At 37.8% G+C, this 137799-nt stretch overlaps 19 protein-coding genes and 3 long non-coding RNA genes across 30 annotated transcripts in view; 10 read left to right on the plus strand and 12 right to left on the minus strand.

The window, feature by feature from the left end:
• The window catches only part of LOC133734835 (uncharacterized), a 2965-nt gene extending 2119 nt beyond the window's left edge, over positions 1–846 (minus strand). The window contains exon 1 of the long non-coding RNA XR_009858605.1: positions 107–846. This is a non-coding gene — a long non-coding RNA (uncharacterized LOC133734835). The remainder of the gene's footprint in view (positions 1–106) is intronic.
• Positions 847–3457: 2611 nt separating this feature from the next.
• Positions 3458–7906, plus strand: LOC133729938 (uncharacterized). Of its 2 annotated transcripts, none has more exons than XR_009856559.1 (6): positions 3458–3630; positions 3720–3815; positions 3904–3970; positions 4160–4270; positions 4868–5006; positions 6695–7906. It is a non-coding gene; the product is annotated as an uncharacterized LOC133729938 (long non-coding RNA). The 2 variants fall into 2 exon arrangements; XR_009856558.1 differs by having other exon boundaries at positions 4913–5006.
• Positions 7907–8491: 585 nt separating this feature from the next.
• Positions 8492–10713, plus strand: LOC133733600 (uncharacterized). The gene is made up of 7 exons (XM_062161239.1): positions 8492–8806; positions 8898–8964; positions 9100–9146; positions 9360–9447; positions 9943–10076; positions 10166–10264; positions 10388–10713. Exons 1-7 carry the CDS (start codon positions 8579–8581, stop codon positions 10466–10468), a joined length of 744 nt encoding a protein of 247 aa, XP_062017223.1. The 5' UTR covers positions 8492–8578; the 3' UTR covers positions 10469–10713.
• Positions 10714–12580: 1867 nt separating this feature from the next.
• Positions 12581–14615, plus strand: LOC133731468 (exopolygalacturonase-like). Its single transcript, XM_062158832.1, has 4 exons — positions 12581–12754; positions 12864–13172; positions 13757–14281; positions 14382–14615. Exons 1-4 carry the CDS (start codon positions 12581–12583, stop codon positions 14613–14615), a joined length of 1242 nt encoding a protein of 413 aa, XP_062014816.1.
• Positions 14616–15008: 393 nt separating this feature from the next.
• LOC133729939 (pentatricopeptide repeat-containing protein At4g04370) lies at positions 15009–17552 on the plus strand. The gene has a single exon (XM_062157561.1). The coding sequence runs from the start codon at positions 15214–15216 to the stop codon at positions 17467–17469; it is 2256 nt and encodes a 751-aa protein (XP_062013545.1). The 5' UTR covers positions 15009–15213; the 3' UTR covers positions 17470–17552.
• A 183-nt stretch (positions 17553–17735) lies between these two features.
• On the minus strand, positions 17736–21736 carry LOC133729940 (glycosyltransferase BC10). The gene is made up of 10 exons (XM_062157562.1): positions 21189–21736; positions 20961–21080; positions 20529–20629; positions 20292–20363; positions 20053–20134; positions 19500–19580; positions 19189–19230; positions 18953–19012; positions 18606–18752; positions 17736–18457 (listed from the first exon to the last, which is right to left on the minus strand). The coding sequence occupies exons 1-10, from the start codon at positions 21492–21494 to the stop codon at positions 18278–18280; spliced, it is 1191 nt and encodes a 396-aa protein (XP_062013546.1). The 5' UTR covers positions 21495–21736; the 3' UTR covers positions 17736–18277.
• Positions 21737–23377: 1641 nt separating this feature from the next.
• Positions 23378–23743, plus strand: LOC133731470 (F-box protein At1g61340-like). Its single transcript, XM_062158833.1, has one exon. It carries the CDS (start codon positions 23378–23380, stop codon positions 23741–23743), a length of 366 nt encoding a protein of 121 aa, XP_062014817.1.
• A 259-nt stretch (positions 23744–24002) lies between these two features.
• Positions 24003–31329, minus strand: LOC133729941 (leucine--tRNA ligase, chloroplastic/mitochondrial). Its single transcript, XM_062157563.1, has 20 exons — positions 30917–31329; positions 30291–30435; positions 30136–30192; positions 29633–29752; positions 29443–29547; positions 29099–29322; positions 28889–28955; positions 28654–28808; positions 28248–28512; positions 27936–28130; positions 27669–27748; positions 27498–27560; positions 27283–27364; positions 26646–26723; positions 26477–26575; positions 26149–26321; positions 25851–26028; positions 25621–25698; positions 24994–25125; positions 24003–24717 (listed from the first exon to the last, which is right to left on the minus strand). Exons 1-20 carry the CDS (start codon positions 31258–31260, stop codon positions 24475–24477), a joined length of 2883 nt encoding a protein of 960 aa, XP_062013547.1. The 5' UTR covers positions 31261–31329; the 3' UTR covers positions 24003–24474.
• A 4060-nt stretch (positions 31330–35389) lies between these two features.
• Positions 35390–40344, minus strand: LOC133729942 (lysine-specific demethylase JMJ26-like). 2 transcript variants are annotated; one of them, XM_062157564.1, is made up of 13 exons: positions 40077–40344; positions 39053–39568; positions 38828–38943; positions 38638–38737; positions 38422–38554; positions 38285–38348; positions 37488–38205; positions 36693–37022; positions 36186–36551; positions 36032–36104; positions 35848–35933; positions 35640–35759; positions 35390–35534 (listed from the first exon to the last, which is right to left on the minus strand). In XM_062157564.1, exons 2-13 carry the CDS (start codon positions 39557–39559, stop codon positions 35460–35462), a joined length of 2688 nt encoding a protein of 895 aa, XP_062013548.1. In that variant the 5' UTR covers positions 39560–39568; positions 40077–40344; the 3' UTR covers positions 35390–35459. The 2 variants fall into 2 exon arrangements, with proteins under 2 accessions (XP_062013548.1, XP_062013549.1); XM_062157565.1 differs by having other exon boundaries at positions 38828–38940; positions 40077–40342.
• A 1920-nt stretch (positions 40345–42264) lies between these two features.
• On the minus strand, positions 42265–48415 carry LOC133729943 (calcium permeable stress-gated cation channel 1-like). Its single transcript, XM_062157566.1, has 12 exons — positions 48082–48415; positions 47276–47624; positions 46525–46683; positions 45983–46118; positions 45462–45563; positions 44952–45074; positions 44770–44850; positions 44337–44677; positions 43967–44212; positions 43461–43785; positions 43028–43261; positions 42265–42879 (listed from the first exon to the last, which is right to left on the minus strand). The coding sequence occupies exons 2-12, from the start codon at positions 47587–47589 to the stop codon at positions 42607–42609; spliced, it is 2334 nt and encodes a 777-aa protein (XP_062013550.1). The 5' UTR covers positions 47590–47624; positions 48082–48415; the 3' UTR covers positions 42265–42606.
• A 4664-nt stretch (positions 48416–53079) lies between these two features.
• Positions 53080–57630, minus strand: LOC133729944 (lysM domain receptor-like kinase 3). Of its 2 annotated transcripts, XM_062157568.1 has the most exons (12): positions 57330–57626; positions 56934–57122; positions 55737–55770; positions 55624–55637; positions 55330–55494; positions 54972–55174; positions 54664–54753; positions 54203–54451; positions 54029–54120; positions 53789–53927; positions 53578–53679; positions 53080–53477 (listed from the first exon to the last, which is right to left on the minus strand). In XM_062157568.1, the coding sequence occupies exons 1-12, from the start codon at positions 57559–57561 to the stop codon at positions 53310–53312; spliced, it is 1677 nt and encodes a 558-aa protein (XP_062013552.1). In that variant the 5' UTR covers positions 57562–57626; the 3' UTR covers positions 53080–53309. The 2 variants fall into 2 exon arrangements, with proteins under 2 accessions (XP_062013552.1, XP_062013551.1); XM_062157567.1 differs by having other exon boundaries at positions 56934–57630.
• Positions 57631–58220: 590 nt separating this feature from the next.
• LOC133729946 (chaperonin-like RBCX protein 1, chloroplastic) lies at positions 58221–59714 on the plus strand. The gene is made up of 6 exons (XM_062157571.1): positions 58221–58480; positions 58575–58669; positions 58772–58889; positions 59165–59181; positions 59284–59346; positions 59441–59714. The coding sequence occupies exons 1-6, from the start codon at positions 58324–58326 to the stop codon at positions 59516–59518; spliced, it is 528 nt and encodes a 175-aa protein (XP_062013555.1). The 5' UTR covers positions 58221–58323; the 3' UTR covers positions 59519–59714.
• Positions 59715–59760: 46 nt separating this feature from the next.
• Positions 59761–67361, minus strand: LOC133729945 (uncharacterized). 2 transcript variants are annotated; one of them, XM_062157570.1, is made up of 16 exons: positions 67115–67361; positions 66916–66996; positions 63409–63499; positions 63190–63322; positions 62909–63092; positions 62602–62746; positions 62429–62519; positions 62238–62296; positions 62079–62156; positions 61814–61897; positions 61201–61382; positions 61002–61130; positions 60728–60800; positions 60407–60492; positions 60054–60138; positions 59761–59946 (listed from the first exon to the last, which is right to left on the minus strand). In XM_062157570.1, the coding sequence occupies exons 3-16, from the start codon at positions 63472–63474 to the stop codon at positions 59914–59916; spliced, it is 1428 nt and encodes a 475-aa protein (XP_062013554.1). In that variant the 5' UTR covers positions 63475–63499; positions 66916–66996; positions 67115–67361; the 3' UTR covers positions 59761–59913. The 2 variants fall into 2 exon arrangements, with proteins under 2 accessions (XP_062013554.1, XP_062013553.1); XM_062157569.1 differs by lacking the exons at positions 66916–66996; positions 67115–67361 and adding exons at positions 63739–63818; positions 63887–64093.
• Positions 67362–70668: 3307 nt separating this feature from the next.
• Positions 70669–76523, plus strand: LOC133729948 (protein STRUBBELIG-RECEPTOR FAMILY 8). Its single transcript, XM_062157572.1, has 16 exons — positions 70669–71136; positions 71554–71686; positions 71789–71860; positions 71968–72033; positions 72144–72215; positions 72319–72390; positions 72641–72712; positions 72809–72874; positions 72958–73023; positions 73107–73408; positions 73698–73954; positions 74505–74776; positions 74860–74995; positions 75117–75256; positions 75357–75513; positions 76022–76523. Exons 1-16 carry the CDS (start codon positions 70971–70973, stop codon positions 76172–76174), a joined length of 2202 nt encoding a protein of 733 aa, XP_062013556.1. The 5' UTR covers positions 70669–70970; the 3' UTR covers positions 76175–76523.
• A 10293-nt stretch (positions 76524–86816) lies between these two features.
• Positions 86817–88832, plus strand: LOC133731471 (uncharacterized). The gene has a single exon (XM_062158834.1). The coding sequence runs from the start codon at positions 86817–86819 to the stop codon at positions 88830–88832; it is 2016 nt and encodes a 671-aa protein (XP_062014818.1).
• Positions 88833–91586: 2754 nt separating this feature from the next.
• On the plus strand, positions 91587–95875 carry LOC133729949 (O-fucosyltransferase 2-like). 2 transcript variants are annotated; one of them, XM_062157574.1, is made up of 10 exons: positions 91587–92247; positions 92710–92796; positions 92911–93010; positions 93180–93241; positions 93383–93471; positions 93927–94047; positions 94141–94284; positions 94426–94760; positions 95028–95268; positions 95375–95512. In XM_062157574.1, exons 1-10 carry the CDS (start codon positions 91813–91815, stop codon positions 95426–95428), a joined length of 1668 nt encoding a protein of 555 aa, XP_062013558.1. In that variant the 5' UTR covers positions 91587–91812; the 3' UTR covers positions 95429–95512. The 2 variants fall into 2 exon arrangements, with proteins under 2 accessions (XP_062013558.1, XP_062013557.1); XM_062157573.1 differs by having other exon boundaries at positions 91593–92247; positions 95466–95875.
• An 8033-nt stretch (positions 95876–103908) lies between these two features.
• On the minus strand, positions 103909–107408 carry LOC133731472 (subtilisin-like protease SBT2.4). The gene is made up of 10 exons (XM_062158835.1): positions 107233–107408; positions 107006–107150; positions 106451–106848; positions 106157–106252; positions 105992–106061; positions 105593–105875; positions 105172–105512; positions 104830–105097; positions 104408–104680; positions 103909–104323 (listed from the first exon to the last, which is right to left on the minus strand). Exons 1-10 carry the CDS (start codon positions 107406–107408, stop codon positions 103914–103916), a joined length of 2460 nt encoding a protein of 819 aa, XP_062014819.1. The 3' UTR covers positions 103909–103913.
• A 944-nt stretch (positions 107409–108352) lies between these two features.
• LOC133733608 (chromatin remodeling protein EBS-like) lies at positions 108353–111243 on the minus strand. Its single transcript, XM_062161249.1, has 5 exons — positions 110943–111243; positions 110468–110810; positions 110274–110342; positions 109400–109538; positions 108353–108609 (listed from the first exon to the last, which is right to left on the minus strand). Exons 1-5 carry the CDS (start codon positions 111013–111015, stop codon positions 108583–108585), a joined length of 651 nt encoding a protein of 216 aa, XP_062017233.1. The 5' UTR covers positions 111016–111243; the 3' UTR covers positions 108353–108582.
• Positions 111244–112516: 1273 nt separating this feature from the next.
• Positions 112517–116508, minus strand: LOC133733609 (uncharacterized). Of its 2 annotated transcripts, none has more exons than XM_062161251.1 (9): positions 116355–116508; positions 115728–115916; positions 115571–115611; positions 115277–115397; positions 114341–114489; positions 113765–113872; positions 113564–113683; positions 113238–113411; positions 112517–112827 (listed from the first exon to the last, which is right to left on the minus strand). In XM_062161251.1, the coding sequence occupies exons 2-9, from the start codon at positions 115834–115836 to the stop codon at positions 112726–112728; spliced, it is 924 nt and encodes a 307-aa protein (XP_062017235.1). In that variant the 5' UTR covers positions 115837–115916; positions 116355–116508; the 3' UTR covers positions 112517–112725. The 2 variants fall into 2 exon arrangements, with proteins under 2 accessions (XP_062017235.1, XP_062017234.1); XM_062161250.1 differs by having other exon boundaries at positions 115728–115943.
• A 1879-nt stretch (positions 116509–118387) lies between these two features.
• Positions 118388–128159, minus strand: LOC133733610 (uncharacterized). 3 transcript variants are annotated; one of them, XR_009857796.1, is made up of 4 exons: positions 127443–128159; positions 126609–126683; positions 119591–119665; positions 118388–118589 (listed from the first exon to the last, which is right to left on the minus strand). It is a non-coding gene; the product is annotated as an uncharacterized LOC133733610 (long non-coding RNA). The 3 variants fall into 3 exon arrangements; XR_009857797.1 differs by lacking the exons at positions 126609–126683; positions 127443–128159 and adding an exon at positions 120425–120928; XR_009857798.1 differs by lacking the exons at positions 118388–118589; positions 119591–119665 and adding an exon at positions 125262–125607.
• Positions 120982–124754, plus strand: LOC133734235 (protein WUSCHEL-like). The gene is made up of 2 exons (XM_062161872.1): positions 120982–123703; positions 123793–124754. The coding sequence occupies exons 1-2, from the start codon at positions 123178–123180 to the stop codon at positions 124008–124010; spliced, it is 744 nt and encodes a 247-aa protein (XP_062017856.1). The 5' UTR covers positions 120982–123177; the 3' UTR covers positions 124011–124754.
• An 858-nt stretch (positions 128160–129017) lies between the features above and the next one.
• LOC133729950 (homeobox protein knotted-1-like LET6) lies at positions 129018–134150 on the minus strand. The gene is made up of 4 exons (XM_062157575.1): positions 133055–134150; positions 132613–132886; positions 129490–129743; positions 129018–129394 (listed from the first exon to the last, which is right to left on the minus strand). Exons 1-4 carry the CDS (start codon positions 133469–133471, stop codon positions 129188–129190), a joined length of 1152 nt encoding a protein of 383 aa, XP_062013559.1. The 5' UTR covers positions 133472–134150; the 3' UTR covers positions 129018–129187.
• Between the last annotated feature and the right edge of the window lie 3649 nt (positions 134151–137799).

Consider the following 137799-nt stretch of genomic DNA (forward strand, 5'->3'; position numbering starts at 1 on the left):
CCACCAATGGTGTCGGGGCCGGGCTGCTCTTCTTCCTCTCATCATGCTTGACAACTTTCATAACTAGCACGAAGTCTGAAAATGACCGGAAGGGGTCGAAAATTACCTTGAACAGTATGAAGGTGGCCGGAATTTTCCAGAAACCGGCGAGAAACTGCAGAAAACGGCGAGCTCCAATTCGACGTAAAAACGTCAATTTAAGGCTTCGATTCCTTCTGAAGAGTTGTTAAGAAACTCAAGAAGAACTCACTGGTTCAAGAATCACAGAAAAATATGGTCTGTAGCTCGAGATATACCGATCGAAAGCTTCGGTGGTCGGAAAAATTCCAGAATTTTGCAGAATCCGGCAAGGCTCGATTTCGACGTCAAAGCTTCAATTTCAGGCCTCGATGCCTTCTAGAGAGTTGTTAATAACATCAAGGGGAACCCACTGGAAAAAGAATCAATCAAAACGATGCACTACAGCTCGAGATATCTTGATCGATAGCTCCGGTCTCGTTCTTGGTTGGGTTTGACTTGCAGCCACTGCTACGGGCCACGCCGCCGTGTGAGGCTGCTTCTGGGAGTTTCAGGAAGTTGAGTCGAGCTTGTGGATGGATTTTGGTGAGGATTGGTGACCGGTAGCTTGAGATATCAAGCTTGTTTCCAAAACGAGCTCAAACCGGGCGGAGCTTCCCGCCGCCGCTGGTGGCCGTGTCACGGTGCAAGGCTGCCTCTGGCAGCTGCGCAAGGCTGAGACGAAGCAAAAGGAAGTGGTTCGACGCCGTTTGGTGGCCGGTGGAGGTAGAGAGAGACCGAAGAGCCTTTGCTCTGTTTTCGGTTTCGGTCGAGCGAGAGAGAGAAAGAAGAAAAAAAAAAGAGAAAAAGAAAAAGAAGGAAGGAGACCCGGAGGAAAGGAAAAGGAAAAGGAAAAGGAAGGAAAAGAAATTTCTAAAAGAGAATCCGAGGAAAAGAGATTATAAAAAGAATCTCATATTTCCAAAATTCGTAACATAATCGTACGAACTCCAAAAATTTCGTTCGACATATGCACGCGATCATATCGACGAGCTCTACAACTTTTATGAAGGAAGTTTTTCCCAAATTCCGTACGTAGAAAAGTCGATTTTTCTTGAATCGCACAATTCGAGCTTTTGTTAAAACGAATATTTCGAAACTTCGATAATTTAAAAAGTTGAATTATTTCGGGTAATATTCGTGCAAAAGCACTTTAATCAATTCGCACAATTTCACGAGACGAAATGGAAAATTGCGGGTATTACAAACTTAGAGTCCACCAAAGTATATGAGAGATACACGAAAGTCTACTGAATTATACAAGAGATAATTACCCCTGAAGTATACAAGGGATAATTCTCGAACGTACTGATTATTGAGAGAACGTTATGATTTAAGGTGGTGCCTAGTTTATATAGAGCACTAAACTCTAATGTAATGGGAATAGGAATAATAAATTGAGAAAGAAAATAAAAACGAATATTTGTAGTCTGAGACAAGAAAAATTAAATAGGGAAATCAAATCGTCAAGATTTTCTTCTGATTCTTAGTGTACGTACTACTAATTGATTAGATAAAAAAAATATTTCAAAAGAAATAAGGAATCCAAATTTGATTAGGTTTCCTACTAATTTGATTAGTTATTATTATTAATTGGCTCACAAGAACAAGCGATGACAAACACCTATATCAAACCTAACGCTCTCATCCCAACGCTCAAACCCTAACTGTTGCCTTTCAGACGTTCAGACACACAGCCATGAGTACTATCAGGAACATTATCCGCAACCTCATGCGCCATAAGGGTCTTGGTAAGCTTTCGATTTTTGTTTCAGGGTTCGTGAGAAAGATTATCAGCAATTTTCTGGGGCTGATCCGTTTGTTCCGGAGGAAAAAAGGTTTGTTTTCCTTTTAATTGTTAGAATTATTGTTAGGATTGTTTACGCTTTCTTCAATGTCATGCCCTAAGTACTAACCTAAAGTCCTTTCTTTCTTTCACACAGAAACGATCGCGGTGTGTGCTAGTTCGATTGATCAGGATCTGAACCTAGGGCTCCTTAGTGAGGCTGACCACAAGAAAGAACATTATGAAGCATCTAGCTCCTTTATTCGTATGTCTCATCCAATCCAAAATCAATTTTGTCATGTTTCTTACACACACACACACACACATATATAATAACCGATCTTAATTTCATCATTCTTTTTCCCTGAATTTAGCGATGGAACTGCAAAGAGGTACCAAGGCAGAAGAACCCGAAGCTGCTGGAAACCCTTTGATTCAACCTGTAGTCAAAAGAGAACACATTTTCTGTCGATACTGTCTAAGCATTGGAGATCATAAAACTTCAGTTTGCCCGAAGAAACATTACATATGTACAGACTGTGGTACCCTATTTCCCTGCGAGAAGAAGGACGTCCATGGCGAAGAACATAAAGTATTAAATTATTGCTATGGTTGTAACAAATGGGGCCACTTGTTAGAAATGTGCCCTGACCTTGATGATTCGGATGTAAACTATGACCCTCCAGACTGGTGAGATGATTTCATGAAGCCTTAATTTCTGATACATATTCAGTCCTTGAATGTTTTGAATTTTACAGTTAGAACATACTACGTTTCCAAACTATTAATTCTGATCAAGTGTAGTTTTCTTCATTTTCAAATCTGCAATTAATTTGTGTTTTTCTTGTTCGTCTTGAATGCAAATGAAGAGTCCTCAAGCCCTTTGCAGTTTCATGGCGTGAAGGAATGGGTTTAATTAAGCGGCAAACAAACATACGATGGGCATTCTCCAAGAACTATTATTACTTTTGAGTTTTGAGATGCCAAATGAAAGGCTTTAAGGCTCTACAAGCATACAATACTATCACCACCATAGCTCCTCCCCTACGTCTAACCAAATGATGGTAAGCTAAGTCCACATAATATACACCACAAGTACCATCATATTATGCGAAGCAAGGGTAACGCCCTCGTAACCCAGCGAAGCTAAAGTCACGCTTTAGCAAAACCCGTGCTTTCTCAGAACTTCTCAGTGTTTGCTCTGCTCAACCTACAACGTTGAGTATCAATTCGGTGACGCGAAGAGATCACAACCAAAGTCCTTACCTGTAAGGCAAGAAGTCCTTTTCCGGAAGGCATAGAGAAGAACCTGGTGACGAGGTTGGTGCTCTCCTCGTCCACAGCGTTTGGTAAGAAGTCAGGTCAAGGGACTCCCCCGACAACTGCACCTGGCACGCCCGCGCAATCTCATGCTCAAAAGAGACAATTTGTACGCCGACTGGTTTTGGAGCCAAACACTCGTTATAACTACAGTATTAGTTTTACGAATAACTAACATTCCATAATTATTAGAAGATCCATACTTTCACATACATTTACTATATACTAATTCTCAACGCACTGTTCATCGGCTTATGAACAGTGCCGGCTCCAGCCGAGCCATATTGTCAGTTGGATTGTTGCTCAGCAGTGTGTGTATTTCTTGCCTCGACACCTGGGTGTTCTCAGTGCTATCGTGTCTATGATACCTCGCTCCACCGAAAGGTAAATGGTGTTGAGGATTGTGCAATCGGTCTTTTATTTCCATTTGAGGATTTTTGGCAAGATTACTTCCAACCGATTTGCGGGTAATTTCAGTTTTGATGTTGCATGCCATGGTTGCATCTGTGTTCCTTCGATTTAAGGTTTCTTTGTTGGCTGTTTTTTCGATTTACAGTTCGTCAAATTTGATTTGTGTTCAAAGAGTGGGTTTTGGTGGATGAGTTAAATTTTGAGTTAAATTCGAAGTGATAAAATTTCCTAGAGACTGAAGGTACGAAGATTTCTGACTGTGAAGGTTCGTTTTTTATGGCTTCAGTTATCAATTCGAATTACTTATGTGTTTCAGTTCGATTATATAGGGGTTGCTGATAGGTTTTCGATTCGACCAAGAGGAGGAGCAAGGGGACGAGAGGAGCATGATTCTGGGTATTTGATTTTCGATTCCGTTTATTTTTCCCCCCTTCTGATTACTCATGCATTGGTTTGTTATAGTAGTTGTAGTTGGGTTTTGATGAGGAAGCAGAACATGAATTTGGGGTCTTTGGTTTTCCGTTCATTTTTTTTCTTCGGTTTCTTCTGATTTCTCATCCATTAATTTTTTGGTTTTGATTGTAGTGGTTTGATGGCTGTTCTGCATCTACCTGGAAAGGTTACTCCTGTTGTCTTTCAGTTTTGGATAATAGGATTTTGAATAGAGACAAGCAGAGAGGATATTTAGTTTTTGGGGTAAGTTGAGGATTTTAGTATTGATTATTTTGATATTTACACTATCTCACCACATGCACAGACACTTGATGGAAGTAAACACAAAGGGTAATTACTAATTTGGATATTGAAAGGTTAAAATGAAAGTTGAAATCTTTTAGATTGAATTTAATGAATGTAGCCTTATTAGTTGTTTGCTTTTTTTTTTTTTTCTTCTTCTTACTGAAGTAACTAGGAACATTTGGCAAATTACGTCCAATTCACTCTCTTATGGTCAGCCCTCCAATACTGTTATTCTTTTACTAGCCCCAATTTGTTTTATGGAGGAAGATTTAATCATATAAGACCGCAAATTGGTGTACTGTTATGGAATGATGGAATTAAGTTTGGCTAAGTGACTAAAGTCGATGCTTATATTTGAAATAACAATCTATGCATCACACACACACACAAATATACTTGAACTTAGCCAAAAGGCCGAGAACATAGATGTGTTTCCAGACACATGGGTGTTTTGTAACCAGATTAGTTTTGGGTAGTATGATGTATGTATTCTTCATGCTACTTCAGCAAATATTGCTTCATTTACAATGTTTTTCTGGTGTTCTTGATTATTAGGTCTTTATTATACGCATCTGAGTTTATGTCATTTATACTTAACAGAACAAGAGAGAAAGAAAGAGGGTGAGGGAGGTGGGGATTTTGAATAAGGATCCCGAGACCCTGAAGGAGCAGATTGATAAGTTGAATAAGCAAAGTAAGATTACCTAAAGCTTTTTGTTCAAAGTCATAAGTCTTCCTTCATCTGTCTCAAACCAAGAAGTCTGTTGATAGAATGGTCATAAATATTTATAGATCCAGTATTTTGGATATCTAAAAACTATAGAAAGACTGAAAGTGATGCTTATCTAAAAACTAAACTTGGTGAAACAAAGTGTGAGTTGTGTTTGTTTTATTCATCAGCTTATATTTTTACTTATATGAGTTATAGGTTTCTTTCAATTTCACTTTGGACCTTACTGGAACATGTTGTGCAATGTTGTTAGGCTATTCTGATATGATTATCTTCTCTGTTGGTGAAGATTGTTCTTGAATGGAGGGATTTAGACTTTAGAAGTTTGCTACTACGTTTTCTCAAGCAATGTTACGTTTCCTTATGCCTTTTCCCTTTTAAGCTTCATCCCCTTTCTTCAGCTTCCATCTTCGTGCTATTTGCAATTTTTGGAAAGGTTAATTAGAGTTCTGGAAAAGCAAGTTGACATGCTAAATTTGGTTGGTGATATAGATAAGTTTGCTGATCATTAGTTTCTATATTTTTTGATGAAATTAAGCTAGAGGAAGAAGACTGGAGGTTCTGGATTGAGAAGATCACTTTAATTTCTTTGGGTTTGTATGCCTGCTGCTTTTTTAGATGCCTAGGTAGCTCTTATTAGGAGCTAAACATGAGATTAAGTAGAAACTGATATTGAACCTCTTCATCAGAGTCAGAACATTATAAACAGATATATTAATTAATCAATGATATATTGTGGGGTTCAAACTGATCAGGACCTCAAGACGTAACAAAATGTTTTACATAAGTACAAATAAAAAGATTATCCCTGCTATTCCATGTCAGCCCATAATAAGATGTTCCGGTTTTTCTCAACAAATTGGTAATTGTCGACAACAACCTTCTGGCAATAACAAATGCACTTCACATTAAGATCCCTGCATTTTCTAACATATATTGCTATTCCAAATCTGTTCCCTTTAAAAAAGTAAGGGTCCAGACTACTTAGCAACTATGAGTCTATGACTGATATCTGCATATATTGATTTCTACCAAACTATTGTGCAGCCTGTGCTATATTAATGACCCCTTTACACTGCAAATATGATTATGGGATTATGAAGTTTATTAAGTGGTCACGTTTTACTATTTTCAATTACATTTTAAAAACTAATAAAAGCTTACTGGTTTCTGTTGATTTCAGCTGGCGTTTTCGGAGAGTGGCTTAAATTCATCAACTTTTAATTAGAAGCCTATCTCACTTTTTTATACTTTCTTTTTGCATGTATGATATAATATACATCTCTTTGATATTTCGCATACTAAATAATTATCTTTAGTGAAAGATTTAATGATCCTTCCAATGTACTAAAACAGCTCACAGTTGATTGTTAAGTGGTCTTTTTTTTAACTGTGGTTCAGAAGCTTAGTAAATTTTAGCATAAATGTGCCGTTTAATGGTTTGATATTTGTTAGTTTGGAATAATTGTCTTCTCCTAGGTTGAGAGTTTTGTGAAATCACGTTCTTGGATCATTACACTCTAACTTTCTCTTGCATATATGGTTATGATTCTGTTCTAATTTCTTCTTCTTCAATCATGCTTTCGCTTATGCAATTCTTATTTTTAGCTCTTGATTTGATGGATATTACAATTCTATTTTATTTGTTGCAGATTTTATTCGGAATCTTATTGAGAGGAAGCACTAATTGACACTGTTAGTTTTCTCGGTGCTACTAACAAGCTAAGTTTTCTAATTTCATTGATTTTGCTTCCACGTTTCATTAAATTTTTTATGTTTTGGATTGCTGCTTTTTGGTTTCTTGGTAAGTTTTCAATTGCTTTTTAGTTAGTTGGTTGAATTGTAGTCAGGCAGAGCATCAAAGATTTATATCTTTGTTTCATTCAAATTATTTACTCATATAGTTTATGAACTTTATTTTCCGTTGTTTTGTTGCTGAGAAAGTGGATTTACGATTAGAAGGAAAAAAAAAAAAACTGTTACTTTTGTCGTCTGTGATTAATTGAGAGCCTTGATTTCAAAACCTATTGGTTAACATTACTCATCTGCCCTTCTTGATTGCTTTTTTAAGAAGAATATATTCTGATGTTTTGCAATTTAATTTGAGCTTGGCTTTTGAATTATTTACTCATATAGTTTATGAACTTTATTTTCCGTTGTTTTGTTGCTGAGAAAGTGGATTTACGATTAGAAGGAAACAAAAAAAAAAAACTGTTACTTTTGTCGTCTGTGATTAATTGAGAGCCTTGATTTCAAAACCTATTGGTTAACATTACTCATCTGCCCTTCTTGATTGCTTTTTTAAGAAGAATATGTTCTGATGTTTTGCAATTTAATTTGAGCTTGGCTTTTGAATACAGTTATGGCACCTAAAGGATGACAAGAAAAATGAAGGCTCTAGAAAGTGATCATAGCTCAGCAAATTTATGTTGTGCTGCAAGTTATAATGAAAGCTTATCAAGTAAGGGAGATATGGGAGAAATGAAGAAGGATCAGACTATAGATATGGGAGCAACTAGAACAACTATTTTATGGAAAATGTTCCAGCAGCAACTGTAACTAAGTTAACCTTAAACTTAGATAGCCAATTTCTTGAACGCTATAATGGAAAATGCTGCCAGTTGCTATCCATATTGGAAACTTTAAAAAGATCTCAAAGCTAGGGCATGATCTAATTCATCGTTTGTTTTAGATGTTCTGCAGTGATGATATTGAAAACAGTTCTGTCTTTTATATTCTCTCCTTAAGTTTAGGCAGTAGGAAAATGCACTATGGAGTGGAGAGAAGCTTTCAGTTCAGAGACAATGTTGGTGAAACTCAAGTACATTTCATGGTCGCGATTCACAACCCACAGCAAAGTGTGGGTATCTTTTTAGAGAGGGGGGATTAAGCCAACATTTCTCTCATGAAAAGTAACAAACGAACATGGAATAAACCAGCAGAAACAAACGACATTGAAGGACACTTACACGATCACCATTACAAGACTGAAGTATAATAGGAGGAGCCATAGCCCATATGTGAAAGTTTAACAATTGTTAGAAATAAATTGTCAAAATTAATAATACAATTGAGAACTATTAAAATGAAGATTTCATAAGGACTTTTTAATCAACGGTTTGAGAGACTCATTTTTTAATTACATACCGCAAATCAGCCGTTAGATGTTTATGTATGCACGAGTAGATCGCTTCGGAAAATTTTCGGAAACCAAATCTATCAAACCTGAACCGTTCATGTTTATAAATGATAAATCACGATTATAAATATCTTAACGATTTTGTAATTTGGTTGAAAATTTGTATTAATGATCTACACATGAATACTAAACATCTAACGGTTGATTTGCCGAAATGTGATAAAAAAGTAAGTCTCACATAAAAGTCCTCATGAAGTGGGATACGTCGTCGTTTCGGACTCTTGGCACAAACAATGGCAAACGTGAATTTTAAGCACCACGAAACGTTTCGTAACCCGACGGCAATCTGGAGAAGCCTCAGAAAACTCTAGAAGCGGAGGAGGACGAGCAATCAGCCATGTCCAGCTCCGCCGCAGTCTTCGACGGCGTCGCAGCCACCGCGCTCCGCTCAGTTCTCCACCGCGTCCAGCTGGCAGCCGAAAAGTCCGGCCGCCGCGCCGACGAGATCCGAGTGGTGGCGGTGAGCAAGACGAAGCCGGCGGCCGTCCTCCGCCAAGTCTACGACGCCGGCCACCGCTGCTTCGGCGAGAACTACGTCCAGGAAATCGTCGAGAAAGCTCCTCAGGTTTTGGTTTTGTGCTCTCAGCTAAATTTTTCATTCAAAGAATTGAAATTTGATTGTGAATTTTGTGATGGTGATTATTGGGGTTTTGCAGCTTCCTGAAGATATAGAGTGGCATTTTATTGGGAATTTGCAGAGCAATAAAGTAAAGCCTCTTCTAAGTATGAGTCTTTATATCTCACTATGAATTATAGTTTGTTGTTGATTATTCAGAATAATACAGATTAAGCTTTGTTTATTAAGCATTGGTTTGTAGCAAAGGAATGAGCTTTTTGTTGTTGTGTGAATTTTTGAAGGTGCTGTTCCCAACCTTGCAATGGTAGAGAGTGTGGATGATGAGAAGGTAAACACTTTGTGAAACATTGTTAAAAGGGTCTTAATTTTTTGGTGCCGTTTCGTGTATATGAAGTTTGGGTTGAATCTGTGATATTTGGGGCAGTTAAAGTAGTAGTCTTTGTAGAATGTGTTGAATGAGGGAAGTACTGGTTTTTGTAATCCGGTTCTTATAATTTGAGCAGTTTGGTTGGTTTATAAGTTTATTGCAAATGTTTTGCAGATTGCAAATCGTCTTAATACTGTTGTTTCTAGCATTGGGAGAAAGCCTTTGAAGGTCTTGCTCCAAGTGAATACTAGTGGAGAAGAATGTAAGTTAACTAGATTTGAGCTACAACTTTTGCAGATATTACCACCTGCAAGTTTATCAGTTAAAGGTTTTTTATTCATCTGCCTTATAGATAAATGTTGGTCATTTGTGCTCTGCTTGGTGTCTAGGTTTGGATATATGTTAGTCATTTGTTCTTTATGGCCATGTTTGTTGTCTAGGTTTGGATTGGATATCTAAACTCATCTTCAGATTGAAGGATTAATAATGGAAGAAATAGGGACGAACTTCCAACTTTTATCCAATTTAGCGGAAGTAGATGAATTAGTTATAAAGAGTTGATATCCCACCATTTTGTGGGGATCAGGAGTTTCCTCCCCGGAACAATCCAATTTCTTTCTTCGACTTGGACAAAATGTGGAAGTTAGCCTTCATTTCTTCCTTCCATCTAATGAGTTATAATATCTAATATAATCATAGGCACCAAATGGGGACTGAAATTTTGATGTAATATCTGATCTGTGAAAAATTCTTGCAGCAAAATCTGGTGTTGAGCCCTCTGGATGTGTGGAGCTCGCAAAGCATGTGAGTTTGGATTGTCCAAACCTTGAGTTTTGTGGTCTAATGACCATTGGTATGTTGGATTATTCATCTACACCAGAAAACTTTAAGGTGATAGTTTGATGACATATAAATCTTTCTCCATGACTTCAGTTCCCTGAGCTTCATGGTAATACTTAAACCATACGGTTTGTTTTCAGACATTAGCCAACTGCAGAGCGGAGGTCTGCAAGGCACTTGGAATTCCAGAAGAGAAATGTGAGCTATCAATGGGCATGTCTGCGGACTTTCAGCTAGCTGTAAGGACTAATCCATGGCTTTATCCTACTAATTTGTATACATTTATAATGTGTATCTGGATAGTCGAAAACTTACACTTCTAAAAGTGAAAAACTAATGAAAAAAAACTTGCGATTTCGCAGATCGAAATGGGAAGCACAAATGTGAGAATTGGATCGACAATTTTTGGGCCAAGAGAATATCCAAAGAAACAATCGACTTAGCTTGATATATTTCAGATTTATTTTTCATGTAATCTTATGCATTGATATTGACAGAATTGTGGTCACAATTGTATGTCATTTGAAGGTTGGATGCGTAATCTTTGTTATAAAATGTTCGTTGTACTTGAGCATAAGGGGAGTGCTACTTGAGTGTGTATGTGAGCCATACGTGTCAACTTGGCTTTCTACTATTTAATTACACAATAACAATTAAAGCTACTTGGAAATTTTTTTTTCCATCTCTACCCCTAACCATCTTTCGCCCTCCATTTTTCTACTCTCCCTCCATCTTTCTCCCTCCATTTTCAATGAATAACATTTAACAAACTTGGTTGGTAATGTTTATCTGCAAATCAGCAAAAAAAAAAAAAAAAAGATCCTTCTTTCTTCAACCATTAAGATCAACAAAAAATAAGAACACAGCAAAATAAAATCCTTCTTTCCATTAACATTTTGCAAAATTACATCAGCAAAAAATCTACTGTTCAACCAATTTTCACTACCTGAGAAAGGAAACAAGGCTAATTGGACAATATAAATGATAACAAGTCAATTATATATTACTTGCACACCTTAAAAGGGATTCCAAAACATGGAATTAATATGATTTGCTTGATTCCCACTACTTTCCATATTCATAAAGTCATAGGATTGATTAGCATCCAAACTTGAATCCAAAGACATGTGACCGTTGTAGCTTGAGTGATTCCCAGTACCAATATTCATAAGGCCATAGTTTCGAAAAGCATTCAAATCGGAATCCAAAAACATGGTATTATAACAAGACGTGTGTGAGTCGCAAAGCTCATGGTTCCCTAAATCAATCACCAAAAGCACACATACAATTAGAATTATCGAAGACATAGCTCAATGTAATATAATTTACCTGCAATGAGTGCGTCAAAAGAATTATGTGTTTAATAGAGTAGAGTGCACAGATCCTATATATAATGCAGACCCTTTGATCAAGCTATTGTTGATTACTTGATTTATATATATGAATAAGGAAACAAACAACATGTTTAATAGACTAGAGTGCACATATCCTATATATAATGCAGACCTTTTTTTTCCAGCAAAGAATATAATGCAGACCCTTTGATCAAGCTATTTTTGATCTACTTGATTTATATATGAATAAGGAAACAAACAACACAAATTTACATATGAATAAGGAAACAAACAACACGGATTTATATATGAAAAAGGAAACAATCAAACTACTGATTTCCTACAATCACGTCAAATAAAAAAGGAAATCAGGCATATAAGAGTAAGAATTACCTCACAATAGAGTACCAATATAATTAGAGACCATCATGAGTATAAATCAGTACCAACTACCAACATAAAAATCGCATAAATTGATTAAGAATCTTACCTCAATGTAAAAGGCAACCCACGAAAGTAACTAAGATAGCTGGAAATTGCATCTCAGAAGCTTAGTTCTTTTTTCTTTCTAAATCAGGGATCTCAAAAGTTTACTTTGAGGTAATTAAGCCTTTTGGCGCGAGAAAATTGAAGCTTTAATTAATTGGCTTGTGGCGAGAATGGAAAGTAGAAGGAGGAGGGTCTCTCTGTTTTCCAAAACAGGGGTAGAGATGGAAAAAAATAAATTTAAGGTAGCTTTAATTGTTATTGTGTAATTAAATAGTAGAAAACCATGAGAAGTTGACACTTGTCTGAATGTGGCTCACACACACTCAAGTGAGTGTGTATGTAGCACTTCCCTGACATAAACCCAAATTTCCTAAATTTAGGCGACCCATAAATCTGAAAATTGTTTACTTTATTTAGCTAAAATCATTGGGGTTTTTTTCACCTTTCTGGGCACAAAACTTTCCTACAACATGTATTTTCATACGACCAATAAATTCTAATTTCTCATTAAATCCATAATTTTTGTAATATTGGCCCCCATTATTGTTAAAACGTACACATGAGGCAATGAAATAGGGATATGATTAAAACATATACAAAAAAAGAGAAAAATCTTTTAATTTCCGCTTAATTGAGGCAATAATTTCATCATACGAACATTGCTATATAATAAGAGAAGAAAGAACTTCTTAACCCACTCGGTGAACAAAAAGAACCCCGAAAAAAAAAAAAATGATTGTTTTGATATCTTCCCTAGTCTTTCGGACTTTCTTGTTTTTGTTCTTGTTGGCATGGATAACAAAAGGCCATAAACTCTATCGTCAAACAGCACGTCTTGGTAGACCCATGGTTTTCAATGTGATGCGTTATGGAGCTATTGAAGGAGGAAGAACTGATAATAGTCAGGTAACGTTTTTGTATAAGCTTTCGGATTTTTGCTTACTATGTGAAATGAGAGTTTTATCGTATTAAATCCAACAGCGAGTGACCGTATTCTCATTGTTAATGCATACAGGCATTTTTGAAAGCATGGAGTGAAGCATGTAAATGGGATGGAAGAGCAAAGGTTGTGATTCCGGCCGGAACATTCAAGTTGTTCCCAGTTGTATTCTCAGGTCCATGCAAGGGTAACATGGCCTTTGTAATCAAGGGAACTTTGTTGGCTTCTACTAGTCCATCAGCATTGAGTTCTGAAAATTGGATCAACTTTCGGAACATTGAACAATTAACTGTAGCCGGGGGAGGTACGCTGGACGGCCAGGGAGCCTCGGTTTGGTCTCTTAACGATTGCAAAACTAATCCCGGATGCAAAGCTCTCCCAACTGTAAGTTTTTACAATTTCATAACAAAGGATTCTAATCTGAAAAGGTACAACATTTAAAGTTCATGATCATAGCAGATATAATGCCATTTGTATTACATTACTTACATTTGCATCCTTATAATACAGAGAGGTTGCCTATTCTTTCAAATTTGTTACTATAATGATCGAGCATTGTTTTTCATCAGCAAAGCGATTAGGGCCAAAACATTTATCATTGTTTATATACAATGTGCAGGTGTTTGTTTTAATGTTTTATGGTCGATAAAAATGGATCTTTTTCTTCACTATAACTTAAAATACCACACCCCCTAGTGGTGGGTGGGATAGGGAGTGGTGGACAGTTTAAAGGAGTGGTTTGTTAACTAGTTGTGAAGTTTGTTTACGTCTTTTTTATTTTTCTTTGCTAATATTTTCACTTACTATATTGACTCTCACTACATAAGTAACTGTTCTATAGTTTGATGATATTTTAAAGGTTATCATCCTCCTTGAGCTAGCTTCTCTTTACAAGTAGTATAGATATAAATATATACATTTTCATGGATGTGATCACATTTTAACATCGATCTTCTTGTGATGATCAGTCGATGACTTTCGACTTCGTAACAAATGCAAGTGTTCATCACTTGAGATCATTCAACAGCCAAAATGGTCATTTCAAGGTTCATGGATGCCAGAAGATGGACTTCGGAAACATTAGAATATCGGCTCCTGAGGACAGTCCAAACACCGATGGCATAAAGATTGGAAACTCATACCGCATCAGAATTAGACGAACGATCATTGAGACCGGCGATGATTGTCTAGGAATTTTGTCGGGAAGTCAAAAAATCCACATTTCTAATGTCTTTTGCGGTCCCGGACATGGAATTAGCATCGGAAGTCTTGGAGGGCATAGTTATACAGAATATGATGTGGAGGGAATTTTTGTGAAAAATAGCGTTTTAAAAAAGACTGATAATGGTTTGAGAATCAAAACATGGGCTCGGGATTCTCCAAAACCATTGAAGGCTTCAAATATTGTGTATGAAGATATTAACATGATTGATGTCAAGAATCCCATTGTCATCGATCAACAATATTGTCCGAACAATCAATGCAATCAACAGGTATATATAATATTGATCTAGGGCATTTTCTTTTGCACTAAAACCTGAGTTTTATTTGATGAAACTAGCTAGGGTTTCTCACATTTCTTGTTCATTGTAGGCTTCTTCATCAAATGTGCAAATCAGCGATGTTACATTCAGAAACATATGGGGAACCTCGTCTTCCCAAGAAGCAGTGACTCTGAAATGCAGCAAAAGCAAGCCATGCAAGAATATAGTGATGGAGAATATCAAGTTACCTCATACTGGTTCCAAAGGAGCTGCGACGACTTCCATCTGTAATAATGTCATCGGCAACTCTTATGGCTCACACATTCCTCCTAGTTGCATATAAGTGTCATCTATTCTTTACGTATTTATAAGTTTCTAGACCTAGCTAGTTTTAGTTTTCATTTTTTTTTTGGCTCATTTGCGAGTTGATTTTGTCAAGAAGTGAAAACGCACAAAAGACTCTAATTTGATTATTCATTCGATATTATTATTATGTAATAAGTTCAAAAAATAATTTCATCATTGATTTGACTTACTCATCCTCATAGTCATTCGATCAACTAATCACTCTTTTTATCTTAGAACTACATCATGCACGAATTCAATAAATTTAAGTATCATTTAAGTTGCGATTGATGAATGATCACCATATATCAGAGTGTCTACGAATTTTTAAGCTAAAAAGAAACTGTGTTGGGGGTTGTATAAAAGCTTATCCATCATACCATTCATCAAAATGAGTATACCTTGTAAAACCAATTTTAATCATTACTTTGTACTAAATCAATCATGAAAATGGTTCAAACCCCCCTTATAAATAGTCTTGGATGAACTTGCCAAAAAAGAAAATCAATCATATATGGTTGAGGTCAAAGCCACTCTCTGTTTTGCTTCCTTTCCCCCTTCATTTCTGTGCTAGATTAGATATACTGGCATGAGTTATGAACAAGCTAAACAGCTCCTTCTTAAACCCCCTAAAACCCCAACCTCAGCCTACACCAACTGCCACCACCACCACCACCAGAGCTTTCAACGCTATCATCAACCGTCTCTCTTCTCAAGGCTCTCACCATGAAGTCCTTGCCACGTACTCCTCTATGCTCAAAACCCACATAGCTCCGGATACCCACACCTTCCCTAATCTGCTCAAAGCTTGCACCTCCCTGAACCTCTTTTGTTATGGTGTCTCGTGTCATCAATGCATTGTTGTTAACGGGTTTTCTTCGGATGCTTACATTGCCTCTTCATTGATCAACTTCTATGCGAAATTTGGTTATGCCCAAAATGCACGCAAGGTGTTCGATACAATGGCGGAAAGAAACGTTGTTCCTTGGACTTCCATTATCGGATGCTATTCGCGTGCCGGAAGTGTTGGAGTTGCGTTTGAGATGTTTGGTGATATGCGGCGTGAGGGAGTTCAACCCAGTTCGGTTACTCTGCTCAGCTTGCTCTCTGGAGCTTCGGAACTTGCCCATGTGCAGTGTTTGCATGGTTGTGCTGTGTTGTATGGTTTTGAGTCTGATATGTCTTTGATGAATTCCATGTTGAATGTGTATTGTAAATGTGGGAGAGTTGAAGATGCTAGGGACTTGTTTGAGTATTTGAATCGAAGAGACATTGTTTCGTGGAACTCATTGATTTCAGGCTATGCACAGAGTGGAAATATCAGAGAAGTGTTCCAGCTTTTATTTAAGATGAGGGCTGAAGGTGTGGAACCTGATAAGCAGACATATGCGACTGCGGTGTCTGTGGCCGCAACACAGAGTAATCTTAAATGGGGAAAGTCTGTGCATGGACAGATTTTGAGAACAGGATTTGAATTGGATTCCCATGTCGAAACAGCTCTTATTGTTATGTACTTGAAGTGCAGGAATATTGATCTTGCGTTTCAGATATTTGAAAGGACAATGCATAAGGATGTGGTTCTGTGGACGGCCATGATCTCAGGGCTTGTGCAAAATGATTCTGCAGACAGGGCTCTAATGGTTTTCTGTCAGATGTTGGAATCGAGAACAGAACCGTCTAGTGCCACCATAGCTAGTGCTCTTGCAGCTTGTGCGCAACTAGGTTCTATTGATTTAGGAACCTCAATTCATGGTTATGTGTTGAGGCAAGGAATGAGACTTGACATTCCTGCCCAAAACTCCCTTGTTACCATGTATGCAAAGTGTGCACGTTTGGATCGAAGTCGTGCTATTTTCGAAAATATGAGCAAAAGAGATTTGGTTTCTTGGAATGCTATAGTTGCTGGATATGCTCAAAATGGTCATATATGCGAGGCTCTAGTACTTTTCTCCGAGATGAAGGCAACTCTTCAGAAGCCTGATTCGTTAACTGTGGTCTCCCTTCTCCAAGCTTGTGCTTCCACTGGGGCTCTCCATCAAGGAAAGTGGATCCACAACTTCATTATTAGAAGTTGCCTCAGACCATGCATCTTGGTAGACACAGCTCTGGTCGACATGTACTCAAAATGCGGCGACATGGATAAAGCTCACAAGTGCTTTGTTGAGATGTCTGACCGGGATCTGGTGTCATGGAGCACTATTATTTCTGGTTATGGTTGTCATGGCAAAGCAGAGACTGCTTTGGAGTTGTATGCAGAGCTTCTGCAGACTGGAATCAAACCAAATCATGTCATTTTCCTCTCAATTCTTTCAGCTTGTAGTCATAATGGTCTTGTCGACAAGGGTTTGAGCATATACCAGTCGATGACTGAAGATTTTGGTATTGCACCAAGCCTTGAACATCGAGCTTGCATTGTTGATCTCCTCAGTCGAGCTGGAAGGGTGGAAGAGGCATATGATTTCTACAAGAGGGTGTTTCCGGAGCCTGCAGTTGATGTCTTGGGCATACTTCTCGATGCCTGTCGAACCAAGGGCAATGAGGTTCTCGTGGACATTATCGCAGGAGAAATTTTGAGGCGGAGACCTGTGGATGCTGGAAACTATGTGCAATTGGCGCATACCTATGCTTCGATGAACAGATGGGATGGCGTTGGTGAAGCATGGAACCAAATGAAGTCTCTTGGCTTGAAAAAACTCCCTGGTTGGAGTTTTATCGAATTACATGGGACTATCACTACATTCTTCACAGATCACAATTCAAATCCTCAGATTGATGATATAGTGTCACTATTGAAAATTTTGAGCGAGGAAATGAGGAAATCAAGCCTCCGCAGTTGGGATGGCGTTGAATAAATTCTTAGGACTCAACAATCAATACTTAGAAATGAGCTATTTTTTCTGTAGATATCTTATATTTTACTCTAGAGTTAGAAAAAAAAATAGAGAACAAAAACTGAAATGAGTTTAAAGAAACGATTAGATTCATAAACCAAAGTACCAAACCAAACCAAACATGAGAGCTTACTTTTAGTTATCAAAATAAATATAGATATTGATGTATAAACCCGCAACTCACATCCTCGTTAAATTTGCTGAAATAAGCAACACTGGCCAAGAAATGATGCAGCCTTTCCAAACCGTGTGAAGGTTCAGGAACAAGTGAAATTACTAGTTATTCAATTAGGCAGCGTTCTACAGAGAAAATTCAAAGCAATCTATCATCTACAAGACTTGAAACCATCATCCACCGTCTTCTTCCAGAACTCATGTAACTTAATTTACCTACAAGTTGTACAATCAAAGGCCAAGAGAAGACAAGATGACCACGATTTTACTATTTAAACGTGTATAGCATGCAGCAAGCATGAAGTTAATATCTTAACTGAAGGCCTGGCAAGTGTACTAGTTCAACATGTCTAAATGCCACAAGCAGAATGCCGTTGAAATCCCAGGTGGAACGTTCCCCATCATGTCTCTGACGAGTGACCAACTCTTCATCTTTGCACAAGTTGATCAGCAGTACGACAACCTCCCTAGCATATTCAGTGTCAAAATCTGTTGTATGAGTATGTATGATTTCTGTAAACCTCTAGTGGGCTTTGCCCAGAATATAGTCCCGATGAGCTAACAGTTAGTGACTGCTAAGAAGTTAAGAATCAGATCATGGTGATGGTTTTAACAATGTGGCTGTGTTAAAGTGACCAACAACTCCCTCGCTCAGAAGGCGCATTGCAGCACCCTTGGAGAACTTCCTTGCGAACAAAAAACAGGGAACTGCAGTTGAATTTATACGGCACCATTCTGTTCGGAATTCTGTCTCATAGTATACATGGCTGATCTCCTGTTGAAATAGGCAGTATGTCAAAAAAATAGCAGGCAGGGAAAAGTTAAGAAAAAAGGTTGTAATCCGTTAAGCTATATAAAAGAAACCACATCTGACACTGCTAATGAAAATCTAAAATGGTAACTGGAGTAGTCATTTTATTAACCTTTATTGCCCTTATCTTTTGAGGGGCCGCATTGGCATGGTTGAAAGTCATAGGATGCCAGCCTTTACTCTCTGTTTTATTTGGAGAGTTGCTCCACAATGTATAGGTTAATGTCCTTCGCTCAAGTTCGCCGTCAAGCTCACTCATCTACAAAAAGATACATAGAACAGGTGAAAACAAGGATTTTTCAATTAGAAACTCTTGAACTAGTGGAGAGATGATTCATAGAAAGCAATTAGGACAAACAGAGTGGTCAATCAAAATAAGAAAATAAGCAAGGGGAGGCATACAAGAATGGCTCAAAGCAAAACCCTAATATCTTAAGACATTCAGCTTTGATAGTTTACCGCAAGCAGCGTCTGCACATAGTGTTCGTCTGGGATACAGTTGTGCTGTTTCTGAAGTTTCTGCATTTAGTATTTCAGCCAAAATCAGAACCTATTATCAGTCGCTTGGAAGAGAGAAAACGATGACTATATAGCTGTTAAGGAGGAAGGAGATGTCATCCTTTCCCAGTTTCTGAAAGATACACGGCCCTAACTATGATAATACAAGGTCATAATCTAAAGGAATCAAGACTTACAAGATTCAGCTTCCCCTTTCTGATATCAACAGGTGGGCGACGCTGCAAAGTAAGAGGCAGTTAAGTTATTAATATGTTGATATAAGCAAATTAAGGGTCTATATGGTTCTGTTATCAATGACTCTTCAAAGAACAGAGAAATCCTGAAATATGTCCGCAGTTGATCCATGACCCAAACCCAACATAAAAAGTAATAACATTTATAACTTGAATGTGGCATATGTTTGACAAAATGACCATGATAGCACGTATTCAACATAACCAAAAAACAGATATAAAGAGAGTCAAGCATCTAATGTGTGATTACATACCCTGCAAAACTTTTTGAATACCGGAAGTATAACTTCATCATCCACAAGAACTTCGGCGTGTCTCCGAATCAAAGCAATCCACTGAGATTACCCAATCAAATTCCAGTTAGGCATCAACCATGAAGACATATCACATAGTACTATTATAGTATTACTATATGAGAATCCCTATCAACCACAGATAAATAATCATAAGATGAGGACAACAAGGATAATATGATAAATATCTAAGCAAGTATCACATAGTATAGTACTATAACAGTATGACTATATGAGAATCCCTATCAACCACAGAGAAATAATCATAAGATAATGACAACAAGGATAATACGATTAATATCTAAGCAAGTCAAGCATTGTTGAAGAATACTGCATGACATAACAAAACATGATTTTTGGCTCTGTAATCTAGAACTAAGAGATTCTGGCCTTTGAACAATGGTCTACAGATAATAATATAAAGAATTTTTTATACTAACATTTAAAATAGATGTAAAGTTAAAGAAACCAGTAAATTAAGGTTTTGTGTAAACCAAAAATAAGAGAGCGCCACCTGTGATCCTTTCCGCCATTTGGCTTTCGGTATTGTGGGTGACATTTTTGGGTTGTAGCGGCCCTCCTTCACATCCAGGAAGCTAAAACATAAACAAATTACACAAGTCACTTCTAAATTTTCAACTCAGAACATGCTTCAGAAACAGTCAAAAGCCTACAGTATGAAAATATAAGTAAAAATTTTCTGATTTATTAATTAACGGTGCTTGTCGTCTCAGAAATGAAAGCTTTATCTACCTGTCCACAATACTCCTAGGAGAAGCCATCAGGTAATTGTATATGAAGCTGAAGTTGTACAAAGGAACGCAACTGCAGCACAAAAAGTAAGAAGCTTAGACATGAACAGCACCAATTGAACATCCTCTTCTGCAATAGAAAAAAAGGACTATACGATAACCTACTTAAGATTTGAAAACCAATACCGTAGTTAAGTTTATACGTAAGCAGACAATGATGCTATAAACGTTTATCAACCTGTCGGAGAGGAGAACAAATCTTTGATTTGCTGGATCCTCAAGAGCTGTCGCAAACAACAACCTCTCCGCTTCAATCATGCTCGATTCTCCCCATCCCACCTGCAATACATGAACACCAACACCGCATTCAACGCAAGCACAACATTGATCGAAAATCACTAAAATCAAGGGAAAAAATGTGATCTTGCAAACAATTCATTCGGAACTCCGTTACGTTACCTCTGAATAGATTTCAAAATTCTAAAATTTAGCCTACAATTTTTCACATTACTCCTTATTCTAACAAAAATGGAAACAATACGTTATAAGAATCAGCATAAAGAAAATGAAGGAAACAATACGTTATAAGAATCAGCATAAAGAAAATGAAGGAAGTCGTGACGAAACTAAAATTGAAATTCAAAGAAAACGAAGCTAAATGAATAAGTACCTGTATGCTATTCGGCAATTGACGGCCGTGAAAGAAGCGAGACCTCGTGGTGGACTCATCGAACACAAAACCAGGCGCGGAGTGAATATAAATCGAAAAATTCAAAGCGCCACCGGCATTCTGCCAAAACCAAACGGAATTCTCCGTCACTCTCCGTCTCCGACAACCAAACCACCAATTGAAATTTCAAAAATTCAAACCAAAAAAAAGAAGAGCTAGACCTCGAACCTCGAAGAAGCTCTCCCAAAGAAAATCGAGCGGGAGGTCACGTCGCGCGAGAAATAGGAAGGCGATCTTGGCGGGGCCGGCGAAGCTGACGCTGTGGCGAGAAATTCGAGATCTCGCGCGAGATAATGAAGAAGAAGAAGAAGAAGAAGAAGAAGGAGAGTAAAGGTCTGGCTGCTGAGACTGAAACCTGTAGAGAGCCAAAACGCAGAGCAAGACGGAGAAGACGATCAGAAGCTTCCAGCTGGACCTGATCACGTGGCGCGCCGTGATTGGCGGTGGCGACGTCTTCTTCGTCATCGTCACCATCGTCGTCTCTCCGACTAACCGGAAAAATCGAACGGAGTGGAGTCTACTGATTTATTTATGAGGCTCAATTTGAAGAGAGAAGCCTCAATTTGAAGAGCGAAAATGATAAAAAAGAGAAAGTGAGGGTTTGGATTTTGGAAGGAGAGAGCATTTGGAGATTGAAATGGGAGCTGTGCGTGTGTTTTCTTCTTGGAGGGGTCGGAAAGAAAGAGAGGGAGAAGGGGCGGACTGTTTGGGAGAGACAAAATGCGGCGTCGTTTTTAGGATTCTTCGGTTAATACGCTCCGTGATCTTCGCCGTACAGGTGGCAGTTTGTGGTGACGCTAGGCGTGGGGAGCTGGTGGGGTCCAGCGAGAGGACTGAGGCGGTCGCTGGATTCTTGATTCTTCTTTAATTAAACGGCACCGTGTCGGCCACATGGATGGGCGCGTGATGACTGTTTCTTTTCCTTTTCTACCAAGGTTATGAGGGTATCATGAATGGGGGTGCGTGTTGGGTTGGATTATCTCTTTTTTATTTGGGGAGAGCTATTTTTAATTTAGATTTAGGAATGTTAGGGTGTTAATATTATTATTATCGGCGATCTCAACCTTTTTCTCATGGGTCATCTTTTTTTTTGGTTACAAGCGGGCATCTTTAATCGAGGACAACACAATTTTTTCATCTATATAAAACTTCATAATACGTATACTATCATTAAAAATGAATATCAAATCTAGATATAATTCTAATTTCCATTACAAATGAATTTTTGTTCATTTGAAGGGTGCTACTTTATACATATATTGAAATTGAAGGGTTACAAGAATAAAAACTATAACAAAACATTCAGCTATAGCCTATATACATTTATACCAAGAAAGGAAATCCTCAGCCGAGCTATGAAATCTAATTTCCTCATTGAAGCCAATTGATTGAAGCTTCAGAAGGTAGAGGTAGTGGCAGTAGCATTATCATCTTCAAAATCAGTGCCAATGTTAAGAACTCCTTTAGGAGGTTTGGAATTCATCCTCCCACTCACAGTGGATGCATACTTGGCAAAGGCCGACGTCGAAACCTCATCGTCAACACTATCAGCTTTGCAATCGCCCAATTCTTCCTCAGTTTCATCACCATTTGCGTTTATAAGCCAACTTAACGAAGCTTGAACCACTTGTGAGGATGATCTAAAATTTCCATCACTGCAGCCACTCTTTTCATTTGAATTCACATCCCATTTGATTGAAGCTTCAGTAGGTAAAGGAACCATAGAACTAGGATCATGATTAACAAGGCCGGAATAGTTCCGGTCATCTCCAAAGCTGAGAACTCCTATAGGAGACTTTCGATTCCTCCTCCGATGAGTTTTCTGTGTGAGCAAGCAAGTTTCTGCATACTTAGCAAAGGTTGTCATTGAAGAAGAACAATCAGTCGTAAATTTTGAAGGTCTTGAAGCCATAGGAGAAGGTTTAGGAAATTTGAACAGGGGTTTGGAAAGAGAGAGAGCAGCTTTAGGTTATCGTTGAAATGTGAAATGACATGTGGTTGTGGGTACGTATTTAAAGACAAACTTTCCTTTTGCGGTTCGGTTAACTTCCCTTTTCCTTGTTCTTCTAGGGTAAACCTTCCTTTTCCTAGTTCTTTGGGGGTAAACTTCAAACTTCATTTCCTTGTTTTGGGCGTTAGAGCTTTTCCTAGATTTTGTGGGTAACTCTAGCTAATTCCTTTTAGGAAAGGGAAGCTTCACAAAATTCAAGATAGTCCACCATATATTAATCTAATCCCTTGCTTCTGGGTTTTCCAATTTTTCCACGAACACTGAAACAGGGAAAACTCTCCTAAATCAATGGTCAAGTATATATATTTCATCATGGCTTTGGGGAGGAAGAGGATTGGAATGTCGGATGCGGAGGATTCATATTCGGGTACTGCTGAGTTGGAGCCCCAACACTCCATTGAAGAAGCAGAGAAGCGAGTGTTTCGATTTCGAATCTAAACTTGAAGCTCTGCCTCAGGAGACTCTGATTAAGATTCTATGCGGAGTTGATAATGAGGATCTTAAACAGCTTTTCCATGTATCTAAGGCAATTAGAGAAGCGACTCTTATTGCGAAACAGTGGCATTTTGCTTACAGCACACCTAGAAATATTCGAACAAATGATGATTTGGATGAGATTGAAGCTCCCAATGCTCCGAGCCGGAAAGAGCTTGAAGAGAGATATCGGTTGACTTATTTGGAGGAAGGAATGAGAAAAGGCTTTCATGGATGAAGATGATGAGTGAACAATCAGGGATTTTGTAAATAGAAATGTCCTGTTTTGCTGCTTGAGTAGTGTACATATAGAGAAATTGATAACAAGCAGATTCTTCAAATTCAAAAAAAGTTGAAGATGGGAGGTTTGTCTTAGATAGTTAGTTTATCAATTCATCATGATTGAAAATTTGTTATTCGTGTTATAAATCTATGTAACATGATTTTTCTCATTATGAACTACTTGTGTGATCACATTTTTTGAGGAAAAATGAATAAATCAATTTAATTGTAATATACTAGGTCAATGCCAGAATATTATATACGGTAGAGTTGAAGACTTAAAAGTTTAAAGCAAGAGTTCTAAGCCTTATATACTAGGTCACCTCAACACCTTGTGTAAATATACCAATATGGTCCGAGCCCAATATACCAGTATCTTCCTAGTGGAATCATAGTATCATACAACAGCTGCATATACATACATCAATCCTTTATATGAAAGAACTTCGCACAGTTTTGTACTACAGTTAAATTGATTGTGGTTGAGCTGCGCTTTCTTTTCCTCAAGCCCTTGGATTGGCAAACAGGATCTAAAAGAATCTGAAATTAGACCCATTCCGAGGCTTCGCAAACAAGCTGTATATGGTGATCCATTGCAAGGCAGACAACTTCATAGCTGCTTCTTCATGCAGTCATCCAGATTCGTAAGTTCACAACAGAAGCCAGCAATAGCATGGGACTGATTGGTTATCGCACAGCTGTCTTGATGTTTTGACGGTCCAAGATGACATTCAGGATTTTTCCAGGGACGAAAATCCTCTTTTTAATTGACACCCCATCAAGATATTTGGAGAGCTTTCCATCTTTCGATGCCAGTAGGAATGCATCCACCTCCGAACAGGTCTTTTCAACCTGGATTGTACCCCTCGTCTTGCCATTGATCTGAACTGGTAGCAAAATAGTAGATTCCTCCAAGTAAGCAGGATTGACCTGCATTAAGAACATAAAAAGGAATTAAAAACAGCTCACGATATGCCATTCAATCTTCCTCAAGTAGCATACATCCAATATCATATCTCAGGTGTACCAGAAAACAAGAATTGAGGTGCTTCTTTTACAATATGTTAGGATTTAATGACACCACAATACTTGGTATGATATATACAGATTTATCCACTTGACATTTACTACTCTTTTTGTTGGTGAATTATCAACATGGTTTGCCAAGAAATATGTCCCTATATTTGACTTGAGAGAGATTTTCACCTTAGGAAAAGCCTCGTATGCCAATGATTTCGAGTGTCCCAAGCGAAACCAAAGCTCCTCAGCCATATGAGGTGCATATGGTGCGAGCAATAAAACAAATGCTTCAATAATCACTCTCGGATGTTTTTTCCACTGGAAAAAAAATAACCATATAGTCAGTTAAAGTGTCATGTTTAACTGTTTCCAAAAGATTGAAATGAACATTGTATTAACCATTTGAGACAGGTAAGGATATTCACTTTTCTAGGACCAAGGGTAGTACTTAAACTTGAGTATCTTAATCATTGGAAACTGGAAAAGCAAATTACTAGTCGAGAGAAAAAACATTTTCAAAGGAATCATTCTAAGCTAAACAGGCTGCTCAGCACATCTTGAAAGATCTGGTTTGTTGATTTTGTGTGCAGTGCACCAAACTAAGTGGAATGGTAGCTCTTCAGGCTAGCAAAGAGCCATCCAGCAAGAGAAAACACCATGCAGCTAAGCCTAGGAAATGCTTCACAACCCAACAACTTACACCAATCTTACTGACAAGGTGGGAACCATTGATCATGCAGGACCTACCCCATATCTAAGAGAGTTGAAAGAAAAAAAAAGAAAAAAAACAATGAGAGCAGCATTTTCATGGACCTTATATGCCACATTGATGAACTCCATCATTGCAGAAATTCCAGTATTAAATCTTGTCGCTTCTATTTCCTCTGTTACCTGCAATTGGAAAATGAACAGAATACTATATAAAAATAAAACATGGTAAACTCATTGGAAAAAAGGTGCATACTATTACACTAGAATGTAAAGGTGCACACTCCTTATTTACAGGAAATCTGAACATAAAGTCCCAGTAAGCAAGATAGTACCTTGGCAATGCACTTATGTAGAGAACGAAGTTGCTCCGAAGTGGGATCCTCATCAGTCACTACTGTTCCCTCTTTGAGTGTACCATCAGATGACGTTGAACCAACAACTAGCCTCCAGGCTCTTCCCAAAAACCGATGAACACCTTCAATACCACTCGTATTCCATTGTTTTGAGTCTCTATAAGACAACTTTAGTGATGAGAAATATATTTACGCTGCATAACTTCGTAGATATTATTTCATACTTGAAAAAATATATATTAATATTTAATAATGTATAAACTAAACAAAAATTTACCTTAATGGCCCCATGAACATTTCATATAAGCGAAGTGAATCGGCCCCGTACTCAGAAACAACATCATCAGGATTGACAACATTTCCCCTACTCTTACTCATTTTATGAGAACGTGCAATAAGAGAGATCTCAGGATTGTCTTTTAGTACAAAAGAATCCCCGGATTTAATGACCTGGAGAATGAAAACTTGTCAGGAGAAAGTTTAAAGAGGAAAGGAAATATGAATGTCAATTTAAATGTTCTTTCTGTTCTCTTAACCTTTTCTAAAGAATTGAAACAGGGTCAATAGAGGAGAATAAACTAACTCTGAAGCATTTATGGAAATACCTTTTCCTCCGGTATTATTTCTTGTTGAAGCTCAGCTGATGTATCAGAGTCTGCAGAGACAAAGTTCCCATCTGAGTCCTTGTAAGCGATATATTGAACCTGCAAATCAGAGTGTAAGAAACATGTATTGGAAAAGCTGACTTTTATAAGCAGAAACAATTATACTTACTTCTCCAAGAATAATGCCCTGATTTATGACACACTTGAAGGGTTCTTTGGTGGAGACGACACCAATGTCATAGAGAACCTGACATAGTGTTCAAAAAAACTACCTTAGCAAAGATGATAATCGGTATTGGAAAACCAATTTAGTGAAAAGAAAGTAATCAGTCTTCTCGTTTTAGTACCCCGTGCATTATCAACTATAGGTAACAAATTATCAATCTGATGTGTTATCATCCCTCACAAACCTTCTCATGGTTAATGTGGCCTTGGGATGAAGAGCCTTCAATCTACTTGGAATGGAATGATTAAACTTAACAAAAGTTCATACCAATAAACTTGGAATGGAATGGTTAAACCAACTTGTGAGTTTTCGACTCATTTAATATGCATATAGCTGAATAACTGATGTAGGTCAGATCCATCATGCAATCCAAGTTCCGGTGCACTCCTAACCCCTAACTAGTTCATCTTATATAAGACGTATATATGTACAAAACAAGACTCCAACAAGAATGACCATACAAATGATCATGACAATATTGCTTTATAAGCAGGTGTAATTATTAAGGAAAAGGTATAGTTTTGCATCGTAAACCTTATCTACTTGTATATCCCAAAATCAAAAACCATAAGTCACACACCTTGTGCCAGAATCTTGCATAAAGTAAATGGAGAACAGCATGTTCAGCACCACCAACATACACATCAACTGGGCTCCAATACCTGCGGATCAAAAGAAGTTTTGAAAGACACAAATAAAATGGAGAAACTCACTTATATTACAAATCTAATCATCTTTAACAAATTTTCTTAATAGAATGTACATAAAGCACTCCCAGATAAAGATTTTTCTTACATTTCTTTTGTCTTGGCCACCAATTCTTTTGAATTTTTTGGGTCCATAAATCTCAAGTAGTACCTGAACATGATAGACCACAACATCTCAAAACCAAAATGAATTTTCCAACATTTCAATATGCATTAACTAATATGATTGAACTATAGAAGGTTATGAATAACAGAATACCAGCAAGAACCAGCCCACTGGGGCATGGTGCTTGTCTCTCGTCTGGCAGGTTTTCCAGACAAAGGATCCTTAGTTTTGACCTGAAAATAAGTTGCAACAGTGTAGATATATAAATATAGAGGGCAACAAAATCATCCAAAATACTCGCAAGAAAAAATTATGCAGTTCAACTTAGACTAACAAAATTAGAAATCTTAAGTTGCATGAACTCATCCATCAACAGACGAAAAGTAGATAGAAAGCAATAGACAAGAAGGGAAAACATACCCAAGACACTGCTTTTGCTAGGGGTGGTTCTCCTGTTCCAGTGGGAGAAAAATCATCCAATTCTGGAAGGGTGAGGGGCAGTTCGGTTTCATGAATGGGAACACCCTCATCAACATCATCTGAAAAAACTACTGGAATAGGTTCCCCCCAATAACGTTGCCTAGCAAAAAGCCAATCCCTCAACTTATAGTTCACCTAATAAGAGACAAGTTCAAGTCAGGAAACAGGTCATCTCATATTCATAAAGAAAGTAGGCATACCCCAAATTTCTAATAAAAAGCTTCAGCATTCTGAAAAAAAAAAAAAAAAAACCTTTGTCTTCCCATTTCCAGTTTTCTCGGCCCATTCAATGACTTTGACAGCAGCTTCTTTGCTAGATAAGCTATTAATGTCCAGCCCCAATGTTGTGTTTGAAGAATTTATAACATTGCCTTCACCTGAATAGGCCTTTCCAGAACCACTGAGCTTTTTATCGTGCGGCATCACAACCCAACGGATTGGGATATCATATTTTGTAGCAAATTCATAGTCACGAGCGTCATGTGCAGGTACAGCCATTATTGCTCCCGTTCCATAACTGCGTCAGTAACAAAGTCATGTCATAAAGAAGAAACAATGAACACAAAATTCCCATTCGAAACATCATACAAGGTAGACGTGAGTCTAGCATGCATGCCTCTTCCTAATAATAAATTGTTTTAAAGAAAGTACAACACACCTGCCCAAGACATAGTCTGCAACCCAGATAGGGATAGCTTCTCCATTAACTGGATTTTTAGCATAGCAACCACTGAACACCCCAGTCTTTTCCTTCTGAAGCTCAGTCCTCTCAAGGTCACTCTTTCTTGAGGCAACATCTATGTACTCCTCCACCTGTGCTCAATATTGTTGGCTGTCTAATTACCATCATAAGAAACCTTTGAGAAAAGTGGACAGGAAACAATTGAACGTACACTTTCTCTCTGGGCTGTTGATACTAATGATGACAACAAGGGATGCTCCGGTGCGATGACTAAATATCTAGACATAAACAAACAGCCAAAAATTCTAATTAATTCCAGCCTTCCATCCATGTCAAAACCTCAACAAATACCTCTGTATCTAAAGAAAAAATTTGTCCAATAAGAAGATAGTGATAATGTAATATAGTGTTTGATTATTACGTTGCTCCAAATATGGTGTCCGGTCTGGTAGTATATATTGTAATCTTTATGTCTCTCTCTTGTCCATCACTACTAAGAGCAGAAAATTCCATCTCAGCGCCTTCTGACTTCCCTATCCAGTTTCTTTGCATCTCTTTGATACTCTCAGGCCAGTCAAGGTCATCTAAATCTTCAAGAAGGCGATCAGCATATGCCGTAATCTTGAGCATCCATTGCTTCATTGGCTGCTCGGCAATAAACAATGACACTGTAAAATTATAAGACCATTCAAAAATGGGAATTAAGCCAAGGAGATTATAACTTAGATGGTCTGAAAAATAAAAACACATAAGTCTTGTACGTACCTTTCTTATAACTGGATGACCCCCACGCTCGCTCAGACCATCTATCACTTCTTCATTTGCCAAGACAGTACCAAGAGCAGGGCACCAATTGACTGGCACTTCAGCCTGATTGCATTATAAGTCCATTATCAGATCTTCTTTTATAGTGGAAATTGATAGAAACTATTGACAGCCAATATCTCATTTATACCTGATACGCCAAGCCTCTCTTTAATAGCTGAAGAAAGATCCATTGGGTCCATTTATAATATTCTGGTTCTGTTGTAGAAATTTCACGATCCCAGTCATATGAGAAACCTAACGATTTAAGCTGCAAAGAAATTGCAAAATGTTAATACATGGAGAAAAATAATACAATCCACCAAAACCAAGAAAGCAGTAAGTGATCATCACACATGGATACATGTTCCAATTTTTAATCCTATCCAAACATGCCTAACATTGGAACTTGATGACATGGTAGGGTCAGAACTCCCTTTAAATCATCAAGCTTTATGCTAATGACAACCTACTTAACCGGCCTATGAACCACTAAAACTTCCAGAAGTTTATTAAATGGAACCTTGAATATAATTTTTATTATATATATATATATATACAGCGGTTTGTAGATTATCTTACATCACAATTTGCTAAAAACTTATTCATTACTGATTAGTCACGCATGCAGAAATAAAATGGACATTACATGACCTGGGAACGAAAGCGGTCAATGTTCTTCAAGGTTGTGATCTTTGGGTGGGTTCCTGTCTGTCCAACACACACAAGGCAACCAATTAGCACATATTCAAACCCACAACAGATATCCAAACAGTTGTGAGCCATGTAAAAGCACTGAAAAACAATACCTCGATCGCATATTGCTCCGCTGGCAATCCAAATGCATCCCATCCCATTGGGTGTAATACATTGTAACCCTGCATACGTTTGAGCCTAGCAAGAATATCTGTCGCAGTATATCCAAGCGGATGGCCAACATGTAACCCCGCTCCACTGCATCCATCAAAATGAACATAAAAGTCTCAGTCAACACAAACTCCACTTCATATTACACAAGATACAGTCCAACTAGGTCCTTACCTCCTTCACTATGTTACTTACACAAAAGCTCACACAAAGTAAACCCCACTATTACAAATTGCATTGTACCTCATGTTTTCGTTACGCTTAACTAACCTAACATTGTTATCAAATTCAAATCCTTTCATCCAAAACTCTAAAATTCTAACAAGCATCTCATCATACCTAATTCATCAAACTAGCATTAACCCAAAACACAAAAAATTTCATGAATTCAACTGCAAAAAAAAATCAAATTCAAACAACTGGGGTCTTCACATTTCCCCTAATCCATCACTACCCAATTCCTCAAACCACCATTTTCACATCAAAGACCGAAACTTTCACGCACCCAACTCCTCAAACTCAAATTCCAAATTCTGGGTCATCACATTTCGCAAAGAAAATCACAGACCTGGGATAAGGGAACATGTCAAGAACATAGAACTTGGGCTTTGACATGTCAACTTCATCCGGGGTTCGAAAGGTTCCATCTTCCTCCCAATAACGCTGCCACTTGGGCTCGATTTCGTGGAAAGGATAGGCCCTCTTCACCGCCGATTGCTGTTTCGGCTTCTGCTCTACGACGTCGTTGGGTTCATTGGAAGCTGAGGCTGTGATGGAAACGCAGCGTCGTTTGGAGGTGGGGTTGTGGAGTCTCGGGGAGAAAGTGAGGAGTGGGTGTGAGGGGAGTAGAAGTGAGTTGAAGGTTAGGCGAGGTTGGGGTTGGAGACCCAGTTGGGTGTGAGTAGAACTCATTTTCGCATGAGCTGAAGAAAGAAGAAGAAGAAGAAGAAGGGAAGGAGATAACGTACTGTAAACTGTTATTGGCGGGTTAACGTTTTCTTATTTTATCGATAAATATTATTATATGGGCGAAAAAAAAATATTTAAAATTGGACAAAATTAAGCATAAGAGGCCCATGTAATAAAATTAGAAAAAAATGAATTTAAATAATATAGATTGAAAAGTTCTAAGAAAGTAAAGTGGATTTTTTTTTTTCTAGAAATTATGTGGTTTAATTACTAGTTTTAGTGTTTTACTACTCTTTTTGGCCTTTTGCATTCATTGAATGATGTAACTGTTAGTCCGAATAAGTAGCCATAATTCATGTAACTTCCTATATTGGAATTTAGAGGGGGGCAATTTTGCTATTTAACACAATCACCATGAAACCCTAATCATCTTGAAGTCTTGAACTATATAAAGGCATCTATGCCTCCCTTTGGCCTCCTTCTTTGACATGGGGGAAATCTCTTGGCATTCCAATGGCTCAATCAATTTATGTTCTTCATTCCAAGAATCCAAGCAAATTCTTTCCCACCACCATCTGTTGGCTAAAACAAGGAGAATTACAAGTTTGTTGGGAAGGGTTTTCATCCATGATCTCATGTTTGTTGGAGATGGTTTTCATCCATGGTTTCAAGTATAAAAGATAAGGAAGCAACTACACCTGTTTTGTGTAAGAATATTTCTCTTGATCTTTTCTTTTTTATAATTTAAATGTTTAACATCCTTGTTTCTAGATCCTTTTTAAGCACTTTAGATGAGATCATAGTATTTTCTTTCAATGTGTTTAGTTGCCCTTCCATTGTCTTTGACAAGATCCTCTATACACTTGAAAATATATTCCCTCAATAAAGCACTAAAACTCCAAGATATGACAAAATTAATATTTTTCCATGAAATTCCCTTTGTAATTTAATTTTAATCGTTCATGATAAATTTCTAGTGTAAGAATATAGATTTAGTCTATTATCATAAGTATAGGAGATTCTTAATTCGACTCTTGCGGCAGGCCCGCCCTTGCCCAAGGGCAGCCTTGGTGACAGCCTAGAGCCCAAGGGAAGGGAGAGCACAATTTTTTGAATATAAGGTTAATTAATAAATATATATAGCAATATATGCTACGTAAAAATAAAAAATTCTCTTATTTCAGAATTCTAGACGACACTAGATGCGCGTTTTCTTCAACTCTTCGAGTCATTGAGAAGTGTAAAAAGTCAAGCATCATTATGGCAGCGTCTTTCACTCTCTCCAAAACTTTAAAATCAAACAAATTTCTCTTTAAATTTGGGGTTTCAATAATTATTAAATCTCTCAATTCACTTGCATCATCTGTCATTTCCAATTTTTCTCCTATCTGCTTTGCATCTCCCAATAATCTTTTTTCTCTCTATTTTTTTGTTCTTCTACGGTGAGCAGAATTTTTTTTTGACATTCCATGATGCAGGTTGAGGTATAGATCAAAATAGGTATAAAGACCCAAATTTTGGATATTAAAGGTTTTGTTGCTTGTTTTTTTTGGTTATGTTGATTACCCTAAAAACTTATTAATTCTTAACTTTTTATAGTAGAATTAATCTTAGAATTGTCAACAACAAAAAATCTCAGGACCGGCCCTGTCTTGGGGTCATCTACTAGTTGTTGTATAGTAAAAGTTTAGTAGAAAACTCATAACATAAGCAACACAATGAGAATTTAACATGTTAGGGTTGACATTAGAGCATTGAGAAACTGAAAATCACCTAGAACCACCCTGAACTCCATCGTCACCGCCCTAAACTACACCATCACTGCCATGAATTGCATCATCACCCCATGAACTACATTGTCACCGCTCTAAACTACACCATCACCGTCCTAAATTGCACAACAATCGATAATTAGGTTTAGTTGCCGGTTAGGATCTAACAACATTGATAATAAACCAAAGTTTGATCATAACATGAAAAGCCATATCTAACACCATCACCGCTCTGAATTGCATTGTCACCAACCTAAGCTGCATCGTCATTGCCCTACACTGCACCATCACTGTCCTGAACTGCACGTTGATCGACAATTCGGTTTAGTTGGTACATGTTGTATAATGAAAATACTTGTCTAAACTAGTTGTAAAACACATCACTTCAAATTTCTATAATGATATGAATTAATTTCTCTTAATTAGCATTATCATTTTTTTAAAACTCAACCAAGTCATAAATCACTTAATCATCCAAATATATTGAACAAAAGAACGGTTCATCACGAAAATGTTTAACTTTTACCGTCATTTTATTATTTCTTTTATCCCTACCCATACCTACTTTACCCCACCACATCTAAGTCCTAATGCCAATGAGCCGGTGACCTAGACAGTGTTAGTTTTTCTAAATAACCAACACATCTAACTTGCTAATAAAATGTTAACTTTGACATAAATTGGCTATTTGTTTGATATATTGATTTTCAATTTGGATGAATTCTTTGAAATGATCTAGATTTGATCGTATCATCTATGATCATAACACTATCTTATGTATAAATGTAGAGAATTTAGAGAAGGTATATGCCCAAAACTAACTTGGCCATAATTATTCTCCATTATCTTCTTAAATTTTCGTTGCTTTATTAAATTTCACATTTACGTGACGTTCCTTTATTTTTATTTTTTTTAACTACTCCTAGTAGTTGTGGATTTCAACTTCAAGAGAAGGAATTCAGAGCACCGACATACACTTGCACTAACTGGAATAGACGGCTAGATAACATCAAATGTACTTTTTGGTTATTAAATAAAAGGTTGACTATAAATATCAAAGACTGAAATCACTTATTAGATGTTAGGTCACTTGTACTGCCGGTGTATAGAGAAATTTTCCTTTTAAGTTCCCACCTTTCTCTTCTTTTTGTGTACTCAGTCTCTTTTTTGTGTTGAATCACTTACACAGCAGGTGCATAGAAGAATTTTCATTCGTTCCCACATTTCTCTACTTTTTGTGTACTCAGTCTCCGTATCAAGTTGTGGCAGTGGCACTGCACTGCAGGTCTCCAAGCAGGGCGGAGCCACCTAGCTAGGGGCCTATTGGGTCCCGTGACCCACTAGAGTTTTTAAGTACAAATATATATTAGCTTCTCCATAATGCAATAAAGCTATTCTGGTGTAGTGGCTGTCTGATTGAATCATTAACAATATGGTCATGGGTTCGATGCTTCTTGTTATAACCTGTGTGGATCTATTTTTTTCTTTTCTTTTTTGGTTTGAACATGTGTGTTTATATATATAATTATATATTACGTATGTAGTGCTACTTTTGAATTATAAAAGTTAATATAGTTATTGCTTTAGACAATTTACAAGATGTATATCACTTTGGCTTAAATTTCACATCCAGCAAGTAATTCCACTCACATAATCTTGTGTCCAATTGTGACAACCTTAGCTTCCTTTTTTATATTTTTTTTAAAGTAAGTGTTCATATTTCATGAGTGCCCCACCTTAAATCAAAACTTGGCTCCGCCACTGTCTCCAAGGCTCTAAAAGTTGCACTAAATTAGTTAGGTGGTATTTCCCATATTTCACTATTTATCACTTTATATTTTAAAATGGTGGGTCTAAAGTTCAAATCTCCCTCCCTAATAGTGAAGGTTGGGCATTTTAAGTCAAATGCCAAATTGTTTCCATTGTGCAGGTCCAAGAGGTGGGATCAAAGGAGGATCGCAGGTGTTCAACTTCCTGGTTATACAGGCCAGAATATATCCAGTGCATTATGCAACATGTGCAGGTGTTCAACTTCTTGGTTATACAGGCCAGAATATATACAGTGCATTATGCAACATGTACCAAGAGGTGGGATCAAAGGAGGATGGCAGGTGTTCAACGTCTTGGTTTCAAAATCATTTTTTGAGTTGCAAAAGAATTCTTCTTGTTCATTTCATTATAATGTTCATGCACTACTTAACTTGAAGGTCAAGCCGTCAAGCAACAACCTACGTATGGTCCAAGCTCAAGGCATCAATTGTTAGAACTAAAAAGACCATGTGAACAACAATGGGCACATCCAAAGGAAATACTTGTGATTGCTTCAGCTTATATTGACCGGGACCGGGAGGAAGACTCGGGAAAAAAATTTGTTCCGACTTTACAAAATTTTCCCGGTCAGGAATATGGAATATCATTGTATAGTTCCTTTCAAACTTGAGTTGCTACCAAGGCTTCCAAATCTTTAACAGCTTGGTCGACCGCATATAGTATCATTTTCTTTATCTGTACCACCGAAAGATAATGCCCAATCAAACTTGGAAGAATTGAAGTGAAGTAGAGTGAAGGAAAGAAAGTAGAAAGTGTTGGAAGGTAAAGCAAGCTGGTCACCTCAAGTTTGTCCTCTCTAGCTCTATGATTCTTGGGAAGCTGTCTGAAGTCCTTAGTTAAACGGAGGCACTCATGGACATTTTCTGGGGATACAAAGTCTACAGCTACTTTTGTACAAGACTGCAAGGGAGTGATAGCATAATGTTTTAGAGTTATACCACAAACAAATAAAAAGTGGAAAACATGAGAAAAGTACAAGATGATAGACCTTGAGATTCCTAACTTGGTGTGGGCATCCAGCAGGTATAAATACAGCCTCTCCAAGGCTTTGTACAAATGTCCATGGTTCGACTCCTGAAGTGTGCAACAAGTATGTTATAGTAACTACTAAAGATACAACAGCAATAAGGATTGGTCAGCAAATAAAACCACATGTATGCCTACTTTCATACCAAATTCTTCCTTAAGCTTCCTTTTGTGATCCATTGTCAAATAAAAGGATTGATCATGAATTGGATGAATAACCTAAACACAAAGAACAAAAACCAAAATCAGCACCCATAAACACAACATATTTCTAAGGAAAGCTGAGGATACCATACTTACCCGTTCAACTAATGAACAGTAAGTGTGCCTGAATTCTTTATAGTGCTTCTTCAGATAAGCCTCCAACTTAGGGACATCTTCCCTGCGAAAAATGTCCCACAAAGCACCACCGGTTTCCTCTACTGCTTCCGTGCAGGGAGAACCAGAAAGAGTGGGCCCATCTGCATCATCTTCTGGAACCTTCAATTCCCTATTGTAATTCTTTTCTATGATTTCTTCATCCCCTCCAGACTGTCCAGACTGAGAATTCACCCAATTCCGAAGCTCTCTCTCATCTTGGGCTCTATGTAATTCTTTTAGCATTGAAATTGCAGATTTCTGCTCATCACCTAGCTTTATTTCTGCTGTATGTGTCAAAATATTAACCTGCATAGATTGAAAGAACATGACATACTATACTATACAGAAGTGTAGGCAACCCAAGTGTTTAAGTTGTACATTCCAGACATTAAACGAGAAACAATAAAAGAATATCACAATATGTGTTCAAGTAAGCAATATTCATACCGCATCAGACATATCACAATGCAGCTTGGTTACGGAATCCCCTCTTCCAAGCTCTTCCACAAGCCCATAAGCAATATATGTTTTTGGACCCATGTCTGGTTTCAAGACTCCAGGTGGCAACTTAACAGCAAGGTTAAGAAGTCCAGCTCTAGGATCTGTGTACTCTTGAAATGGCAGGGCAGTAATAAATTCATCACAATGTCGGGGCAAAAGATTCTCAAACTTATCAGAAGGGGGCCAATCCTTCAGCTTAAGCATCTCTGGCCACAAATTTCCATACATTCTTCCTTCCGTATATCCTTCAAAAAATTGCCGAGTATTTATTTCCACCTGCAAAAAAAGTTGATGAAAGTGACATTAGAAGTGCAATATATTCAGAAGAAACCAAGTGGAAAACAAAAAACAAAAGAAATCATGTTCGCAATTAGTGATTCCAGATAAAATTGGGAAATTATAACAATTTATTTTAGAAAAGCAAAACAAGGGCAATTGTGTGGGTCAGTGTCTGAGTGAGAGAACTTTTAACGATAGGCACTTTGAAAACTATATCTGGTACTATAATACTAAAAGTAAGAAAATAGTGTCACTGCAGCCTTAGTTTCAGGCTGCCAAGACAGAAGAAGTAAGATGATGTAGGAAAGAGCATTCAACATCATCATCAGATTGGCCTAGCACAAAATAATGCAAGGATGATTTCAAAAGAAATTTATAGATTATATATTTAAAGTGGACTCGGAGATTAATTAAATCAGAAACAGAAGGTTAAAAGTGACAAAATCTGATAAGTAGACCAACCTCACAGCCAGCCAGGCAATCAATGGTCTTGACCTCTGAAAATTGTGAGGTACTATTTGGATCCATATTTTCACTTAAAGCACGCCACATGACCATTGGCTCCCAGCTCAGACCATTTGCCTGTTCAAGTACATTTTGAACTATGACTGGTTCACCATTAATCCAATGTTTTCTGAAGTGCAAAAGATCTCCTTCTTTCAGAGTGTCCCTTGAATCTGGACAATATAAGAAGTTGTCACAAGAATCCTCCCTAGAAGCTGCCTTTCGCAACATATCAATTCTTTCACCACATTCATGCTTGAAAGTACAGTACTTGGTTTCGCAAATGTCTAGTACAGTTTTGGCTTTTGCTTCTAAACTTGCAATCCAATCACAAGGAAGGATTCGCTTCAGAGCCAAGTTGCTCTCACCGCAGCCACCCATTTCCTTTGGAGCACAAGTAATACTATTATCATCATTTGCATTCCACCCAGTCAAAGGCTCATTCCACCCAGTCAAAGGCTCAATATGATTGTCTGGAGCTTCTAAGGAACAACATTCAGGTGATGGATCTCCACCATGAATGTACTCACAACCCATATTCCTATATTGAAACTTCACCTCTGCACGGTCTAAAAGGAATCCCTGCCTAATTTCTCTACAACAACTTAGACAGAGTTCATATAGACATTTAGGGCAGCTTCGATGGAGATCAACAATTGAAGTTGCACAGTGGTTGCTATTCCAAGCATGAAAACAGACATCTAGTTAGTTAACAATCATATAGCATTTCCTTTAATGAATAAAGAGACGCTTACCAATAGACACGCTCATCATTGTAACAGAGGGTTTGTTCTATTATAATGTTGGAAAGCGACTCTCCTGACAGAAAAGTTTGTGTTAGCTGTGTCCTACACCTGATTGACCTGAAACCAAAGCCAATGAAACTTCATACCTTGAATATTAGCTTCGATCTGTATCTCCTCCTTTTGTTCATCAGAAAGTTCCTTCAGAAATGGAAGCATGGAGCGAATTAAATGCGCCAAATGCTGAGCCTTTTCGTAGTCGCTTATGTCCCGTTTTGGTGTCTGAAGTTTCAGAAATAGAAAGCATAATGTATTTATCATTGGAGAGTGCAATGCTGAAAGGATTCTTGTACTAGAAAACAAACCTTAATCATGCCAGTTGAGTGGAGGCAAGCATTACAGTTGCAATTTCTGCGGCAAAATGGGCAAAGTTCCTTGACTTCCTGTACCTTCATGTGAGGATACCTATATACAAAAGAAAAAGAATCCACATGATACATTTCAAGTGACTATTGCAAACTCGGAAAGAGGACAGGGACTGTGTTAAATACATACCATTCCTTGATACAACGGATACAATAAGAGTTGTTTTTACACTTGGAGCAAGAAACAATAGTTTTTGATTCTTGCATACACTGATGACACTTAAAACAAACATCTCCATTATCCTGCTTTAAGTAATAAACAAAAGCTTTCTCAGTGCACCTAAATAAATTTTCGAAGATGAAGAAAAAAAATAATACACACTGTAGGGTGAGGCATAGCTAGATAAGTAAATACCTTTATGTGTCTTGAAGTGCATCTACCACGATCCCATCTTAGAACTGAAACTGACGAATTCGGAGAAGATGGTGGTGAAGAAGACGAAGTATAAGAAGTAGTATTCTTTGACTCATCTTTAACTCCTGAATCCACTGAGGAACTCCTGTTCATCTTTCCACGGCCAGGACTTCCCCTTCTCCGTGCTTTGGACTTGATCATAAAGGCAATTTCTGTGTCATGCTCCATTTCATCCATTAACTCATCTGCATCTTCATAATAGTTTGAGGCAAGTTGCTTTTTTCTACTTCTTTTTCCATTTGAAGCTCCAATTTCTGGAGTAAACCGTCTCTTCTTAGTTCCGGTCCCCTGTAAGCGACCATTGTCCTTCTCATCCTCTTCTGATTGGTCTTGCAGTAGCTCCTCCTTTTCATGCTCCAGTAACTCCGAGAATTCTCTCTTACCGGAACCAATATCTTTATCACTATATTGGCCCGGCCTTCCTTCTTCCACTCTCAGAACTTGCATTCTCAATACCTATAAAACAGAACACAATCTGAGCTAGCTGGTACTATGATTGCAATCAGTAAACAATCTACAATCTCTTCGATGAAACAACCAAAACAATATTTGATCCCTATATCAAAACAATGACAATAGCAACAGTACACTTGTATACAACAGAGATATAAATTTTCACCAATTCCCAGAAAAAAAAAAAAAAAAAAAAAATCTCCATGAAAACTAAAGCTTCAATACAAACACTTGAGCATTGGTTCAAAATCAAAATAAACAATTGTTCCAAGTCAACGAAACAACAAAGACCCGACTGACTCAAAGTCAACCCAAAATTCATCTCCCTGGCATAAACCCATAATTCAATCCCATAACACAAACCAACATTCAATCCCATAACTCAATCCCACCTACACAAAACATTGATCCTCTGTTTTCCAAAGAACCGATCTTTATTCAATTCCAAGTCCCAAAAAAGAGAAACAGTCAACAACATCAGAATCATCAAAATGGGAGTTTCAACACTGACCTAAAAATATGATCACTGAAAACTCAATAAGAACCCAAAAAACAAAATTCAGCTGGAATTAGTTTTTCACAGCCATTGAACGAGTTTGTGTAATCTGGGCGGTTCAATGGTCGGAAATTACATTACAATGCATGCAATCAAAGAATGAAACCGAAAAGGCGAAAGAGATTCCGGAGAACCCGAAATTTGGTGGAAGATATAAATAGGGAGAGAGAGGTGTGAAGTGGGAGTGAAAGACCAAGACTTGGGAAATAGACCGTTGGATTTGCCTCAAAACCTGTGTGCGTGGGTGGGTTGGAACTTTGCCTACTAGGTAGGTAGCGTGGATTGAGCCTCTCATAAATCAGGCCCATTTTTGGTACTAAACTTTTTTCCTTTTTGTTTTCTTTCATTCTTTCTCTTTCACCCTGCCAAGTTTGGTAATGCATCAAAAGACTCGAGAATCTGGTATCATAATGGTAGAGGATTTTTCTGTTTTCGATAAGATCAAATGAGCTCATAATGTATTTTTGACCTTGTGTGGGTTCTTTTTTCGTTTCCAAAGAACCATAAGTGAGAATGGAAAACACTGTTTTCAGTAAAATTTACGGAATTAGCAAAAGCTTCTTTTACGTACTTTTTAAATCTAATTCATCACTTAATGTTTCCCAAAATACGAGAGCTGTGAACCACCAAACGCATGTTCCAGTAATTACTCATCCTAAATTAATGAACCATCAAACAAGTCAGGCTCTATATTTAAAAAAAATTTGGATAAGACTACGAGATTAACATGTTCGATTAATTGGAAATTAATTTCAAAAAAACTATTGCATGCACCCGGACAACAGCCACGTGGTTTTCCTAATCACTTTTATTGGTCGAGTTGTCTTCATTTATAATTGATAGAGAAAGACTTGCGTGTGGCACCCGCACCGCTACGTGATGCGGCAAACCAATCACTGTCCACGTGGTGGAGAAACCCCCACTTAACAATTTCTCTGATTTGATATTGTACACATCTGGACCACATAATATATTTTCACGTCTTTCAATCCATAAATACTGATTCAATTTTCAATCTTATTTGTTCCCATAAATTTTCATAACGGATATGGTAATTTGGAATCCTAGCATTGGATCCATATTTTCTATTTCGGGTCAACATTGATTAATTATTCCATAACTTATAATTGCGAAGAGACAAACCTAAGATTTCCAACTGTTTTAGGAGAAATTTGAATAATCCACACAATAGACTATCCTCAAATACAATCATTAAAAGAAAACCTCCGCAGTATTTAGATGATTGGAATTCTCATTCCCTGTTTTACAATTCATACTCTATGTTTCATTTTTTACTAACTTAAATTTTGTTTTTATTAACTTATATTTTGTGGAAACTTTTCTTCGATCTTTCTTTCTTCTTTCTTTTTTACTCAGCCAATTTTGGTAAAGTATCCAAGCCCTTTGAATACTTGCACTGAATATTGGTAGAGTTTTTGGATTCTCCTGTAACATGTTTTTGCCTAATGTGACATACAGGATTCATTGATTCTTGAGAAGAATTTGACTTTTGTTTTTTCTTTTTTCAAATGACATTAACAAGAGTTGAAAACACTTTTACGTTAAATTTTAATAAAATCTGACGAAATTAGCAAAATAATGTTTACGAACTTAGATTTTAAAAGTTCACCGCTCAAAGTGCCCAAAATCCGAGAGCTAAACCATTAAACGCATGCTCCAACAATTACTCATCCTAAATTAAAGAACCATCTAACAGATGTAGATCTATAATTAAAAAGTTACATAAGATTAACAGATAAAAATGTTATATTAATGCTAACTTTGAAAAATTATCGTACGCACTCGGACCATAGCGACGTGGTAGTTTCAATGACTGTTATCGATCCATTTAGCTCCAATTATACTCATTATTGTACGCTTTGCCGCCGTGTAACACAATAATCTTTTCATGCCTTTTCGGTCCATAAGTATTTATTGATTCAATATAGAATCTAATTTGTTATATCGTAATTTGGAATCCTCCTAGCATTGATTAAAAAGAATATGGACCTGGAAAAACTTTCTATTTCGGGCCAACGTAGAAATCAACTGTTCCATCACTTAACAATTCCGTAGAGACAGACCTTATCTCCAAAGCTTTAGAAGAAATTCCACAATAGACTAGGACTATCTTCGACTAAAGTATTATAAAAACGCTTCTCCTATTATATATGATATTCAAGTAGATCAATAAATTTAATTACAAACCAGTGCAAAATCCACAATCACATAATTACACAATTTGTCAACAGAAAGAGAGAAGAAACTGACTCCCTTGTACACCAGCCTAGTCTTTCAGCTGGCTGCAAACAAAATGCACAACTTTCTACGTATAGTGGAACCTATGCTCGGCGGGGTTCCCTCTCTGTCCTCCCCATGCATCGTTATCAGCTCATTCAATTTTTACAGTTCCATCGTCTTGAACTTATGCACAACATCGGAAAGGCCAAATGTACAGCTAAGATTTACATCTCCTACTCGCAATTCAAGGCTGTAGATCTTCAACAGCTTCTGGCAATGAGGGCGTGGATCCACCAGTCATTCTGCTAGGCACCGGGGTGTTCCGCCGGGATTGGCGTTTTGTGGCCACAGTCGTCACACTCTCATTTTCGTACTTTTCAAACGAGTAATGGTCATCATCATCATCATCTTCATCGCACTCTTTAAAAACTGGATGGACATATGCGCTTTGGAGGTAGCCTTTCAAGTTCAAGTTTGGTTCTCTTACTTGTTCCAGAGTATCTTTCATCCTTGCTTCCTGATCCCAGAAATGAAAAAAAATAAAGTATAATCTTAAGAGAGAGAGAGAGAGAGAGATCTTGCACAAAGTATTAAAAAACTGAACTAAAAGAGGTAATAAGTTGCTGCCCTTGCTCAAAGAAGAAACGAGTGGAAAACTGACATACCTGTAATGGATATCTAACAAATGCAGGTTCAAAACGACCTTGGCAATACTTATAGAACGCTATGGTCAATACTGGAAGTGCAAGAAGAAATGGTGTAGACTGAGCAGCTTTTTTGGTACTCAACAATCCCAATAGAACCAGTTGAGAGATAAGCAATGCAGACAGAATGCGACCATGGACATCAGGCCAGTATGCTGCAGCACTTTCATATTGCTGGACGTAAACATTTATGATCTGCATTCAGAGAAGATAATCTATACATGTTAAAAGGAAGTGAAGTATCCAACAAAAAATATATAATTGATATCTAAGTTAAACACTTGGTGCAAATGGCATTGGTGACACCTAGTATGTTCATATGGATGGATACACAGATATACATAATCCTATCCTAATAATGTGAAATTTAGTAATCAAGATACCAAATTTTTACCTGATGACGGAACACAACATAAGCCAGGCCGAAGAAAACAATTATGAATGGAAGTAAAACTGGTGTCACTGTAGCATATACAAGGCCCAGTAAGATATAAAGCTGTATACGAGGCTCCCCAGTGTTGAAACCAATACTTCCTGGATCCATTGCCTCCTCCCTGTCCTTATCAGTCTTTACCAGGAAGGTATTCTTCAAGTGATATATAATGAGCGGCTTCAGCATCAAGATCTCTGCAGCGATACCAGCCCACCCATCAACCATTATATATGTTATGAAGAAAGTTGCTTTTAATGGGACTGCAGTGCCAAGTGTCACTGGAATGCTGCCGAAAAGAAAGAAAAAAAGAAAAACGTAATTCAAAATTTGTATAGTACTAAAAGAAAGATTATATACTTGTACAAACAGAAAAGAACTGACAATACACAAGTTTGATAACTATGTAATCACATAGATAGTCGCATCATGAAAATGAAAGGTCTGACAATTAATTTCAAAATACGTACTCAGATGGTGATTGGTGTATGAAACTTTTTAGCTGTTCAAGTGCCGATCCAGCTATAATGCTACCAAGGAATACATTCACCAAAGTGAAGAGATAGTATCTAGAAGCTGCTCTCCTCTCAAGAGAAGACCGATATGTATACCCCTCAAATTTAGCCATGATCATCAATATGGTTGGCAAAAATATCAGAAACAACTTCAGTGCAATCCCAGGTAGAAAGCCTGTAATGACTGACTTAATGAACTTCCTGCATATATATCAAGGTAACATTAGTAACTAGTGCTAATAAAAGACATCAAGGTAACATTAGTAACTAGTGCTAATAAAAGCTAGATGCCAAGTCAAAAAGGTTCAAGGATGAGATAACTCACACTTCAACAATGGGCTTTAGGAATGGAGCTGCTTTCTCAAGTCCCTCCAGGCTTGCAAGAGATTGTACAAATGCAATGGGGATCATGAAAAAGAAGGTGAGGAAAAAGAATGCAACAGCCATGATGAGCCTCTTAACTGTGAGTTTTACATATGGAATAGCCAGATTTGGCCAATATACATCGCGTGGCTCTGGAGCCCATTCGGTTAACCAAATAGTCGGATTTCTAGATTGCTGAGTTTGTGCACAAACAGCAGCACCCCATCTGCTTTTAAAGGAAACAAAGGCAGCTGCCACGATAGAGTTGGGATCGTTTGAAACTCTCTCCCTTTCTTCAGGTATCTGAAGAAAAAAAAAACACAAATTATGAATTTGAAACAACCAAGAACATGGCAGTATATATTTGACAAAGAACTGAAGGGACTGGTACTTACTTCCTTCTTCAATTTGTCAATCTCAGATTGATAATGTTCAATTGCATCAACTTTCTTTCCCCAAAGCCCAAGAAAACCAGTCTGATAGTTGTATATGCACATCCAGGTTAAAGCTAAAATTAAATATCAACTTAAGAACTTGGAAATACTTATAGCACTTACAGATAGAGCAATTTATTTACCTTAACCAAGGGCCTTACTGAAGTTTTGCTTCTTTCAAGTTTGTTTTCGTAGTAGACAAGCCAGTTATCCATTTTTTTCTTCTTCTTTACCAATTTTGCAAGTTTGTTGGCATTGTACACCACCTGCATAGAATTCGTCACTGGATCAAGTTTCAGAAAACAAGACTTCTTTTTATAGAAACAATTGTATAGCTTTGGCAGTTCAAGGATTAAGTGAAGGAGATGTTTCAAAACTCTATCCTGGCAAATAGAGAATAATTTAGTAGTACAAAGCATTATGGCTACCTTTTCAATAGGAAGTACAAGGATAAAGATATTGCAGAAACTGCATAGTTGATTTTTTAAACCAAAAAAATTTCTTCATGTAAAATCTCAAAAAGTACATTAGTAATTAAAGCTTTATATACAATAATTACTACTTTAAGCATGTAGGGATTAATGGCTCCTTAAAATTCTAATTAACATTTTGTACTGTATAAGAGCACTACTTCTGTTTCTTCGGGAACAAACCTGATGAGTAAGATAATGATCCGGATGGTTGACCAGAAAAAAGTGCTCCACAAGCTCACTTACAGATTCATCTGGATCTGGTGGAATATTTCTGACAAGGGCCTGTAAACAATAAGATAATTAGGCGTATAAGCATGATATTATAGATTTTTATCATTTTTTCTGGGTAGATAATGCAAACGAGCTCTGCTTGTATCCGTATAGATTAACATTCAAGATTATTCATCAGGTAAGCTCAAATATTAATTTCAGTTCTTATCCTTATTACAAGAGGCAAAAGGCTATAAAAGTGACTGCTTATTACTGTATGATTAGTATATCAAGCAATTGACATCACTACTCAAAAATGTCTTATTTGAATAAACATTAATCTGAACTCATGTATTCAGGCAAAAAGCTATAAAAGTGAAATGTTTATTACTTTAACATTTTCATGATTAGTATATCAACCAATTGACATCGCTGCTCAAAAGTGTCTTATTAATCTGAAATCATATATCGGGGCATGGAGTCAATCTCACCGTAAATTGATCTGGTCGTCGTTTTTCTGTTGCAAGAAAATGCAACCGCATTGCGGCAACTCTCTCATACTCCTTCATTAGCACATAACATGTCCAAAAGGTAAAGGCATACGCCACCACTATATGAGTCCACAATCTGTCAAATACAATTGCATGAGTATTGCACTTATTAGTAAGCAAGATGAGAATTAACCTGGATTGAATTTTTCAAGATTTTCTATTGTCTGCATGAATTAGATGTCAATAACACCACATAGGTAGACTTAAATACAGAGATAGAAATGGCAATAACTACAAATGAATGTTAATATGACGGATTTTCTTATATTTACAATTATCCAACAATCATGTGTTCTACAGAAGGGGCACAAAATGCTCCCAAATATATATAAATGACAAAGAAAGTTAATAAATCAATGTTAATATGACGGAATTTCTTATATTTACAATTATCCAACAATCATGTGTTCTACAGAAAGGGTACAAAATGCTCCCAAATATATAGAAATGACACAGAAAGTTAATAAAGGAGGGTGTCTCACCTTTGAGATTTTTCTGGGATATTTGATATAGAGAGCCTATCAATGTCACTAGAAGTGACATTCTTTAAATGAGCGGCAATATCCAAAGTGTTATTTGTCCAGTTGACTGGTACCAAAATAGCCCATGCAACGAATGCCATTGGAACAAAGATTTTAAGCCTGCATTAATATAAGGAGAATAAAATCATCAACATATGCTAACATCTTAGATCTGAAGAACTAAATGACATGCATTTTGAAAATCTGAATTTTAATTGTTAGCATATAGTAATCAGGATATATTATAATGGAGACCTCACTGGAACAGGTACCACAGAGATCATGCAAATTACACATGCATGATCATGCACTTCTAGGGTCATGTCAGACTCATTTCACTGACATTACTGATGAACGCTAGCAAAACTGAAGTGCTTGAACTGCATTGTCAACAAAATAAGGTAGTTGAAAATAGGTAGGCTTTTCAAACAGTAAATTAGGGTTAAGGTGGGGGCTTCTTTAAAGGTTTGTCTCATTCCAGGGTCAAGGTTAAATTAAACCAGAGGAAAAAAAAAAAAAAAAGGGTTCTCCAAAAATGATTATCTCATCTCTTGAACACTACCAAAAAAAAAAAAAAAGTAATTCTATCCCTGCAAAATATATGAAGAAAAACTTAAAGCAAGCGGTATAATGCCATACTAAGAGCACTCGACACCAATTTAAGTAAAGTAGGTAAATAAGAAAAGAAAAGAAAAGAAAAATCGCAGCCTACCCTATCAAGTATATCCTCAAGTAAACAGCAGAATCCAATCCTGCATGATCAATAAGCTCCGGTTCCGGCATCCTCAATGCTTCTGGCATCCAATTTAGAAACCTCGCATATGACCTATAGTCTAGATTGACAAACTTACTCACGAACGTGCCAGAGCGTGTGGGACTGTCTCTTGCTCCCTTGAAATACCATTTTGGAAAGTACACCCTGTCGTTGAACGGCTGGAGCCTAAGAACCGCAAATACTAAAAAGAAAACAAAGGCACTCAGAATATTGATGGCTGCTCCAACCCCTATATCCCCGAGTGTAGCCATTTTATATTAATAATCACAAAGAAAACTGCATCACCCTGTAAAAGGAACGATTATGAATTAGAAGCAGAAACAAAACATATATAAAAGCACAAATTTACACAAACTTTTAACAACAAAATCTAACAACAGCTCTGCTATATAATCCTATATATGTATATATATCAAATTACCCTCTTCTCCTCTGTCTACATATTAATCTAACTTTACAACAGGTATTAGATCTATAAATTTCTAGTTCCCTTCCTTTTATATCCGCTGTAGTACCAAAACCAGCAGCTCAACTACTTTCCTACTTTCGTTAAAAACAAAGTGATCAAATCACCATTACACCTCAAGTTAAAACCAAACTTCACCTTCTCCTCAGAGCTAAAATAACAACCACTGCAAACCTCACGTAATTGCAGAAATTGAGCTTAAAAAAAAAAGCTCATTTCAGCTGGAAAAAAAAAAGCGTGGAATTGAAGAAAAGAGAGAAAGAGAAGTAAAGCATACCGGAGATTAAGGATCGTTGAATTGGATTAGATTGCTTGAAACTCCGCCTAAAGAAAAGCTGAAATTCCTGCACTCCTCTACAGGAAAACTGAGACTCACGCCAACTGTTACTATTTCCGATAAGACGCACTCACTCTCTCTCTCTCTTCTGCTGCGCCACTCGGATTAGAGATTGGATTATGCTGGTTTCGGAAGGTGCGGAAAACAAGGAGAGAGAGAGAGATCTCCTAGTGATCTTCGTAGTGGTTATGGTGGAGGTGGTTAGGGATCTGATGGTTACGTTTTTTTTTTCTTTCACTCTGGCCTTTCCTGTTTTGGGAGATTTAGTCCGATTTAGTCCTCCCTGTCAATTACTTATATAACTTCGTCCTTTTCTTTTCGCCTTGGAGAGGTCGGCAACGTCCCAGTTGCGATGCCCAACGGCTACTTTTTGCCGGAAAAGGCGGTTTCTCACGCGCGTGCGTGGCGTGTGAGGCGCACGGGCCAATTGGAGTGGCATGAGGTGGGTGGGTCAGCCCGGACCCGAGAAAGAGTGGTTTTATGCGTTGTGACCGCGTGGTTAGAGCGTTGGATACGTGGGGAGGGTCCGGAGGGGACAGCTAGACCCGGGTTGGATTGGGATTGACGGCAAGGGGATGGGATTGGGTTACGGGGGTTGGGATACGTGGAGTGTGACGGGCGTTGGAGGGAGTGACGCGTGGATTTGGTAAGGGGGCGTTTCGTTAGGTTAGAATGGGCACGAGGATGTCATAATCAGAGTGAGGATGAAAGATAGGATATGGGAGGTCAGAACAGTATGGTGGTGGTTGCCAAATACTGAGTATCAATCAGTGAGAATGATGTCTTGTATTGGATCTTGGTCTAACAACAAGATGCAAGATGGTGAAAAAATTTGTGGGGTTTGTCTTTTTTTGGTTTTATTTGGCAGTACGTGCGATTATCTCATCAGGTGTGTCGGTATATTCATGAATTTTTGTTAATAAATTTCGATAATATAGTGTATATAATGGTTCAAAGTTAGTATCTCTAAGATAATTTATCAAACAGTATGTAGCGTTTAGTGGATCGAACAACTTATAAAGCAAAGCAAAGCAAAGTATGAGAGATCTATTGACCTAATGAAAAGCTAATTCGAGTTTGTGGCTCAACTTAGTAGTTGACAATGACATTTTTAGTCATGATCTCTAAGTTTTTATAATCATAATCTCCATTTTTAAGTAGTGAGAAATGAGTCCTCTCATTTTTTTTCTTCCTTCTCATTCTCCTTTTTCTTCTCTGTTTGTCGTAGTTGCTTTGCCCAACATTTTGACATCGCACAAACAAAACGTGTTTTCTTACAATACGTTTGTTGTGAAAGTATAATTATGTTCAAACTATACCATATATCTACATTTGGACTTTCCTTGATTCTATGTTTTGGACTCTATGTTCAAAGTTAGTATCTTTGAGATAATTTATCAAACAGTAACAAAAATAATTTAATAATGTGGTGTTTAGTGAATCGAACAACGTACTTACAAAAAAAAGCAAAGCAAAATATTCAATAAGAGTGTGTTTGGATAAGGGAAAAAATGATGAAATTTAACTATAAGTGAGGATTTCATAATTCCTAAAAGCCAATTCCTTCGTTTGGCACTATCAGATTAGAAATTTTAAATTTCTCAGTGGAAAAAAAAACGAAGGAATTCATTATTTAAATTGGAGAGGTCGGAAAGGCCGCCGCGGTTCTTCCTATGATCGACCGCATTCTGCCTTTCTTTGCAGAGCCGGCGTTCCGGTAAGGGCTTCAAAACAGTCACCGTTGATTGTTTGCTTTTGATTCACTGTGAAAATGCATTTGGTGATTTTTTGAAGATGTGAAAAAATTGGAAAAAAGATCTCATTATGTGATTGTGATTATGGATTTTGTTAGGATCAGATTGTGAGTAGACATGATATATTGATATATCGAAGAGGAAATTTTAGCTTAAAACAAAATCTACGAAAATAAAGAGAAAAATGTTGTTTGTCTCTTTCTTGTTCCATGTGGACCAAAAGCATTAGTTATTTTTCTTATTATATGATATTGAATTATTATTTTTTTATCCACAGGTTTTGTTTTTCAGATTACGTTGAAAACGATCGAGATGTCACGTACAGAACCTGAGGAGCTAGAAGTGGTGACAACCAATCTTGAGTTTACTGTAAAGGATGGCATAGTTGTAGCCGTTGCTTCTAGAATAACTCGAGTCGATGAAAACTTTATAAGCAAACACTATTTATCTTTTCTTTCTTTTTTTCATACTGTAAATGAGGTTTCTATTGTAATCTTATATCTTCCACATGTTAAATTTTCAGTTTCAGAAAACGCAAGAAACTATTATGAATTACCTTCAGTACACGGCATACTATGCACATTCACAGGGTCAGCTGACGACTGGTATGAGATGTTCAAAACTGTTAAAAAACAGGTAATTAGATGCTCTAGAATTTTTAGCTGCTGCATGCATCTATTCATGACCCTTCAACAGTTCAACTATATGAAGTATTATGAACATTGTCCTTTTCAAGTTCATGCTTTGCTTCATATACGTTTCCAAGTTCATGCATGAAACATTATTGTCCTTTAGGAATTAGTTGTTCATGCTTTGCTTCAGTACCTTTTTTGTGCTACTTTCTTCAATATCACTTCCGATTTTGTTGCTGCATTGGTTGCAAGAATTGTGCTCATTTTTTACTGTTTAGTATAACGTCGTTTTCTTATTCCTATTATTCATCTTTTACTGTTTAGTATAATGTCGTTTTCTTATTTGTATAATTAACTAAAGAATTAATTGTTACTCAGTAACAGCTTCTCCTACTCCATAATTTTCCTTAGAAAAACAACTAATTAAGTAGCATGTCTACAATAACACATGCAGGAACCAACAACACCCAAGGAAGCAGTAAAGGTGGCAGAAGATTACATGGTTGGATACGTTGAAAAATACTGGCTGTTCTTGCGTAAAGCCAAGGAGCAATACGGAGAGGGTCAATTTGGGATCTTAATCGCTGGATATAATGGAGACATACATATATATGTGCTTTATCTCTTAATTAACAATGTTTGTGTTGATTTATTATTTGTTCATTCATTTATTTTTAAAATTTTCTTTGCTGCGGAAGTATGAACTTTACCGTGTTTCTATAGATAATGAAGACACTCCGCCTTCAAATGAAAAAGTTGAGTTTTTCGCAACCCTAAGATCTGGGGGTGAACTAGCGAAGAGGATCTTGAACAAAAAGTAATTGCTTCTGGACCCTAATATTCTTTATTGTTTTATTGCATATGGGAGAATTCTCGGGTACCTTGGTTAAGTACACTTCCTTATTTACTAAAACACTCTTGAACAATTAAATCTATATTTTCAACAATAAATGTCAATTTCCACCAAAATAAATGTCATTTACGAACTCCTTTGCAGTATTCAACATTCATTTCCAAAACAAGGCTTTTTTCAATTTTATTTTTTTATTTGTTTGAAACTTTCTTAATTTATTACACATTTCAAATCCTAAATATATACAACTGAATAATAGAAATTACAATTAATTTAATTTTTAGATTGATGGAGTTAAAGATTTCATCATTTATAAATTTCTACAAATTTCATAATTTTCTCATCCAAACGCACCCTAAATTTAGTTGTTTAAGGAAAACTCAAATCAGATTGTTTTGAATTTACTCATGAGAGATCTATTGACCTAATGAAAAGCTAAGGTGGCGTTCGGTAACGTTTTAAAGTCATATTTTTCATTTTATAAAATGAAAATGACTTGAAAATGCGTTCGTTGGTCTGTTTTCAAAAATGCAGAAAATAATTTTTGAAAATAATTTTTTATTTACTCGTAAAACAGGAAAACGATAAATAGACGTTTTCACCTTTTCATTCTCATATTTTAGAAAACACGGAGATATATTTTCCAAAACAAAGAAAAAAAAGAATGTGTTCTCTTCTTCCATATTCTCACGTCGCTCTCTTCTTCTCAGGTCTCTCTCTCATCTCTAGTCGCTATCTTCTCTCGTTTTTGAAAATTGTTTTTGGAATAAGCTACCGGACACATTTTCGGATCTCAAAAATCCAATCTTGTTTTCTCTTTTTTATTTTCAAAATTGGTTTTTGAAAAATCATTTTAAAAAACGTTATCGGACAAGCCCTAATTCGAGTTTGCGGCTCAGCTTAGTAGTTGACAATGACATTTCTAGTCATGATCTCTAATTTTTTTCTAGTCTAAGCAATGAGAAATGAGTCCTTTCATTTTTCTTCTTCCTTTCATTCTCCTTTTTCTTCTATGTTTGTCTTAGTTGCTTTGCCCAACATTTTGACATCGCACAAACAAAACGTGTTTCCTTACAATACGTTTGTTGTAAAAGTATAATTATGTTCAAACTTTACCATATACATTTGGACTTTCCTTGATTCTAAGTTTTGGACTCCTAGGTCGGCGACACCATTAAATTCAATATATAAGGGTAATCCAAGATATTATTGAATAGAATATGGTGCCTGCTTGCTTTACTTTTCTATATCATTACCCATATCTTGAACCCTTCCTTGGATTGGCCATCCATATTGACATTTAGATGAGGTAGAATAGACATTTGGAGCATACTCTTAAACAGTTAGCAAAGACTAACCATAGAAAGCTGTGGTTAGCAGACACCTTTCAATCTGGGGACACAAGGACATATTTTTCTGTTGAGATATGATTGCCCAATAAATAAATACTTTTACTTTAGAATAAAGACTAAATCTTTTGACACATATGGTGCAGATTGTTCCAGATCATCCAAGTTCTTCATCTTCTCTGAAATTTCTAGTACAAGCTTCAGCACGCTGTTATGTGCTCTCATTAGCTTTGATTCTTTTGTTCCTTTCGGAATTTAACGCGTAATAGTTGTCTAACATGGTATTAGAGTCTTGTTTGCACTAGGTTCTGTCTTCTTTGCAATTTGCATTGCAAGGTGGGACTACACAGTAAGGGGGTGTCAACTTCATATATACATTGTTAATGCATTTGCTGACTGCTTAAGCTTTTGGCCGGTTCTCTACCACAATGTTACGAGCTGGAACAAGTAACTGATATGGAGTCAAAGATGATACACTCGTACACATAATTGTTAATTAATTATTTACATATGGTTATTTCAAAACCAGGAAAGTTAGGATCACTTTGTTTTCTTGAGGAGTGGTGGCTTGTTTCCTCTGCTACCTCCCTGACATTAGATTGACTAGATCTGTGTGATTTTCATAAAACGAACCAACATCCCATTCCTCAGTTGATGATGAAAGTGTCATTAGCGCAACGACAATTGATCTCATGCTTGGCCTCAGTTGAGGATTCTCTTGTGTGCAAGCTCTGGCAAGTTGCGCCATCTGCATCCACAACAGCTTATAAGAAATCCACAAGAAAACTAGCTAGCTAGAGTGCTAGACACAACATACATATGCATTTGAGAAATTAATGAAAGGTCACCTTGTAGACCGATTCAGGTGAGTAATCATCGCTGCTGAGCCTGGGGTCGACAAGTTTACCAAGATCTTTTCTCGGATCAGGCTGGCTAAGAACATTTTCAAACTGCGTCACATTGAGTACATTCTTTACATTAGTACTTGAGTTCTTATGGAACCATTTATGGGGTTTTACAGTACTTATTGGTAAGTAAAGGAAGGGAAGAAAAAACTACCAAATCAACAAGTCCTCTCGATTCAGTAACATATTCATTTGTTCTCACAACAGCTTCCTTGGCAGATATTAATTCAAAAAGTACAACACCAAAAGCATAAACATCGATTTTGGGGGAGACATCACCATATTGAGCATACCTGTTCACAGACACTTCATTCAATGAGACTTCCTTTGAAGAACAATGAATGAAGTTTTGAAGAACAATGAATGAAGTGAAAAGAAGCAAATGAATACGTACTCTGGAGGCATGTATCCGAATGTACCCACAAGACGTGTCTGCAGTGAAGCACTTCCATATTCAGACAGTTTTGTTAGCCCGAAATCTGCAACCTGCACAGAAATTTAGTTCTATATGTTTATATTCAGAAAAAATTCAGAGCCAAAAATAATAATAAAGGCATTTTTTCACAACCTTTGCGCGGAAGTTTTTGTCTATTAAGATGTTTGCTGACTTGATGTCACGATGAATGTAGACAGGAACAGTGTGTTCGTGGATATATTCTAGTCCTCTTGCAGAATCTAAGGCTATTTGCATCCTGGTTTGCCATGGCAATGGGCCTAGACCAGAAGAGCCATGCAAATGTTGACTTAAGTTACCATTTTCAATGTACTCATACACTAGGAACAAGGAGTCCTCGACACAATACCCTATCAAGCGCACCTGCGAAAAAGCATACTATAAGATAATGAAACAATCTAGTTCCAACAAATACTGAACTGAACAGCATGCTTGCTCAAAGAAGTTTCTAAATGTTTAAAGTGCTTCAAGTCTGAGGCTGTATTTTACCCTGAATAAAAAATGTCAAGGGATCTCTTGCTCTAACCAAGTTCATTGAAAAACTTCCCATAAAAAGGGAAAATACAGAAAATTACCAGGTTTAAATGATGAACATGTGTTAGAACCTTCAGTTCAGCAAGGAATTCTTTTGTTGCTTGCATATCCATCCTTTTGATTGCTGCTTTCTGTATGATAATAGTACAAAAGAATCAGCCATTGATTTTTTGCAAATGTGTCAAGTCAGGTAAAAAACGCTTGAAATCTATGTTAACTAATTAGTATACAATCTCCCACATATTTGAAGTCCAGGATTTGGTGTTTGCACATTTAAGTTAGACGATGTAGCTATTTAGATGTGAACCTATCACAGGAAATTTTGTTTATGGAACAAAGTAGCACAAACCTCGCCTCGGAGTTCTGCATAATAAACAGCTCCAAACCCACCCTGTCCAATTTTTATGCTGAAGTCATTAGTAGCTTTGGAAAGCTCTTCATATGAGAACTCCACTGATTTGTCCACAGTTATACCCATAAGGCCCGGAGAAGAACCACTAACTAGAGCAACTGTATCAGAAGTTGTCTCAGAAGTAATTCCAGAAGCTAAAACTGCAAGATAGATATACTGAAAAGTCAGACAAGGACAGCCACATGCATGAAACGTTTCTATTTCACATGATTTTCAATTATTAAAAAAGCCTTTCACATTGCCAAGAATTCTTCAGCTGCTAATCATTGAATCGAGGTCAATCTGGAAGAATTACCATGTGTATGTTGAATTTGAAGATAGCGCTCTTCAGACGGTGTGGAAAGAAATGGTGCCTCAACTACCTTCCTCCTATAAACCCGAGAAAATAGGAAAATTGCCAAAGCTAGAGCAGCAGCAGCTCCTCCAGCACATATACCAATAATAGCTCCTCTTGAGATACCTGACAATTAAAATGCCAGCACAAGAAGAGGCAAACGACATTATCAATGCCGATTTTAGAGTTTCATTTTTGACCTCAAACATGAAAGCAATAGATATTGAGATCATTGAAGCAGTAATCAGACAATACCCCTACCAGCTGTTCTGCAAGAAAAGGAGTGGAAGGAATGAGGTTTTATTCTAGAACAAAGCTGATCAATATTGTAGCATTCCACTAAGATTAAGAGAGGTGATATAATTTACCTTGACTTATATGGTGGAAAAGTCCCATTTTGATCTGCAGAAAATAAAAGCCAAAACTTAATGAGAAAAACAGCAGATTAGGCTCAATCGCGCCTGGAAGAGAGAGACAGAACTTATCAATCATCTGATGTTTTGATAGAAGTAATTCATGTTTGGCTAATTCATATCTGTGGAGCAGTTTAGCAGTAAGAGATTGGAAAACCAAATGCCCTAGTCAATTCCTTGGGTTGTAAGGCAAGGTTAGGCTGGGCTTCCCAGTTCCCCCTATAGACTCGTTACTCAAAAGATAATATATCTTTATTATAAAAGAAGAATAATGTAGCTGTAAATCTTTGGCCCTATATGATTAGTATAATAATTAAGCTACCACTAGAAAGCTATATGATTGATTAGCAATTGTCCTAATAATTCATTTACAGTAATCAGTAATGCACATAATCATGCAGAGACCCTTGTCGTTTATCCTTATTCCTTCAGAAACAGACACACTTTCACAAATACAACGGTGTATATTTGTTCTTTCATTTCCAGCAATTATCAGATAAATCTGTATTATTCTCTACATTATTGTTTAGTCTCTATCTTTCAGTGCTCTGTCCAAATGGAATATGCATAGCAGCAATTACTTTTCTATTCTTATTTCCTTTTCTCAGGATATGAAAAAAAGCCAAACTTTGAGTAGGTAATCGAATAAGACTCAATCTAGAGACATAGGGGTGTTGACTTTGGCAAGCTAGCTTAAACCTCTCCAAACCTGATTTCAGTTCATGTGTTTTGGTTCAAGTGCAATTTTACAATTTGATCTTGTAGTTGAGCTCGATTTCCAATTTATGTAGTGAATCCCACTTTAAGATTGAAAACAATGGTACCTTAGAAGCAAATTTGTTAATTTGGCATCCGTTTTAAGTTTGTTTTCCAACGTCAAATTGTTGAATATATGGAAAAGACAGAGATAAGAAATGTTGTTGAACATATGATCAAAGTTGCCAACTCTAAACCACATGAACCGAGTTCTCAAAACACATAAATACTCAAGTAGATTGAAAGAGACCGTTTTCACTGCCTAATTCTCAAGCATTTTAAGAGAAATGATAGCAGAAATTGTTGAAATTAGTACTATCTAGACTGCATAAGCATACTACTCATGTTGTATTATATGGAATATTATATGAATCAAAAGATGATACTATTACTAACCTCTTGCCGGCACAAAGACCAAGTCATTGCCTGAACCAAAGTTGGACCCTTTGTTGTACATCTCCAGCAACCTTGCTGGAACACCACTCTCCGCGGCCACAGAGGACAAGCCCTCACCGGGACGAAGAGGATATGTCACGAAAAACCCATAATCCTTTGATATCTTTCCATCACCGCAAGAGCAGTTCACTGTTACATTAATTGGAGCTTTGTCAGGTATCTGAGTTGGTGTGTAAGTGTTCACTCTATGCACCCATTCTTCTGTAGTGAGATTAGCAAATGCGATTTGAGCAACTTTGTTATAGGTATCACTATATTGGGTGAGGTAGGTGAACGTATGCCCCAAAAAATCACTATTCAAGCAGTCACAAGAAAATGGTATGTTGATTCGAGTACCAGTTTGGAGGCTATCAGAGTTCTTGACTTGAGGGTTGTACTTGAGAATTTCAGGGATTTGTTGGCTAAAGATGTAGCTAATGTAAGTGAGGTTTGAACCATCCAAGACATTGTATGAGGCCAAGGCAAGGCAACCATGTTTACACTTAGCTTTGGCTGTGAATGATAGAAGAAGAAGAAATACATGGAAGGCGAACATTTTGATTTGTGTGTTTCCTTCTGCAAGCATCATCTTTTGTGAAGAAGAGGAAGTGTTTGAAGAATGTGCTGGCTGATTTTAATGTTATAGTAGTCTAGACCAATAGTTAGGTTCATATTGTTCTTATTAAAAATATAGGGTGACAGCATCTGTTTCATCTTTGTCGGCATCTTTTGCCTTTGATTCGTTCTGCTATGAACCACTCTAGCAACATGGTTGTAAAGGAGAGGAATTTCTTTGGCTTCAAGTAGGGGACAAGAAGAACATTCATTTCAAAACTAAATCTTAAGAAAAATGAGGGCGTGTCAGTAGGCCCTAAAAACATGTACACGGGTTCCACAATTGATGTTAATGTTAAACTCGAAAAGTCTCTAAGAGAACTTTTGTCCGACCGTCCAATCACAAGTCAAACTGTTAGTAGTGTCTGAAATATGTTCTACTCGATAGTAAAAATATCTAACATGACAATACCTATTATTGGACGGTCGGACGAGAGAAGTGATCGGTTTTCCTTACCAAAGGTGCCGGAGCCATTTGTAATATCCGATTTTCCAATAACATGACCCCCAGCGGAACAAGTGGAAGCATGTTATTGGTCGATTGGACACGACATGTGGTCCGGCCATAACTGAAAGACTTTTCAGTTGAACTACAACTTGCTATACAGATATTTTTTTGGACAGTTCAGTAGCTGTACTTCTGGAGCCTGAAGATATTTTTGAATGGAAGAAATATTTGGTCTTCAAACAGAAGCTGCTCATTTTCACAAATCGAAGTTCTCCTTATCTCTTATCCATGGAATCCTCTGCAGCACTTGTGCCATTCTCTCAGCTCCCATCTTTCTTCCCACAAAAACCCAACAACAGAATTAGCAAAGCTCATCCTTCTTGGCCATCCAAACCAAGAACTTCTCTGCCAACTCGCATACACTGCCAAAAGATGTATGTCCCTGGTGGGTGCTTCAGTACTCAACACTCTACATTCTACGATGATCTGCGACTGTTTTAAGAGTGTTGTAACAGAGGTTGTTTAATGTTTATATGCAGGATTTGGAGAAGCGTCCCCAGAAGCAAAGGCAGCCAATAACCTCCATAGTTTCTTCACTTATGTTGCGGTTAGCATTGTCACTGCACAGCTTGAGGTTCCTGCTCCTCTTTGTTCTTTTAAAACTAGCTTTAAATTTTCAAAACTTATGTGTTTTTGGATAATATATAAATCTGTTTACAGTAAATTGCCAGAGCAGAGTTACAACACAGAGGCATATGAAGAGCTAATGGAGTTTTTGAGTCGAAACTCATTGAATGATGGAGACAAGTTCTGTGCCGATTTGATGCGAGAATCTTCCAGGCATCAGGCTCTAGGTATGTTGATGTCTCAAATCTCTCAACCCTACAGACAGTTCGATTATACTGACCAGTGTGGCATACATACTGGCTTTTGGTGGTTCTTTTTCTATCGTTTTTCACTGTAAACTGAATCTATATGACATGCACACTGATCAGTATAGATAGTACTTTAGGCATACTCAGCAAGCTAAGCTCAAAATTAAAAGGCTTCTAATCTGACTTTGACAATATGATTTGTGATTGATACATGGGGGTATTGAAACTATTGTTCTACGGCATCCATATGGCAGCTTTGCGCATTTTAGAGGTCAGTCCTATGAAGGTCAATTTGAATATTCAGTTTATTATATTTTGTTGACTACAAGCTTGTTGAAATTGTCAAGTTGAATAGGGTCTGATTTTTGTCTAGGTTCGATCTGCATATTGTAAAAATGATTTTGAATGGGACAACCTAAAGCGACTGGCTTGCAAGGTAAGGAATTAAATACTTTCTGGTTGGTTATTTCCCACAGTAAAAGCTACTTCTTTAAGGTTTCTTATTCACTGGTTCTGCGGCTTCTGTGTAGATGGTGGATGAATCCAACACAAGACTCATGAGAGATTATGTCTTGGAAACAAGTCATGTGGACAATGAAGGAAAGTGAGAAGTTACCAATCCAAATCCTAAGCAATGTCAAATTAATGTAACATGTATGTACATCAACGGATTGAGCTCCATAATGGTACAAACGAAAAGATGAGATCTTAAGTTGAAATGCAGCAAAGTCGTAATCAAATTGCTAACTCTAGTTTCTCTGCTGATTATAAAGTTTATCTTATTATATATGGCATTTGCTACAATCTTTGACTATTATTTGATATGACATTACGACTTTTGCAAGATCCATAACAAAGGTTGAAGAAGATCAGCTTAAGGAGAAACAAATCTAAAAATACATTATAATGACAACTGTACATCAATTTAAAATAAATCACTTTCCACTATAGAAAACAACGAAATTAAAAGCATGGACACATACGTTATTACATTGCTACCCGGCTATTCTGTTCTATTTTGAGGTTCCTTAAATGGCTGCAAGCAAAAAGACATTCAGGAACATGTAAGTTTGGGTTTGAATGATAATGCCAAGCATCTTTCATGGTACATGTAAGGTGTCACTTCAGTACACAACTAATTACCTCAACGTAACGGGAAAGTTCACTAGAAGTATGGATATGCCCCGTACTGAAATATGACTGAGAATAATCTTCAATTTTGCCCAATCTGCAATGATTGTTCAATATTAGTATTCAATAGATGATATTTGATACTGCGATAATATAGTGAAACTGAAAATCACAATTCAATGAACTATGAGCTTCACAATTGTTGATCTGGTATCAACTCAAATAGATGCTGGCAATGCTAGATTAAAAGCTATTCAAAACAAAAGTTTGACAGGTGTATGATTCAAAATTGCATCGTGTTCATAAATGAACAGGTTTTCATGGAGGAATTAATCATATGATAGAAGAGAGAAGGTTTTGGTTACCTGTAAACATAGTTCACCATGATACCTCCACTTTGATGAAGGCCTTTCTCTGATCGATCAGCCATCCAATTAATTCTTTCAACCATCTGCTCGCTCCACAGAAAGAAAAATGAAATTAGCATATACTATTGAAACATACTTCTTGTCAGATTTCTTGTTCAGAGAATTCTTTTTTCTTTTTTTTTCTTGTTCAGAGAATTGCATAGTTCTACATATATCATTTATGCATCAAATATAAAATTCAATCAGTCCATCCGACGATAAAACATATACATATGCTCATATAAGGACTGTTGCACAAACTAGAGTTAACTGACATACTGCTCCATTCTGTAGGTGAAAATTTGCAACAGAATCCAGAGCTTTGCCTCTCTTTTTCTCTTGCAGAAGGTACCTTTAGTAAGAGAAACAAAGATATGTTAATAGTGTTTCACACAGAAGAACATAGATCACAATATTGTCCAAGACTCTTAAAAGTAATTCCTGTAATGTCATCAGCAATCACATAATATGTAATGTTAACCGTTTCATTTTAGCAGACCCATCATCTTTACTAGCTTAGCAACAAAAAAGAGAAGGAAACTAGAGTTAAGACCTGGCACACAATCGCATTAGAGGGGGTTTTAGAACTGAAAGCAATTTATCAGACTTGGTCCACTCATGGTTTGCCGAAGTCAGTAAATTGAGCATCACTTCCATGCTGTTTTTCCCAGTGGTGAATTCCCTGCACGATTAAAATGTTATTAAGCATTCCAGATGCTAACACAATGTGCCAAAGCCAATAAGAAGCTTACACAGAAGCATCCATAAGTGCTCTTTCCTCTTCTGGTTCAAGTATGTTCTCCCAAAATGTGGAACCAGATCTATCAGCTGACGAGTTTGGCATGTCTTCACCTTCAGCAAGTTTTGACTGGGATGCCAATTTTGATAGGAGCCATTGCATATACCCTGGAATGGGGCTGAGAGTCGCAAATGTCTGATTTTAAAGACGGTATGTGTCAGAAAGTAAAGCCATGATGACTGTTTTCCAAACACTATCTATTTATTGCTTTGACATCTTGAATAAGAGCAGTTAAAAGATGACTTTAGTAAAACAAAAACAGATCAATTTGAAAGTTGGCAAAAAGAAAAAGCAATGGCAAAAGCTCTTGAGTTACTTTCAAATTTTAAGGGGAGTAGAATAGTTAAAACTAAAAACACCACACCCAAGCATTACCAGTGACCACAACTTATAAATGTTCAGCTAAAAGTTAATTAAACGTTCACTAAAGTAATTATTTGCACTAACAGAGGTAAACAAACAAGCTAAAATCACATACAAAAAGAATTTATGAAGTCCATGAAATAGGGAGATTACTTTGCGAGTCTGGCTCTTAAAATTTGTAAAAGGAACAGGACAGAACTTACAGAAATATGTGGCATGTCTTTCCTCACCAGTGTGATCACACGTTTGATTAGAAACTTTCCCAGGTTTATCCCCGACAAGCCAGGCTGTCAAAATTAGAAACTACTCAAATCAAGTTATGGTAGCAGCAAGTTTAAAGTAAAGAAGGCCACTCTACAAGATGTGGCCCTAGAAAGCTTCTAGAACTACCATGGGATAAGTGTCCACAATCTACTTGATGTGTTTCTATTCATTTCAGAAATACTAAGTATTGCAACAAATACACACCTGAGTTGATGATATGGAGTAAAACAATGCACATGTAGCCTCACATTCAGGAATTGGAGGGTCATCCCATAGAACTTCCTGTTACATAAATATTAATTGCATCACCAGAAAATAGAGACGAGTATATTAAGAAGAATTTACTAATGAAAGATTACTGACCTGTACAGATTGAGCCATATCTTTCATGAGTGCGACTTCTATGAAAATAAGGGGTTCACCTAAAAAACAGAAGATAAATGAAGTATATGTTATAACTTAAGAATATTTCAACTGTGTGTCAACACATTACAACGAATTGTCACTAGATCAATAATAGAGAAATGATGGGGCCAATGGGATAAGAGGCTGACCAGGTATTGCTGGATGAAAGTATCCAAAACATCGGCGACCAACTCCCAACCTTCTCTTAAGATCTATAAGATTGCTGATTGGGTGCACGGCCTATACAATATAATAGGAAGTTGTAAAGCCACCTGTAAACAAACATAACTAAATGCACTACAAGACAAGCAAGATAGAGTACCTCATAAGCCACAATTTTTTCCAGCAAAGAGGCAGGATCATTCCATGTGATCTGGTGGAGCTCTAAGGCAGCAGGACTAAGCCACATACTAAGTTTCTCCTTTAAATAGGAATCCAGTGCTCGCAAAGACGCAAGATTGTCTTCTCTAAATATGCAAGATTATATCAAAATCTTAAACCTATTGGCAGAGATTGCATTTCTTAACATAATAGTAGCTTTAGCTACACTGAAAACATAGTTCATTTACCAGCTAGTGTCAACGAGACACAACAAAAAAAAAAAATATAGGGATTAAGTATAACCTTACGCGAGAATTGATAAAATATCAGCTCGAAGAATGGACAAGAACTTCAACCCTCCGGGATGCGTATTAAGCCGCTCAAATAGCACTTCATACATCGGCTTGAGAGCATGTCTCAAGTTCCTCTCAATGCGGTAGAATGCAGAAAGAGATGCCTCCTCTTCAACGCCAACTGAGTGAGCACTGTCACCTAAAGATACAGATATCCAATTAAACCACCTCAATCTCACAAATCACCAAATGCAAAGTGTAAATAGCAACTAAAAAGATATCAACACGAAACTCACTTCCAGTTCCAGGAGGCTCAAGTCCCAAATACTGCTTTATCAAATCGCGAACTTGTGTCCTATTAACATCATACTCTCTGGCAAGTTGCACAAGCAATTTTCGACGATTCTCATACGAAAGGCTGAAATATCCCTACTCAACCACAAAACAACCAAATTCAGCACCAAAATATCACCAAGCATCACTAAAAATGCATCTTAACCTCCAAAAAAAACTACCTCTGAGAAATCATTCAGCACGGAATCCAAGACTTCAGTTTTACTCATTGAAATTGCAGAGTGCATGGACTCCCTTACAACCTCAAAATCCCTAAACAACAGTAAAAAAAAGTATTAACTGCAATCAAACAATGTAAAAGTCCATGCTTTTACAAGCTCAAACTCCCTAAACAACAGTAAAACAATCATCAAGTGCATTCAAACAATGTAAAAATCCATGCTTTTTGTATTGGGTTTTGAATAAAGAACATCCAAACAAAAAAATCATTAACTGCAATCAAAAACTGTAAAAATCCAAGCTTTTTGTATGGGGTTTAGAACAAAGCACACCTCTTGGTGTTGCTTAAAGCATTGAGCTTTTGGGTTCCACTACTTGATTGGCCTCCATTCACCGTTTGATTAACCATGTTCTGTTCCAGAAACTCCGATCAGAATCCATGAAATTACGAAAATGGGTATCGGAAAATTGAAGACTTACGGCGAGAGGAGAGCGAGCGAGGTGAGCTGAATCGTTTTTGGTGGGTCTCATTCTGGTTCGCATTAGAATTGCCAAACCTTTCTTGTTCATATCTATTCAAATCAGAGTTTGGTGCTTTTTATAGTGTGAAGAGTGAAGAAGACAAATGAAGGTTGAGCTCTCCTTCTCTGATTCACTTGTTTTTGTCCACGCCCGCCATGACACAACCAAAATTCCAAACCTCCTCTTGTCTTTTGGGCCGACATGGGCCGTTTATAGTGGGCCTGTTTGGGCTTTGAAGTGGGTCTAAGCCCGGCCCATTTAATCGTCGGAAGGAAAGACCGAGCCTAGTTCGGTTTAAATGGAGAGAGTTTAAATTATAGGGGAAATGATCATTTACCCAATTTTAGCTTAAAATTTGTCCACTTGCTCCACTAACAGTTTTTTAACCCCATTTACAAACACTCTAAGAGATTATTTCCCTAATACCCAATTAATTCTTTTTTATTTATTTTTGGGACTTTTTTGCCCTCTCCTTCTTTCTCACTTAGAGGGAGAAGTCATCCTCCACCTTGCCGGACTCCGGTGACCAATGGCCGGCCGCCGACTCTGGTGACCAAAATCCGGCGACCGATGACCGGAATCCGGCGACCGGTCACTGCCGGATTGGTGTCGAGATTCCGGCGTTTGAATTTATTGCCCCCTAATAATACCCAGTAACCATATTATTGCCCCCCAGTAATCATATTATTACCCCCCAATACTCATATTATTGCCTCCCAAAAATCATATTATTGCCGTCCAATGAATTGTATGAACTCCCAAAACCAAAATGAATACACTACAGACACAATTGATCAATTTATAATCATATTATTGCCTCCCAATAATTATATTATTGCCCCAATAATCATATTATTACCCTCCAATAATCATATTATTGCCCTCAAGTGAACCAAAATGAATACATTACAGATAAAAAAAAAAAAAAAAAAAAATCTCAGTATACCAAAAAAAAAAAAAATTCTCTGGGCACCCACCGGAGTGTGAGGCAGATGCAGGAGTGGTCGGGGCGTGTTTTAGGGTGACGGCGACGTCTGGTGCCTGGAGACAAGGGTCGGGAGGAGATTTTCGTCGAACTCATTGGCAAACGGTGGTGGCTGCCGTTGCGGCAGAGGCAGAGGCATGGCAGTGGGAAGGGATCGGAGGGGATCCGGACTGTAACCGGATCTGGACTGGAACCCGACGCCACTGGTGGAGGGCGCGACGAGATCTTTGGCTTGAGGGGTCGGTTGATGGCGGCGTTTTGGTTTCTGGTTTGGAGCCGAGCATCTCTCCGTTCTGGGTGCGTGGGTGGTGGTGTTGTGGAGTGTTGGGACCGGCAAAGGGGAAGATGGGCTGTGTTTGGTGCGGCGTTGGCCGTAGATCTGTAATGCATAGGCTCTTTTCAGAGAAGCCATGGGTTAGAGAGAGAGAGAGAGTGGGGGATGAGAGAGAAAGAGCAGATCGGGGAGAGTGGAGAGAGCCAAGGCACATGTAATTAATTAATAAAGTTAAGGGTACAACTGTCATTAAATATTAAATTGGATAAATGGGAGTGAAAAACTCTTAGTGGAGTAAGTGGGCATTTTTTATCCTAAAATTGTGTAAATGGTCACGGCCCATAAATTATATCTAACATACATCTACATATGAGGAATTATTCTGTGGTCCCGAAGTACCATTGACACTGTCATGTAGTGGTCTCAACCAATAATATCATTCGAATGTGGTGAGGACCATGCAAGGGGGTGAAGAAACATCAATTTAAGAGACCAATCAGAAATTACTACGAGTCACATGGGCCAATAATATCACATCGGATCACCACGTGTACTATGGTTAGGGACCATATTATAATTTCCCATCTACATAAATATGTGTCTTTTTTTTTTTTGAAATAATGTGTGTCTTTTAAGAGTAATTTTATCTACACATCTCAAACTGTTTAATACACATCCTCCATTTTTGTAAAATTTCAAATTCCTTTTATAACCCTCTTCTCAACATAACAAGAAGAAGAAGTGATCTTCCAATTCTCATCTTCGCCTACTCAACGGCAAGATGTTATAGAAGAGCAAACTTTTCACTGTATGTCTTCTTATCCCTTTGGGTCTCCCATGCCTATCTAAATACCTTCATCAATACAGTTTCTATCTTGTTAGCATTTTTCTTTTCTTCATCATCATATTGAGAAGGCATGTCACCCATAACCATTCTTTGCATCTTTGAAAATGGCTATGACTATAGCTTTCATAATTTGGTTCATCACTACCATCTCTCTTTAATTTGAAAATGGCTATGGCTATAGCTTTCATAATCTGGTTCATCACTACCATCTCTCTTTAATTTGTGGGCGTATGCATGATGATTGTATGTATCCACTAGCCAATATGGAGTCCAAATTTAGGTTGGTGAGTCAAAGGTTTATACTTTCATCATCAAACTTTGTCAGCTAAAGGTTTGTATTTTCTTCTTATCTCCGGAATCAAACAAATAACTTTTTGGATTCAGTCCATTAATTACCAAACCACAGAAACCCATAATCCAACAATAAGCAAATTTCACCAACTCAACCCTGAAAACAGACCAAATTCAGAAACCATAATACAACGGATATCTGTTTTATTTCTTCAAATTCCCTTCAAGCCTCTTAATTTTAATGAGAAAAGACTCAATCTTTGGTCAGCCGGACACACAGCCCATTTTAACCAACAACAGAAACCCCATTTCTTCAAATTCCCATCAATCCCCTCAATTTACATGAGAAATAACCAACTCTTCCCAACCTCAAGAGTTGAAGAATCAATCTTTGGTCAGTATGACACAGCTCATTTTAACCAACAACAGAAACCCAATTACTCGAGCAAATTTCATTTGGATTCTAAAAACAAACCCAAATTCAAAAACCCGAATCAAATTGCTCAGGCTATATTAAACCAGACTAACCGAACAACGAAGTAGAGAAGCAAAAATATGAAAGATTAAGGAGAATCATTGACTCTACATACCGCAGCCAATTTGTTTCAATACTGCGCTCATTCTCTCTGAAAATCCATATGCCTCAAAATGAATAACCATCTCAACAACGCCTGCATGACCCAAATTCAAAATCAGTGACATGCAAAGATTCAGAATGAGTTTGAAGAAATTCTCTGAAAAAAAAGAAAAAGAAAAAAAAAGAAGCTGAATATCTGTTGAGGGAACAACCTCTCTGTCTCTCGCTGTCTATCAACCCAACAATTCTCTCCACCTCCCTGGTCTCTCTTTCTTTCCTTTCTTCCCATGTTCTCCTCTCTCTTATTTTCTCCGTGTCGGTAGAACCCACCCAGTAAATCAGCAAATGAGGCAGTACGTGGAGGAAAGAAAACATTTGGGTGGATCAGTGAATTGCACAAAAATGCAGGGGTGAAATCATCCACTCACTTTAATCATCCCATTCTAGGCTAGCGAATAGAGAATAAGCCAGCCAGCCAGCTCTTCTATGTATTGTATAGTGTATACTGCATGTATCCATATAAAAGAACTGATTGGAATATGATGGTCATGTGATGTAGAGTTGTAGACTAGTGTCGATGCATATCTTACTTAGAATTTAAGGAAAGAGAAAATTTTACAAATAGTATCCCAAATAAAGTCCATTCATCATTTCGGTACCTCAATTTTGTGGTACCTCAATATTGAAATCCGACACAATATCGATGTCTTCCGTTAATAACGCCGTTAGGGCAGATTTTTTCCATGGGCAAAATCGTCTTTTCAAGGGAGATGGATTTGCTGGGTTGCAATTGAAGCAGATTTTCTGGGCAATAGCCAGGGCAAATACTATGAGACAATTCACCAAATCAATGGAAGATTTGAGTAAAGTTTCTTATCAAGCATGGAAATGGTGCAATGACAGGTATATAATTTAGATTTATAATCAGTCAGAATGTTAAATTAATTATGCTTTTTATATTCTCTATATCTATTTGCCGTCTCCGGCCTGCATGCTATATCAGTTTCTGTTTTTGAGAGTATTAGTTATGTTGATTGAGGTTTAGGTGTGCCATTCTTTTGTCTGATAGCCATTCAACAAGAAGTTATTGATTCCATTAATAACTCTGTGAAGATGGTTCTGTACAGCGCATTAAATGAGTTTCACATTCAACTTTTTTGTGAAACTTTTAACACCAACATGCTGCATTCATTCTTAAAAAAAAAAAAAAAAAGTTGCTGCTGTATTATACTTTTAATTGATCATTGGGTATAATTAGCAATAACGTACTATATAACGTACTAATTGATCATTGAAACATGCCCGCTAAACATTGGCCAAGGTCTCACTTCCAACAAGAATTTAAATATGATAACTTACTGAACAATCACTCTGAATCCTTCAATGCAAGTATTCTGCCTCCAAGGAAGAAAGCAATTTTGGGACTTCTAGAGGACATAAGAATTTCATTTATGGTGAGGTTGGGAAATAGAAGAAATACTGGAGCTAAGTGGAGGTGCAAGGTCGGACCAAAGGTCGAAAAAATTTTGAAAAAAAAATGTTGAATGGAGCCATGAGTAAAGGCATTGGAGTCTATGGAAAAAATCCATCTCCCTTGAAAAGACAATTTTGCCCATGGAAAAAATCTGCCCTAACGGCGTTGTTAACGGAAGGCATCGATATTGTGTCGGATTTCAATGTTGAGGTACCATTGTTATAGTTTTAAAGATTGAGGCACCTAAACGATGAATTGACTTTTTATTTAGGTTACTATTTATAAAATTTTCTCTGAAGGAAATGACAAAGAAAGTTGATACATGACAACTGGCCGGTGGGATTATTCTTTGCTTCCTTCAATTAATTAGTTGTTAAAGTTGAATGAATGCCATTGCTACTCTCTGCTCCTTCCCTTTTATATAAACAGTTGCTACTAGCTAGCTAGCTGGTAACTGGTGTAGATTGCGTATTCCGTACTTCCGCTCTTGGTTAACGAAGTATTGAATTTGACTCAGATGAATGAAAGTGATTCAAAGCATAAAGTATTTTGAAGTTCAGATCAGATCATTTCTATCACGATCTGATTTTTAAAGGAGAAGGAAACAGTTTTTTTTTTTTTTTTCCATTCACCTACAGATCAGCAATAAACAAGGAAATCTGTTCCCTCCCTCTTTTGTTAGTGACACGTTAGTATGTTACCATATCTACGAATTACGTTGCAAAGAAATCCGAACACATCTTCAATACAACACTGTAGTATCACATGATGTCGAGATTTAGACTTTTCTTCACAACATGTAACGAAAAATATAAATATTAAGTATAAGCTTGTGAACAATAATGTAAAATGGCATGCATGTTTTCTACGTACGTACCTACGTACTGTACGCGCGTCTGTTATTTTTATAGGGTTGAAGGAATCTAATTAGGCAGATGATCACGGGCAGTCGAGTACTGTCCCTTCTCTTTCAAGGAGTTGGAAACCAATCGAATATAATGTAGAAGGATTCACAAGTCACCTAACTGGGTAATTCTTAAGGGCTTGGATTACACACAATCCAAAATGATCAATGATTTGTGGCTCCAGACTATACCTTTCTCACATTCTCGATCGATCGACAAAAGTAGTGAAAAGATAGAAAGTATATAGCAGTGTGAGCGTGACTAGTCCAGCAGTACACTCTTCCCTTCCTCATTTCACTACCCAGACATTTTTGTCATTTTTAGATATTCCCTGGGAATGGGTCCTGATCTCCCATTCTCCACAGCCTCAAAAGTGGAAGCACATGGCATCTACCTAATAACGATAAAAACACCAGTCTAGCTAGAGCAAAGAATCCTAACCATGTACGTAGTGGGATATCTATAAATGCGAAAATTATAATATAAATGCCTCACACGAGTGTTTGGTTTGCTCATCAAGTTGCTTTTCCTCGAGAGATGAAGAAGCTCGCAGGATAATTTGTTTGAAGTTACAGTTCTTAACCTCTAAATGAAGAACAAATTATACGGATATCGCTTTGTGTTTGGGTAAGAGTGAATGAGTGATAAATACTTTATAATGATATTGACACTACTATTATATTTCAAATGTTATTAGTGTATTAGAAAAGAAAAAAAAAATTGAATTAACACACTAGAACATGCAATCAATAAAAATAAAAAAAACCAATGTATAAAAACAATCTAACAAATAACCTAATTACAAATCGGAGATGATCCGGCTAGAATAGCACTTTGATATTTCAATATTGAATGAGTACAAACTTGCAATTCTAATAGGCTTTGGTCTTCGGATGATATGATAACCTCAAGTGACAAACTTTGCATAAATTTCAAATATTTAATTATCAGTGAGATTAGGTAGACATGATCCTTAAGGAAATGACGTCGATGTATATATGATTTTGCAACTCACAACCAACTCATAAATTAATGTTGGTCTTGTTAAAGGTTGTCATCATGATTCATAGTTATATTCAAGGTTTTTAAATTTAAACACACAAAACTGTCACAGTTTTACTATTGGACCACCCAACTGCACACTGTTAACAACTTAACATCAGCATCTGAACTTTTATACTCATATATATAATATAATATAATATATATACATACATATAGAAGTATATGCCACGTGGCAGAAACCCCTTCCAAGTTGGCAGCAAAAGAAAGATGGGCAAAAAGCAGAGGATCCAAAATCAGTGAGGCAGAAGAAAAAGAGGACTACACTATTCAATAGTAGGAGAAAGAGACCTTATTGATAAAGAGTCATACATTGCCTGCCTACTCCAAACCAACCCTTCTCTGTTTCCTCACTCCATTTTCTTCCATTCCCCATTTTTTTAATTCCTATACTCGCCGACACAAACAGTGACTCACACTCCCACAACACATTTGAGTTTTCTTCCTTCTACTTCTGCTTCTTCTTCTCTCTCTTAATAACTCAAGCTTCGAATCTCCATCGCACTCTCTGTAGTCTGTGCCCCACTTTTTCTTTAATGGCAATGCCCTGCCTTCTTCTTCTTCTTCTTCTGCTGCCTCATTGCTTGCCCTCACTCACATTGGTCTGCGGGTCCATGGTTCCATTGCATGTGCCTCACTGCGCCTAATCGCCGCCAAGTTGAGACTAGTACAATGGGTGATCGCTACTCTGCTCAGCCGTGCTCTGTGACTCTGTTTCTCATTGAGTTTGTGTTGTTGGGTTTGGTCTTTGCTGCTCTGCCTAGGATTAGTGGCACCACTGATGCTTCAGATGGTACTTTTTTTTTTTTTTCTGCTTTTTGATTCGGTTTTGTGGGTTTGATAAAGATTTGATCTTTGATTTTGGGCAGGTTGTGATTGATGGATTTGTTTTGTTTTGGGTTTTTGGTTTTGGGGTTTTGCAATGTGTCTTTTGGTGTGTTTTTTGCTGAAAGATGGAAACTTTGACCTGGTTTGGTTGCTGGGAAATATTGGTGTTGTTATTTTCAATTTAATGTTGATTTTGGGTTTTGAGAAAATGAGAAATTTACCATTACTTGGTCAAAACTATTAGGTCTAGTTTTCATATGAGCATCAAAGTTCGATTCTTTTACAGATGTTTTAGCGAGTAATTGAAATTATGCATAGCAAAGCTCTTTTAAGAAATGGGATTGCTTTTCTGAGAGTTGGTTGTTGTTCTTTTGCATTGCAGTTCAAGCTCTTCAGGTTATGTATACCTCAGTAAACAGTCCTTCTCAGCTAACTAATTGGAAAAGTAGTGGCGGCGATCCATGTGGAGAGTCATGGAAAGGGGTAACTTGTGAAGGCACAGCTGTTGTTGCAATGTATGATTTGTGTTTTGGTAAATGTGTCTTTCATTTTTATTCAACAGCATGATTGGTGATTGGTTCGGGAAGTGTTAATGTTGCCTATTGTTGTCTTAACAGAGAGGTTTCTGGATTAGGACTCAGCGGAACTACGGGATACTTGCTTTCCGACCTGTTATCATTGAGAAAATTGTGAGTATACTATTACCCAGTTTTTCTTATGATTCTTTTTGGCGTTTTTGTATGGCACATACATCATATTCTATCCTTTTAATTGTTTTGTTCTTTTTGTTCACCAGTGATTTGAGTGACAACAGTTTTCATGATACAATACCATATCAACTACCTCCAAATCTTACGAGCCTGTAATGTTCAACCACTAATTTCTTCACTCTCTTGTTTGTAGAAGTTATTTTGAATGTTAACTAAGGTCCTCAAAATATTATATATATTTTTTTCTCTTTTATGTATGCAGAAATCTTGCAAGGAACAACTTCAGTGGGAATTTTCCATATTCCATTTCCACCATGGTTTCTCTCGATTATTTGTGAGTTACCTGTATTGAACTTTATGAAGTTGTGCTAACACATTATGCAATTCAGTTACAAGATTATAATTTTCTGATATATTTAAAAAATTCTTGGTTTTAGGAATGTTAGCCATAATTCGCTATCCGAGTCAATCGGAGATATTTTTGCTACTCTTGGTAGCCTTGCAACGTTGTAAGATATCTTACTTTGCCACTTCTTTGTCATAAGTATTCTGCTAGTCTAATGTCGTGAATGTTTTATCTGCATTATACTGCTAATGACCCTATTGTTAGTGTCCATCACATAAAGTCATGTTTTTGTTGTGTCATTTGAAGTGTTGGAGCTTCTACTTACTCCCAATTTTTGTTGATGCACACATATATTTCCATTGTACCTTCACCTATACATAAGTTCCTGATGGCCACTATATTTTACCATGTAGGGATCTATCTCTGAACAACTTCTCTGGTGATATCCCTGCTTCCTTCAGTTCATTGTCCAATCTTTCTGCTCTGTGAGTTTTTTGAGCTGCTAATGCCTTTTGAAATTTCTGGTTGTCGATCACTATGCCATTTGCATTCACTTGTAATGACATCTCAATTTGTGACAGCTATGTGCAGAACAATCAATTGACGGGTTCTCTCAATGCTCTTACGGGTTTGCCTTTGACTACTTTGTAAGGGTGTTTTCCCCCTTATTTTGCATTTAATATTCTACTACCTATTGTGGTCTTATGTTCTTGTTTTGCATTTTGAACAGAAATGTTGCCAACAACCATTTCAGTGGATGGATACCCCGAGAGCTTAGCTCAGTTCATACTTTTATGTAAGGTCCTTTGTTTAATGAAAATTTGTATTTTGTGCTCAACTTTTTCTGTATATGTAATGTAGCTCTTAAAGTTGATATAGATATGATGGAAACTCCTTTGACAATGGTCCTGCTCCTCCACCGCCACCATATAACCCGCCTCCCCCAGGAAGACCCAGTCACAATCATTCTGGACCTGGTACACGGCCACAGAGAACTGATGGAAAATCATCTGAATCGAAGAAAGGATTGACAGTTGGGGCTTTGGTGGGAATCATTGCGGCATCTGTTTTTGTTGCTCTCATTCTCCTACTAGCTCTTTTCTTTTGCATTCGCAAAAATAAAAGGGAAGGCAGTGTTGCAAGACCTTCGAGGGGAGGTCTCTCTGTTGGCACAAATAATGGTAGAATCTCTTTTCTCTTTTTTCTTTTCCAAATTGCTTTTTAATTTGAAGGAAATTTGATTGGGAATTACTCCTAAGTAGGCATGTGATTTCTCTCCTTTGTTCTTCTTTTCTCTTATGTTATTTTTGGGCCAATGTGGTTTCTTTGGAATAGATTTATTTTGAGTGCAAGTATGCAAGAGTGAAACTCTTAAAATGCTTTAATTTTCTCTTTAACACTCTGGAGCTGAATGCTCTTCCATTAGCGTCCTAATTGTATGCATGCTGAGCACCGTTTTCTATCTTGCAGTAAATACTGAGATGCAAGAGCAGAGGGTAAAAAGTGCATCTGCTGTAATTGATCTCAAGCCCCCACCGGCAGAAATATTGGTGGTTGATAGGTTACATGGAAAAAATGGATCAATAAAAAGAATAAAATCACCTATCACTGCTACTCCTTATACTGTTGCCACTCTCCAAACAGCAACAAATAGCTTTAGTCAAGAATTTCTTGTTGGTGAAGGTTCCCTTGGTCGTGTTTACCGAGCTGAGTTCCCCAATGGAAAGGTAACTTTTTCTTCTTCTTTAAATCAAAATTATATGCTAATGTTTAGATTAGAATGTATTAAAATATTCTACTATAAGGGAATGGTGGCTGTCATTACTTTAGTTACTCCTCGGGGAACTGAGGTGCAGAAACCTTGCATCCAGTTCTGTTTCCCTACACTCCGAGACATTCAAATTGATGTATGTATCGTCTTGTACTTGTTGTCTTTGTTGCTGTGTGGAGCGTCAGTAATCTTAACAATGTATTCTATGATAAGTTTGTGCTGATTTTAAAAGGACATTTGTAAGTGTAAATTGTCAGCATAAGTAAAAAGTTAAACTGTAGTCTGTTTAATACATTATCTACCATCCTTAGACTGTGCTCTTTCAGACTGATAGGGGTGGAGTTAAGTCCAATCTCTTACTAGTGCCTAGCTTCAGTTGCTAATTGAGGTCAATAATATTCTGGAACTAGGGGCTCTTACTTATATCTGAGGTTCACTTCTCCTGCAATACCAATTGTAATACTAGTGGTACATGAACAAATTCTTTTTTCCGTTTCCTAATGCAGATGATGGCCATTAAGAAAATCGACAATGCAGCACTATCTCTACAAGAGGAGGATAACTTTCTTGAAGCTGTTTCAAATATGTCGCGCTTGAGGCATCCAAACATCGTTACACTGGTTGGATATTGTGCAGAACATGGACAGCGTCTTCTAGTCTATGAGTATATAGGAAATGGGAGCTTGCATGACATACTTCATTTTGCTGAAGATGGCAGTAACACACTGACATGGAATGCCCGTGTTAGGGTAGCACTTGGCACTGCTCGAGCTTTAGAGTATGTAGATGGACTCTCTCTCTCTCTCTCTCTCAGTATTTATTGCCCACAAACATTTCCTGAGTTAAAGATTCTTCTGCCAGGTACTTGCATGAGGTGTGCTTACCTTCAGTTGTACATAGAAACTTCAAGTCAGCAAATATTTTACTTGATGAAGAGCTCAATGCCCATCTATCTGACTGTGGCTTAGCTGCTCTAACGCCAAACACAGAGCGACAGGTATATTAAGGGATTTAAATGTTCTAGTGGATTTCCCAGAACTTTTCAAATTCTTCATTCTTTTTCTAGGTTTCAACTGTTCTACTGGAATGAATAATTCAATTCACTTTATGCTTCCCAGGTTTCAACTCAGATGGTAGGTTCATTTGGTTATAGTGCTCCTGAGTTTGCCTTGTCCGGAGTATACACTGTAAAAAGTGATGTCTACAGCTTTGGGGTGGTGATGCTAGAGCTGTTGACTGGTCGCAAGCCACTAGACAGGTATATCTATCCCGCATTACTGAATTGTCATTTCATGTTTTCTTTTACAGTGAAGTTACTAATTTTTTAATCATTTTCTTTAAATTCTTGTGTTGTTTAGTTCAAGGGCAAGGTCAGAACAATCACTTGTAAGATGGGCTACTCCCCAACTCCATGATATAGATGCTCTAGCAAAAATGGTTGATCCTTCCCTAAATGGCATGTATCCGGCGAAATCTCTTTCACGCTTCGCTGACATCATCGCTCTTTGTGTTCAGGTAACTTTGATGTTAGTGTTTAGTGCTACTACCAATATCTGTTAAGAGTGTAGTATGGATGAAGGAGAGCAATCAACTAGTAAGTTGCTCACCTGTGCCTTCCACGGCAGCTTAATATTGGCTACTAATGATATAAGACGAAGTGATTGCTCATTAGAATTACTTCAAATGGTTATTGTCCTGATTATGGGACCTGAACCTGGTATGGAAAACCTTTGTGCCAGATAGGGCCGAGAATCACTTCTTTCTTTTTTCTCTTCTTCTCATCGGGGAAAGAGAAAATAAGGTCTTATGGAGGGATGGTGAACATTCAGTATGTGAATAAGGGCAATGATGTTCTTCTCATAATGTAACTTAGAATTTGGTTGATCTCACTGAACTCCAATTTCTCTCTTACTTTTCCATTATATTAACTTCATTAATATATTCATGAGTTGAAGTTTTATTTGTGACAAGTAGCAACTCTGTGAATCAGATTTCTCATACTTTATGTTTTCTCTTTATGTAGCCGGAACCTGAATTTCGGCCTCCCATGTCTGAAGTTGTGCAAGCGCTGGTCCGCTTAGTGCAAAGAGCTAGTATGGTCAAAAGACGTTCAAGTGATGAATCTGGTTTTGCATACAGGACCCCTGATCATGAAGCAATTGACATGTCATTTTGAGTGTCGGTGCCATCCATTGTCTTATAATTTTTTTTTTCTTAGTATGCGGGTTGCCAATTCGACTCGAGCTAGCATGGCGGAGGAGAAGAATGCATTTTCAACCACACCAGTCGGTAATGGTGTCTCAGCCATCTTAGACTTGTTGACATTTGCAGTATATTTATCTACACAGTTTGGAGTAGGCAGGGTTGGATGAAACACGGAAACTATGAGGAATATCCGATATGTTCTCAAACTAGGTGAAAAAGATATGTAATTATAATTCACATTCTGCACATAATATTATGCCTATAAACACACTGTCAAACACTGGATTGCAAATATTAAAATTAACTTTTCAATACTTTTACCTTCTTTCGGCATTCTACAGCTCATGTAAATTATGTCTTACTGTGGTGAATAAGTAAAATCAAATTATGCTAAACTGCATAATGCGTTTTCCTAGTATGATTTGACAAATGTGGTAGCTATGGGGTTTCCTAGTACGCCAAGGTTTCCTATCATGATACCAAAATTTCTTAGTGTGTAATTCGTGAATGCGGTTTCCTAGTATGATTGACAATGTTGCTCCGGGGTTTCCTAGTACTTACCATCAGCTCTATGTCTATATATACCTGGGCTTCTGTGCGAAAAACCCAAATCTTCTTCAAGAGACTAAGTATACTGAGAGATCAAGAGATCAACAGAGAGAGAGAGAGAGAGAGAGAGAGAGAGAGAAACCGTGAAATTTATAAAGCAGTAGCAATGGCAGTTTCTGCTACCATGAAATGGAGTTCTGCGTGCATGTTGTTGCTTGTCGTTTATGGCTTCATTACTATAATCACTATAGGAACAGGAGGAGTGGCTGTTTCTTCCCTGCTTGACGATACAGATCAAATCACTGCTGCTTCCACAGTTGAGATGATGTCTAATCAGAACAACAACACCGAATTTGCGAAAAGCAGGAAGCTGCTGGGCATCCCCTCACCCTGTGGAACTGGTAATTCCATATATGACTGCTGGCGCTGTGATCCCAACCATTTCTTAACCAACTTGGTCTCTGTAATCTTTGGTGCATACATTTGAATAAATTTCACTTTCCTTTCATCAATTGGTACTGTAATTTTCATTAGAGGCTTTTCGGGGATATATATCAATCAGTTTGGTGGGTTGTACGCTGAATGTAACTAACTCTGTCATTATTGTAGCCAACTAGCCATATATACAGATTATAATGAGGCCAATCAAATACGCAAATCTAAATAGATGGGGTTGTTTTTGCTCCAAAATATATTGTTGTATCTTGTTGACTATATTTTTGTTATGATGGGATGAAAAATGAAACCCATGTCAGAACAACTCCAGCAATATTCTCTATTTTACACTAATTATAACTTTGAATAAAATTCTCTCATTGTTTGATATGCCTTTGAATTGATGATCTCATATGTCAGAAGCAATATGTATTGGACTTTTATACATGTCAAGTTTATAGCTTTTGTAGTAGTGAGCAGGAATCTGTTTGATTTTATGCTTTAATTTGCATTATATTGTGTATGATGGTTCTAGTTGGATCTCCAAATTTGATATTTGGACCTCCATATTTTTTCAATTATCAATAGACATTGTCAACTCATATGAAAAGACAAATAAGGACAAAGAGAGAAAAAAAAAATACTCTTCTTGCCTCCCTCATTAATATATATATATATATATATATATATATATATATATATATATATATATATATAATTAAATAAAAATAATTAATTTCTATATATATGGCCTTATCATTTAGGGTTAATTACAAAACTAAATTCAAAACAATATGATTTGGGTTTTCCTTAAACAACTAAATTTATGGTGCGTTTGGATGAGAAAATTATGAAATTTGTAGAAAATTTATAAATGATGAAATCTTTAACTCCATCAATCTAAAATTAAATTAATTGTAATTTCTATTGTTCGGTTGTATATATTTAGGATTTGAAATGTGTAATAAATTAAGAAAGTTTCAAACAAATAAAAAAATAAAATTGAAAAAAAACCTTGTTTTGGAAATGAAAGTTGAATACTGCAAAGGAGTTCGTAAATGACATTTATTGTGGTGGAAATTGAAGTGGAAAATTTAAATAATGAATTCCTTCGTTTTTTTTCCACTGAGAATAAAATTTCCAATCTGATAGTGCCAAACAAGGGAATTGACTTTTAGGAATTATGAAATCCTCACTTGCAGTTAAAATCACTTTCTGGTTCCATCACTGAAAATACACAAAAATGTAGACAGCTCCCCTCACAAAACATTTAGTGATTGAATTGATAGAGGTTAAAAAAAACAACAACAACAACAACAAATTGTTGAAAATATAGATTTAATTGTTCAAGAGTGTTTTAGTAAATAAGGAAGTGTACTTAACCAAGGTACCCAAGAATTCTCCCATATGTAATAAAACAATAAAGAATATTAGGGTCTAGAAGCAATTACTCTTTGTTCAAGATCATCTTCGCTAGTTCACCCCCAGATCCTAGGGTTGCGAAAAACTCAACTTTTTCATTTGAAGGCGGAGTGTCTTCATTACCTTTAGAAACATGGTAAAGTTCACACTTCTGCAGCAAAGAAAATTTTAAAAATAAATGAATGAACACAAACATTGTTAATTAAGAGAAAAAGCACATATACAGGTTTGCTCACCTAATGGACAATTTTAAGGGACTATGAGAGACAGATACATCTCAACCACATGTATTAAATATAAAAGCATAAATAATAACACCTTAAAACTGTGCATTTATTTTCAGCCGTCAGATTCACTTGTCCCTCACAGTCCCTTAAAAACTGTCCTTTAGGTGAGCAGGCCTTAACACCTATATATGTATGTTTCCATTATATCCAGCGATTAAGATCCCAAATTGACCCTCTCCGTATTGCTCCTTGGCTTTACGCAAGAACGGCCAGTATTTTTCAACGTATTCAAGAGGAAATTTCAGCTTAAAACAAAATATATGAAAATAAAGAGAAAAATGTTGTTTGCCTATTTTTTGTTCCATGTTGACCAAAAGCATCAGTTATTTTTCTTACTATATGATATTGATTTATTATCTTTTTATCCACAGGTTTTGTTTTTTAGATTACGTTGAAAACGATCGAGATGTCACGTACAGAACCTAAGGAGCTAGAAGTGGCGACAACCAGTCTTGGGTTTATTGTCAAGGATGGCATAGTTCTAGCCGTTGCTTCTAGAATAACTAGAGTCGATGGAAACTTTATAAGTAAACACTATTTATCCTTCTTTTTTTTATACTGTAAATGAGGTTTCTATTGTAATCTGATATCTTCCACATGTTAAATTTCCAGTTTCCGAAAACGCAAGAAACTATTATGAATTATCTTCAGTACACGGCATACTATGCACATTCACAGGGTCAGCTGACGACTGGTATGAGATGTTCAAAACTGTTAAAAAACAGGTAATTAGAAGCTTTGGAATTTTTAGCTACTGCATGCATCTATTCATGACCATTCAACAGTTCAACTATATGAAGTATTATGAACATTGTCATTTTCAAGTTCATGCTTTGCTTCATATACCTTTCCAAGTTCATGCATGGAATTACATTATTGTCCTTTAGGAATTAGTTGTTCATGCTTTGCTTCACTACCTTTTTTGTGCTACTTTCTTCAATATCACTTTCGATTTTGTTGCTGCATTGGTTGCAAGAATTGTGCTCATTTTTTACTGTTTAGTATAACGTCGTTTTCTTATTCCTATTGTTCATCTTTTACTGTTTTTTTTTTCGTTCATCTTTTTTTGTTTGATGCCATATGAACATATAGATTTAATTGTTCAAGAGTGTTTTAGTAAATAAGGAAGTGTACTTGACCAAGGTACCCAAGAATTCTCCCATATGCAATAAAACAATAAAGAATATTAGGGTCCAGAAGCAATTACTCTTTGTTCAAGATCCTCTTCGCTAGTTCACCCCCACATCCTAGGGTTGCAAAAAACTCAACTTTTTCGTTTGAACGCGGAGTGTCTTCATTATCTATAGAAACACGGTAAAGTTCATACTTCTGCAGCAAAGAAAATTTAAAAAATAAATGAATGAACAAATAATAAATCAACACAAACATTGTTAATTAAGAGATAAAGCACATATATATATGTACGTCTCTATTATATCCAGCAATTAAGATCCCAATTTGATCCTCTCCGTATTGCTCCTTGGCTTTACGCAAGAACGGCCAGTATTTTTCAACGTATTCAACCATGTAATCTTCTGCCATCTTTGCTGCTTCCTTGGGTGTTGTTGGTTCCTGCATGTGTTATTGTAGACATGCTACTTAATTAGTTGTTTTTCTAAGGAAAATTCTGGAGTAGATTTTTTTTTCTTTTTCTTTTGTTCTTTTTCTTTTGTTCAAAGTGCAGCAGGAGAAGCTGTTACTGAGTAACAATTAATTCTTTTTCTAGAATTTTCCTTAGAAAAACAACTAATTAAGTAGCATGTCTACAAAAACACATGCAGGAACCAACAACACCCAAGGAAGCAGCAAAGATGGCAGAAGATTACACGGTTGAATACGTTGAAAAATACTGGCCGTTCTTGCGTAAAGCCAAGGAGCAATACGGAGAGGGTGAATTTGAGATCTTAATTGCTAGATATAATGGAGACGTACATATATATTTGTGCTTTATCTCTTAAATAACAATGTTTGTGTTGATTTATTATTTGTTCATTCATTTATTTTTTAAATTTTCTTTGCTGCAGAAGTATGAACTTTACTGTGTTTCTATAGATAATGAAGACACTCCGCCTTCAAACGAAAAAGTTGAGTTTTTCGCAACCCTAGGATCTGGGGGTGAACTAGCGAAGAGGATATTGAACAAAGAGTAATTGCTTCTGGACCCTAATATTCTTTATTGTTTTATTGCATATGGGAGAATTCTTGGGTAGCTTGGTTAAGTACACTTCCTTATTTACTAAAACACTCTTGAACAATTAAATCTATATTTTCAACAAGTTGTTGTTGTTGTTTTTTTTTTTAACCTCTATCAATTCAATCACTAAAAGTTTTGTAAGGGGAGCTGTCTACATTTTTGTGTACTTTCAGTGATGGAACCAGAAAGTGATTGTTGGAGAGGCCGAACAAGTAAACAGTTATAAAGATTTTTCTTTTAATCTGGATCGTTTTTTTTTTTTTTTTGCAATATGGATGGTTGTAGAAAAGACTTTGGTTTTCAAATAAATTAGTAATATCTACACCAAAATATTCAATAAGAGTGTGTTTGGATAAGGGAAAAAATGATGAAATTTAACTGAAAGTGAGGATTTCATAATTCCTAAAAGCCAATTCCCTTGTTTGACACTATCAGATTGGAAATTTTATTCTTAGTGGAAAAAAACGAAGGAATTCATTATTTAAATTTTCCACTTCAATTTTCACCAAAATAGATGTCATTTACGAACTCCTTTGCAGTATTCAACTTTCATTTCCAAAACAAGGCTTTTTTCAATTTTATTTTTTTATTTGTTTGAAACTTTCTTAATTTATTACACATTTCAAATCCTAAATATATACAACCGAACAATAGAAATTACAATTAATTTAATTTTAGATTGATGGAGTTAAAGATTTCATCATTTATAAATTTCTACAAATTTCATAATTTTCTCATCCAAACGCAACCTAAATTTAGTTGTTTAAGGAAAACCAAAATCAGATTGTTTTGAATTTAGTTTTGTAATTAACCCTAAATGATAAGGCCATATATATGTATTCCTTTTAATATGTCTCGGTTACTCTCTCTGAGAGGTAGGTGGAGGTCGTGGCCTCCTAGCGGCGGTTCTGCAAATTGGGTTAGAGGAGATGAGGTTTCCTTCTCGTCTAGTAGCTGGGGGATTGAGGATGGCGGGGTTCCCCGTCGTCGGATTCTCAAAATTGGGGCCAATGAAGAGCTTCTGTCTCGGGTGGCTTTTCGTGGCAGCGGCAATGGTTTCGGGTCTTTCTTGACCCGGGATGTTTGGGAAGGTTTGGCTCGTCGGGTCGCGGAGTGGAGCACCGAGGGGAGGTCTGCCTCCTCGGGAATTCGTTTTGTGCCAGGCGGCTGGGCGGTGATGGGGGCTGATGACTGGTCGCCGTACAAGGAGGCTTGCGCGACCGGGCTAACAGATGCAGCGCTGATCCGTGCTGGAGCGGGATTGGTTGCTGCTGGGAGAGGCGACGATGGCGACGACCAGCGGTGGATGACCTCCCAGTCCGGCGTCGTCGACTGGAGGCGGTCTGGTGTGCTGCCGTACTTGATTTGGGTGCCCATGAGTTTGGGTGGCCTTAGCAGGTCCAGTTGGGTTTGAAACCCTTCTGGGCCTAATGCTAGGGTTTCCCATTCTTTTGGGCTTCTGATTGGTATATGGGACAGCTGGGCTGCTTGGTTGAATTTTTTTACTTTTAATTATTTTTATGTAAGAATTTATTCTCTCCTATGAGGAATGAATTTGTAGGTTCTCTCTAAGATTTGTCGCCAAAAATACTCGGAATGTCTTGGCCTTTTGATTTTCTAGGACATTTTAGGGTAGATTTTGGCTGAGCTTCATGGTTTTAAAAAGGTTGAATTACTTAGATAGCGACTCTTTTGACAGTCCCACAATGATGGGTCATTATGTGTAATTTCGCTGATCAATGCAATGAGTTGACAATTCTCTAAAAAAAAAAAAAGGCCATATATATAGAAATTAATTATTTTTATTTAATTATTCTAGGTAAATTATAAAGTTATATAAGTAATATACGGAAATTCTAAAAAAAGTTTGAATGTTATATTAACGTGATTGTCCAAAACAAAATTGAATGTTATATATATATATATATATTAATGAGGGAGGCAAGAAGAGTATTTGTTTTTTTTTTTTGCTCTTTTTAATTTTTATCCTTATTTTTCTTTTCATATGAGTTGACAATGTCTATTGATAATTTGTCCAAATATCAAATTTGGAGATCCAACTAGAACCATCATACACAATATAATGCAATTGAAGCATAAAATCAAACAGATTCCTGCTCACTACTACAAAAGCTATAAACTTGACATGTATAACAGTCTGCCCTTCATATTGCTTCTGACATATGAGATCATCTGCCTTTATATCTAGTAATCCGGCCTAGTTCTTTTCATCGGTTACAGTTTGCTTTTGAAAACTATTGCAGCTACAAATATATTGCATTTGCATTCTATTTTGGGTGCTTATATAATTTCACGAGTTGATAGAGAAACAAATACTAGAAGAAAAGGAAGAAGTGAAAGAACAACAAAATGCGTTTAATCAGATAATATTTCAACAACAAGATTCAAAGAAATATACATCAAGTTTAAACCGGCCATTGTCTATTAGAAAACAATGATCATCTTGTTAACGAATTTGTGTCATCATCAATAACATCAAGCTTGACCTTCACATCTATATTCAGAACTTTGCCACTGGCGAAAGAGCTGTACTCCTGTTCCATCTCCTCGGTTTCCAACAATATGCTATCCACCAACGGAATACGAGTCTCGAGTCTCGACTGGAACTTGCAGCAGCTCTGGTCGTTGGGGTTATACTGGCAGGAGCTCAATATATGGAGGAGCCGATATAGGCTTCAGTGATTTCTTCTTGGTCCACAACTTCAGTGGCGCGGCCGCTCGGGGAGCCGGCCTTGAAATTGATCAGTGATTTCTTCTTGGTCCACAACTTCAGTGGACGTCCGATAATGACCTCGAAATTGATCAAGAACTTGGGACATGGCAACTCGTCATCAGGTTCGATAAGGCCCCGAAAAGACATACTGCACGAAATGTCGCCTGCTACTTCAAAGTAGTTACTGGACAAGGCCATGTATATGTTTATGAACAAGAAATAGAAAAAGGATGAAGATGATCGAAGATCCTGGTAATAAAGCTCTCTCTCGTCACCTCTACAATATACAATAATGGAATTGCTCGAGTTGCCTGAATGGAGCTAAATTACGGCTTCCTAACTGGAGTGGGTGTAATACCCCGAAAAATCCAAATTAAATTCCGTGGATTTTTTAGAAATGATTTCACGATAGTGGGAGCGAGTACGAGTCTCGGAGAAGTTGTGGAATTAGTTTGAACGATTAATTTTCGAAATCGAACGTTATTTAGGGGCTCGTGGAAATTGACTTTTTATACATACGGAATTTGGGAAAACTTCCTGCATGAAATTTGTAGGGCTCGTCGATACGATCTCGTGCATATGTGGAACACAATATTCGGAGTTCGTATGAATAAGTTATGAATATTTGAAATTTGGGAATTTTCTATAAATAGGAAAAATTTCTGATTTTTTCATTAAGGACGAAAAAATCTAATTTTTGCTAAACAGTCCCCGAAACCCTCCGTTCTCTCTCCTCTCCCACGCGGCCGAACCGCTCGACCCGACCCGGCCGAACGGCCCTCCTCCGGCGTCCTCCAGCCCCGGACCCGGACACCACCGTGATCGCCGCTCCACGCCCAGACGCCCTCCGGTGTGGTCTTGGCCCGCCGCTGCCCCGAAAGCTGGATCGAAGACACCCAGACGAGCGAAACCGACCCGGCCGGAAAACGTCGACGCCGGCGTTGCACGGGCCGATCCTTCCCATTTTCGTGATCTCCTCTTCCCCTTGATCATCCCCATGTAAGTCTTTCATCACGATTTTGAGTGTAGACCGCTAGATCAAGGTTTGACTTTTTGAACGCCTCTGATTCAATCTAGGATCCGATCGTGCGGCCGAGATTAATCCAACTTCAACGCTTGATCTAGGACGATCTAGGCCGAACCAGGCTTAGCTCCAGGTATGAAAGTTGATCACCCTTTCATTTTGAAGAAGTTTGTAGTTGACGACTTTTGCATCAGAGGTGGTTGACCTTCGTTGACCGCCGCGTTGACCACCGTCTGACCTCCGCTTGTGGCGGCGGGTCGGACCTTATTTTGAGTTTATATTATCTGGACGATGATCTACGCATCCATACGAGCGTTTTGATATATTACAAGGTTATTTTAGAAAATGTGGATAAATAATGGATTTACGTTTTGACGTTACTATTTAACGTTTTTACGGTTTATCTTCGGTTTACGATCTGCGAAGATCTGACCATCGGTTTTACTTCAAATTATAACATGTTGATCGTAAGACTGTCCCGATGACTATGTGTGGTCATGGGCGAAGATCCGACCGTTGGATCTTCGTATAAATGCAAAACAGTGATTAGGGAGGCGATTCGTGAGAATCCGTCCGTCGGATTTTCGTATAAATTTGTGAAGATGTTAGTAAGGACGATTCAGGAAGATCTGACCGTTGGATCTTCGTGATGATTTTTGGAGGGTGATCCTAAAGGCGATCCGTGAGGATCCGACCGTTGGATCATCATTTAATTTCGATCCGACCGTTGGATTGTCGTTTAAGTATGTTTTTGAGTTATATTTTGAGCATTACCCTTTGGAATATGTGAATTATCTTAGATGTTGTGTTGTCTATGATAATGGGTAATTGAGTAAAGTGCGATAGTTGAGTCGTTGAGATGAATTAAATGAGGAGTCGAGTGAATTGAGAAAAGCAGTCATTCGTAAGGTGAACCTTGGCCCAGGTGACACTTTACGATACAGTTAGAGCTCTAGTCTGTCTGCCGTCATACTGCTTGGGGGATAAACGAGTTATCATATGCCCTTGGGTATGACATGACATACTGAATGGGGTGATTAATATAATTAATCATAAGCCTGTAAGTATGATATATTGAATGGGGTGATTAATATAATTAATCATAAGCCTGTAAGTATAATATACTGCATGGGATGATTTATATAAATAAATCATAAGCCTGTGAGTATATATTGAGTAAGAAGTTGTTTATTATTGAGTAGTCATGATGAGATGTGAGTTGATTGATGCTTGAAGTGATGTTGTACACTTCAATTCTTATGCAAAACAAAATTAAAATGTGCTTGAGTTGATTGTATTACTTTAAATCGTGCAATCCTTTCATTTACTCATACGAGCTTTGCAAAAAGCTTACCGGGTTTGTATTGTTGCAATCCCGGTACACTATTCAAACGGTGTAGCGGGTAATCCTGCAGGTCAGGAGAATCAGGACGGTGATCGTGCGGGTTAGAGAATTTGTTTTAGTTTTACAGCAATTGTAATTGTGAGGTGAGTTATGCTCATTTGAGTCTTACAATATAATTTGGTAAGAGTGTGCTGTAATAAACAAATTTGAGATTTGGTTTATGTAATATCGAGCGATGTGAGGTGTGGTTGTTTTGAGAAAAAATTCAGGTTGTATTTATGTGAGTTGTATTAATTCATGTTTCGGATTTGGATTTGTTATTCAAAATCCGGGGCGTGACAGTGGGGATACCCAAATCCCACCCTGTTGGGATCCCTGGTTACTTGAGGATTCACATCTTTCCCGCGTGTTTTAAGTTGGAAATAATCTAAATACGCGGCCTGCTTGTATGTTTCCCTAGGTTGATTAGGATATATAATCCAACTTTGATTAGGAGAAATATTCTTGATTTGCTTAATTAATTTTGTTTCCTTATTCTAGTTGGATTCTAATTTGAATATTATGCATATTTTCTCTATATATAAACACGTACCTAATTTGGGAGTCGCTGGTTTTAGAGTCCGATGGCTAGAAAGCACAGTATTGAATTGAGCGATAATGATATGAGGTATAGAAGTAAAAACAATCCCAGGTCGAACTATCGTCTTGAACGTGGCGATGAAATTAATTCCTCAGATTCTGATAGAGGATACTGTACAGAAAGAAAAGATTTTGATAGAAGATGTAGAGCAAGGCAACATGCTGGGATATGGGATGAGCATCATAGGAAGGAATCACGAAATAATGAGCAACATAGCAGTTCAAAACCACCTCATGGACGCTCCACATTGCTAGAGGGAAACCGAGACCGAAACCTGAATACTGATGTGTCAAGTTTGGGAAAGAGAGATGGAATTTATGTTCCGCCTTATAAGTTGGCCCGAAAGATGAAAGAGGTCGAAGATAAAAGTAGCATTGAGTATCAGAGGCTGACATGGGATGCCCTAAAAAAAAGCATCAATGTCGTAGTGAACAAGGTCAATGCTGCCAACATAAAGAATATAATCCCTGAGATCTTTTCAGAGAATCTCATTCGCGGTAGGGGCCTCTTCTGCCGATCCATTATGAAGTCACAGATGGCATCTCCGGGATTCACAGACGTATTTGCTTCCTTGGTTGCTGTTGTCAACACCAAGTTTCCTGAGGTCGGCCAGCTTATGTTGAGAAGAATTGTCCTGAAGCTTAAGATAGCATTCAAGCGGAACGACAAGCCACAGCTACTAGCTGCAGTTAAATTCATTGCTCATCTTGTAAACCAACAAGTGGCTCATGAGATTGTAGCATTGGAATTGCTAACTGTGCTGCTTGAAAACCCTACCGATGACAGTGTTGAAGTTTCTGTATGGTTTGTGACAGATTGTGGCTCAATGCTACAAGACCTTTCACCGAGAGGGCTGCGCGGAATCTTTGATCGGTTTTTGGGGATTCTTCATGAAGGAGAAATTGACAAACGAGTTCAGTTTTTGATTGAGGGCTTATTAGCTTTAAGGAAAGCCAAGTTTAATGGTTACCCAGCTGTTCGTCCAGAGTTGGACCTCGTGGAGCAAGAAGACCAGTTCACTCATGAGGTTTCTCTTCAAGATGAGATAGATCCAGAAGATAGCCTTAATCTCTTCAAGCCGGACCCTGATTTCCTTAAGAACGAGAAGCGCTACGAAGAAGTAAAGAAAACAATACTCGGTGATGAGTCTGAAGACGACGATGAGGTCAACGATGACGATGAATCTGAAGAAGAACAAGAGGAGGATGAGCAGCACATGCAAATAAGAGATGAGACAGACACAAATCTCATCAATCTTCGAAGGACGATATATCTGACCATCATGTGTAGTCTAGATTTTGAGGAAGCAGGTCATAAGCTTCTTCAGATTAAGCTCGAACCAGGCCAAGAGATGGAGCTATGCACTATGCTTTTAGAATGTTGCAGTCAGGAGAAAAACTACCGTCCTTTTTACTGTCTCTTGGGACAGCGGCTTTGCATGATCAACAGAATCTACCGGGAAAATTTTGAGAGATGTTTTGTACTGCAGTACTCGATGATCCACCAGTTTGAAACAAACAAGATTCGCAATGTTGCTTCATTTTACGCCCATTTACTCTCAACAGATGCTCTTCCATGGCATTGCATAGCCTATATGCGTCTAACCGAAAAGGACACCACTTCATCTTCTAGGATTTTTATCAAGATCCTTTTCCAGGAGTTGTCAAAGCAGCTTGGCACTCGTATGCTTAATGAGCGGCTCCATGATCCGGCCATGCGAGAAAGTAATGAGTCTATTTTGCCGAGGGATAATCCGAGGAACTCCCGGTTCGCCATAAATTTCTTCACACAAATAGGGCTTGGTCCTCTCACTGAGAACCTGCGTGAGTTCTATGATCACCTGCCACAGCTTATTAGGCAACAACAAAAAGCAGTGTTGGAGGAAGAATCTGAGAGCTCTGGTTCATCGGATTCGGAATCGGAATCATCAAGCTCTGATGATGAAAGCGAAAGTGATGGGGATGAAAGACGCAAGAATAAACGGAGGAGGAGAGATTAAGGAAATACAATACTGCCATGTAGTGCCCACAAGGCCACAACACAATGATATCCTGCAAAGCTGCAGTAGTACGTTAATAATGAGATAACTCTAATTATTAGTTTCTTTTTGAATGCTTTCTAGATGTTTTTTGTACAAGTTCAATAATTTCACCATAGGTTATAGTTTCTTTGATGACAAGCATAGGTTGTACCGTTGTAGTACGTTGATCTCTAGAACAGTAGAACTTATGCGTGGACTTTAGATGCAATGTTCATGTAGTCGATCATAGAAGTCTAGTAGTTAATCAGGTATTGAATAAGTTATTCTGTGAGGAATTAAGGAATTGTAACATTGGAAAACGTTACACAAACAATGATCTTGGCAGAAATTCCCAAGTTCTAAAAGATAATAAGTCTTTTAATCTTTACTCTGACCTAGCCGTCTCTGCTAGGGTTTCTCGGTGTAGGCTTCTTCACTGATAAAAATTCCAAATCTCACTTCTCTCCTTTAGACCTCTTCTTCGTTCGATGGCTGACATCCGTTTTGAGGCTGCGGAGGCAGAGTTACAGATGGATTCGAGCCTAGTGGCGTTGGGGGCTGCAAGGGCTGCAGCGTTTCAAGATGGGAACTGGTACATGGTGGGCCGTTTGTTGGCGCCGAAATCATGGTTGCCCGGCTTCAAGGGTACTATTTCCACGATCTGGAATATCAGATCAGGGCTGACCATTCAGGATGCAGGGGAGCGCTTTGTGTTCCAATTTGAGAATGCAGGTGTGCGCAACCGGATCTTGCGTGGAGGTCCCTGGTTTTATCGGAATACTATGCTGGTGGTGGGAGAATATGATGGCCTCAGTCCGGTGGAGGAGGTGCCCCTAAATCTGTTGGAGGCCTGGGTGGCTGTGAAGGGGCTTCCTTTTGCTCTGAGGAACAAGACGGCGCTGGCCATGGTGGGTGCCTCTTTGGGGATGATGGTTCGAGTGGATCAAAATGCTTTGAAGAGGAAAGAAGAAGAACAGCGCATCAAGGTGGTGTTTGATGTTCGGCGTCGGATCCGGGTCTGGAAGGTGTTTGAGTTCTCACCGGTGGTAAAACCGGAGTTAACCTTCATCTTCGAGAAGGTTAAGGGTTTTTGCCGCGACTGTGGCCTTTTTGTTCATGATGCCACTGGTTGTGACAAGCTCTTAATCCGCGAGAAGGAGGAAATCCAAGCTGGGCCGACGGCAGTAGCCATGGCCGGGTTATCGTTGACCTCGGGGACAGAGACTGGTTTTTTCTTGAAGGCCAAGTCTCTGAGGTTAAGCAACGCTGATCTGGAGGTTGGGTCGGGGTCTGTTGGACAAGGTGCAGTGGTGGTAGCTGGTGGGAAGGGCGATCATGCACCGTCGACAACTGTCGAGCTCCTGCCTTCCATGTTGTCTGGAATACCTAGGGTTTTGGAACCGGTGATCCACACCATGGGAACTTGAAGCTGAGGGTTCCAATGCTGGTTGCACCGAAGGAGATCGCCTCGGAGTCCGCGACTCTGATCCCTAGGTTATCTGCGACAGGTATTGAGGGTTCAAGAATGGAGTTTTCATCCATGCAACTGGTCCCGGCGGGGAGAAAGAGAAAGGCTGCATCTTACTTGGATCGCCTTGGGAAGAAGTACTTATCTTTCCCAGAGTCGAAGCTGGAGGTTGGGGAGAGTGTCTCTTTGATTGTCCAACACAAGAATGGCAAGCTGCTGGTCTCACCAAAGAAGAAGAAAGGTGGCCGTCCTAAGGGAAGCAAAAATAAGATTAAGAATGCAGATGAACAAGAAGTGAAGAAGATACGTAAGTATAAGCGTAGAGGGAGAATTTTGGATTTTGCTTCCTCAAGTGAAGCATTGGATACTGCCACTGTGGAGGAGCTGGGCACTATGCAGGTGGGGGAAGATGAGGTTGTGAAGGAGCTCCCTGTTATGGAGGGAGCGCTGGAAGGTGACACGTCACCTTCTAGGGCTAGTTTAATTTAATTTTGTTATGGGTCGCAAAAACCGGAGCCTTAGTTGAAACCATTTTATGTCTGCTTCGAGGTTTCTGGGTTTTTGTAAGAATAAAGGTGCGTGGACTTCCTAAAAGGTGGGTGTACTCGGGATTTGTTGGGGTTTTATTCTTCTAGAATAGGGTTTCAGGAGGTTCTAAGGAACGATTCTTTCTGTCGACCCCATAGGGGTGTTTCATTTTTGTACTGCTTGCTGAATATTAATGAAAGGGCTGACCTATTACCATAAAAAAAAAAAAAGGTATTGAATAATTAATATGACCAATATTGCATGACACCAATGCCTTTAAGTATCTAACACCACTCCTTAAACATATATATAGCATGATTCAAACTATGTTCGAAACTTCGAATCTTGTTCGTTTTTCTTTTCCTATATCATGATTATAATATAAGTTGCTAATATATCCAACTAGAAGCAATGATATATATATATATACAATATCATTATATGTAATACATTTAGTCTAATATTTGTAATCTTTATCTTTTAAAGATTTAAGTTATTAAATAAAAAAGATTGATATTCAGACGATTCAAATTATTTTTGAACACTAATATATTTGTCGATATCAATATGCAACACCTCGATGTAAAGATATAATACATTATCATTATACATAGTTAATTTACTTTGATATATTGATATATATATTACTGTTAATGGAAACTTAACAGGAAATTCAAAAACTTTGAAAAAACACGATGTCGGGACTGTCCTAAACTCTCAAATTCCGTGCCAGGACATTGAGACTTGATAGAGACAAAAAGTGTCCGAAATAAATCTCGTATTGGAAGTCGGACAAGTCCCACAAACTCCGCGCCTTCCATTTTGGGCAAAGTGTCAACTTCCATTTTAGGCACCCACCTCAAATCAAATCAAACTCACATTCTTTAGCGTACCCATTCTCTCCTCTTCTCCGATCAGCTTTTCGGGTTCCGCCGCCCAACCCGAAAACCCGGAGCACAAATCATGTCCCTCACCGCCGTCCAAGACACCCCTGAATCCGAATCAGAAGACGGACCCAATTCAGATCAGGGCGAGCCCAATGCCGCCTGGCCCAGCAGCTCGTTTCATTTCCGGTCGGGGACGCCGAGGAGCCGCCACTCCTCGCCGGGTCACTCGCCCCGACCCGGCACCGGCACCGGCCACACTAGGTTCGGCGACGCGGATTCCCAAACGACGTCGTTTTGGGGGGGACTGAGTGTGCAAAGGAGATCGGAGAAGAGGAAAGTGGAGAGGGCTTGGTATAGCAAAAAGAGAGTGAAAGGGATTGTGGGTGTGATTGGGTTGTTGGTTTTGTACTTTGTTATGAATTGGGTTATGCTTTTACGGCTACAAGACCACCGCCTTCATAGCAAGTCTTGGTTTTCCGGCAAATCTTCATCGTCTCCGGCGCCCATCTCGGTAAAGTTGCTTCCTTTGTAGTGGATTCGAGCTACATTTGTTGCATTAACATTGGTTTAGATAGGCAATGGCTTTTGTATTGGATTTGAGCTAGTTTCTTACTCTAAGTGTGGTAGATTGAGTTATAAGAACGAGATTAGTGGTTAGTGTTTGGGTAAAGCTGCTTCCTTTATAGGAAGTATTGCCTTGTATGAGGAATAGTTTGTGTTTGTTTTGAATTTGAGCTACATATGTCACTGAGGTATGATGGCTACTTTTCGATTCGGATAGAAAATGTGATTCTTAGATTCTGATTGAGATGAAAGAGAGAGAGGGTATCTATGTGGGAGGAAGGAGTGAGGGATTTGGGGTATGAGTGATCGGAGGAAGGATGAAAAAGTTTCCTTCTCTATGTTTGATTGAATGTGAAAAATCAAAACCAAAAATGAAAAAATTTGCTTTTTCATTTTGTTATGCTTGCAGGAAAAGTTGAAAAGATATGGTAAAGGGAAAAAGCCAGTGAAAGGTTACGAAAGAATGTTGGCTTTAGCTGCTCATGCCTTGGCAGAGGTACTCTCCTCTGGTTAACTGGAATATGAGTTTATTTAGCTGAGGCATTTATTCATGACATTGTTCTGACCTCTTGGTGTGGCTCTTTTGCCTGATTCTTTGATATGGTTTCAGGGACATAGTAAGCCCGAGCCAAAAGATTTGTGGCAGGAGCCATTTGTTCCTGCTTCTTCTTGGAAACCTTGTGCGGACCAACGCAGCTGGGAACCCAATGGTCTCTCTCTCTCTCTCTCTGGTTCATGCCTTTCTATATGGAAGCTTATGTGTTCATGCAAGTTCTTTTTCCATGTATTTGAAATTGTGTGCTAAAGATCAATAACTGGCTCTAATATCCACTTTATTGTAACTGTCTCTAATATCCATTTTTTTGTGATGTCTTATAGAGGGAAAGAATGGATATATAATGGTCACTGCAAATGGTGGGATGAACCAGCAGCGGGTTGCGGTAAGTGATGGTTGAGGCACTCATTCCTGTTTTAAGATTAACCTTCTGCCAAATTCCATGATTTTGTACCTAGTCATCAACTCATCACTGTGCTTTGAGTTCAATTTCAATTACTCAAGAGTTGTTTCTGTTTGGCTACAGGTTTGCAACATTGTTGTTATTGCACGATTACTCAATGCAACCCTGGTGGTCCCCAAATTTTTGTATAGTAGTATATGGAGGGATGTAAGGTGACCTATCTCTTCCTTCTTTTGCTCAAGTATTTTTCACTCTTTTTGTGCATATAGTTGGTGAAAGCTGCATTTAACTCTGCAACAAAATTTAAACGGGTTTAACTAGTAAGTTGGGGCTGCTCTAATAGTTATTTCCATAGTCATTTTTGGCCTGTTGATGATGGCTAATGGTACTGTTCATGTGCACATTAAGTACATTTTTTGGTCTGTAGGTATACAGGTTTGTAGGCCCAAATCCCTTTTTTGTGCTTCTCTTATTCAGGGCATCTCCAGTTGCATCAGTCTTTTTCTTTCCTTCATCCTTCTTTTTTTTTTTTTCTTCATGTTTCCTTAAGTGGCTCTTACGTGCATTCTGTGATGTTTAATTGCTTACCTTTCATCATTTACTTCTGATGTGAAGGAAGTCACCTTTGAATCTCATGTAACATATTTTATGATGTATAATTTCATAGTCAATTCAGCGATATCTATCAGGAGGATCATTTTATTAACTACTTGAGTCCTGATATTCGGATAGTGAAGGAACTCCCTAAGGAACTACAGTCATTAAATTTGGAAGCTATTGGTAGCCTTGTAAGTCCCTCTGCAAACTTATAGTTTCAGACCATTAAAGCAAATGTTTTAGTGATAAGTTGGATTTGTACTTATTGCTACATTTTGTTCCAGGTGACAGATGCAGACATCCCTAAAGAGGCAAAGCCAAGTTTTTACTTGAAAAACATTACCCCTATTCTACTTAAAAATGGGGTTGTACATTTTCTTGGATTTGGGAATCGATTGGCATTTGATCCAATACCATTTCAGTTGCAGGTACAGATTTAGCTTCTAACCGTATTCAAAGTGTTTATGGCTATTTATTTTGAATTCTCATACTATTTGTCACCCAGTCTCTTTTAATTGCAAGCCTACCAGTTTTGTTTTCACTCTTCCTAATTGGAGAATTTCATCTAGAGACTTCGATGCAGATGTAATTTTCATTCCCTGCAATTTGTTCCGAAGATACAAAAAATGGGTGCATTACTTCTTCAAAGGTTGCGTCACAGTGAAAGTCATGCTGGACCACTGGATCATTATCTGGTTGGTCCATATGCAGCACCAATCAAGAAAGAAAATGAAGGTCCTGCTAAGAAAGCTTCCAAGTATCTGGCTTTACACCTGAGGTTTGAAATTGACATGGTAGCCCATTCTTTGTGTGAATTTGGCGGAGGAGATGCGGAGCAAAAGGAGTTGGAAGCTTTTCGACAAATCCATTTCCCTGCATTGGTGCTTCTCCAGAATACTACAAGGTACTCATTTTAATATCATTTGGTTGGTTTCACCCTCCCCCAATTTCATGTTATAGTATTTTAGATTGAAAACTTCTCCTTTGATGCAAGGGTTTCTGTTCTAACCCTTAGAATCTGAATATCGTATAGTTTCTTTTTAGATGATCAATGCGTGTGTTCAAATCTCCCCACGAATATACGAGAAAGGACAGAGTTATTTAATATGCCAGGAATGCCCTTTCGTATGAGCTTGGTTTATGGTTAATAGAAGTTTTCTAATTGTTTCAGGCTACCTACTCCTGCAGTACTCAGGTCAGAAGGCTTGTGTCCTTTGTCGCCTGAAGAAGCAGTGCTTATGCTTGCTGCTCTTGGTTTCAAGCGTAAGACACATATATTTGTGGCAGGTTCACAAATATATGGAGGGAGATCAAGGATGATTGCTTTGACGAGCTTGTACCCTAAATTAGTGACTAAAGAAAACTTGCTTACACCCGCTGAACTTGAACCTTTCAAGAATTTTAAATCTCAGGTAATTAAATGCTTAAACACTTGCCAGTACTAGAGTTTCATTAATTATGAATGTTTTGATGTCATTTCTTTTCCATTACACTGTGTCTCTGTCTTTCTAATTGTAGATTGTTTGGTTGCAAGTGTTGTTTTGGGATGCTTGTCTGGAAACACAAGGTTGAATGCTTATTATGTTCATGAATGTTATCTCTTCTGTAGTTAGCAGCACTGGACTTCATAGCCTGCACTGCTGCCAATGCATTTGCCATGACTGATTCTGGAAGTCAATTATCATCCCTGGTAACTGGTTTTCGCATATACTATGGTGGAGGGATAACACCAACAATACGACCAAACAAACGGAGGCTTGCCAGCATTTTTTCAAAGAACTCCAGTATTGAATGGCGTGTGTTTGAGCAGAGAGTGAGGAAGGCAGTTAGACAAACCAAACATGTTCAGCCAAGACCCAGGGCAAGGAGTGTTTATCGGTATCCGCGGTGTGACGAGTGTATGTGTAATATGACATTAGTGATATAATTCTTGTAGCCATCATCGTATTGTTGGCAATTCAATTGTATTGTGTAAATTGAACCATTGTTCCAATCATCAATATAAATCATTTAATTTCACTCATAATTTGTGTTTTAGACTTTAGTTGAAGGAGGAGGACAATCCTGGATGTTCTTAAACATGGGTTATAGGTGAAATCAGACAAACCTTACTATCCTGCAGATTGGATGCTGGTATTTTCAAGGATCCATAACAGAAAGAATATGTTAAAGAATATCCCAGGTACCTCTATAAACAGAGTTCTGTTACAAGCTTTGCCCAGACTCCAGACAAAGGATACAGACCATCAGAATCATTCGGGAAGTCGATTTAGATACGCCATGACTGATTCAGGTCCTAACGAGCATCACCAGTAATCTAATCATGGATGCTTTCCTCTAAAACTACTAATAAGCAGCCATGCATTTATTCAGGATGAACCAAACCTATACAGAACTTTAGTTGACTTGAATTTAGATTTAATGGTGAAAAATAGTAAAGCTGTTGGATTTGCTCATTATTCTCCATCATTGGATTCAAATCCAAAGATTGTTGTGTTGACTTACAAAGCATGACTCATTAATATTATTCCGAACCACAAAACACGTGATAATAGTCTGCGACTGTACAATAATTTTTCGGTTATGTAACAGTGTTTGTTTGGCAGTATTCAACTTTCATTTCCAAAACAAGGCTTTTTTCAATTTTATTTTTTTATTTTTTTGAAACTTTCTTAATTTATTACACATTTCAAATCCTAAATATATACAACCAAACAATAGAAATTACAATTAATTTAATTTTAGATTGATGGAGTTAAAGATTTCATTGTTTATAAATTTCTACAAATTTCATAATTTTCTCATCCAAACGCACCCTAAATTTTAGTTGTTTAAGGAAAAGCCCAAATCAGATTGTTTTGAATTTAGTTTTGTAATTAACCCTAAATGATAAGGCCATATATATAGAACTTAATTATTTTTATTTAATTATTCTAGGTAAATTATAAAGTTATATAAGTAATGTACGGAAATTCTAAAAAAAGTTTGAATGTTATATTAACGTGATTGTCCAAAAGAAAATTGAATGTTATATAAAGTTGAAGTTTGCCCAACTTGATCTGACCAGTTCCTACCATATGTGGTACTCTTTCATCCAATTTAACATGTGATTCATACTTGGCCAGGCAAAGGTGGCACCAATGATTGTAGAGCAAAACAGGCCATGTTGCACTGGAGTTGGATACCAAATTGGAAGTGATAGCTTAAGCTTCATAGAGATTCTGCTTATGTTTCTTGGCCACCCCTGTTTGCTATTTGGTTCATCAAGTTCCTCATCATCACCAGGTCTTTGTTGGAAAAAGTGTGGCTTAGATTAGAGCCATTTGGAATCCCACATCAGAATGGTGAAGAGTCATTCTTGGATTATAAGGAATGGTACCACACACACTAATGCCAAGGTTTTTTGTATTAAAACCCTATACCCGTTCTGCACCGGATGGATAAAATGGGGGGAGTATCGGGATTATTGGATCCGTGTGTGTGAGACTCATTTGCCGCTTTCGCACAAAAATTGGTATTAGAGCCCAGGTTACGCTTGGGACTTGGTGTCTCATACGGTCGAGTTGCAATTTGGAGGAGCTCCTGTTTGGATTGGGATCACAAGATTTGGAATTGGATGCTTGTGGTCAAGGTGGAGCTATTGGAATTCGGATCATGAGACAATTGAAGATGGCTCGAATCACGCCAAGGTGGAGATTGTTGGAAAAAGTGTGGCTCATTTGCCGCTTAAGCACAACAGTCTTAACACAAATTAATATTCAAGTACTCAAATTTAAAGAACAGGGCATCTAGAAGTCTAGAACCATTTTGTATAATAACTCGATCAAAGTGAGGACATTCATCAGCACTACATGGAGCTCGAGGAATCAAAGAGATTGAAGATGAAGTTGGTGAGGCAGTTATATAGAGAGGGTAGCTGGAGGAGTACTCGATCGGTTAAGAACGAGAAGGTTCAGACAAGGCCATGATGATGAACAGTTATAACAATTAATCCATCTTCTAGTTCACAAACCAAAAGGAAAAAAAATGGCCCTCTAAAATTGTGGTTGGAAACCCAACTAGGCCTTTAGGCATAACCACCACTTTGTACACTCTGCCATTAATCCTCAACTATTAGATGAAAATTTTCAAAACACCATAGTCCATTCGATCAGTGATCATTGGAAAACCAAAACTCTAAGTGAATATATCTCTTAACTATTTCATCTCGGTCACACATGTTTAGCACCAGGGCAATACAAAACATGAAAAAATTTCAATTTCTTGAGACATTGCAAATCACCGAAAACTTCGTGCATAATGAACCAGCATTGCAAAGCTAAAACTCATAATGAAGATATCCTTAACAATTTCATCAGTCACAATACAGAACATGAAAATTTTCAATTTGTACCTCAAGTATGAGATTAAAGAGTTCAACCCTAGCAGCATCACGATGATCATTTTTGTAAAACGTTATTCAAGACTGTACTTCCCGAACGGTGGCAGTGATATCATTATGAGGAAAGGCCATTATCTCTGCACACATTACACGACAGTTAGCGCAAAGTTCACACAAACCAGAGAGAGCAACATTCGATCAATGTGTAACTCAAAATTACCTCTAAAGTTTTAAGCCTTTCCGAGTTTTAGCCTTCTTGTTAGGCTGGTTCTCGACATCAGTGGTTCCAGGCCTCTTGCCACCTGGAAGCGTTGATTCTTGTGACTCCATGGCCGACCTCAAATTTTGACAGGACCGGAGCTGAGCTCTGAGAGGTTTCCCCGCTTAAAAGTGTAGCCCAGGATTCTTATATTTCCCGCTTGAAGTGTACTTTAGCGGGATCCCCTGCTGTTGGGTGTGGGGCTTGAAATTTGGGCCTTTAGAGCATCAGAAACAATAAAGAAAATTAGGGTACAGAAGCAATTACTTTTTGTTCAAGATCCTCTTCGCTAGTTCACCCCCAGATCCTAGGGTTGCGAAAAACTCAACTTTTTCGTTTGAAGGCGGAGTGTCTTCATTATCTATAGAAACACGGTAAAGTTCATACTTCCGCAGCAAAGAAAATTTAAAAAATAAATGAATGAACAAATAATAAATCAACACAAACATTGTTAATTAAGAGATAAAGCACATATATATGTACGTCTCCATTATATCCAGCGATTAAGATCCCAAATTGACCCTCTCCGTATTGCTCCTTGGCTTTACGCAAGAACGGCCAGTATTTTTCAACGTATTCAACCATGTAATCTTCTGCTATCTTTGCTGCTTCCTTGGGTGTTGTTGGTTCCTGCGTGTGTTATTGTAGACATGCTACTTAATTAGTTGTTTTTCTAAGGAAAATTTTGGAGTAGGAGAAGTTGTTACTGAGTAACAATTAATTCTTTAGTTAATTATACAAATAAGAAAACGACATTATACTAAACAGTAAAAGATGAATAATAGGAATAAGAAAACGACGTTATACTAAACAGTAAAAAATGAGCACAATTCTTGCAACCAATGCAGCAACAAAATCGAACGTGATATTGAAGAAAGTAGCACAAAAAAAGTAGTGAAGCAAAGCATGAACAACTAATTCCTAAAGGACAATAATGTTCTATGCATGAACTTGGAAATGTATATGAAGCAAAGCATGAACTTGAAATGGACAATGTTCATAATACTTCATATAGTTGAACTGTTGAAGGGTCATGAATAGATGCATGCAGTAGCTAAAAATTCCAGAGCATCTAATTACCTGTTTTTTAACAGTTTTGAACATCTCATACCAGTCGTCAGCTAACCCTGTGAATGTGCATAGTATGCCGTGTACTGAAGATAATTCATAATAGTTTCTTGCGTTTTCGGAAACTGAAAATTTCACATGTGGAAGATATCATATTACAATAGAAACCTCATTTACAGTATGAAAAAAAAAAAAAAAAAAAAAAAAAAAAAAGATAAATAGTGTTTACTTATAAAGTTTCCATCGACTCGAGTTATTCTAGAAGCAACGACTAGAACTATGCCATCCTTGACAATAAACCCAAGACTAGTTGTCGCCACTTCTAGCTCCTCAGGTTCTGTACGTGACATCTCAATCGTTTTCAACGTAATCTGAAAAACAAAACCTGTGGATAAAAAGACAATAAATCAATATTATATAGTAAGAAAAATATAACTGATGCTTTTGGTCATCATATTGAAGACATCATATTGAAGATGTTAGGTGTGATATGATCAAGCTCATAGGAAGTGTATCCTTCTACGTTTCATCTTTTTTTCTAAGTGTTATGCTGCCTTCACCATCTGACTCTTAGAGGGCGGTTAGAGACTATGAAACTCTGCAAAATGAGTTTTCACATATCACGCACAATCTCCAAACATTTTGTCATAATTTGATCATGTGGTCTCAAAATGAGCCACTTTAAAGGATTGCATGGATTATTTTATCACAATGTCATAGTTAGTGCTTAACTGCTTAACTGAAGTTCCTCATTTAAACTTATATATATTTAGTTATTTACTAATAAAACTCTAATTGCAATTTTTTGAGTTCTTTGTTAGGCAGCCATCTCCCAAACGGATACAACAAAAGTGCTATTTGAATGGCTCTCCGAACAGTCAGTTCCTTGTTAGCTATAGCCACAAGTCTACGTGCTAAAGGGAAGATTGATCAACACTTAGAGGATTTGGAGCAGAAGGTGATTCAATATTATTAGGGGTAGGATGTTCGAATAAAACATCCAGAACTAGAAAGGAGAAAAACTCTTCTTCTTTTTTCTGTAATTTTTGAGCTATAACATTTTAAACAAACATTTTGTTGGTTCTGTCATGACAATCATATCTTCCACATTGATGTTGTATTTCATGAAATATGGTTGAAGCATATTTCTTCTGCGAAACCACACGACGAACAATATATTCCCCAACATATCCTATGGGATAAACAACTATCATATCAACCGGTTGAATAAGACATCCATAACTAGAAAGGAGAAAAACTCATTAGTTTTTTTCTATAACTTTTGAGTTGTAACATTTTAAATAAATATTTGTTGGTTCTATCATGACAACCATATCTTCCACATTGGTGTTGTACATCATGAAATGGTTGAAGCATCTTTCTTCTGCAAAACCACACGACGAACAATATATCCCCCAACATATCATATGGGATGAACGACCATCACATCAACCGGTTGAATAAGACATCTAGAACTAGAAAAGAAAAAAACTCATTATTTTTTTCTTCTGTAATTTTTGAGTTGTAACATTTTAAACAAACATTTATAACATCGATGTTTGAAAAAATCTCAACGATAAGCATTCTATCCTTTAAAGAGCTATTATACTATATAAAATCTCTCTGTCTTTCAACGGAAGTAACAAAATGTGGTCTGGAATTTCCTGACAATGTTAAGGAGATGGCCAAGTGGTATCCATAAAAAAGAGTAATCTGGATAAACATTATAGTTAAGATGTTAGATGTGATATGATCAAGCTTATTAAAAGTGTATCCTTTTACGTTTCCTTGTTCTTAAGTGTTATATGCTTATATGTTTGTTCTTACTGGAAATTTAATTGATCTAAGCTATCAATAGATTACATATCAACATTTCATCCCACAACTTTTCCTTCGCTAATCTAACTCTTAGGGGGTAGTAAGAGGCTATGAAAGTTTGCAAAATGAGTTTTCACATATCAAAAACATTTTCAATCATTTTCTGACAATTTGGTACAGCTCTCTCAAAACGAACCATTGTTTGATGACACTGTGGAGAAATGCACGGATTATATGACCACATTGTTGCGGTTAGTGCTCAATTGAAGTTCCTCATCTAAAACTATATACATTTACTAATTACTAATAAAACTCGGATTGAAAGTTTTTGGTTCTTTGTAATCAGTCATCTCTCAAGTGGATATTTGTCCACTTTTATTGAGGTGAATTTTTTTTTTTGATCAAATTTGAGACATACCAATAGTATGCTCCGTTCATAGATTAAGAAATAGTACAAAGACTACTCCAATAAGACACTTATGCTCTGAGTAGCCTATGCCAAATACAAACACCTCGCCTTGCAGGCAATCTATTCTACCTAGTCACACACGCCGAGCACGCAATTGTGGTACGCTAACAACTAAGTACTTCCACAAGACTCATAAAGGTATCTCTACCAGCATAGACAATAGGAACTAGGATCAACCTATCAAACAACTATTGGCTCCTTACCCTTTGATTGAGGTGAATTGACTCACCATAACTCCGTTAATTATGTTTTCTTACAAATATTCCTCTTCGTTTTTTTTTTGTGCCCGATTTTCCATTTTTTTTTTCAACCTCCATGACGTTTGATTCCTGATGCAAAAGAACTAACTGATCACAAACTTTCCTAATGCAAAATTCTTGAGATGAATTTCTTTTTTACGCATGCAAGCTTCTTCATGGAGGTTGCTTTTTTTTCCCCCCTTCTCTTATGTGCCAAAGGAGTGAATTAAAATGCTCAATTAATTAATTACATTCATGCGGATAAATGTTAGTAAACTTTCAATAAATACTACTCATATTAATAATGATGATGATGATGATGATGATGATGATGATAATAATAATAATAATAATAATAAATGTTTTTTTTTTGAAGCGCCCGCGAGCGAGAAAATATATTCATAAGCCAGAATAGGCTGTTACATACCATTCCGCTGCCATCAGACAGACAAGAAGATAGTGGTAGTACCCACAGTGGTACATAGAAATAGACCTACTCATTGTACAATTAAGTACGTAGAACATAATGGGAGCCCCCTTTGGTACTACGCCGGAGGCGCTAAAAGGATCCGGCCCTCCCAACCTAACTATTACCCAGTAATCTAGTCGTCTAGAGACCTCAATTGGTGTACAACTAGAGACACTGAGAATTAAGTCGACAAGACCAAAACCAATAGCTAAAGCTAGATGCACACAAGTGCCTAGACAGTCCCTGAAAATAGGGAATTATTGAAACAAAACTGACTTAACAAAATAAATAGGGTCTAGGTCAAACAACCCAGCCCAAAATCACAGCCCAACCCCAAGAAGGAAACCCCAGCTCAGGCCCAACAATGAAAGCTTGGCCCAAGCCCACCGTCCATCTGCAGCCTCCAATGGTCGACCACTGGCACCCGATACCAAATCCCGCCGCCGCAATCGGCACCAGCCCTCGCCACTGCCACTGACTCCAGCCTCGCTGCCGCACCGCAAGACCCGACCTCGCTGCCTCAACCCACGTCGAAGCCCAACCGAACCACGTCGAAACTAGTCGAAAGCTGCCCGATTCAGCATGTCGCCGCCACCGTCCAGCCCCTCCACCACGCTACCGATCATGGAGATCCAGGAGGTGCCTCAGCAACACTCGATCCGCGTTGCACCGCTGCCCACTGAGTCCAAGATTTCTTCCGGTGCTCGTCGCCAAAACCATCCAGCGCCAGACTTGAGCCGTAACTCCTCTCCGAGAAACTGCCGGGCCACTAGACACTAGTTTTCAAAATTCCCATCCGGCAGTCGCGTCAAGCAGGCGAGGCGAGCCAACGCCGCCCAAGCACGCCGCCGGACAAGAAGAAAGTTGCAACCCTAGACCAAGAGCGAGTCCGGGTTTTGTGGAGCACTAGATTAGACGTCTTGATGAGTCAATATGCTGAAATGTTTAATGTTTTAATACTGTTGGGAGTAATAATAATAATAAATGTTAGTAAACTTTCAATATATACTACTCATGTTATTATTATTATTTTAATAAACTTTCAAGTACTTATGTCCATCACTTGTTTAGCATTTTGAATTTGAAAATTTTAATGCGATGATCTTAGATGAAGATATGAAAATGGGTATATCTCATTTATAAGTTAGGATGTGTATAGAAATCATTTTTATTTATGATTTGTTGCATGTCCATAATAATAATTTTATATTAGGATAAATAATTTGATAAATTAGAAAAGAATAAAGGTCAAGTGAGAAAATTTGAAGATTCCAAAGGAAAAACTCGTTTCTTAAATATAACTTTTTATCATTCATAGACTATGGAGGTAAAATGGGACAGATTCTCATCTTTTTCATATTGAAACTGGAAAAACTGATAAAGGTATCCTGACAATATGATTTAAACTTCCTGTAAGAACGATTTCACCATAGGTGAATTGATCCATTGCTTGGGTCACATTGAACTCTATATCTAGCTCTTGAGTACCTTGTGGAGCTATGGTAAACGAAGGAGGAGATATGTCTACTGTTGTCCCATTTGGTGGCAGCACCGAGCTAGAGTAAGTCTCTGGCTTGCTCTCTACGTTCATGAAAACCCTTCGTACAATTTGAGACCCATTCAACGCTGATATTGTTACTGAAGGAAGGTTCAGATTGGCTGGATGGTCAAGTGGCTTGTTGCACAACTCTCCAGTGACAGTTCTTATTGTACTTGGATTGGTATCATGCAATGAGCACAAGAAGCTGATGTAGTCTTCATATCCTGTTTTCAATTCAAAGGCCATTAACATTACTTCATGTAGAGAAAATCAAACAAGCTAGAAAGCTAGTGTATACTATACTTCACCTGAAGATAAGACTAGACCCGGATCCATGGCATGACTTGGACTGACAAAGCCAGCTCCAAAATCAAAAGGAGTGGAGGGATATTGACTGCCTATATCGGATCCTTCGGCCATTATCAGTTCTCCATTTTTATCATACTTGGTTGCCGTGGTGGAAATCGCAGATGCAATCATGGAAGGAGTCCATGAAGGATTGTACTGCTTAATAAGTGCTGCTATTCCAGCGATATGAGGTGTTGCCATGCTTGTACCAGAAAGTAGTGCAAAACTTTGTCCTAAACAACAGAAGAGCAAGTTTATTAATTTGCTTGCATATCAAGGCATTACTATAATAGATTAATAGCAAAAAAAAATAGATGCTTGCATATCAAGGCATTACTATAACAGATTAATAGCAAAAAAAATAGATGCTACTTCTACTCACCCACTAATGAGGGTTCTAAGGCACTAATGGGGCTCCAAGCTCCCCAGATTTGGTGGCCCGGGGCAAGAATATCAGGCTTTAGTACATCAGCAGGCTTCCTGTCTCTGTCAACGAAATCTGGTCCTCTCGAAGAGAATCTGCTAACAATAGGTGCTTGGCCCGTGAAAGAAGCAGCTCTTCCTTCTCCGATTGATGCTCTCGCTGCAAGTCTTGTAGGAAATCCGCTCTCATCCTTGAATGTTTGTTGTTCATAGTATTGTAATATAACCTATCATTCATTATTAATTCTTGTAAGACTCTGCCAGTTCTGGTTTATTATGAATATGATATTGTGATATGTACCTGGGAATTGGTTACATTTGGGACCAAAATGCCAGAAACAGCAAAAGGAACAGGCTCTGCAATGAAGTCACCATAGGCTGGATTTGCAACAAGAACAAAACCCATAAATCCGAGAGCTCTTGCCGTGTTGATGATGGCATTAAGGGTGGATGTCCTGTTATAGAATCCCTCCGAGAATGTGCAGATGACAATACTACCTATAACTAACCTAGGATCCAATGCTTGTGGAAATTGGCACTCTTCAACATAGGGTGGGGTTCTTGGGAATGACCCAATTGGATTAATTGCATCCTTGGCCAAAACCAACCTATGTTGAAGTAACCTATATCCAAAAGTTGGTCCTGAATAATAAAAAACACAATCAATTCATGGAAACAATATCTAGTCAACATGATCTTGAAGTTGAGATATTAGTATGTACCTGATAATCCCACACCTTCAATTCTTGCTCCATTTCCAAGAACAATAGAAGAAGGATAAATTCTATCTGTGCCGGAAGAAGCTACACCTACCGCCCAAGGGCTGTAAGACACTACACTTGAAGGGTCTGGCCCTCGATTACCTGCTGCTTGCACCACAAAAACCCCAGCTCGTCGAGCATATAACATGAACACATCAAACATGCTTAAGAAGGTCACTCTACCCAATGGTGGTTCATCTGGTCCGACAGAGAGTGCTAGGACATCCACTCCATCTCGAATTGCCTGTACATTTAACACAAAGGAAATTAAAGGACACACACATAAAACAAATTCTCAAATACTACTTGTTATAGAATTACTAGCTAGAATATAAGTTTAGACATATCTTCATTGCTTACTTCATCAATTGCAGAAACTACATCTGCCAAAGTTCCTACTGTAGGATACACAGCTTTATATACAGCAATCCTGTTACTCAAAAGAAGCACATGTTTTGGTTAGATTAGTCCCTGAATTAATGTTGTTATATATCTCTGCTGTACTAAGCAATAGAAAAAACATACCGCGCACGTGGTGCCATTCCACTAGCTTGTCCATAATAGAAGCCATTCACAACCACAGGAACTCCAGCATTTCCAGCAGCAACCGATGCCACATGACTGAAAAAAAGCATGCTCTTCATGAATCTCAATTTATAGGGCTACTGTAGAGAATACATAGTACAAACAAACAATTGCATTTAGGGAGTTTAATCTGATCCACTTAGGTTCTACATCATCATATTATTAACCAAACTACTACTACAATAAAATTAACTAAATGATATTATCAAAAGCATCTAAAGTCACTCAAGCTACCTGCCATGTCCATCTGCATCAAAGGGTGAAAGAAAATCCACTGAACTGTTGAGAGTAGCAATGGCTAGAGCCCCAGCTGAGAAAAACTTGGCTGAAACTATTTTACCATTGCATGAAGTTGCTGGGAATAGAGGACCAGTCTCACAAGCACCCGAAAAATGAGAAATATTAGAGGTGAAAGGGCTCAGAGGATTATAAGCAAAACTTAGATGTGCAGGGTTGATGCCAGAATCCACAAAACCAATCACAATTCCTTCACCAGCATTACGTTGGCCTCCTTCTTGCGTCCATACTCCTTCAGGTAACTCAAGGAAGCGAGGAGTGTACGTTGTCATCAACTTTGCTCCTCTATCTCTCTCAACCAGCTTTACTCTTGGAGCATATTTCAGCTTTTCAGCCTGCAATGTTATTTATGATTAGTAAGAAATGCATCAAAGCTTTTGCTTTCTGTCTTCTTAATTACATTAAAAGATGAATAAAGTCCAAATCGATCATATAAATATTATTGTGACATAGTCAGAAATGCAAAAAATTTAAACAATTTTAGCTTAGTACCTGTGAAGGGGTTGTATGGACAGCAAAGCCGTTTGCAACGTGTTTAAAGCTGTAAAGCTTGCTGTAGCTTCCAGTCTCAAGATTGCTCTGTAGAAGTTGATCATGAGAATCCTCCAATTGCTTTGCATGAGCCTTCGAAATTTCACTGTAACATATTGTTTCATGAAAATCACGCAATAACAAAAGCAAATTCTTTCTGTAACCAACAGACATGTTCTTTCTCCTACCTGTTTAGGTTGAGGCGTGAAGATGGAGAGCCTCCATTGAATGCAAGTGAGTCTCCTTCCATTAAAACCAAGTATATAGCTCGATCTTCTGCTGAAAAACCAGTAAACATCACAGAAGGGAGAAGCGCTATGAAACAAAACAAAGGCAATAAGATATTGGCTCTTGCAGTTGCCATGCTTAATTGCATTACACAGAAGAGAGTATTGGGGCTTATGATGTTTAATTCAATTTCAATTTTCACAATGAATTAATTAATGATGGTGGAGAACTACTTTCCATATGAGTCTGCAGTTATGCATTATGGTTTGAAAACTCAGATGTCAAACTCGAGATTTAAAAGTAATGAGGCTGCCATTAGAGACATGCAGCCTCACCAAAAATGTGAATGGACATTTCTTAAGAGAAACACCAGCCTTTTTTGGGATAACCGTTACCATTTATGTAGTTATGCTTATATTCAAATCTCAGAGTATATGCACGCTGTTCATGCCATCACACACCAAACAACCTTGAGTTCATTATAGGGGGCGTTAGGAGTGAACAAGAAGAAAACTACGACTTCCGGTGTGGGACTGTAGTTCATGATGCCTAAATCGGCAGTTTTAACAGGAACAGTCACGAAAATCACTTACAAGAGTTCAGAAAAGTTGTCATGAGATCAGATGTCTGATCAGCTGATCTGCTGAAAAGGAGGCTGCACAAACTTGCCATCCTCCAGACTGGATGCCCGCATTTTCAAGGCTCCAAACAGAGAGACGCAGAAAGCTAGGTTACTATTAATAGAAACTGAATGCTACAAGTACGTACATAAACAAAGTTCTGCGACATGCTAGGTCCAGACTCCAAACTACTTCTGATGCAGACATCAGAATCATTCAATTCATCCCGACTCAGAAATCCTAAACCTTTAAGGCCTTTAGAAAGGATTTCTAGTTTATTATCTGGAAAATGGAAAAGGCATGCTGTTCATTATACCCCTATTATATCCAACGTGTGACGGTAGAACTGTCATCCGTGGACTAATCCAGAAAGCTTATAAGTAGGCGTATACATATGTTCCAGTAAAACAAACAAAAACTGTTAATGAGTACGAGATAAACAGATTGACACGTTAATAACTTGATAGTAAAAGTCGCAACCAGCAATTTGTCATACCAAGAGATTCGATGGTTTAATGGTTTAATTGTTGAGATACAAAGCAAACTTCCAATACAAGCCTAATCTCCTGAATAACAAGTGCTGAAACCCTCTGAAAACCCTACTCTATATCCACATGATAGCAATCCAAGAGCACCGACAAGAACACAAACAGCAGCACTGCATTTTATATCCCCCTCTTGCAATTTAAGTCATTTCTTTCGGCGCTTAGGGTCCACCTGCAAAAGGTCACAAACTTTGATTACTCGGTCTCATTAACAAAATAGAACTCTACTCATAGAACAAGGGATAGTTCATAACTTAACATAGAGCACATGCTGAATAGCAAACAAACAATCCATTCATGCAAAGACTTCCCAGATAGTTAACAAAAGCTGCCTTCTTTAAATGTTAACTCTCATAAACCAAAACAACATTACAAAATAAACAAAGGAGAAAGGACAATCTAACTGGTCAGAGATGGATACAACCACTGATAAAGATGCCGAATTAAAATGTTTATCAAACATACGGACCATGACACAAAGACTTTGGGACGACTAGTACATAAGTGAATAGACAATTGGTTGCATACTTGCAACAATTCTGTTCTTTTGCTTGGTCACATATACTTGGGAGAAATGATCCATCAGTTAATAGATTGCAGAACAAATAACCACAGTAAAGAATTAAGAAAGCAATACTGGAAAGCTTTCTTCTTTATTGGTTCCTCAAAAGCATCACTAGTAGTCTGATCAACATCAGTTTACTTATGCAATAGATGCTTTCCTCTAAAAGAAGTAATCAGCTGCCATATATTCTTTGAGAATGAGTTAAATTGAAAAATCATGCACAAATCCTTTTCAAAAGAGAATCAGACTCACATGTTCATCCAACCACTACTAAATGACATCAAAATATCAACTCGAACAAGCACATAGTTTACCCAGAGGTAGGCATGGAAATTGCTGGACAAATCCATTATAAATAGACCTACATATATTTGAAACTCCATATGAAGTATCTCACCTTGACATCATCTGCAAGTGATGCTGAAACTGAGTTCTGAGGTTTTTTCACATCCTCGTCAGCTGAACATTCTGAACATATATAGTGCTCCAATTTTTTGGCTACCTCATTTGAGATGTTCACACATGCTGGATGAAACCTACAACTCCAGTTGTGAAATAACTTCATGAGCATTCAGACAAATTTAAGAAAGGTCAAGTGAGAAGATTTATCTATCAGGATAAATATAAAAGGAAGAGAATTATCTACATTGCACATATGACACAAATTTCGTCCATAAAAATTTCTACTTTGAACTATTACAATACTAGAGAAGTGACCCATTGTTGTATACTGCAACCAAAGTATCTATGAGGAAATTCAAATGAAAGGGGGAGATTCAATAATGTTGCAACAATGACCCAAATTTCCTTCCAACAAGATTCCATTTATATATTACAAGCAGAGGCCCATCATGGAGTTCTGTAACCACTTCTTAAGCTTGAATTTGAACAATATATTCAAAGTAATAAACATATAGAAACTAGGCTTTCCATGGTGCAACTCTTGATGTTGGTTAAAGTACAAACCACCAGGAGGCGGAGCAAAGTATCGTTGCATACATGCAAGTAGCACATTGCACATACACCACTGAGATGCTTTTCCAAATCCATATGCTTATTAACCTATATCTAACAAGTATTCAAGACAATTATCAGAGCCATAATAGATACCCACTTAAATGCTTTTTCTACCTTTCTTTTGGTTCACTCTTTAATCGACACTAGATGCATAAACTGTTCAAGTAAGATAAACTTCCTACTAGTCCATTCAAAACCTCCAATCCAGAAAACTCCAACATGCTAAAAAAAAGCCGAGAACACGAAGAAATTACCAGTCTTTGCACTCCTCACACTGCACCATGAGGTCATCCGGGTTATACGGCATCTCACACTTGCAATACCTTCAAAAACACAATTACACACACATTTTCAAATCATCACTCACATCCACAAACCACCACATTTTCCCATAACCAACACAAAACCGAAAACCAACCGCAAACCGCAAAAAGCCCACATTACTCACACAGCAACTCTATCAGGAGTAAAAGCCCCAGTAGCAGCCTTGTACTCAAACCTACAGTAGTAGTCCTCAGCTCCCACATTTTCGAGCTTCGTGTAATTCTTAAACGAGTGGACCACACACTTGCCCTCAATGGTGTTCGCACTCTGAACATCATAGTGGTCAGACAAGAAGAGCTCTTTGGATCCATGGAACTGCCTGCGCCCTCCAATAGACTCCTCAGGCCTATAGTACCACCTCACTCTCACCTTAGCATTGCTCTTGCTGTCAGTCTCAATCTTCTCGATTCGTGCCACGTATTGCGGCTTCCCCACATCCGACGGCCGCATCAGCACACAATCCCCAGCTGCCCAAAAAAAAAAAAAAAAAAAACCATCATTTCCGCAATTATTTAGTAACCGAAATTTGACTTCTTTTTTCTAGGAAATTTTCCGAAAGCCAAAGTAAAAATCGATTCTTTTAGACTTTTACTGTATACCTCGGACGACCTTGTTGGTGCCTCTGATAGTGTAGGAGTCGACGTCTTTTTTTCCGGGTCTGGTTTTGGCCATTGGGGGGATTCTCACAAAAGCTACAGAGGTTTGAGAAATGTGGCAAGTTTAGAAGGGGTTGGAGGGGGTTGCATTCAAATTTGGAAGGGCCTGAAAATTTTGGAAATTTGGGAGGGAGGGGCAAAACCCTAGGCCTCCTTACGGAGGAGACAAAGAGAGAGAGAAAGAGACGGAGGTGGGAAGAGGAGGAGCGGAGGTGAGTGTGACGCTTGACTGCTAATATAATACATTGTCTTAAATGCTTTGACATTAATCTTTGTGCTTCTTTTTCATGCTTCGGGATGCGGGAGCAGGTTGGTTTTATGCAAAATTAAATTTGACCAGGCCCAAAACTGGTTCCAGGCCCAAAACTGGTTCCAGGCCCAATTGAGGAATGAGTGTGTACCATTGGAACTTGAAACGGTTCGGGTTAGGGTTCTCGCCGCCCGTGCAAGCGAAGCTAAGTGCATCGAAAGATGTCGTATGCTTTTGTAGAGCAGTGTGAATCAGTTCTGAAACTTTCTTCTTAAAAAATTAAAATTGTTTGAAATCATGATTTGTCACCCAAAATTATGGATTATTATAGCACATGGGTTTTTGGGTCAAAATTTCATGTTCTTATTTTTTCACCAAAATTTTTTCACATCTAAATCATGATTTCAAAGGAATTTTAGAATTGATGAAACTCAAAAATATTGACCCTATTTTTTCTTATGATTTTCTCGCTTTTCCTGACTTTGAAAAATCTTTTTAAAAAATCGGGTCAAGATTTTTTATTTCCGTCACTTTTAAAATTCCTTTAAATTCATGATTTAGAGGTGAAAACTTTTTGGTGACAAAATGAGAACTTGAAATTCTGACCAAAAAACGTGTGCTATAGTCCACAATTTTAGGTGAAAAATCATAGTTTTGGACTAATTTTTAATTTTTTTAACAAAGTTGCGGGATCAATTCCAACGGATTTGAGACATCATTCTAAGATGAAACCACATCTTTTCGTGCACTCAGACCTTGCTTGTATGGGCATTTTCATTCACCTCAATTGCACGAGCATGTCTATTAGCCTCGCTTACATGGGCATGTCCACACCATTGATTCGCTTGCAGGAGCATATCCACCAGCCTTGCTTGCATGAAAACTATTAACTTCACAATAAAATCATGGACACTTGGAGTAGCGTCTTGAAATCATGTTTTACTAGTACTAGATTACGACATGGAATTTTTTCAATAAAAAAGAGTGATTAACGTTTTGACATGCCATGAAGTATTCTCGAGCCTGAGTTTGACTTTGTGTCTTGGGACCAAAGCAACTTGGCTCAAGTTAGTTCAATCATATGCATTTGTTTAAACCAATCCGGTTTAGCCAAGTCCACTTGAAGAAACCTAGGTAAAATGATTGTAAGATTGAAATGTAGCTCTAATAGTTAAGAATATCTACCCGAGATTCCAAGGTTGATTCTCCCTTCTCTCAATGTCACTAATTATCAAAACGACATAATCATTCAATAACTCAAGAGTGGTGAACGTTGCAATGACAATCAACCACAAAATATCTAGCAGATTGTAACTTGATACAGAATATTCCACATATCCATACATGTATTTTGCATATTGCAACAAAAACAACATACATTATTCTTTTGCGTTTTGTTTAATCTTCCACAAGAACAAAAGGAGCTTCTAACCTAAGTTAAAACTAATGGAGATGAGCAGATGATAATGCATGAGTTCAACGGTTAATTGGAGTGAGCATCCGTTCAACAATTTTGTCTATAGCATCGCGAGACATCACCAGTGTGTCGTGCTGCAGGATGCTGTAGACATTCAAACCCTGCAAAATATGTAAAACACACATAAGCACCAATCTCAAACTCAACTTCCATGGCAGCAGATTCATGTATGTATAAAACTCCAAATCACTACTTAGGCTGTCATTGTTATTATGCGGAAAACCTTTTACTGTGCATCAGGTGGGAAAAACCATTACAAAGACACAGAATTCTTACTGCACAAAAATTTATCTAAATTTAGAGTCTAGTCATATCATTATGAAGTTCAATTGAAAAATATGTATGATGAGAATCAAACATCTTGGACAGTTTAAATTTTTCCTTCAAGTTCTATTTCAAGACATTAATAAGATAATAAGCCCCCGCTCCCCATGTGTCTATGCTAAAAAGGCATCTCAGCTTTACTCATACAGATAATTTGCTACGAAACACTTGATATTATGCAACTTACAATTGAGGGCAGCACGTTCACATAATGTATGTTTTGAGTTGCCAGCTTGAGTTTATCACTTATGGGGCCGCCATCCACCACTAGAACTTTCTTGGTGTTCTCCATTTGCTTGACATAGTTCACAATATTCTTGGTTTTATGTGTGGGGATTTCCAAGTCCTCGAAAACAAGAAGCTGTAATTTTATACCAATTTCTCTAGTTAGATTGCATGAAGAAAACATCAAAGTCAAAATGTTTAATTACTTCCGCCTCATTAATTTGAACATATTTTAATAGGTAAAAGCCAGAAAATGAAATTCCTAGAGAGAAGAGAAGAGAGACTTGCCTTTCCCTCTGCTGCTCGAGCTGTCAGAGCAACTTTTAACCCAAGACGCCGAACCTTCTTATTCAGCTTGATAGCATGACTTCGTGGCTTAGGACCATGCATTGTCGCACCTCCTCGGAACTGTTAACACCCATTAGGTTCATTAAGATCTATCCAAAAAAGACAAAGACATGCTAATTTAAAAGCATGATAGTTCAATACCTGTGGACCACGCAAAGTCCCATGCCTCGCTCGACCAGTACCCTTCTGATTCCATGGCTTTCTCCCAGTCCCGCTGACCTCACTGATAGTTTTTGTTGAATGTGTTCCCTGTAGACCACTCAATTGGCATTAGTTGTATTTTTTTTTTCAGTCATTTCTGTATGGAGTCTCAAAAGTCAAAACTAATGTTCGCAGCTACTACATCCCTTTTGCCACACCTCCAAAACATGGACAAGTTATTTGGCAGATAGTACAATATAGAAAAGTTATTGATCACTTAAGTTCCTCCTATGCAGAAAGCCATAGATATATCTTATTTAACTTCAAGTTTATTTTCTGATCCTGTGAAGGTTTGCTCCGAAATGCTCCAACCAATCTCCCAAAAAGAAAAAAGAATATGACAGAAAGAAAGACTGTGATGCCTTCAAAAGAAAAGAAGTGATATAAAAGTTGAAAAATTCCTCAATTCTAGTTCAAGTGCTAAAGGACAAATGCCATCAGGATGGCTCAGCCATCATTTTATGCCAAAATTACGTTCTTCAGGTGTCAATGACTGCATATATCATAAGGTGGTACCTGTTGCCTTTTTGCTAGCTGCCATAGTACAACCCGGTGAACAATATCCTTTCTAATAGGAACATCAAAAACATCACCAGGCAAGACCATCAAGCCTTTGTCTTCATTATGAAAATTTGTCACTGGAATTACAAGGTCTTGATAATTTCCTACATTATAGGATACTCAACATCAGTAAAACAATGGCACAATTTTTTATTTTTTTTATAAGATTTGTAAAACAGTTAACTTTTGTTTAATCTTAAAACAGGGTAGAGAAATAGATGGCATCTACCACAAACTAGGGATTTAATGCTTGCACTACAAGAATTGACCATAAAAAGCGTAGCCGAAATGAGAAAAATGTCAATCATACAAACTAGTGACTCTCAGAAAGTATATTTTTGCACACCCTTTCAGACCTAGTGAGTTGGTTGGGGGGGGGGGGGGGGGGGGCGGAATCTATAGGAACAAATAAAGTTATACTGGATTTTTGTAGATAGATTATATGTAGATGAGTACAGATTATAAGACACAACAGATATTCAGCTCTTGTTACCACAATATGCATTCGTTGTATATCTAAACTATTGAATAGAAGAGTTAAGAGGGAAAAGTAAGGCTTTTACTGGATTAAGATATAAAGAAGTGGACATAAGAGAACTAAATACAAATGGAAGTATAAATTGCAACACCAAATCCAAAAAAAAACAAACAAAAGGAAGTGTATATATACAGGTACCAAAAATATCATAAGTATGCAGCTATTCTCTTTTAGATATATGTTCAAGATCAGGGACAACAGCTTTGAACCTTATGCCAGTAGATTGGCAAAACTTCCAGACTAAAACCACTCTACAACAATTAATGCAGGTATCTTCAACAGTCAAAATCTATGATACAATACTAGAATCCTAGCTAACATGAACCTGAAACTTGAGAAATGCATTGTTTTACCTATTTTATGCTCTGACGCTACCACAGGCTTTTTGGATAATAGATCAGAGGGAATTGCACCTCCACTTGATTCATGAGTCAGAGTTGAAAGCCTTCGATAAGCATAAGAAGATGACCAACCCTAAATTGGAAGTTTCCAGGTATACGGATAACAAACAATTCAAGTAAATTAGTTGAAACTATCAACACTCAAAATCGAGTTTAAGATACAGCTTTCTCTTTAACATACTATATTCTATTTAATTACAGAAAATTAGATATGGAGAAGTCAACGTGTCTATAACGAAATAATACCTTGGGAACAGCCGAAGATTCCTCAGAGGAAAAGATAACCCCTGGAGAAATCAGTTGGACCAAAAACAAATGAAGAAAATTAACAGTAGCAATGCCACCAAAATGTTCCAATCATGCTATGACAAACAGATTACAACCAAAACACACTCGCTCTTACCATGAGAAGCGCGAAACGATGGATATAATATACTCGGAGAGTCATAGCTGCCTGATGCCAAAACAGAACCAAATGAACGTAGAAGCCTTCTGGAAACCGACAAAGCCATACTCCAAAATGGTAGCCAACACTCTAACTGATAAATATCCGACTAACTATCCACATCCACAATTCACCTTCTAATCCTCTCTGACCAAACAAAAATTAACCTTCTCACTGCAAGAGAGAACACATTTAAAGACCTAAAATCAACGCCGATATCAACATAAACTAAGGGAAAGCACTTGTGCAGGTTATGCACCGCACTTCAGCTTGAACTCGCAAAGGTGTTCATGAACTATGCAATGTCTCATATTCACATCCTTCAATCGAATTCTTGCATCAATTTCACTATCTAGCATGAATCATCTTTATTTCAATGCACACCAAAACAGTAAGAACAAGCAAAACAAGAAGAAGCTAAATCGATAACAGTTTTTTTTGCAGCTACGAGACTAAAACCTGAGCTTTTCGAGAAAAAAATTTTCAAGCTAAACAGCATGATGATTAGAACGCAATAGGAACCGAGACTATGAAATTGAAGGTCCAAAACAGTGGAAGAGGTAATATGAAGAAAGAAAGAAGTACCTTCGAAGCCGTAGACGCCGGAAATCTGGCCGTCGAAATGCGTCGGAGATTGACAACCGTCGATCCTTCCGCTACAGAGTGCTCTGCCGATGGCGGCAATGTGAGAGAGGAGAGAGTGAGAGCTAGCCGGAGCCAGGGTACCGAAAATGAAAGAAGACCCGGAAGCAAACACATATGAATGGTTTTATATTTGGGCTTACAGGTCATTACGGGCTTCTATAATGGAGCCCAATTACTCCTATACAGGCTTACACATGGGGCTTAAGTATAACTGGACCAAAAAGTTGAAATAAAAGTCCGTTGAGAAACTCTACCTCGTTTTTTCTTCACACTGGCCTCATTGGGTTTACGGAAAGAAAAGTAATTCCTTTGTCTATCCCATGGAAAGAGAAATGAGATTTCCCAACAATTTTTCATTCCGATGTTTGGTAACGTAAGGAAAGTTATCAGGAAAGTTGTTAAAAAGTTTGTAAATAATGTAATAAAATAATATGTTGTGAGTAATAAATGCAAGGAAAGAAAAAGGGAAAGTGATTCCTTTGGGTTTTGGAATGAACCACTTTCCCCCTTATTTTCCATTCCTTCAGGAAATAATTTCCTTTCCTTTTGCATCCCAAACGCAAGAAATGAACAAGTTTCCTTTCCTGATACTTACTTTCCGCAAATCAAACGTGGTCTATAGGTAAAATCCTATGAAAACAAAGTTTGCATTTTAAGGTTACAGGATTTTGAATGCTTGGTTTAAGTAGAATCGATAATTTTTTTTCCCACTCAACTCATCTGTAATCTTTACAGTGCAGATTATTCTAAAAAAAACTGATAATGATAGCTCACGGGCAATGATTTTAAATGTTATGTGTCCATGACTCCATGTTAATATGGACATATGGTAATTAATATGATTAACTATTCTATTTATAAAGCAGTGTTCAAAACTGACTAAGAAATTTATGTTCAAATTCTTAAAAATAAATAAATAAATAAATAAATTATGTTCAACCACATTTGGATGTAAATACAACGGTGTAAATAATTATTTTTAAATTGAGTTGTTTTGTTTTTCACTGTTAAATTTACATCCGACGGCGATTGAACATAATTTTCTTGATATCAGATACTAACCAGATGAACATCATTGTCTATTTATAAATCAAATAGAGGATCTTTAGACCTTTGCTCGGTTGTTTTTTTTTTTTTTTTGTGAAATAGAAGTTGATTTCATTAGATCAACAACCAAAGGCTAGGGTATACCATAACTTACACAAGCAAACTTCAGCAAGAAAAACCGAAACAACCTATCTAAGCTAAAGCAAATCATTAAGATTTTTTGAACGCTCGCTTTTAAGCAAACCTATCTAAGAATGAGTAAACCTCGCCCTCTACGGAAACAAAATCATTCAACTAGCCCTCTCTTGTCAATCACGCAATTGTGGTACAAGTAAGAAACTAGAAATGTCATAGAAGACTCATAGAATTTCATTCACTCTCACACAGGCTTATAACCCTAGAAAGAAAATTAAAAAATAGCCAACTCCTTCCCTTACGAGTTGGAGCTCACACCACTAGTAGAATAAGCCGAATTGTCCTTCTTGGATGTCTTTGTCTTCTCAAAAGCCTCAACAAGCTTACCAACCTTCTTCTCACCATAAGGCAGTAAAATCCAGAGCCTAAAAACTAAGGCCCATTAGAAGGCTCCAGACAAAGCCGCCGCTCAGATCTTGCCCTACAACAAAGCCGCCGCTCTGCAGCCTAGCCGTCATGACATCAGCGTCGTTGTCGGACTCAACGCCCTGTAACGCCGACTTGGTAACCCTGGAGCTACCACCGGCCTTCCAAAACCCAGAACTGACACACAAACTGCCATGAACAGCACCGCCGGTTCTAGCAAACCAAGCCGTCGCCCCAAAAAGAACACCGATCCGGTTGCCAGCCCACCAAATCCAACCGCCAGAGAGCCTAGAGCCATCACCTCCTCGACGCCAATCCCGCCATGGCAAAACCAGAAGAGGAAACGAGAAGAAAGAGGGTGTCACGCCCCGAATTTTAAATACAATTAAAATCCGAAACATGAATTATACAACTTAATAGAATAAACGTCCTGAATTTTTTTCTCACAACAACCACACTTCACACCTCTTAATAATACATCTCACAATTTACAAAGCTGTAAACTGAAACAAAAACTCTAACCCGCACGATCTCCGCCTTGATCTTCCTGACCTGTAGGATTTCCCGCTACACCATTTGAATTTAATAGTGCACCGGGAATTGGCAACAACACAAAACCCGGTAAGCTTTAAAGAAATCTTTAAAGCTCGTATGAGTAAACAAGAAAGAACTGTTGATTTTAAATTACAATTCTTATAACTCGACAACACAACCAACAATCTCAACATCCACGACGCAAACGTCAAACCAATTCAATATCACCACTTTGGTCCTATCTCACAACACTATCACCACTTTGGTCCCATCCCATAACACGTTAGAGCTCTAACTGCCTCGTTACCTCTGACACCTTGGCCTAGGGTCAAGCAACGGCAAAAATACTTCGGTTAACACTATAACCGTCGCGCTTTGGACATCCCCGTCCTCAGCACCATATACTTCGGTTAATAATAAAACGTCGCGCTTTGGACATCCCCGTCCTCAGCACACAACTTCGGTTAATAATAAACCGTCGCACCTTGGACATCCCCGTCCTCAGTACACAACTTCGGTTAATAATAAACCGTCGCACCTTGGACATCCCCGTCCTCAGTACACAAACACTCCGGTTATCCTTAACCGTCGAACTTCGGACACCTCGTCCTCAGAATCCTACTTTCTCCAACTCTATACATCCTCCAATGTAAATCTTGAATATTAACAAGAACTCATCAATCATGTTCATCACATAAAAATATGGTAAGTCACATGTCAATTCATAATAATTTAATCATCCCAATTCCACACTCTTCAATGTCACACCATTCACATATAATCACGTAAATATATATATACGTAATTATCCGCTCAGGGATAATCACTAATACCAACTATAGTTCACATGCAATAAAACTGAGAAATTCATTTGTATAGTAAAAATCATTTTACTTACCCATGGACCGTAGTTGATCAAGTCCATATGATTTTAAAACAAATATTTATTCCATAAATATTTTCACGCAATTACGACAAAATAAGGTAATTAAATTTATTCGGTTCGTAATATGAACCACGTGAGGTTTACTCACCTCTAATCCAGCTGCGTCTTCTAAAAAGCCAAATACATCAATCCGAATCGTCCACCAAATCAATCCGTCGATAACCTAATCCAATAATGATCTTAACTTAGCCAACAACTCATAAATGTAATTAAACGACGATCCAACGGTCAGATCTGAATATAATGATGATCCAACGGTCGGATTCAAATTAAACGATGATCCAACGGTCGGATCTGAATTTAATGATGATCCAACGGTCGGATCCTCACGGATCGCCCTTAGGATCATCCTCCAAAATTATCACGAAGATCCAACGGTCAGATCTTCCTGAATCGCCCTTACTAACATCTCCACAAAATTATATGAAAATCCGACGGTCGGATTCTCACGAATCGCCTTCCGAATAACTATTTCTCAATTATACGAAGATCCAACGGTCGGATCTTCGCCCGTGACCTCACAAAGTCATCGGGACAGTCATACGATCAACATACTAAAATTTGAAGTAAAACCGATGGTCTGATCTTCACAGATCGTAAACCGAAGATAAAACGTAAAAAACCGTAAATAGTAACGTAAAAACGTAAATCCACTATTTATCAACTTTTTCTAACATGACCATGTTATATATCAAAACGCTCGTAAGGATGCGTAGATCATCACCTAGATAATAAAAACTCAAAATATGGTCGAATACGCCGCCACAAGCGGCGGTCAGTGGGCGGTCAACGGCGGTCAACGCGGCGGTCAACCACCTCCGATGCAAAAGTCGTCAACTACAAACTTGTTCAAAATGACGAGTTGATCCACTTTCATAACTAGCATGAAGTCTGAAAACGAAAGGAAGTGGTCGGAAATTACCTAGAACAGTCGAGGTGGCCGGAAAATTTCCAGAATCCGGCGAAATTTGCAGAATCCGGCAAGGCTTGATTTCGACGTCAAAACTTCAATTTCAGGCTTCGATTCCTTCTAGAGAGTTGTTAAGAAACTCAAGACGAACGCATTGGTTCAAGAATCACAGAAAAATATGGTCTGTAGCTCGAGATATACCGATCGAAAGCTTCGGTGGTCGGAAAATTTGCAGAATTTTGCAGAATCCGGCGAGGGCTCCGATCGACGTAAAAACTTCAATTTCAGGCCTCGATGCCTTCTAGAGAGTTGTTAACAACATCAAGGGGAACCCACTGGAAAAAGAATCAATCAAAACGATGCACTACAGCTCGAGATATACCGATCGAAGCTTCGGTTTTTCGATTTGATCGGGTCTGGCTTCCAGCCGCCACCACGAGTAGCGCCGCCGTGCAAGGCCACTTCTGGGAGCTTCAGGACGTTGAGGCGAGCTCGTGGGTGAAGTTTGGTGAGGATTGTTGGCCTGTAGCTTGAGATATCAAGCTTGGAACCAAAACGAGCTCAAACCGGGCGGAGCTTCCCGCCGCCGCTGGTGGCCGTGTCGTGGTTCAAGGCTGCCACCTGCAGCTGCGCAAGGTCGAGGCGAAGCTATAGGAAGTGTTCTGGTCTTGATTGGTGGCCGGTGGAGTGAGAGAGAGTTTGGAGAAGTTTTGCTCTGTTTTGGGTGGTTTCGGACGTGAGAGAGAGAGAATTCGTTTCTTAGCTTAATTGATTCGTTCTTCCACTCATGCATAATCATGTTAAAGCACCGGCCTTCAAATTATGCAATTGTCCACTAACCTTAAATCACGGAACCGGTGTTTGCCACCAAATTGTTTGATTAAAAAAAACTAGGTTATTACAATCTACCCTCCTTAAAGAAATTTCGTCCCGAAATTTAAGCGCAAGTTAATTGCTCTCGATTACAGTTAACCTAACCATCGAATCTCCATCTTTCCCAAAACTGTAGTAATCTACAAAACCACAGCCCTTTGTATAAAAATACATTCCTATGGCCACTAAATCCTTTCATCACAAACGTAAACTCACACAACGAGAATTCACAAATGAAATCCTCATCCCCACTTAAGTCATCAACATGACATTCCTTCACCGCATCATTTCTCAAAATTACAACACAACAATTGCCTCAAGCAACCCACACTCAAATCACCACGTGGCATTGCACATATAGCTGTTTTCACACAGATCGTCATCCTGTACTGGCATACAAGCACAGTAAACACTCCCACAAAGCGTTTCGCTTCTCAATTAGCATCACTCAAAACAAATCATTCTCAAAAGCACGCCAATAAAACATGTCACCCAGTGATGATGACTTGGGCTTGCTCAATCCTTGGGCTAAGCATTAGGGCTGGCCAATTGGGCCGAAGAAACCGAACCATTCACATTTCGAACCGGCCCGAAACAAGTTGGGTTTAACATTTGGGCCTACCATTCGGCCGAACAATTGGGCTTACTATTTGGGCCTACCAATCGGCCCACCAACTTTCAGCTCGACTACGGTATGAAATTGTACATACCGTATATACGTATGCATACCGTACAGACCGTATATATGTATGTATACCGTACAACTGTATATACGTATGCATACCGTACAGACCATATATACGTATGCATACCGTACAAACCGTATATGCGTCCGTATATCAAGCATATACGGGATCCAAAAATATTTGTAGGAGGTAAGGTTCGAACTCCAGACCCCCTAAACCAATGCTTCTCTCCCAACCACTGAAGCAAGAGCTGCTTTCATTAATAGAAGCACACGCGTTATATTTATTATGTCCTAAGCGAACATAAATAAAATATATCAGGAGGCAAGTCTCGAACTCCCGACCCTTTAAACCAATGCCTCGCTCCCAACCACTGGAGCACAAGTTGTGCTTAATAAAATGTGTACAAATTTTATACTTATTATGTCATAAACGAACATAATAAAAATAAACGAGAGGCGAGGTTCGAACCTCAGACCTCTTGTACACGAACTTTACACTCAACCACTCGAGCACGGCTGCTCACGTTATTATTCATACCAATCCTTTTATTTAAACCAACTGTTTCAACTGTTTCAACAATTCGGCCCAAAACATCCAAGACTGTTTCTGAAACTCGGCCCATCAGGCCTCCACCCACAGCTACAGTGATGCCTTGATCCGAGACAGGCCCAAGTACGGCCCACTTGTGTCACGGCTTATCCCTTCCGTGATTTACGGCAGTCAAATCTGCTTTCGGCTACAGCTGTCTGCCACAGCGCCTCGAGATTCCCTCGGTCCCCTTACACGCTCAACACGCGCCAACAGCTTTTCCGGGTTTCGGGGCGACTTTAATCCAACGCGTGGATTCAAATTCTGAGATCGTTCATCCAACGGTGGAGATCTGCTCACCTTGTTCTATAAATAGGTGCATTCTGGAGACGCGACTGTTCACTCCAAAGGAAAAGAAATTTTCTTCCGAGCTCAAGCCTTTCTCTCTCAACTCTTCAGCCTTTCTCTTCTCAAATCCCCAGGTTTTTTTCACTCTCAAATCTTCAATCCTTCTCTCTCAGATCTTTTCTTCCATTTGAAGATTCGATCTCTTCTTTCCTCTGAACTTTCAGATCTCCAATACCCCTTCATCGACCTTAATCCTTCTAAGGTCAATCTCCCACAAACACTCAACAACTTCGTTCTTCAATTTACACTTCCTCTCAACTCATCACCATGGAACCACGAACTCTGCAACTAATGGAGCTACAAACCCAGCAACAAATCGAGGATGGAGGAAACAACCAAGCAGCCGGGAGTAGTGCCAACACAGATTTCTGGCGAAGCCGTGCCAGGTGGGTTCCTACTCCAGATCAAATAAGGATCCTCAGGGATCTTTACTACGACAAGGGAGTTAAGACCCCAACTACAGAGCAGATTCACGAGATCTGTCTCCAGCTGCAACAGTATGGACAGGTTGAGGGCAAGAACATTTATTTTTGGTTCCAGAATGTCAGGGCTCGAGAGAAGCAGATGAAGAGGTGCAATCAGGCTGCTCAAGTGCCCATGGGAACTAGTTCTCCTGGTACTGGTGGATCCATTGATCTCAATTTTGGGTCCACTGGTTCTACTGGTGCTGGTGGATCCATCGACATCAATTTTGGGCCAGCTGGTGGATCCATTGACATCAATTTTGGGTCCACTAGTTCTACTGATGATGGTAGATCCATTGATCTCAACTTTGGTTCCACCTATTCTACTGGTAATGAAGGATTTCTTGATTTAAATTTTGTTTCATATTCTTCCTCACACTTCAACACTAATACCAGTACAACTCTTTTGGCACAACAGGAGGACAAACATCCCTGCAACAACGAGGAGGAGATCACCAGGAGGTTGAAACTCTTCCTCTGTTCCCCGTGCACGGCGAGGACGTCTTTGGTAACCCGAAGACTACTTCTGAGGAAGGTAGCGCATTTGGTTACTATTCTGGTGGCTCAGGCGGTTACAACAGTGGCTCTAACGTTTCTCTTGAGCTCAGCCTCAACCCATCCGGAGCTACCAATTAGGCTTAGTATAGCGTAGTTCCAATTTCCTTTTTGTAATATTAAATCAATAAGATGGTGTGCATGTATGTCGTTTCTTCTTTTTGTTAAACCAACAACAACACCAAGGATCAACCTTGGTCACCCAATACTATTTTCAAAACCATTGACAACTCTGCTGCACACATCAATCATAATGATTTATCACAAACAATCAATTAAGTTGCACAGAGGTCAAGCTAGTATCCTCTGAGTCAAACCAAACACAATAATTTCGTCGCTAGAATTAGGGATTAATAAAGCTAAACACTTCCTGAGTTAACTAGGAAAACTCACATCCTTAGAGTTACTCGTGCTAGTCATATAAAATCTCAACCATTCCCTCTAAAACATGCTCCATCAAACTTACCATAATTCAACCCTAAGATTTCACGATTCATACATCGAATCAACTCCATACCGCATAGTAATTCACTTGAACCACTATGGATACCCAATCATGTCACTATCATCAATACCCAAAATTGTATTTAACCATTTCACCTAAAATCCATAACCATAGAAACACACTCTCGTCCAAGATCATTAACAAAGAGTTGATTCTAATTCTCCCCATTATCTATCAACTAAAAATCAAACTCTATTTCAAAACTTTAAGTGTCCCGTCTACATAAACTTAAAACACAAAACAACCTCAAATATATAGTCGTTCGTCTCAATCACTCAAACACGAGATCAAACTCCTTTCTCACAACTTAAACCCTGCTCATCAACTTACAAACACATGGAAGAATTAACCACAATAATTCATCCCCAAACCGCAATACTACCCACCACTCCACATGAGTCAAGAATCAAATCAAAAACATCTGTATATCCAACCTAATAAGGCAAAAATTCCATCAATTCATACTCGTATCCACACTAGGTACGTGCATAGGCCAACATCATGCCTTCAACCAAACACCTCAACATCCAAAAGAACCTCACTTCCATAAAACAATCACCCTAACTCAATAGAGTTAAATCCGAAGGTTTCCATCCCTTAAAGATTATAACTCGCGGTAACTGAACTTATTCAAATACGAACCTACAAGACAACTCTGTAGTTCTAAGTACTACTCCTTCGAATATTCAACACCTAAGAAATATAGTATGCTTGGCTAATACACGTATAACACTTAAAACACAATATAAGTCAAATACAAGTCCATATTAACCAAGTCAATACTACAGGGAAGGTGTTAACGTTCCTAAAACGACTTAGCGGCCTAAACAACTTCCAACACTCACACATACCCAATGACTTAGCCAATACCGAAGAGCGCACGATGGGGATCCGCTGCAGACGGGCCATCACTCGGAAGGTATTGACACGTCACCAAATATGTACCTTACGCTCTGATACCAAACTGTCACGCCCCGAATTTTAAATACAATTAAAATCCGAAACATGAATTATACAACTTAATAGAATAAACGTCCTGAATTTTTTTCTCACAACAACCACACTTCACACCTCTTAATAATACATCTCACAATTTACAAAGCTGTAAACTGAAACAAAAACTCTAACCCGCACGATCTCCGCCTTGATCTTCCTGACCTGTAGGATTTCCCGCTACACCATTTGAATTTAATAGTGCACCGGGAATTGGCAACAACACAAAACCCGGTAAGCTTTAAAGAAATCTTTAAAGCTCGTATGAGTAAACAAGAAAGAACTGTTGATTTTAAATTACAATTCTTATAACTCGACAACACAACCAACAATCTCAACATCCACGACGCAAACGTCAAACCAATTCAATATCACCACTTTGGTCCTATCTCACAACACTATCACCACTTTGGTCCCATCCCATAACACGTTAGAGCTCTAACTGCCTCGTTACCTCTGACACCTTGGCCTAGGGTCAAGCAACGGCAAAAATACTTCGGTTAACACTATAACCGTCGCGCTTTGGACATCCCCGTCCTCAGCACCATATACTTCGGTTAATAATAAACCGTCGCGCTTTGGACATCCCCGTCCTCAGCACACAACTTCGGTTAATAATAAACCGTCGCACCTTGGACATCCCCGTCCTCAGTACACAACTTCGGTTAATAATAAACCGTCGCACCTTGGACATCCCCGTCCTCAGTACACAAACACTCCGGTTATCCTTAACCGTCGAACTTCGGACACCTCGTCCTCAGAATCCTACTTTCTCCAACTCTATACATCCTCCAATGTAAATCTTGAATATTAACAAGAACTCATCAATCATGTTCATCACATAAAAATATGGTAAGTCACATGTCAATTCATAATAATTTAATCATCCCAATTCCACACTCTTCAATGTCACACCATTCACATATAATCACGTAAATATATATATACGTAATTATCCGCTCAGGGATAATCACTAATACCAACTATAGTTCACATGCAATAAAACTGAGAAATTCATTTGTATAGTAAAAATCATTTTACTTACCCATGGACCGTAGTTGATCAAGTCCATATGATTTTAAAACAAATATTTATTCCATAAATATTTTCACGCAATTACGACAAAATAAGGTAATTAAATTTATTCGGTTCGTAATATGAACCACGTGAGGTTTACTCACCTCTAATCCAGCTGCGTCTTCTAAAAAGCCAAATACATCAATCCGAATCGTCCACCAAATCAATCCGTCGATAACCTAATCCAATAATGATCTTAACTTAGCCAACAACTCATAAATGTAATTAAACGACGATCCAACGGTCAGATCTGAATATAATGATGATCCAACGGTCGGATTCAAATTAAACGATGATCCAACGGTCGGATCTGAATTTAATGATGATCCAACGGTCGGATCCTCACGGATCGCCCTTAGGATCATCCTCCAAAATTATCACGAAGATCCAACGGTCAGATCTTCCTGAATCGCCCTTACTAACATCTCCACAAAATTATATGAAAATCCGACGGTCGGATTCTCACGAATCGCCTTCCGAATAACTATTTCTCAATTATACGAAGATCCAACGGTCGGATCTTCGCCCGTGACCTCACAAAGTCATCGGGACAGTCATACGATCAACATACTAAAATTTGAAGTAAAACCGATGGTCTGATCTTCACAGATCGTAAACCGAAGATAAAACGTAAAAAACCGTAAATAGTAACGTAAAAACGTAAATCCACTATTTATCAACTTTTTCTAACATGACCATGTTATATATCAAAACGCTCGTAAGGATGCGTAGATCATCACCTAGATAATAAAAACTCAAAATATGGTCGAATACGCCGCCACAAGCGGCGGTCAGTGGGCGGTCAACGGCGGTCAACGCGGCGGTCAACCACCTCCGATGCAAAAGTCGTCAACTACAAACTTGTTCAAAATGACGAGTTGATCCACTTTCATAACTAGCATGAAGTCTGAAAACGAAAGGAAGTGGTCGGAAATTACCTAGAACAGTCGAGGTGGCCGGAAAATTTCCAGAATCCGGCGAAATTTGCAGAATCCGGCAAGGCTTGATTTCGACGTCAAAACTTCAATTTCAGGCTTCGATTCCTTCTAGAGAGTTGTTAAGAAACTCAAGACGAACGCATTGGTTCAAGAATCACAGAAAAATATGGTCTGTAGCTCGAGATATACCGATCGAAAGCTTCGGTGGTCGGAAAATTTGCAGAATTTTGCAGAATCCGGCGAGGGCTCCGATCGACGTAAAAACTTCAATTTCAGGCCTCGATGCCTTCTAGAGAGTTGTTAACAACATCAAGGGGAACCCACTGGAAAAAGAATCAATCAAAACGATGCACTACAGCTCGAGATATACCGATCGAAGCTTCGGTTTTTCGATTTGATCGGGTCTGGCTTCCAGCCGCCACCACGAGTAGCGCCGCCGTGCAAGGCCACTTCTGGGAGCTTCAGGACGTTGAGGCGAGCTCGTGGGTGAAGTTTGGTGAGGATTGTTGGCCGGTAGCTTGAGATATCAAGCTTGGAACCAAAACGAGCTCAAACCGGGCGGAGCTTCCCGCCGCCGCTGGTGGCCGTGTCGTGGTTCAAGGCTGCCACCTGCAGCTGCGCAAGGTCGAGGCGAAGCTATAGGAAGTGTTCTGGTCTTGATTGGTGGCCGGTGGAGTGAGAGAGAGTTTGGAGAAGTTTTGCTCTGTTTTGGGTGGTTTCGGACGTGAGAGAGAGAGAATTCGTTTCTTAGCTTAATTGATTCGTTCTTCCACTCATGCATAATCATGTTAAAGCACCGGCCTTCAAATTATGCAATTGTCCACTAACCTTAAATCACGGAACCGGTGTTTGCCACCAAATTGTTTGATTAAAAAAAACTAGGTTATTACAGAGGGCATAAGCCCACCAAACACCCCAAGAGGGGATAGTGCCAGACACACCAACCCGAGAAGTCGATGGACCAATTTCCACGCTCGATCAGTTTTGCGGCTAGGCAAAACCCTAGCAGAGCAAAAAGTCGCTTTAGAAAATTAAAATTGATACCTTTGCTCGGTTATTTCCAATGCTAGTAAGAAATAGAAAGTTAAACATTATGTTGTTGGTGTCAAAATATATTCATGAACATCCACTCGAGAGGAGAGCGATGACTTTTCTATGGTAGGGATATTCATTAAAACATTTTAGTGTTAAGTTGTTAACCCAAGACAAATCAGCATTCCATTTTCATTTCTTTAGAATCTGAAATTGTGAAGCCCTTTTTCTTTCTTCCGGACATTGTGACGGCTCAAATTCTTAATTCATTTAGCAAAGAAATTCTTCCTACCATAGTTGGTTTTTGATTTTCTCTTTTGGACCCTGACATAGATATTGCTCAATGTAAAATGAAGCCAGCGAGAAGAATGTAACCCGTACAGCTTGTAAACTACATAACTTCATCATGATTATCAAATCATCAACTAGGGTATGGTTGCAATTCAACATATCATCAGCATTCAGAAGAGGATTTATGTACAAGTATAATCCAGGACCTGCTCTGGATTTCCTTATTTAAAATAGACATACCAGTACACAAGATTGCATGAGAAATAATCCAACATATATCATATATTGTTCAGATCCAAATGAATTCGCATTCTACAATTAACTAAAAATTCGAATCTTAATTAGCATACATGGCTATATAGTTATATATAACAAGTAGTCAAGTACTCTATGAGATTATGGATGCTCAGAGGCTTAGAGACTCAGAGCAATGAGGGAGAAATGTCCATAGGAAAAGGATTTCCCAAGACATTGTCCATGTAATAGTGGGTGGGATGAGAAGCATCCATCACCACAAACTGCATATCCTCCGAAGGCTTCCAATGCCGTTTCCTTTGGTTGATAAACCAGTTGTTTATTTGCTTCTGGTCCAGACCTGTTGATTCTGCAAGAGCCAACTTCTGGGACTCCTACATAGATAAAAATTAAGGGTACTTCTCATTCTTGAGGAACTAATACAAGGGCAGTCAATGATAGATAATTAAACTGTGGAAGTAGTACTTACTGATGGATAAGGCCATTTGTAATGTCGGCTCCACCAATCGAGCAACTGCTGCCTGGCCTCTTTAGGCAGCTTGCCTTTCTTCCTCTTCTTCATGAACTCCTGCTTCAAGCTACCCAAGTATCCACTGTACTTGCGCAGAAGCTGACCTTTGAGCTCCCTATCTTCTGCTTGCGGATCTATCAAGCTGTTATTCACATCAACCTCTTCTTCAGATGATCCATTATTGTTCCTATCCATACCTCCCTCTCCACAACCTGCTCACCATTCATGATAATTTAAACATATAAATCTCCTGTAACTAAGTTGCTACCTACCAGTTAAGAACTCAACCTTTAACATTGTACTTTGGGTTGAAAAAAGAAATAACAAATACATACTAATTTTGACTATTAAATATTGAACTCATAATCTCTTCTAAGAATGATGAGCTGAATAAGACCATGCAGATTATTGTATTTAAAGTTCCAAACATCTACAGCACATGATACTTTTCACTGTTTTTAGGTAATCTAGGTCAAATTTTTGTATTATTAACTGCTAGCTCTAGTCACATACTTTAGGACCTTTGTACTTGTACAGCTTTCTCTTCAGAGAATCACACTGACTTCTTAGAGTTCCAAGGAAAGTAAATACTTTGATCAAAAGTTCAAAAGCACCAGCTGGGTTAAAATAGTACTCATTATTTCCATTATTCCTATTGCTAAAAGCTTATGAATATTTACAGGTTAATGTTCTACCATGCATAATATATTTCATGCACAACCACAGATTATAGGGAACAAATAGGATACATAAGACAGAATAGTGAATTTAACTGTGTTTCTTTTGCTGACGAAATTTAAAATAAAGGTAATCATGAGGAATATAATTGGGAATGCCAGAATGGAACTACTTTTGAGTTTTTGTACAGGTAAAAAGTATCTGATGCAAATAGTGTTTGTTTCTTTGCTTTCTAGGGCAAACTTTTTAGACCCACAGATATTCTGTTTTCATACCCAACAGAAAATACAACCTCAATCCCATGCAAAAACTACTTACCAAATACTTATTATACTTGTGTGTGAAGCTTAAGTCCCAAGAATACCTTGTCTTAATAAAAAGGAAGAATATCATAATCTTTAATAAGGAAGAATATCATAATCTTTCTATGTAAAAATAATCAAGTGAACAAACACCCTGATTTCATACAGAAGAATGTTTCTGAAACAAATTTGCATGACTATTATTTCAACAAGATTTTTTTTCTCAATGGATCTCTAAAAAAGAAACTCTTGCACGTCAATCTAGATTAAGAAGAAGAATATAAAGTATTCTTCCCAAGGCATAATAATCAAGATCTAGTGAAACAAGCTATATATAGCTGATGTTTCTAATAGCAATGTAACAGAAAGAAGCTCCTGAGATCAAATGCTATCTGTTAAACCACCTCATTAATCCTATGTTCATTGTACATTCTAATTGCTTGATCTAAGCAATATATTATCAATTACACTGTCCTCTATTTATTTGTGTAAATAGTGGAAAGTGTATTACTATCACAGGTAATCAAATAACATGCCTACTGGTAAAAAGAAATGAATAAATAATAAAACCAAAATTTTATTCAGAAGAGTTCCAGCATAGATACCGCTTCAGGAAATTATCCACATATAGCTCGATGATAAGCAAAATACTGAACAGAATTCATATTATAGGAGCCAGAGATGCAACTGTGGCAAGGTTAGCAAGATCATGGAAGAATGCACACTCAGATTTGTTAGAGTTGCAATATTGGTTAATGAAGTCGAATACACTTTGGTCTTGCTAATACGTACTTTCTTAGCTAATAGATATTTTGAGGTATACTTTTTCTTCTTGTGCCATCCATCATAACTACATGCATGGTTCAACCTATCCATGGATTAGCAAAACTGAGTTACTCATAAAGTGCAAACATTAATTGCTCATGTTTGCTATCTTCATCCCAATTTGCAAAAATTACAAAGTGCAAACATTAATTGCTCATGTTTGCTATCTTCATCCCAATTTGCAAAAAATTACAATTAGTCACCCAAAGTCCAACATACAATTAGAGATCTTGACTTAAATGATTATATGGGATTTAGTTCAATTAATTAGTTCCTAGTCAAGTCTTGTTTAAACTTACTTGTATGACGAACATAATTAGATTTTGCTTGTTGAAGCATTTAATAAAATTACAGATATTGTGACTCAACTAATTATCGTAGAGGATTAGCTGAAACCTTTCTAAAAACGAGATCAAGACACAGTATTGAATTTAAAAGTTCAAACCCTAATTCAGAAAATATTGCAATGTAATAGATGAAGGAAACTCCTTCCTCGCCTCTCCCTTCAAGATCCAGTTGTAATTAAAGCTAAATACAAATTCTCTCACTGCTTGGTATGGGAACTAGGCTTCAAATTGATTAACCCTAATATCTAGCTATGTACGTACCTGAAACGGACTAGCAAGTAATTTGTCTTATATGTTTTATAGGTGCAACAATTTGTCAAAATCAGTCAGTACTAAAAAGAGGTGAGGAGTTCAAAAGAAACATTAAAAAATCTCAATATCAAATACCGACACACCAAAAGAAGAAACAAAGCAAGAAAATACAATCAATGACTTACAACTCCGTCTGTATTATACTATCAGTAACAACATTTGCCCAGAAACCTAGCAAGTACTAATAGTAGTTTATTTTTTTTCGATGATATATAAGCACTAATAGTAGTTAGAACAGAACTTGTTTATTTTGATACAAGGAACCCAGCAATGAAATTTAGTACGAAATTAAATGAAAATAAATAAGTAAATAAACAACGAAGTAAGTAAATCAAATAACTAAATACGCTCGTACTTTAGGACTCAAGCTATCTATTGGCTATATAATAATATCAAATAATAAACCTGACCTTGGAAACATACACACCCCATGCATGCTTGTTATTATAATCTTTAAATTCTATATAATTATAATAATCAACGGATCAAGCAAAGCGATAAAGATCTTGCTAGCTAGCTAGCTAGCTAATCTAAGTCAGACACACAAAAGACTGACAATTATTAAAGAGCAACAGTGTGAGAGATGGGGAGAGAGGTCATGATGATGATGATCTCACCAGAATCGGAAGCAGAAGAAACGGTGAGGGTTTTGAATTGGGACTCGATCTTCTTTAAAAAAAGCATCGCTTCCTTGAAGGGTTTGGAGACCTCTTGCTCATACTTGATCAGCATCTCACAGTAGGCCTCCATGAACTGATCCAGAGCTGGATCTTCACCAAGGGAACCATGTCCATGTGTACTTCCACTACTACTACTTACCATCTGACCTATCGTCGTCGCCGACTCGCATGCTTCTTCCAGCCTCCCCACCACCTCCGGTGGCGCCCCAACCTGCTTGTCTCATTTCAAAACATATCAAGACTCAGATCCAGAAATACCATAATTTCCATGAGGTTTTTTCACCGAAAAAAAAAAGGTAAATAGTAGTAGTACAAGTCTTTAGGGTCCTGAGTATAAAAGCGATGTATATATATTGACAAGTAGGAGTTTGAATTTGACCTTTTGACAGTTGATGTAGGCGGCCAGTAGACGGTGATAGTGAGGATGAGCCATGATCTTTGACTTGATATAAGAAGACGAAGAGGAAGAAGAGCTTCCATGACCACTGTTGTTGTTGTGATCCATGAAATAACAGCCTACCGCCGCTGCAGGGTTATTGCTATGGTTATCAAGAGCAAAAGATGAGCTGCCGCCGCTGCTATTGCGGGTTTGGTCTTGCTGATGATTGTTTTGGTTTGGAGGTAGCAGAAGAAACGGACTGTTATTCGAGTGAAGCGAGTGATGACCATGATGGTGCTGGGAGTTAGTAGTCATCAGAGGCATCATCATCGTCATCGGAAACAGCCCTCCGCCGTTAGTGTTAGTACTGTTATCTCCAAACGCCATCGAATTAGTGCCATTAGCGCCACCCTGCATTATCTCTGGATCTCTTTCTTGACAATTTTCGCAATTCTAGGTTTTGCTAGCTACAATAATGGTAATAATAATAATAAGAATATTGACGAAGACAACACACAAAGTTTGTATATATCTGCAAAGGCTCTCCCGGGTTTTAAGCTACACGAGTTTCAGGCTTTATGCAGGAAAATCCTAAGTTAGTGATAGTGGTAGTAGTAGTGGGGGTAGCTTTTCTCAATTTGTTGGGTCTGCCAAAGCCTGCTTCAGCTGGTTTTCACTTGAAGAGTGCTTGTTTTTATATAAACAAGCTAGATAGCAGTAATGAACAGTATTTTCCCTCTGTGATAATCCTAGTAGGAAATTCAGTGATCAGAGTCCGCACGCGGTGGTGGTTCAGATTGAGTAACAAGCACAGTAAATCTGAGTTCACTGGTTGGTTGGAGTTGGGTTGATCATGTGAATGAATATGTGTGAAAGCAGAAAGAGAGAACTGGGACGTGTGAAGAAGCAAAGCTTTACCTTCCCGATGAAAACACCCTCACCCTCTTTACTTGCACTGCCATTACTGGCAAAGAATTGAGAGAGAGAGAGAGACGATCGATCAAATCGAGGAAGAGCCAAACAATTGCCTAATAGTATAATAGTATGTAGTGAGAGAGAGAGAGAGAGAGATTGGAAAGAATCACAGTCTAAGCTGTTCACTCTTATCTCTCCCGCTACTGTATTGTGTAGTCTACACCCTTTGCTTTTTCTTGTTTACTACTGGAGCTTGATGGCAATCTGTCCACTCATTTAATATTCGCACTTGTCTTGTCCTCTTCTTCAATCTCTCTAACGCCAATATTTTCTTGTCAAAACCTTTAAGATGTCATAAAATTTAGAAAGTAACTAGCTAATTTCTCCTGCGCGATGCGGGTTTATTTACTTGCTAAATTTTATACTGTTATTAATTATAAATTTATATATTTCATAAGTTGGTTTTCCCATAATGATGGCGGTTCATACATCAGACTCATTATCTATAACTATGGTTACTCTAAATCTGCATCAATAAAGGAATAGAAGAAGGTCGAAATTAGTGACGGTGAAGTTATAGGTTCATAAATTATAATGGATATAGATGTTGTTTGTATCTTCACATAATTTTCATAAATTAGTAACAATAAGAGCATATGACATTAGGAGGGTTATATCATAGTATTCAGTGAAAGATTGCAGGTTTCTTTCAAAACAAACATATATAGATCGTCAACGCATTATTTTTCACTTTCATATTCTAAACCAATTTCAAAGAATTCATCTTGTTCGTGCTCTTTAGTATGAAAATATTACAATCAAAATAAAAAACCAACTTGAGAAACCAAAAGAAACTTATAAAAATAAAAAAAAAAGGAATCGAAAATTAAATATCTAGATTCTTGATCTTCTTTCTTAGATGGAAAGCTCTTCAGTTCCCTATCCCCCTCTTTCTGGCCGAGTCGCGCAAAGAATAAGAACAATCGTCCCTGTCTATCTCTCTCTATCACTCGGTGCTAGTGAAAGAAAAGTGAACAACAAACAGAACGTAGTAGAGCAAAATAAATAATAAAAAAAACAAATAGAATCGCTCAGCTCCCTCTAGACCTGTAAATGGACCGGGTTCGGATCGGATCGACCTAAATCCAAATCCGTTTACTAAAAAAAAAATTCGATCCAAACCCGCTCCGTTAACCCGGCGGATCATTGATACCTCGATCCAAATCCGTACCCGTCAGATTAACGGATACCCGATCCGCTAATCCGATCCGTTTATAATTTCAAATATTTTTAAATTTTAAATAGTAATATTAAATTTATATCATAATTTCTTATAAGATATTAATAAAATATTAAAATAACATGATCTACATGAAGAGTATCACCAAAAATAAAATTACATTGTCAAAAATAAAATTACGAAGACTGCCTCTTAGATTTCTGCAAAAAAGTAATATTAGAAATCTTTAATATTTTATATTTTATATTTTATATTTTTAAAAAATAATAATATATTAATAAAAAATAATATTTATTTATTACTAAAACGGGTCGGATCATTAACGGATCGGATCGACCTAAATCCAAATCCGATCCGTTTATTAAACGGGTTAACGGATTCGGATCATTAACGGATCAACGGATCAAAATGTTCGATCCAAACCCGTTTAATAGCTACGGATCTGGAGCGGGTCCGGATCAAAATCCGGTCCATTTACAGGTCTAGCTCCCTCTGTCGTTTGGTAGAGCAAAGAAGAGAAAACACTCTGAAATAACTTAGTAACACAGAAGACTGACACCTGTCAAGAGTAATTAGGTAAAATTCCAAATAATGCAAGGGCAAAATGGTCTGGTTACTATTAAATGAATAGTATCAACACACATTCTATTTTAGTAAAATTTTAAAGAATGTAAGGGCAAAATGGTCTGTCACTATTAAATAAATAGTACCAAACCCATTTTACTTTAGTATATATATAATATTAAAAAAATAAAGATCGAGAAATCTAGATCTGAAAATGAATTTTTTATTTTTGACACTCATAAAAGTATTTTACAGTACATTAATATACTAATAATCTAATGCATTAAGTAGACTTTATTCAATATAGAGATAGAATAATTTGATATAGAGATAGTAGTCTCAAACTAATTTAACAATGCATATAGTTAGTTTACCTCTTAATCAAATTAATTTACTTGATGTATCTTAGACAAATCCCAACACTTATTATGAGTCTTAAAAAAACTCAATTTCAATATAAATGGATTCATCCGTTTAAGTAGTTTGACCTACTTTGTGTTGAAATGTACTAAACATGTCTTTTTTCTGTGATTTTTTTTTTTTTTTTTTTAGGCTTGTGTTCATGGAGTCATGGAGGAAGATATAAAACCTATACTTATATATATGTGGTGAAATTGCTTTACGAAGCAAGCAAGCAAAAAAAAAAAAAGACACATCTGTAAATAATAATGATATCAATGACTCATGGCCGGCTCTCTTGATATTGGACCAAAATAAATATATAGTGCACCTGTTCCTTAAATTCTTTTAACATATAGTTTAGACTTTCTCATAAATTGATTATTAATGATATATTCAATGTTGTTCAAATTTTCACTTTTAATTTTATTTATTTTTCAATATTATGTAAAAGAAAAAAAAAATTATTGTAGGGGCATATATAGACTTCTCCCGTAGTAAGCCATTTAGACAATTAAGATGTTATATTACCATAATGTCAAATTGAAATTTTGAAGACAATTTTATGGATGACCCAAAAAAGTACAAATATATGGAACCACAGAAGCTAGCACAAGCAAATCTTCATCTGCATGCCATGCATATATCCTTCGTATAACCTATTAACCTGCCTTCCAAGTTCAATGTGTTATAATCCTCAAATATTTTTTTTTTGGCCGGTATCCTCAAATATTTTCATTTACATCTCACACTTGGAAACAGTGATCGATATCCCAGTTTCAGACGAGACAATAGAGAGAAGAGCAAATATGGGAGCTAGACCCAGATAACCTTTTCAGTCTTCAAGGGTTTGGTCAAGTGAAAAATAAACTGACAAAGTCTTTTCTTTCTTTTTTTTTCTAAAGCAGGTGTAAATGTAAAATGTCTCCATCCCATCAAATTATATCTCTTAATTATTACAATATCTGGTCACGGTCATAGCATCGATCTAAGCTGTAATTATTCAGCACAGGAAAAAACTGGGGTTTTGCTGCAGCTAGAAAATAAAGCTGGTAAAGTTAGTGGGACAGTCCGAATGTCTCTTCCTGAAATCTCTCTCTAGCTTCTAGCTAAGCTAGGTTCTTGGGTTGGCGAGCTAGGTTCCATTTTTTCTCTCTCCCACTAAAGCTAGAAGCTCCATCATGTATGGCCCTATGAAGCTCCCGCTGCTCCACAATCCACTCGATCCACACCTGATGTGAAAAATCGCAGAAAAGAAAGCTCCAATCAATGGAGAACAAATTGTCTTTTTTTCATTGTCTCACTGCATAATTCCTTTCTTATTTTTCTCGCACACTGACACACTTCGAATATATAAGACGTATTTCGATTTTAAGTTAATTATTGTCCACGAAGTAGTCCTTAAGTTAATGACTTAATATTATACATGGGACTGATGGGAGCACTAGCAATGGTATATATAGAAAGAGAGAAGTAGCCCTCTCTGAACTACCCGGTAATTGTTAATAGTTGATACTTCCCACTTTCACAGTTGACAGTTGAGAATGCTCTATAAGCTAGATGTTCTTTAAATTTCAATGACTTGTAAATTTGTATTTACCCTGTGGAAGACATTGTTGAATCTTCT

This window comes from Rosa rugosa, chromosome 2, assembly GCF_958449725.1.
Source record: "Rosa rugosa chromosome 2, drRosRugo1.1, whole genome shotgun sequence".
In the NCBI taxonomy this organism is placed as follows: domain Eukaryota; kingdom Viridiplantae; phylum Streptophyta; class Magnoliopsida; order Rosales; family Rosaceae; genus Rosa; species Rosa rugosa.

Bases quoted from the DNA above. Each gene is read 5' to 3' on its own strand.
- LOC133733600 (XM_062161239.1), top strand. From the start codon at position 8,579: ATGTCCAGCTCCGCCGCAGTCTTCGACGGCGTCGCAGCCACCGCGCTC. The intron at 9,147-9,359 runs GTAAACACTTTG...AATGTTTTGCAG, and splicing joins AGAGTGTGGATGATGAGAAG to ATTGCAAATCGTCTTAATAC. The intron at 9,448-9,942 runs GTAAGTTAACTA...AAATTCTTGCAG, and splicing joins GAATACTAGTGGAGAAGAAT to CAAAATCTGGTGTTGAGCCC.
- LOC133731468 (XM_062158832.1), top strand. From the start codon at position 12,581: ATGATTGTTTTGATATCTTCCCTAGTCTTTCGGACTTTCTTGTTTTTG. The intron at 13,173-13,756 runs GTAAGTTTTTAC...TGTGATGATCAG, and splicing joins GATGCAAAGCTCTCCCAACT to TCGATGACTTTCGACTTCGT. The intron at 14,282-14,381 runs GTATATATAATA...TGTTCATTGTAG, and splicing joins ACAATCAATGCAATCAACAG to GCTTCTTCATCAAATGTGCA.
- LOC133729939 (XM_062157561.1), top strand. From the start codon at position 15,214: ATGAACAAGCTAAACAGCTCCTTCTTAAACCCCCTAAAACCCCAACCT.
- LOC133729940 (XM_062157562.1), bottom strand. From the start codon at position 21,494: ATGGTGACGATGACGAAGAAGACGTCGCCACCGCCAATCACGGCGCGC. The intron at 20,630-20,960 runs GTACTTATTCAT...CATGTATTGCAG, and splicing joins AATTGCCGAATAGCATACAG to GTGGGATGGGGAGAATCGAG. The intron at 19,231-19,499 runs GTATGTAATCAC...CTTACTTTGCAG, and splicing joins TATTCAAAAAGTTTTGCAGG to CGTCGCCCACCTGTTGATAT.
- LOC133731470 (XM_062158833.1), top strand. From the start codon at position 23,378: ATGCGGAGGATTCATATTCGGGTACTGCTGAGTTGGAGCCCCAACACT.
- LOC133729941 (XM_062157563.1), bottom strand. From the start codon at position 31,260: ATGAGTTCTACTCACACCCAACTGGGTCTCCAACCCCAACCTCGCCTA. The intron at 29,548-29,632 runs GTATAAATGAGA...TAATGCAATCAG, and splicing joins AGAGAGGCTTGGCGTATCAG to GCTGAAGTGCCAGTCAATTG. The intron at 24,718-24,993 runs GTGAAAATCTCT...TTCTTAATGCAG, and splicing joins CATACGAGGCTTTTCCTAAG to GTCAATCCTGCTTACTTGGA.
- LOC133729942 (XM_062157564.1), bottom strand. From the start codon at position 39,559: ATGCAAGTTCTGAGAGTGGAAGAAGGAAGGCCGGGCCAATATAGTGAT. The intron at 38,349-38,421 runs GTATGAAGTTTC...CTTTTCTGTCAG, and splicing joins GATCGAAGCTAATATTCAAG to GAGAGTCGCTTTCCAACATT. The intron at 36,105-36,185 runs GTAAGTATGGTA...CTTTGTGTTTAG, and splicing joins ACTGTTCATTAGTTGAACGG to GTTATTCATCCAATTCATGA.
- LOC133729943 (XM_062157566.1), bottom strand. From the start codon at position 47,589: ATGGCTACACTCGGGGATATAGGGGTTGGAGCAGCCATCAATATTCTG. The intron at 45,075-45,461 runs GTTTGTTCCCGA...AATTCTATGCAG, and splicing joins ATCATTATCTTACTCATCAG to GTGGTGTACAATGCCAACAA. The intron at 44,851-44,951 runs GTAAATAAATTG...TACAACTATCAG, and splicing joins CAGTAAGGCCCTTGGTTAAG to ACTGGTTTTCTTGGGCTTTG.
- LOC133729944 (XM_062157567.1), bottom strand. From the start codon at position 57,561: ATGATGCTTGCAGAAGGAAACACACAAATCAAAATGTTCGCCTTCCAT. The intron at 55,175-55,329 runs GTAATTCTTCCA...TCTATCTTGCAG, and splicing joins TCAAATTCAACATACACATG to TTTTAGCTTCTGGAATTACT. The intron at 53,680-53,788 runs GTAGTTTTTTCT...AATGTGACGCAG, and splicing joins CGAGAGGACTTGTTGATTTG to TTTGAAAATGTTCTTAGCCA.
- LOC133729946 (XM_062157571.1), top strand. From the start codon at position 58,324: ATGGAATCCTCTGCAGCACTTGTGCCATTCTCTCAGCTCCCATCTTTC. The intron at 58,481-58,574 runs GTGGGTGCTTCA...GTTTATATGCAG, and splicing joins CCAAAAGATGTATGTCCCTG to GATTTGGAGAAGCGTCCCCA. The intron at 58,670-58,771 runs GTTCCTGCTCCT...TTGCCAGAGCAG, and splicing joins TTGTCACTGCACAGCTTGAG to AGTTACAACACAGAGGCATA.
- LOC133729945 (XM_062157569.1), bottom strand. From the start codon at position 63,976: ATGAACAAGAAAGGTTTGGCAATTCTAATGCGAACCAGAATGAGACCC. The intron at 61,898-62,078 runs GTGTGTATTTGT...TAATTTTGACAG, and splicing joins ACTCCATATCATCAACTCAG to CCTGGCTTGTCGGGGATAAA. The intron at 59,947-60,053 runs GTAATTAGTTGT...TTTTGCTTGCAG, and splicing joins AACTTTCCCGTTACGTTGAG to CCATTTAAGGAACCTCAAAA.
- LOC133729948 (XM_062157572.1), top strand. From the start codon at position 70,971: ATGTGCCTCACTGCGCCTAATCGCCGCCAAGTTGAGACTAGTACAATG. The intron at 72,216-72,318 runs GTGAGTTACCTG...TCTTGGTTTTAG, and splicing joins ATGGTTTCTCTCGATTATTT to GAATGTTAGCCATAATTCGC. The intron at 73,409-73,697 runs GTAGAATCTCTT...TCTATCTTGCAG, and splicing joins CTCTGTTGGCACAAATAATG to TAAATACTGAGATGCAAGAG.
- LOC133731471 (XM_062158834.1), top strand. From the start codon at position 86,817: ATGGCTAGAAAGCACAGTATTGAATTGAGCGATAATGATATGAGGTAT.
- LOC133729949 (XM_062157573.1), top strand. From the start codon at position 91,813: ATGTCCCTCACCGCCGTCCAAGACACCCCTGAATCCGAATCAGAAGAC. The intron at 93,242-93,382 runs GTAAGTGATGGT...GTTTGGCTACAG, and splicing joins TGAACCAGCAGCGGGTTGCG to GTTTGCAACATTGTTGTTAT. The intron at 93,472-93,926 runs GTGACCTATCTC...ATAATTTCATAG, and splicing joins AGTATATGGAGGGATGTAAG to TCAATTCAGCGATATCTATC.
- LOC133731472 (XM_062158835.1), bottom strand. From the start codon at position 107,408: ATGGCAACTGCAAGAGCCAATATCTTATTGCCTTTGTTTTGTTTCATA. The intron at 107,151-107,232 runs GTAGGAGAAAGA...AATATGTTACAG, and splicing joins TCACGCCTCAACCTAAACAG to TGAAATTTCGAAGGCTCATG. The intron at 105,876-105,991 runs GTAAGCAATGAA...TTAAATGTACAG, and splicing joins TAGTTTCTGCAATTGATGAA to GCAATTCGAGATGGAGTGGA.
- LOC133733608 (XM_062161249.1), bottom strand. From the start codon at position 111,015: ATGGCCAAAACCAGACCCGGAAAAAAAGACGTCGACTCCTACACTATC. The intron at 109,539-110,273 runs GTAATTTCTTCG...CTGGAGTTGTAG, and splicing joins TGTGAGGAGTGCAAAGACTG to GTTTCATCCAGCATGTGTGA. The intron at 108,610-109,399 runs GTGAGATACTTC...GACCTTTTGCAG, and splicing joins CACTTGCAGATGATGTCAAG to GTGGACCCTAAGCGCCGAAA.
- LOC133733609 (XM_062161251.1), bottom strand. From the start codon at position 115,836: ATGGCTTTGTCGGTTTCCAGAAGGCTTCTACGTTCATTTGGTTCTGTT. The intron at 115,398-115,570 runs GTATTATTTCGT...CTTCCAATTTAG, and splicing joins AATCTTCGGCTGTTCCCAAG to GGTTGGTCATCTTCTTATGC. The intron at 113,873-114,340 runs GTACCACCTTAT...AGTGGTCTACAG, and splicing joins AGCTAGCAAAAAGGCAACAG to GGAACACATTCAACAAAAAC.
- LOC133734235 (XM_062161872.1), top strand. From the start codon at position 123,178: ATGGAACCACGAACTCTGCAACTAATGGAGCTACAAACCCAGCAACAA. The intron at 123,704-123,792 runs GTAATGAAGGAT...TTGGCACAACAG, and splicing joins TGGTTCCACCTATTCTACTG to GAGGACAAACATCCCTGCAA.
- LOC133729950 (XM_062157575.1), bottom strand. From the start codon at position 133,471: ATGCAGGGTGGCGCTAATGGCACTAATTCGATGGCGTTTGGAGATAAC. The intron at 129,744-132,612 runs GTGAGATCATCA...AATGGTGAGCAG, and splicing joins TTCTTCTGCTTCCGATTCTG to GTTGTGGAGAGGGAGGTATG. The intron at 129,395-129,489 runs GTAAGTACTACT...TTATCTATGTAG, and splicing joins ACAAATGGCCTTATCCATCA to GAGTCCCAGAAGTTGGCTCT.